This window comes from Camarhynchus parvulus, chromosome 10 (genome assembly GCF_901933205.1).
Source record: "Camarhynchus parvulus chromosome 10, STF_HiC, whole genome shotgun sequence".
Classification (NCBI taxonomy): domain Eukaryota; kingdom Metazoa; phylum Chordata; class Aves; order Passeriformes; family Thraupidae; genus Camarhynchus; species Camarhynchus parvulus.
In genome coordinates, this window is record NC_044580.1 from 12,443,776 (window position 1) to 12,573,907 (window position 130,132).

The 130,132-nt window shown below is 49.2% G+C and overlaps 7 protein-coding genes across 8 annotated transcripts; 4 read left to right on the top strand and 3 right to left on the bottom strand.

Moving 5' to 3' along the window:
* Positions 1-45,770: 45,770 nt before the first annotated feature.
* WDR93 (WD repeat domain 93) lies at positions 45,771-56,911 on the bottom strand. Its single transcript, XM_030955232.1, has 16 exons — positions 56,800-56,911; positions 56,020-56,331; positions 55,153-55,348; positions 54,461-54,525; positions 54,159-54,237; positions 53,196-53,323; positions 51,655-51,742; positions 50,932-51,109; positions 50,663-50,730; positions 50,083-50,169; positions 49,630-49,761; positions 48,921-49,146; positions 48,231-48,291; positions 47,364-47,520; positions 47,049-47,250; positions 45,771-45,954 (listed from the first exon to the last, which is right to left on the bottom strand). Exons 2-16 carry the CDS (start codon positions 56,281-56,283, stop codon positions 45,843-45,845), a joined length of 2,043 nt encoding a protein of 680 aa, XP_030811092.1. The 5' UTR covers positions 56,284-56,331; positions 56,800-56,911; the 3' UTR covers positions 45,771-45,842.
* Positions 56,258-62,638, top strand: PEX11A (peroxisomal biogenesis factor 11 alpha). 2 transcript variants are annotated; one of them, XM_030955235.1, is made up of 3 exons: positions 56,258-56,377; positions 57,943-58,058; positions 59,592-62,638. In XM_030955235.1, exons 1-3 carry the CDS (start codon positions 56,373-56,375, stop codon positions 60,155-60,157), a joined length of 687 nt encoding a protein of 228 aa, XP_030811095.1. In that variant the 5' UTR covers positions 56,258-56,372; the 3' UTR covers positions 60,158-62,638. The 2 variants fall into 2 exon arrangements, with proteins under 2 accessions (XP_030811095.1, XP_030811093.1); XM_030955233.1 differs by lacking the exon at positions 56,258-56,377 and adding an exon at positions 57,037-57,154.
* A 4,019-nt stretch (positions 62,639-66,657) lies between these two features.
* Positions 66,658-71,741, top strand: PLIN1 (perilipin 1). The gene is made up of 8 exons (XM_030955504.1): positions 66,658-66,702; positions 67,461-67,659; positions 67,761-67,843; positions 68,524-68,776; positions 68,956-69,275; positions 69,784-69,930; positions 70,612-70,836; positions 71,330-71,741. Exons 1-8 carry the CDS (start codon positions 66,658-66,660, stop codon positions 71,711-71,713), a joined length of 1,656 nt encoding a protein of 551 aa, XP_030811364.1. The 3' UTR covers positions 71,714-71,741.
* Positions 71,742-72,630: 889 nt separating this feature from the next.
* On the bottom strand, positions 72,631-75,625 carry LOC115907542 (ras-related and estrogen-regulated growth inhibitor-like protein). Its single transcript, XM_030955495.1, is given in 6 exon segments — positions 72,631-74,012; positions 74,566-74,642; positions 74,906-74,959; positions 75,377-75,515; positions 75,517-75,573; positions 75,575-75,625. Coding segments are annotated over 6 exon segments (804 nt in total). The 3' UTR covers positions 72,631-73,586.
* Positions 75,626-76,420: 795 nt separating this feature from the next.
* KIF7 (kinesin family member 7) lies at positions 76,421-87,642 on the top strand. Its single transcript, XM_030955599.1, is given in 19 exon segments — positions 76,421-76,721; positions 78,022-78,222; positions 78,853-79,264; positions 79,825-79,838; positions 79,841-80,352; positions 80,650-80,787; positions 80,933-81,157; positions 81,562-81,764; positions 82,060-82,166; positions 82,469-82,624; positions 82,909-83,111; positions 83,198-83,395; positions 83,597-83,722; positions 84,203-84,379; positions 84,661-84,876; positions 85,079-85,285; positions 85,750-85,948; positions 86,040-86,189; positions 86,377-87,642. Coding segments are annotated over 19 exon segments (4,140 nt in total). The 3' UTR covers positions 86,772-87,642.
* Positions 87,643-88,848: 1,206 nt separating this feature from the next.
* TICRR (TOPBP1 interacting checkpoint and replication regulator) lies at positions 88,849-106,593 on the bottom strand. Its single transcript, XM_030955421.1, has 22 exons — positions 105,903-106,593; positions 105,073-105,358; positions 104,259-104,500; positions 103,767-104,010; positions 103,119-103,254; positions 102,265-102,407; positions 101,352-101,564; positions 100,548-100,696; positions 99,713-99,807; positions 99,260-99,353; positions 99,013-99,092; positions 98,450-98,686; positions 97,930-98,026; positions 97,640-97,712; positions 96,807-96,947; positions 96,223-96,313; positions 95,669-95,730; positions 94,705-94,860; positions 93,819-93,976; positions 91,324-93,598; positions 90,014-90,118; positions 88,849-89,684 (listed from the first exon to the last, which is right to left on the bottom strand). Exons 1-22 carry the CDS (start codon positions 106,548-106,550, stop codon positions 89,566-89,568), a joined length of 5,844 nt encoding a protein of 1,947 aa, XP_030811281.1. The 5' UTR covers positions 106,551-106,593; the 3' UTR covers positions 88,849-89,565.
* Positions 106,594-111,371: 4,778 nt separating this feature from the next.
* Positions 111,372-118,786, top strand: RHCG (Rh family C glycoprotein). Its single transcript, XM_030955422.1, has 10 exons — positions 111,372-111,593; positions 114,743-114,929; positions 115,219-115,369; positions 115,711-115,858; positions 116,242-116,408; positions 117,069-117,206; positions 117,561-117,697; positions 118,215-118,339; positions 118,508-118,581; positions 118,676-118,786. The coding sequence occupies exons 1-10, from the start codon at positions 111,407-111,409 to the stop codon at positions 118,739-118,741; spliced, it is 1,380 nt and encodes a 459-aa protein (XP_030811282.1). The 5' UTR covers positions 111,372-111,406; the 3' UTR covers positions 118,742-118,786.
* Positions 118,787-130,132: the final 11,346 nt, after the last annotated feature.

Genomic DNA, 130,132 nt, shown 5'->3' on the forward strand with positions numbered 1-130,132 from the left:
GACTATCACCGTGCTATATAAATCTTATCACAAGGAAAAATCAAGAATAACATTTTTTGCTAGTCTATGAATCCATAATTGGCATTTGCTTTCTGATGTTTTATGCAGATGAGGATCTTTCTCAATACATTACTACACCTGCAGAAAAACCCCCACACTCTTCTCTAGAAAACCCAATGAATTTTAAATCAAAATCTTCCAGATCTTTTGTGCCCAAAGGTTGATTTTATTTGCACACTGAACAAACTCCTGGAAGAGAAACACATTCATTTTAATACCTACTGCTGGATCTTAGAGCATGTTTTCTTTTCCATAAAGAAAACCTTCAGAAAAATAATAATAATAATAGACTATTTGCTCAGAAGCTCTTCTGAATCTGGGAACTTTCTCTCTGAAACTGATGGAAGCTGCATGACAGGGCACAGGGGGTCCCAGGAGCTCAGGACAAACATCCTCCCTCCTCCCTTTTCCAAACATCAACTCAGAAACCTCAAAGGGGGCATGGGATCAGTGATGGCTCCAATTGATGCAGTGATCACCAGGAGCTGGGAAACAAGGCAGCAAAGCCAGCTGCACCCATCCCAGCCTTTACTTTTATTCTGGTGGGCTCTAAATCCTCCAAACATGCCAGGGCTTTATAGGAGAAGAAAAAGACTTGAAGGACCTTATTTTAGTCTGAATCCATTACAGAGAAAACAAGGTGTCATGAGTGTGATACTGCTTGGGGGTATTGTGTAGCTTCTTCCTCTTTCCCTAGCATGATATAAAGGGTCTATTAAAAGGGAAAATACCACTCTCCCATAGAAGGTAAAAAACCTATGCCCTTTTGAGATTAATAGATGTCAGTCCAAACTGATGGCTTAAATTAAATATTAAAGATTGAAAAAAAAACCCCAAACCTCCTGAACCAGAGTTTGATTTATATAGTACTGTTCCTTTAGAGAAGATTTGTGGAAACATGAACTCCTTCTCTCTGTTGTTCTTTGTAAAAGAAAAAGAACAAAATCAATTTCTATAAAGCAAGATTATTTTAGGAGTCAAGTTATCAGAAATGCCTGCTGTATCTGGGACATCTGTTTTTCTCTTCCCCATCCTCTCTCTCTCATAAGGCAGTAACAGCAGAAAAAAACTGAAAAGGATCCCAGAGCCAGCCCAAAACTAGGTTATTACCACTTTTCTCAATGTGATTAAACTTGTCTTTATTGCAATCTCACCTATTTTCAGCTAACATGATCAGCAGAAGCTCAGCTCTCTGCACAGACCCACCTTTGCTGCAGCCAGCAGCCTCCCTGGGCCCGCTGGGTGATGTTTCGTGTTCTCCTCGTTTCAGTAGGACACCATGGAGCCCAGGGGCACCCAGCAGCCAAAAATCACCACTTTCCCCAGGAGGACTCTCCCACAGACAGGAATGGTGCTGGCAGCATTTGTTAACAAAGCCAAAACAGTTATTTCTCCAGCAAACCCTGGACTCAGAACAGGTCATTACAGGGTGCTGTTTAATAGCAGTGATTTACCTTATGCCCCATTTCCAAACCAGCAGAGGCATGGGCAATTCTTAGTGGACTTTGGGCTTCCTAGCCTCCCAGGCTCTTCTGGAAGGGATTCCATCATCTAGCACTCAAAATTTTGCAAAACATTCCCATCTTTCAGAGGGATTTGGCACAACGCAGCCCAGGAGACAGGGAGGGAGTGCTACAAGCCCCTTATGCACAGCCAGGGTTTCACATTCGATGGTTGGCCTGGCATCAGGTTTTAGCTGCCCAAAGCAACCAATCCCTGGATCTGATGGACCAGCTCTAGAGCTGAACCATGTGGGGAGGGGACTCAGATGATGCCTGGGAGCAGGTAGGGAAACGTGAGTGAGGGGAGCTGCAAAAGGCATCCTTGGGTGTGGAAGAGCTTAAAAATTGTGCTGGGCACAAGCTGTCCATGGGGGTGGGAGGGTTAATCACACAACAGCTCCCACGAGGGCCTGTCTCACAAAAGCTGTCTTTCACAGGCAGAAAAAAAGGAGAAAACAGCTGCTAAAGAGAGAGAAAAGATGCTGCCATGTTAGAGAACTCCTCTGGGCTTGCAATAAGTCACTGGAGCAAGTTTGTTCTTGAATGTGTCTGAAATACCTCCAAAGCAAACATGTCCTTTTCAAGAAGGATGTTTTTTATATGTAGCTTAAAAGAGATTAGTTGCCAATAGAAGAGCACAGCAGAAGAAAATATTGAAAAAGAACTGGAGATTGTACTAGTGGTTATCACACTAGTCAGCAATCAATATTAGAGTCAATGTTGCCACCATTAATTTAAATATTAGAAGCCCAAATGAACTAAGGAAACCCACATGAGCATAATGAAATCATTCACCTGCATCCAACCAACTCAGAGGAGCTTTCTCCCATCCAGCATCTGCAGCCTCTTGTACAAGTGACATGTGAGTTTGCATGAGAATTTCAGACGGAAAACCCAGAAAATTGTTCAGATCAAGTTGGATTTGGCTCCATGACTACAAATAGCAAATGCAAATCCTGTTACATGGCGCATACTCAGAGCAGGATAGAGATAAAGCAAGGGAGATGCTGGGATGTTCAGTAAAGAAACCACCACAAAATTTGGCTTGCCTTTCACCAAATGCCCAGAAAGAGAGAGGCTGAAAGGCTGTGCTTACTCCTTACTGTTCCCCATGTTTATTTTCTCCCCAGAAGATGCCAAAATATTTATCCAGCTGCTGTGTTTCAACACTGCACTGGAAAGGGACTGGAAATACTTTGCAGCTCTTTTGCAAGTTTGGTTTTCATGAAAAAAAAAAGAAAAAAGAAAACTGAGGATCCGAGTAGCTGGGTAAACTTCCACTTGAAGCTCTCAAGTGCTGTTAGGCAAAACAGCGGGATTTTATTAAAGCAGAGATGTGCCTGCTGCCATACATCACTGTCTGCCTTTCTGCATGCTCACAGCTGCAGATACTGAGGCTACAGGAGGTTTATCAGGGATCAGATCCATGTTGCTGGGCACTGAGCTCAACAGTCCTTGAAAACAAGCAAACCAACCAAAAAACCCCAAATACCCCACATGAATTTTCAGCAGCAAACCAGGTTCAGCCAGCTCCCCTTCACCTAACTAACCCAAACCTTTTAAATCTTACAGAAAACCCACAGGCCTAAAATCACAGCCTTTGAGGGACCAAGTCAACTGGCTTTAAAGGTTAATTTCCAGGCACATTGGAAGATGCTTTATGTGTACAGCTCGGTTGGCTCCATTATTAAATTAGCAGGTTACAAAGCTGGTACACCATGCTCTGCACTGGGACATTAAGCTGCAGGAATTTTCCTCTCAGCGCTGGCATCTCATTATTTGCTTCTGTTGATTATTCAGATTGCATTAGATGTCAAGGCTTGCTGGATTCAAAGACCTCAGTGAGACGAAGGCAGTTCTATCCATCACAGACAGTGCTGAGGAAATGAGTACAAAAGCTACACCATCCTTCAGGATAACAAGTGATGCAAACATACCACACCATGCCTTATTTAAGAGTCTTTTGAAATGTCACAACAGCTTAGATTTAATAGGGGGAGGTGCAAATCCATCCAGTTTCAAGAGGGTCTACAGCCAGAGCTCAGTGAATTGCACTGTTTTGGTCTCACATCTACAGTTCACGCCTAGCTCACCTGCGCAGTACAAATTCCAACCCTGAAAAGTGGGAGGCATCTCTAAAACAGAGGAACAAACTAATTAAGAGGTTACACTTCCATCTCCTCCTCTAAACAAGGAACCGGTCCAGTTCCCCCCTGCCCCAGCAGCTGGAAATATTCTCTATTATCTATATTCTCTGACAAAAACCAGCTGCACCTGAAGACAAAGCAGCCCTGTGAGGAGCACCTCGGTGCCCCATCCCCTTCTGCTGCTCCCTCCTGCCTGCCCTGGGTACAGGGAGACAAATCTCCAAATCAGAGACATTTGATCCCACACCCTCACTCAGGCACAAACAATGGAAATGAGCCTGCACAGCCAGAAAGTTGAATTTGCTTTGGTTTAATAACAAAAAAAAAAAAAGGGGGAGATTGCCTAATTGTTCTCTCAGCTAACCATTTTAACCTTCCTTCCTCCTACTAAGTGAATATCTTATGTGATTTCTGTGCTAAAAGCAGCTGAATGTCAGAGGCATTGATCTTGGCTCCAGCTTGTTGTTTTGGTTGTTTTTTTACAGGATTTGGATCTAGTCTGAATTGGCACCACATTATTGGTATCTATCAGTGTCAAAGTGCCACTTTCTGTTTGGTTTTTGCTTGTTCACAGACCTCAGCCCTTTGGAGGGCAAGTGCCAGCCTAAACAGTCTGGGTGATTAAACTGTCATGGGAGGAGACTCTCCTCATGTCCCCAGAGCATCCTCTGGTGCTTCCAGGGGACATGAATGTACCAGTGGGATGGGAAAACTATTCCCAGAGTAATTCACTGCCTCCCTTCTGTACCAGAATTACTACAGACATCACTGCCATCACATACCAGCACAAAGGGACCAAGCAATGCTGGTGGTGCAGCAGCAGCACTTCCCAACTGGAAATCACAGCTTCAGTTTGGAAGATGGCAGCTCTACCAAATGAGAGAGGGAAAATCCCTCTGCTCTGCACAAGTCCTGGGCTCACTGAATGATTTTTAGTTTTTTAATAACTACCTTTTGCATTCAGAGCATCCTCATTCTTTTGTTTCTGTTGCCTTCTCCCTAAATAGTGGATGCTGTCTCAAGCCCCCTACATCCTCTCCAGAAAACAAGCACAAAGCACTTTTGCCCTTCTAGGATGACACACTATATAAAACTACATAAAGGCACATTAATCACAGAGCTCACATTCATTTATTCATGCCATTATAGATGAGAAATACTCTCTGGTTTTAAAGGTTTCTATAACAAATGAAGGTTGAAAAGCCAAAAGAGAAAAAGAAGAAAATGGAAATGAAAAAACTACATCAAAATATTTAACGTGGGAGAATCGAGTCAATGCTGTCATGGATTTCTTGCCAAAATCACTTGAAAGACTTTCACAGCTGAAATTGGGACAGAATAAAAGAACTGAAAATCCTAAAAGACCATGCTGAACAATTTAAAAAAAAAGGTGAGCAGAAGGTCTGACTGAAGAAACTTAACCGTGATCCCAAGGCATTTCCATTACCCACAAGAACCCAAGCTCTTCTCAGGAGCTGGAGTTACCCTTCCTTCCCTGCCAGAACCAGGACAGGGGTCCTGTTTGGGACATTACTCTCTGTATTTATCACCCCAAATCATAACCCCAGGCTCTAGACAAACAGCACCTTCTGCAGAGGTCTCAGAGCAGGGAAAGGAACAAGTGCGGTGATAGCTGGGAATTAAAACAAAAAAAATGTAGATGAGTTCAGATTTGGGCTCAGGAGATCATCAGCAACCCCTTCCTGAGGAGCAGGTGGGGATGAGAAGTGCAAAAGCAGAGAGGTGTGGACAGGGCCAGCACTGGATGTGGACCATCTGTTGGAATAGGCTCCTGATTTCCAGCTCAGCCTGCTTTGAGGGCAACTCAACACCAAATTTTGGCTCAAGAGCATCAAAGAGAAGAAACACCAAGAGCAAGAAACAACAAGAGCATCAAGAATAAGAAACAAGAACATCAAAGACAAGAAGGATTTGGAGGGAACAGCAGGGACAGCCAAGAAGGTGCAGTGAAACACAAGAGATTCTTGTTGTCCATAGTAAGAGCTTGATGAGCCAAAGGCTCTGAGCACCTCTTGTGGGAAGATATTATCCACAGGAGCTGTGATTGCTCTCAAAATCCAGTTAGGCCTTGCCTACATCAAAATGTCAGAGGGAAATAAAGGTGTCTGATCCAAATTTGTCAAGTACCTCCCAGCATTTCTGTACCAGATGGTGCGACTTTTGACAGGACTACGATGCGTGAAGCTGAGATTGATCTGCAAGCTGCAGATGATGAAGATGTGATTAAGGAAATAGGAATCACTCTCAGAGACAGTGGTCTTAATCAATTAGTTTCCATTCCTTGAATGCTTGCCAGTGTAAATTCTGTTCTGCAGGCCATTTGCAAGTGACCAAGGACACCTATGGTACCAGTAGATTCCTGTAACAGCCAGAAAACACAGTAACTGATAAAGCAAAAGGTGAATGCAAGTTTCCAAAACCCCTGTTCAAATTTGAAGTTGGCTATTATTTTCTAGTTAATCTTCTGTCTGTTTGTGGTGATGAGGGAGCCAGATGTTTAATTAGTTTTAACAAAAAATTCCATTAAAATTTGTCTTGCTTCCACTGAACTAGATTTATAACCTGTGTAGACAGAGACAATTGAAAATCCCAAGAAAAATATTCTATGGGGAATCCAAGAAAATCTGTATCTCAGAACATTTTCTCCTGTACTTGGGGACCTTCAAGGTCTGTAGATTCAGATAGAAAGACCACATGCATTTTTCAGCTGTCACCATCACTTATTCATTTAACAAAGGAAAAAGAAAAGCCTAATTACTCATGGGTCCATTTTTAATTTGCAAGGTTAGCGATGTTTAAGAAGAAAGAAAAAAAAAGAAGAAAAACACAGAGATGAATTATCCCTTCTCTTAGAGCAGTAAGGGGATGGTGGTGTTTCCAAGCAGGCAGGTCCAGGGGGGAGTGCTCAGGAAGCTTTAGAGCCCAGAGCACAATTCCAGCCAACATCACACACTAGCTGCCAGTTTGCAACCCTCTGCAGTTTGTTGCGTGCTTTTAAGCAATATTTTGCTCAGGGACTTGTTTCTGAGTTATTCTACCCAACCTCATCAAGGCAATTTGTATCCCCACCCTCCTCAGGCACAGAACCCTCATTTCAGCAGGTCCAGCAAGCAGAGTTTTTTTCTCTGTACAAAAAAAAATTCCAAGCTCGACTAAGGCTACTTTTTTTTATTTAAAATAAAAAGTGGCCTTTCATCATAGCCTCCCCAGCTGTTATAGGAAAACCCTCGACATGCAGACAAATTGCTGTGCACAAACAACTACAAGCAGTTCCAAGCAAGTGTTTTGCAATCATCTGTTCTACTATTATTCTGTTAAGCACAGAAAGACCTACAGTCATGGTTATTTTGGCTCTTCAAGCCTCTGAGTGCCCCTCAGGTACTGCTGTGACTGAGAACAGATCCATCCCCTAGAGGCTGCTAACATGATTTTCTACTTGTTGCAATTTTCTTTCCTCTTCTCCTAATTAACACTGTTGTGAATCTGGTTGCTCCCCCTTAACCTGATTTTAACATTTGCAACAGCATCGACAAACTCCTCCATTAATTATTTAAAAATACCAATACAAACATGTTTTGGGGCATTGTACAACCACCTCAGTGTAAGTTGGACTGAGATATAAAGCAGATCCCTGTCTGAGTTGAAAGGACTTAGTTTTGATCATGGAAAAAGCCTGTAAGCACGATAAGACTTTGGTCTTTTTCAGGCTGCATTCTCATGCTTTCCTGGACGAAAACAGAAAATAAAATTGCAAGCACGTTTCTTTCAGGGCAGATTTCAGCCTTATACAAAATTGAAATCTTTGTCTTAAATAACACCACCCCCTTTTGCCATTGTGAGGGGCAAACTATATTAGCCAAGAACTGTTTTTAAACTGCTGCTAAGAAAAATAGGTTTTTCTAGTAAACACAATCCCATGTCTAGACAGAGCCTGAAAGGAATCTACTAAAACCATCCAAAAAGAGACATGTAGAAACAGCATATTCTCCTCCATGCAAGAAAAGGTTTTTCCTGGAGCTAAAGCATCTCCACAGCCTCAGGCCCAATTCTTTCTCAGGGGGGTCAGATCATATAATGAGAGATTTTGGCCTCTCTCAGTGGGGTCAGGAGAGTTGTTCCAACACCTGACACCTAGGTCAAAACTTGGATCTGTAGAAGCTGCATCCCTGTCCCTCACCAGCACAAATTCCCTCCCTGGCACCAGGGAGAGAGCCTTTGGCACCAGGGCTCACGAGGAGTGAGATGTGTGAGTCAATTATGCACAGGAGCAAACCCCAGCAGAAAGGGGACTCCATGAAGATCTTTCCATTTCCCAGAGGACCAGATTCCCCTGGTCCTCAGAGCAGGGAGAACATGGGGGGGGGCTGCAGCCCCAGGGCTCAGCTCCTGCCTCCGCATCCATCCCACTCCTGACCCAGCAAACCTCCACTGTCATCTCAAGGCCATTCCCTGCTCAGGAAAGGCTCAGACACTTTAGATTATCCTCCTCCCTTTCTAAAACGTGCCTTGTACTTGTGCCCAGGGCAGGAGCAGTTTAGATAGCAGAAATAGAAATAAATGATAACTATAAAGCAAATAACAGCTGCGTGGAGGGAATGGCATCTTCTGGAGTGTGTTAAGGCAGTGTTAAGAAACACAGGACAAGCTGCACTGAATATCAAATTAGGAAGGAATGGCATTTTTCTTCTTCCTCTTCTCCCTGGTGAAACCCCAAGGCATTTCTCATTCTGCTCTGAGGCACAGACCCAGCGCCTCTTTCAACAAAAACTTGTTTTCTGGCCAAGCATGGGGACTGGGAGTCACTGGCTTAGCTGAAAGTGTTCTGGTCTCAGTATTCCAGTGGGTGCCAGGCTTCTCTAAACTTCTTTACTCCTCATGACAACAATATACACCAAGTCCTGGCAGGAGGACTCTGTTTTCCCCTCATTTTCCCCAGTTACAGTCATTCCTCCCTCTGCCCCATCTCATTCACAGGTCCCCTTCCCTGAGCACATCCCATTCACCAGCCTTCCTTGGGGACACTTCCATCCTCTTACTCCTCTGAACTTTCACTCCCATTGGGCATCTCCACAGATCATTCAAGCCACGGATGTAGGAATGAGCATGAAAGCACATGGTGTGTGGGGAACTGTTCACCATAACAATGTTGGGTTTTTTTACTATGCCATGTCCTTTGTCCATTTGGTCCAGCCAGTGGAAACGGGTGGAGAGCACTTCCTGCCAAGGTTCAAAGTGCCCTGCATTGATAATAAGGCCAGACATCAAAATACAGGGAAGAAAATAAATGCAAAATATAAGGTGATACCAATGTCACAGCAGACCTGGGAATTTCCTGCGTCTCAAACAAGGTGAGCCATGAGAGGATGCCCAGGGTGCTGCTTTGCCCTGCCTGTAGGAGTGTCAGGGGTAGGAAGGTTGGAATGGATGGAGACAAGGGATCTCTGAAGCCAGGGCTTGGAATTTGGGGTTTATTGCAAAGGGCCTGGGTGCAGGGCCCTGCTGGGAGCTGCCAGCCACAGCTCAGAGCAGGCCCGAGAGAAGAGAGGGGGAGAGAGGGTGAGAGGGTAAGAAAATGAGAGGGTAAAAGCCTAAGAGAGCGAGGTTCCCGTTACAATACAATAAATCTTCTTCTGTGTTGAATATTCAGATTCTCACTAACCAATCTAGTACAAGATACAAATCCTATAGCATTTACATACAGCCTATAAGAGTCATTACATTACCATACTGTGTTACATTTTGAACCCTAAAAACTCCTCTTTGGGCCCCTTCTGCCAAGCTGGCAGGGTCTGCTCTGCCCCTTGGAGCTGTCTGTAAGCAGAGGGAATTGTTTCATGAAAAGGGGATTACCTTCAGCTGGCAACGCCATTGTTTTCCAGTTGTTCCGTAACTGAGGGATCTCAAAGCTTGCTTTCATTTCAATCTCACTTATAGTTTCCATATTCTCACAATCTTTTGCCAGACCATCATATTTATAAGGCTCTCCTGTTTCATCTTCCCCAACACCTGCCCAAATCAGGGCTAAGATCCCTGAGCAGGCAGGGGAAGTGAAGAAACAGCCCAGGGACATGGCAAGCAGCATGTTCAAGGTGGTGGTGGAGCTAACAAAACTTCACCTGACTGAGGGAACTGAATATGGGATTGAAGATGGCAGGTGAGAAGCCAGCAAGGTGAGTGTGACAGCACAGCCACCCTGAGCCTGCAGTGTGTAGGTGACTTTTCTACCTCTTCTGTGCAGCTTCTACCACAGAGGGGGCTCTTGCATGACAGGAATGGAGTAGAAAATAAATATAACTTGGTACTATCCCAAACTTAAATGAAAATTTAGCTTCAATTTGCGCTCAAAAATGTCGATTTTGAGTGCTGGGACATAAATAGGATGACTAATATGAATGAGTTAATAGAAATGGAAATCACTCCCATGTGAAGTGAAAGTAAGAGCCAGAGCTTAAGGCACTTAAGTTCTGGGGACTGGATAATTCCTGAGGATAATGATAATTAAAAAAAAAAAAATCTATCAAGGCATAAATGGCAGTGTGTGCTAGGAAACAGCAAATATAAAACTGTGTTTAAGAGAAGCCCATTAATCCAACTGCACTAGTGTGCAAGATTTCCTGAACAAGTTACGAAGGGAACAATAATTAAAAGATATGGGAGCTAATGGAAAGCAATATAAAATGTAGCATGGGTGTACAAAGAGAAGCTCATGCCAGACTGAATCCAATATCTTTCTTTAAAAAGATAACTCGTTTTCCACAGGAAAAATGTGGCAAGTCTAATCTATTTGGACATCTGTAAGGAACTTGGAAATAAAACTGCATGGGAAAGTGCTGGTTGGAGCTAGGAAGAAAAAAAAAGGGTGCTACAAAAATTATTAGCAGTGAGAAACTCTTCAAGGAGCTGACCAGAATACATGCATGCTGTGTTCTTGTCCTCCCATCTTTTATCTTAGCAGTGGCTTAATTTTTTAAGGTTAGTCTGAGTTTCTATGGTTGATGAAATTCAATTCTCACATCTTAGGTACTTAATAAGCCCACACATAAAATAATGCTTTTTTGTTTTTTTTTTTTAGGGAATGTAACAACTTATTGTCCTTTGAAGTAGACAAGGACAGCGGGGTATGTCCTTAGCTTCAGGAAAGTTCTGCAGAAGTTTTATGTCCTAAACCATCCAGTTTCTAATGCTCCCCAAGCCTGTATCCCTCTCCAGAGCTGCAGCACAGCTTTGTTCATTCACAGAGTTTCAGTCCATCCTGTCTCCTCTGCAAACTCAGTCACAGCCTTGCCAGTGATCTGGTGTGAAGCTTGCTTCATGCTGACAGAGAGGAGGCTCAGATACTCCAGGTTTACACCGTGGATAGTGTGAATAGTGGATTTCCTGAGGCATCAAGGATGGACATCAGGCATGTGCCAAATCCCCTGCCCCACAAGCAGCACTGAGGGGTGGTTTAGAAAAATACAACCAGTGGCAAAGGAAAGGACTGGGACCATTCTCCTGCCTCCAGACAGGGAAACACTGTGGTTGTGGCTGTCCCTCAGCACAGCCCAGCACCAGTCAAACCCAAGCTGCTGTGGAAAAGCCCAAAGAACCCTTTCCCTGGGCCAGGGAAAGCCCAGTGCCAAACAGGAATGACACTGGTTTAAACCTTAGCTGTCTGTGCTGCCCTTTGCCAGGCTTTCTACAAAGGCACCTTGCAGGAGCACATTCCCAACCTGAGTTTTCCCCAGGCACAGAGACTCTTCAGCTCCAAGATTGCAGGCACAATCTTCCCTATATGGGCAAAGCGGCAGCTACTTCGTCAGCAGGAAAATGTCTGTATGGCTATTAAAGAAATCAAAGCCAGAAAGGCTGCACACACCAAGTGGTACTAAACTGCTATAAAATTCAAATTAAGCTGCATTGCATTGCACAAACTTCCCCCCTAACCCACCCCATGTAAGGTTATTAAATGAATGTGACTCGAGTGCTACAGAGAAAAAAAACCAATATGAAAATTCCTGAGAAGCCAGTGCATAATTTTCCCATCTCCAAGCCATAATGTGGCAGTGCTAGAAGGTTTCCTATTTTGGAAACATCAGGCAGGCACATTCTGTCTCCATCCCAGCATGTCTTAATCAAAAGCATCCTGATCTCAGGTTCAGCAGCTATTTGCAGGAACAACCAGCAGCACACAAATGATCAGAGATATTACAGAAGAGATGAGTTCTGTACCAAGAAGCCTTAGCAGGGTCTCCTACCCTCTCCAAACACAGGTCTTTGTGCTTTAGTGCTGCAGGAACCAGAGAGGAACAGCACAGTCAAGATGTGAGCAGCACGGCCAAACCAAACTGTGCAGGGCGTCACTCATTCAAGGGTGCTGGAGATAATTTGGGTTAATTGCACTGTGGCTTGTCTTTCAGCCTTTGGGTACAGTGAAGAAAGTGGGAGAGACACTGGGAACAGGGTGGGAAGGTGCAGAACCAGCCTGGAAAGCCTCTGGAAAGAGCAACAGCGTGTAAAACCAGGAGCTGGCTTTCTGTAGGGAGACAGAAGAAGGTGCAGTATTGATGTAATTTAAGGTGTAACTGTTTTAAAGAGATTTAGCCATGCAACAACTCACAGCTGTGCCCTCCCTGAAACCAGAGGTTCAGACATTGTGGAATGGAAATCAGTGTCCATGAGCCAGAGCTCCCTTTTCATTACAGAAACAATGAATAAACAGCCACTCCTCACAAAGGGCAATAGAAAACTTCACAAGAACATCTACAATTCAAATCTTAACAAGATTAAAATATATTAATACCACAAGTATTTGATCTTTTATGAGCAGGAAAAGAATATTAATTTACTGCTGAAGAATATTTTGGGTTTTCACCTCCTGTGATGAATCTCTCAGACAAAATCAAATCAATTCACTTTACTACCTGTCTATCATCAGATCATACTGAGGTACCATTCAGAAGGTAATTGAATAAAGTTTTTAATCTTAGATGACATTCAAATACCAGTAAACAGCTTTCTCACTATTAAAAAAATAAAAAACCACTCTTGCTTAGCAGGTGGCAGATGTAATGATGGCTTTTAAGGAGATTGCAGCATTAAGCTGAACAAGAGTGACAGAACTGACAGTGTCTCTTCAGTGGTCTTAGAAAGCAAAGTTTGCTTGCAGACTTCAGAGTCACTATCTCAGAAGCTCTCTGGGGAAGCTTGGCTCTCCAAGGAAATGGTCAGATCCACACTTTGGCTGAGCTCCCTCCCAGCACAGCCCTCAGCTCCCCAGAGCCTGCCCTGCAGCACAGCCCAGGTGCTGCTGTTCAACCCTGCCTCCGCTCATCGCCTTTTTGGGCACAGCTTCCCTCTGGAAGATTTAAAAAATCAATATCCTCTGGTCTATGAGTGTAAGAGAGAGACAGTGCTTCTTCCTGGAAGCTTTATCTTTTATTAGAACACTGATGTAGTTTAAAAGAAAAAAAAAGAATAAAAGCTAAATAGGAAGGAACATACTTGCCTGGAAGCTTTCCTCACTGCCTCCTTTACCTTAATACAGATATTGCAAACCTCCTTCTCTAGACATATGAACAACAAAGGATTTGCTGACCTGGCTCCACCTTGACACAACAGTTCCCACAGCACCTGCAATAACATCACCTGAAAGAGACATTGCCATCAAACCCAGCGTGCCTGCTAAATTGAACAGTCCTGCAGAGACTGCAGAATTCTCCCAGGATGAAGACAGAACAGCTCACAGGAAGCCAATGTCCTCCAGGTTAGCAGTGAGTTCACCCAAGCCAAAATCCTCCAGGGTTTTTTCAGGTATCTCAGCTCCTGGCTTGGGATAACCAACCTCCCCTCCCTGCCTGACCTGTACACCAAAATATTCCCTGCCCTGCTGCCCTGCACCAGGCTCAGTCCTGCTTAACCTGCATGGTGCCCACCACATCCCCAAGCATTTGGGAAACCCCTGCAGTCAGAATTGCTCTCTGTTGAGAATGGCTAACAATCCAATTAGTTTAAAATTAGCTGGTTTTAAGGTGCAAGACAAGAAAATATTCAAGTCAGGAGGAATCCTCCTCTTTAATTAAGTTTGGTGGAAAACAAGTTTGTCAGATGGTATGGATATGTTTGTTTTGGTTCAGTAGATTTCTTAATAAACACATTAGGTGTAACATACTACAGTGAGCTTAATTGCACAGCTATAACAAAATTCAATGAAGAACATAGTTAACAATTGCTAAACTGCAGCAGCTCCTGTTATTGCTCACAGAGTTATTACAGCTGCCTATGGTCACCTGGCTCCTCTGGATCCTAATGGAGCAGGGGCTGCACCAACCCATAAAAGAGGTGAGAGAGGGGAGAGACCAATATACACTTAAATAATTGTGCAGCAAGGCCTTGTAAATTGCAATTTCTGCTAACACTGCTTCCCATGGAGAACAAGCAGCCTTGGCTGGCATGGTCCATGCTTCTCCCACCCAGGAGCTGCTCTGCTTCCTTTCCCAGCTGAGCTGCAGAGATGCCCCAAGCAGAGAACCAGTCCTGCCAGGGTGGAGGCTGATGGCATCAGTCACCCCTGTGGCACTCACTCACAGCCCAGGGAGGAGCAATGGATTGCTCTTCTCTGCAGTATGTGGCTTTAAGCATTTCTGTCCACAAGCTGGGAATTCTTGGAAAGAAGAGCAGAAGGACGAGATACAAGCAGCACCTCCTGCTGCCAGGGCCATCCCAGCTGTAAGGATTATGAGAGTTTGCCCAGTGTCCCTGTCTGGAGGTCACAGCCCAGCAAAATGCAAAACTTGCTCAGCATCACTGCAGCCTCACTTTAGGAATTACTTGTCCATGTGCTGCAGACCTCACTGGTGGGAGCTCTCATTTTGCAGCAAGAGGAATCAGTGCTTCTCTACACATGATCCTCCTCTGGCAGGAGGAGGGAAGCCAGACTGGGGTGTTGGAGAGTGATCCTTGCATGCTGCTGGTACACAGAGACTGATGCTGCAAGAGCAGATCAGGTGAGTCCCTGCACCACGAGCTGCACAGAGCAGCTCTGCACACACTGGGTGAGACATGTCCCACCCACAGAACCCTCCAGGAACACCCCCTCCACATCCCAACACATCCACATCTCAAACTCTGTACAGGCTGAGCCAGCCAAGACAAGGAGCAGCAGTGACAGAGACACAAACAATTTTAGTTTTGTTTGACACAACTTCAATTTTCTACTGTTCCTGAGAACATGAGCAGCAGCAGCAGTTGATCCTAATACACACACATACACACATATTTCTATTATAGAACACATTCCTGTGATGGATGTCTCCCTTCCCTACCACACCTCTCAGTCAGCACACAAATTAACTTCACTCAATCAATCATTCTGCTATCTGCACCTATCACCATGCATTAACTCCAGTGATCAGATAGTGTTAAGATGAAGTTTAGATACAGGCCTCTAACCTCTGGCTGGTGCAAATGAGTTTACACAGCCCATACTTTCACAATCTCATGAGAAGAAATAACACTTACTACCTCTGGTTTAATGATGAGCACAGACTGCATATCCATACTTTTATAGATACCCTGGAGAAAGGTGAGGGAAGGTGCACTCCATAAGCATATTGATGAGTTTTGTAGAAGTGCTCCAAGTACCCATTAGACACTCTAATATGATGTAGTCTATTAAGAGGAACACAGGCTGGACAAATCACTGCAGTCTGTTACTTTATAAGTGATCGGCAGAGAGGCCATGGACAGAAAGAAATGCTCTGACTAAAATTTAATCAGGCAGGAGACAGTGCACAGCAGGGTTTTGATGCTGTTTTACCCATCATCCCTCAAGAGCAGAAAAACAATCCTTGCTTAGCTTTGGTGGCAGAGGAAAATTAATGCCGCACTTGGGGTGAGGGTTGAGGGCCTTTCCTCCACAAAACCATTCCCAGAGCTGTTCGTTCCTTTTTGTCTCTTCCCAAAACCAATCATGTCCCGAGCCATCCATTGCACACTGCCACAAAATGGTGTCACTTGTTCCATTCCTTAGTAAAGTCTATTTTGGCCTAAAACAGCAACAATTTAGCAAAGCAAAATGAATCCAGCTTCTTTTGGTAGATGAAGTGTATCAGTCATGGAGAAGATGTGCAGTTTTGCTCCCTCTGCCTGCTGTTGGAGCTGTACTTGGCCTCAGGTGGTTCAAAGCATTTATGTTTAGAAATCCTGCTTGTCTGCCATTAAAAGTGTGCATTGCCATTCAAGGGAAATGCAAACATTCTGCCCAAAGGCTCTGCAGGTGCCTGGCTGACCACACACCCCTGCAGACCTCGCAGCCATCTCAGGAGGCATCACCAGTGACTCTGCTGTCATTCCTCCTCAGCTTGGTGAATATTCTCCCCTGAAAGGTGGTAACAACCAGAAGAAATAACCCATTTCAGTTGTGGCACAGCAGAAATCCTGGAGAGCATTAATTAAGGTCAAGGGAAAGAACTTGGAGGGTTAAGAGCACAGGAGCAGTCAGCAGCAAAATATTGCCAATTAACATAAAAAGCACACAAGTTGTTCATTCTGTTTAGCTTGTTAAATATTGAAATTAAGTGTTATGAACTATTAAATAAAATTAAAGTCAAAATTAACTGCCATGCCTCCCCTTTTAATGGCTCATTAGTGATGCTCGCCAAGGAGCATCACCCCGCACTCAACACCAACGCTGCTCCCTCTGGGATTGCCTGTGGAGAGTTCCCGTGAATCAGGCTCCCAGAAGAGTTGGTGGGCAGGAGTTTGACACTTGTGGATCAGGAACCAACCTTGTCCATCTGAGCTAGACACAGCTGGAGAGGCACAGCCACCAGCAGCAACCTCCTGAGCATTTCAAGTGACAGAGCTCTTCTCAGAGCAGCTTTAAAATCCCCCCTCTACGTTTGCTAATTAGTCATACCTAAAAATACACCATTTGCCCCAGAGACCAAGAGGATTAAGCCACTTTTTTTTTTTTTTCCTAAAGACATGATATTTTTATAGGAAGAAAATTTGGTAAATATATGGAAATGAACCAACTCTCCTAAAAGGTTCTCTGATTTTAAGTGAAGACTGTTCTGCATCACCAGCTGTTTATATGCACTGATTGAAGGCATAATTCACAAGGGATAATTGCTTATTCTTCCTAATACGTGGTGAATTACATTTTTCTGACTCAGCACACCACGCTGATGAGAAGCCTCACAAAACACTTGCAACAGAATCAGTCTGGAGGGCAGGAGCCAGACACATTTTTCAACAGGAGGGGCCACTTGGGCCTCATCTTGAGCACTGGAGAGCCATGCTGAGTCCTCAAGAAAGCTGTGGCACCACCCAGGAGGGCTGGGTCTCCTTGGCACTACAAAATAGCTCAGCTGAAAGTGCTACGGAGCTACCAGCACATCCTGCCTGGTACAAATCTGCCATCAAACACAGACCTATTAAAAGTACAACAGGATCAGAGTTCAAAACTGTGAGAGGGTTTAAATATTGAATATTCCCTAATCAGGTGAATGTAAGATCTACTTAAGACCACAAGCATTTAATAATGCTGATACAAATTAGCAAAGGCTGATAATTGCTTTGCAGAAAATACAGCCCAAGGAATGAGTGGGAAGAGGATTTAAACCCCTGTAGTATTTGAAAGGAAAATATTTTTGTCCTTAAAATGTTTCGCAGCAGTTTAAAAGGGGCAAAAAAAATATTAAAGGGGCAGTTTTCAGAAAGGGTTTTAGGGATTTGGGAAGTCTTTCCAAAAGTCTTGGTGATTAAGTTGGAAAAAGGTGTTATTGAATGTCCTCAAGTCTAACCAATTCCCCAGGCTCAGCCCAGGGGCAGAAAATGCCTCACAAGGTACAAGGTCTGGTCAGGGCTGACACAGGGTCCTGCACAGACAGGATCACAAAACTCTCCCTTGATCAAATGCTAATTGCAGTGCTCAGGCAAAAGGCTCACACGAGTGAGGCCAGGGGAGTATTTCATGGATGTTCTCACAACCCACCCCAGCCCTCCTGGCTTCAGAGACTTTGGATGAGTATCTCCAGCTTTATCAGATAAGAAGCTTATTTGAAATTCAAGGCAAGGATATTCCAAGGCTCTTCCTTTTCTGCATGTTCATTCTGTTCTAATGGAAAGATATTTTATCTAATGCTTTTTAATTCTGGCTACAGAGTATAATTGTCCAAGACTGGAAGATAAGCAGTTAAAAATCTCCATTTCCTTTTTAAATTAAGGCTTTCTTGAAAACAACCTAAAATCACATTTAATGAACTCAAAATATTTAATGCTTATTCGGTAAATTTCACAGGAATTAATTCTTGGTTTATATCCAAACAACCCTTCTGATTGTTGAAATGCAGCATGCCTTCAAATTAAAACCTGCTGGTGGGAGATGTAATCTAACATTTCCTTCAGATTAATGCCAACACTAGAGAGGGCATTTCTTGAACAACCTTGCTGCTCCAAAGAGCCTTTAAAGGATGCAAAGGAAGTCAGAGGTGCAGAGTTCATCCTCTTGCTGCTCTCCCATCCCCACACACCCGGGATGGCTGCTGAGCACAGACAGGTCCAGCTTGATCTCCCACCACCACAGGGGTCTCTGAATGGCCACAAACTGACCAAATCAGGGTCTTTTTTCCAAACCTGCCTCCAGCCTGTGCACCCCATGTTGTCCCTGGTTGGGGGGCTCATCCACAGCCTGTATCCTGATTTATACAGGCACTCAAAAGCATCCCAATGCTCAAATCTTAAGCAGCATCCTTTGCACAGACTCCTTTTGGAGTCAGCAGCAGTGCACAGCAAAGGGCAGCAAATTCTGTCAGAAGTCTTCTCTCACAGAAAGCTCCTGTGAAGCTTTGTCATGGCAGAACTTCCCCAAGCCAAAGCTGGGCAAGGAGGAGTCAAGGTGGGACATCATCAACCATGTCCTAGAAGGTGCCACTGGACAGGACTAGCAAAAGGGCGAGAAGCACTAATGAGACACAGATTAACAGTGACTTTGGTTTATCTGTTCTCTCCTAGGGGAGGGAGGAATCTCTAACAGCAGGAGATGTGGTCTCAAGCAGCAATTGAAGCTTTGGGAAGTCTCCTAACGACACCATGTTCCCAGGCCCCCATATCCATCTTTCACCAGTGTTTGCCTGGGTGGAGAGGTGGAGCAGACCCCCTTTAGCACCCCAAGGACCAGCCCCTGTTCAGGGCCACTGAGCTGCCCTGCAGCGTTAAAGGCTCTGCACTGAGATTTGGGAATGCAGCACCTGAGAAATCTCCATTTCAGAGCTCTGCTGTTTAATCCAGGCAGACAAAAAGGGAGCAGTGGGAAGCTGTGAGCCTGGATGGTGCCCTTGAGGCACTTCAGGGCTCCAGCAGTGGTGCCCAATTAACACAAACAGCCAGTGCCAAGCACAGCCCAGGGCACGAGGTGCAGGTTACTCTGCACAGCACAGACACTGCCCTGCATGGAGGTGGTGGGCTGTTTTCCAGAGGCTCTGCTGCATCTCACAGAGCAGAGTTGTTTCCTTAACCTTCTGCTGTGGGCTATGGGTGTAGAAGCAATACAACAAAAATAAATGAGGATAACCCAAAGAAAATAAACCTGCACTTCCTTTCAAGGAAACTGCCGGCTCATTCGCTGAGCCTGCCAGAGTTTAAAGAGCTGCCTGGCCAACATTCAGGCACATGGTGTGATTTCTGGGGTGGTCCTGGGCAGGACCAGTCAGATTTCAATGATCCTTGTGGGTTCCTTCCAGCTCAGGATGGTCTATGATTCATCAGCCCAGAATTAACTGGCTATGGCTGCTCAGGTTGGGTTTTGCTGGCCAGGATCGGCTGCAAAAGCACCAGGTGAGCTATTAGCTGACAGAAAGGGATAAAAGATGACTCTTTTAAGGCAGGCAGATTCGGCATTTCAAGGAGGCATCTCTAATTAGAGCCACAGGCTGGGGACAAGAGAGGGAGAGCCAGCCTGAGACCTGGCACAAGCTCACACCAAACTGTTGTGTTTTACAGGGACCACTGCTCCTACCCAGGGTCATGGGAACCTGAGTAGAAGGCTCAAAACAGGCTGAGAAAATGAGTAGGGAAAGTGAGTGTGTTAGAGATGCAGACCATGTAATTACAGACAGACACCTGGATGGTTTAACAGAGGTAAATGAACTTAAGTTCATTAAGGTCTAACACAAGACAGCCAGTGATCTCAAGTGTCAGTACTAAATGGACTGGAGGAATTTAGCTCTTCAGGTCCATCACCAGCTTGTTTTGCATGTCAGGATCCCAACAGGGCTGCTGGGGCACAGCTGGGAGTGGGAAGCAAGCAAGAACATTTTCCTGTGAGCTCATACAGAAAGGACAGCACAGGGAGACCAGGGAAAGCCAGGAGATGAGCCAAGGCACAGCAGGGACTTCACAGTCACAAACCTCTGTCTCAGCTTTGCTGGGAGATGCCTCTCCATGCAGCAGCTCTGGCTTCTTGTGACAGCCTTGTGCCACCAGCTGCACATTCAGACAGAAAATGGCTTTTTCAGCCCTAAGAGGCCACTGGCTTTGTGCTGGCCAACCTTTACCTGATGGGTTAAGGGGACTGTGCAAGGAGCTCAGAGGGGCAGCCAGAAAATGTTCAGAGAGGCTTCTACTACCTTCTTCACACTAGGCAGCTGGGAAAAAAATTCCAACCAAGAGCCAGGCCAGCAGGATTGCAGCAGCACACTGCACCAACACATGTGCAGTTTGTGCTGCCTTCCTGCTCTGTCCTTTTCAATGCCAACCAACCACCTAGAGAAGAAAACATTGCAAGAAGGCAGAGAAAAATCCACTTTGCTGAATTGCGTCAGAGCTGTTGGCAAAGAAGAAGAAAACCTGAGCGTCCTTCTTGCAGGAGATGAGTGAACAGCAAGCTGTGCCCAGCAGCCAGACCAAGCTGTGCTTTGCAGAGCTAGACCCTGAGCCTTGTGCTGCCATCCCAGCCCTGGTGGCAGCTGCTGTCCCAGAGCCCAGAGGGAGCCACCCTTGGTGGCACAGGTGCTGCCTCACAGCGCTCCAGACGGGAACAAGCTGCCTCATTCCAACAAGAGAACTTGAATTCCTGCCCAGCAAACCATCCCCTTGAAAGGGAACTCTCAGATCAGCGTTTATTAATTCTGGAGTGTGATTTTGTTTCCAAGAAACTTTCTCGGCTGAAACAATGAAAAAACTGCTGGTTTGGCAAAGTTTCTGATTGAGAATTCAAGTGACAGAGCAAGTGTTTTGCTGATAACGAAATCATACACATTTTTGTTTTATAGCCATTGCTATTTGCTGCAGAATATTTATGGGATGTGATAAAAATCTACACGCTCAGCACAGCTCAAACTTCTTTCCACAGACAGGTCGTTACCCCACCAGAAGTTTTGTCAGGACAGAGGAGTTATCTCTCAGAGGGTCAAACACACACATCAGCTGCACCAGTGGGCCAGCTCACCCCTCTGCATGGGGCCAGGAGCACCTAGGGCTGCACAAGGCTCATCCATGCTCTTGAGCTCCTGTTAACCAAATTTCACCAGGGAAAAGAACCTGAAATTCAGTTTAGCCAGAGGAGCACACAGCTGTCCTGCCCCTGTGCACAAAGCACACAAAAGCCCATTCAAGAGCTCTGTTTCCCTCCTGTACTTTAATTTATTTCAAATCAACATTAGGACAAATAGATGCTCTCATATAAGCTGTTCATAGGCAGCCTGGATTCTCAGTACTTTTATACAACTTGGAAGTCCTTTTTATTTTTTTTTCCTTGTTTTTTAAACCTCTTGCTGTTAAGACTGGAAGCATAAGGAAATTTCCAGCTCTGGCTCTTGCCTCATTTGCTTTGCCCAATAGATCTTCAGGCAACAGTGCAGATTACTTGATTGCTGCTAGATCTCACACTGCCACCTCTGAAAATCAGTGTGTGGACAGCCACTGGTGACTGGAGGTCAGAGCAAGCAGCTGGCAAATGGCTCCCAGCACTGCTCTGGGGGAAGCAGGACCGTCAGGCCTGGAGGATTTATCAGACTGCAGGAGAGATGACTTGCCTGCTAAACAGGGTGGGTTGGGGCTTTTTCCTCCACTCAGATGAGGAAGGAGTTGGAATCTCATGCAGCTATTTGCTGGAAAGGAACAGCTTTCCACTCCAGCAGTAGCAGCCCTGCCCGAAGCACCGCCCTGACAGCCAGGATATATTGCCTTAGCACTTTTGTTAAGAACAAAATCCAGGGATTTGCAGCTACAACCCCCACCATTAATCACCTAGGTGCAGAGATTTTACTTTTGTGCACCTCCAGCAGAGCCCTTTGATCTGCAGGAGCTGTGCCAAGCCCCAGGATGGCTCTGATGTGGGGAGGTTCAAGGGCACAGACCAAGACCGGAGTTTCCATTTACACAAACGATGGGCATGGGGGGCACTGTGAAGAAACCACCCTGAGGCTTGTTTTCCTTAGGAATATGCACACACTGGTGATGAAATCTGACTAAATTGAGGATTGAAGACTACATCCATCAGGTCAGGCCCACAGGTGATCTGTCCAGGCCGGTGTTTCCCAGGTAAAACACCCCAGGTGTGTGCAGAGAGGAGGTTGTGATGGATCTGCCACCATTCCTGAACACAGCTGGTTCCCTTCATTGCCCAGCTCATCAATCCAGGGACAGGCTATTACTGTTATTGATGTGCCTCAGACCTCAGGAGCCCTCAGACTTCCAACCCCAAGAGCTTTAAAGTCATGAATTAAGCCCTAAGAGTCATTATTAAAAAAGCTGCAACCATTGCATTATTTTCATCTGCCGTCTGTTTAAAGGCTTTAGGCTATACTTAGCTCAAGGTTTCTCTCCACAAGAGATAGAAATTTACTGGCTCTAAATGAAAAAAAAAACCTCTCCAATTGTCCTGGAGTTATGCAGTGATTTGAAGTGAAGTTTTCATTACTGTGATACTTGCAGTACAGGCAAAATGCTCCAGTGCTTCCAAGTTGTCCTTGAGAATGTATTGCTCAAGGTGGGGAAGGATGGAAATCCAGGATCTGGCCAGAGCTCATCTCCCAAATGCATGTGGGGAAAATTGATGTAGGACAGAAGTGCCACAGTCCACACCAAGGCAGTGATTTCCTTTGGTGCTTGCCTGCCCTCCCATCACTGATTTTAAACCACTAGATCAAGAGGAGCTTGGTTTACCTTGAGTTTTCTACTTGGATTTTCAAGCACAAGTGAATTGAAAAGTAAACCATAGATTCAGTCTCCTAATCCACTCTGATGGACCTGCCCCATTCCTCACAAACAGCCTTCATTCACCTGCTCTCACCAAAAGCAGCACTGATGGCAAAATAAGAATAAAAAAAAGATGGGGTAAAAAAAATTAATATCTATCCTCAAAAATAAGAGTTTTTAAAAATTTTTCTTCTTTACTGAATTCCCTTTTCTCCAAGTCCTAAAGAGGAGCAAAGATCAATTGATTAAAAGATGTTCTATTCTGCAGCCACAATATTTGAAGTCCTTAGACCTCAGCCAGAAACAGCCCATTTAGATTTTAATTACTTCTAACTCACATAGTGGAAAGTTTGTGGTTACAAATTAGGAACCAAAATGGCCCCAAGATCAGACTTGGCATTGCAAAAGAAAAATAAAAACACCCTTTTTCTTTAAGAATAGCTTCAATTTCTACATCCAGTAAGAATTCAGGAAAAAAGCCCAGTGTGTCTCTCAAGCTGGAGAGTGCTCTGTTTTATTTTCTGCTTTATGAAATAATCCTACTGAAAACATTTCTCTGCACACATTCAGGAGCTCTCTTCCAACAAAAAAGGAAGCCCTACCCAATACTGTGGATAGCTTTAACAAATATTGAAAGGGTCGCTCTACAAACAGCAGAGCCCTGCCCAGAGCAGCCCTGGAAGGGGATGCTTCACCCCCAGACAGGAGGAGCTCTCCTTCCACAGCACCCTGGCTATGCCCTAGAAGTGCCCTCTGTGGGTATCAGCTTAGTCAATAGCAAAATAAAGAACATTCATTGCAAGACATGCACCAAAGGAACTCCTGAGGAGCACACACGTCCCCAGTGCTGGTGAGGCAGCTGCTCCTTCAGGGAGCGAGAGCATCCAGTGAAGTCAGTGCAAAGGGTCTCATCTGTAAATTACAGACAGAGCTATGCCTCATCCATCTCACAGGCACTGGCTCCTTGGAAATTGGGAGCCAATTCTGCAGGTCCTCACAGCCTTGAGGAGGACCAGGCCCTTTGCACAGCCCCCATTGCATTTTTGGGTGGCTGGATTCCAATAAGAAAAACAAAAGGACTAAATTCACCTGGGTTAAAGTAATTTCCAGATTCAAAAATCACCAGTCCTGGCTGAACCAATTTGCATTTCCTCCTCCTGATGCCAAGGTCTCCTTTCTGAGATCACCAAAAGCTCTAAAAGCTGTACCACTCACAAGGGCAATAATAATTCCTTTAATATGTAATTTTAAACCACCCACCACACTCAGTCATTCAAGTCTTTGATACTCATCTGCTGCTTTACTGAGGCCCTTTGTGGAGGCACAATGGGATAGACCTGAAGCTCTCTAGGGTGAGCCAATTTTCACAGAATGTGGCTTCAACAAATTCTATGTAGCCAACTGGAAAATTAAAAACTGTCTTTTTTTCCTCTGGAATTTATTATGGTTGAAGTAGTCTTTATAAGTGTCTTCTCAACATGTCAGTGCTACCTAATCAATTGAAGATAAATGAAGGGTTTGATCAGACTTTCTTTCACAGGAATTAACCTGATGAGTAGAGACAATACTTTGTGTGTTGCTTCATCCAGTGCAAGAAGAAAAATCAACTGTACCTTGCTACAAGTGGCCAATTTTGGGTCCTTGAGGCCACCTGACCTTGAGCATCACTCAGTACCCACTGCTGTCTAAGAGTGCCTGCACAACATACCTGCTCTGCATTTGACTCTGCAGGAGAATTGCCACAGTTATTATTTAAATAGCTTAAAATTGAGACAGCTGGAAGTGCAGCAGGGCAGACTGGACCATGAGAACCCAAGCAGTGCCACCCCTGAGGTCACAACAATGTCTGCTCTAAAGTCTTCTTGAGAGGAGGGACAAACAGACAAACACTTGATTTCTTTACTCAAGAAGACAACACCACAATCTCTGAGTAGTCAGAGATCAGAGATAAAACCACTTTAAAATCACAGAATCCACTGAGGTTGGAAAAGACCTCACAGATCTGACTCCAGCACCACCATGTTCGCCACTAAATCGCATTCCTCAAGCGCCACATTCACTTGATTTTGAGCTCTACCAGGAGCAGTGATTCCACCACTTCCCTGGGCAGTTTTTTCCACTGCCTGACCACCCTTCCAGGGCAGAAATCTTTCCTGTCATCTCTTCTGTAAACCTCCCCAGCACAGCCTGAGGCCATTTCCTCTCATCCTGTCACCCCCACACATCCAAATGCCCCCTTCCACCATTTCCCAATCCAGGTAGGGAAAAGGCTGGAAAGCCCACACCAGTCTCCTCTCCAGCCAGCTGCAGGGTCTGCAGAAATACCTCCACAGGGAGGGGAAAAGCACAAATCTGGCCCCTCAGGCACACCAAGGTGATGGCTGCCAATCTCCCACACACCCATAAAACCCTGGAACAACCAGGTATTCATTTCAGGGACTGTGTTGAAACAAGAATTGGAAAAAATAACCCAGAGGAAAAAATAGTTTCTGTTGGAGTGTAATAGATGGCCTGGGAAGATGACAACCTTTGTGTGTGTGTTGATAGAACAAGCTGATGATGAGACTGGGCCACAGGAGAGGCTAATGAGTTTCTGCAGTTATTACAGAAGGTCTGCTCAGGAGAAGCTGAAGATCAGTGTTATTGCTCAGGCCCAGGAATCCCAATTTAGGAAAGATCTCATTCAGACTGAAACAGGTACAAAGAGCCACACATGTTTGGTTAATCTCACAAAAGAAGATTAAAAATAACTCATTTCAGCTTGCAAATGAAAGTCTAGTGGTACACTTGCAGTCTTTGAATAGATCAGGGAGATTACCAGCATCAGACCCTGCCTGTTTTTACACTGAGAGCTGGAGTGACCCTTGGCTCCACCAACAATCTGCAAAACAAAAAGCAGTAGGGGCACAAGAGGAATTTCTACATTGAATTTCCAGCACAAATACACTGGCTGGTTAAATGTCTAAGTGCTAGATGAGGGCATAGCTGGAAAAGCTTTCCCATAGGAGAGAAAGAAGTAAGTGCCCCTTACTAAAAGGATCCCACCTGCTTACAAGCTCTGAATCCTTCCTTGAGCCAAGACACTGAATTAAACTTTCAGCCATTTCCCTTCCTGCCTGACCCCACAAAGCAATTTGAGAGGATACCAACAGCCCCAGCAGAATCTCCAAAGCTGGTCATGTTTTTCAGTCTCTTCATCACTGAATATTTCCATGAATTAGGTTTTTCAGAAGAGGGATGGAGAGAAGCAAGTTTAATACACTGAAAAATTAAAAATTTAGGGGCAGGATAAAACTAATTGAATCTTGTGTTAAATTATACCACTGCAGGGATGCCAGTGCAATTTTATCATTCATACTAAGTCTAATAAAAAACTCTCAGACCTTTAATTTATCTCCCCTCCAGCACCATCCTGCATCATGAAAGGGTTTTGCCACAGAGCAGGGGTCAGGCTGAGGAGCACCACAAGCTGTAAATACAGCAACTGCCTTTAGCTGCTTCCCCATGGGAGTGACACCAGGATGCTCTTTTCTAAGGATAAATCAGAGATAAGCACAGCACCTGAGAGCTCTCTTGCTTTCATGTTCTGCACAACTGCTCCACTCTGAAAAGTGTCCATAAAACTGTGCAAAACAAGGGTGGGGGAGTCTCAGCTGGGCTTGGTCTCCATCACAAGGATAATTCAGAGCTTCTCTGGGTGTTGTTCATCAAGAGAACAGCTTTCCTCTCTCCACAACCATGACCCATCCTCAGGATTTAGGCAGCTTCCTCAGACCAGTCCCAAATTATTTGTAAAAAGGCAGGGCTGTGCACCCAGCAGTTGCCACAGCTGACCCCAGCAGACAGAGCAGATAGTGCTGCTGCTTGCATAGCCTGCAAAACATGCTGTACTTTAGTCCTCAGGCCTATAGGGAGCTGTGACAGAGATTTTGTGCATCTTCTGGGCTAAAGATTTATTGCACAGTTGCCTGAGCTGAGTGTGCCAGCTGCTCCACATTAGCCCCTGTGCCCCCACACTCATTTGAAGCCCTGTTTTGAGCTGATTGTCCCAAGATGGGAACTCAGCAAGTTCTGGAAGATCTCTGTGGCTCCACCTGCCTGAGATCTGCGTGGATTTTGATTTCACACAAAGTTGCTCAGTGAAACTTTCCTACTCCATATCAGTTTCACAGGACCTTGCACTTGCAGGAGCAGTGATCCCTGCCAGACACCCACCCCACTCAAGCCCAGTCCCCCCAAAACAGGCAAGGTAAAATTTCCACAGTGCCTTCTAAGACAGTTTCAACTTTAAAAAGCCAACAAGGCAATGAACAGCTGACTAAACTGTTGCATGGTTTTGAGGAATTATTAATTTCCCTTATTGGTACAAGCTGTGCATTCATAAGCAGCTCAGAGCCTCACCAGACTCCTGCCAGACTGAATCACTTTAGCTGGAAGATGAGAAACTGCAAAAGTTCAAGGTTGCCACAACAGCAATCAGGCTTCAGTTCAGGCACTGCTATAAACAAGTAAGCAAAAAAGCTCCCAGCCTCAAGATGCTGGAGATCCAATTCCATCTCACAGAGCTGAGATGCACTGGAGGTGGGGATGGGATCTGGGGGAGCTCTGCAGTGACCTCATCGCAAAATGACACAGGAACACAGGCCTTTCCTGGGGAAGAGGGTACCAAAGGGTACCCTGGAGACATCAGCAATTTCTGTGCTGCAAAGATTCCCTTCAGGCAAGTTCTTACAGCTCCTAACCTATCCCAGGATGAAAAAGACCATTGGAGCATCTTCCCCAGGCTGAGGAAAACAACTCAACTGCTCTGTCCTCTGCAAGGATATCTCAGATAGCAACCTGTAGAGCTGCACTGAGTGGTACATATGGTCAGGGACCACCTTCAAAACACAGCAGCTTTAATTATTCTTGCTCCTGTGCCAGGCATATGGCATTTTACCTTCAGTTTAAATGCCATCAGCTTCTATTCCCATATTGTTCCTTTCCAAAACTTGTCCTTTTCCCCCACTTTAATATTTTAAGCTGAAATGGAACTAGATTTTTTTCCAAAGGAAAAGTTTGTAGCCAAGCAAATATGTCCATGTCATAAGATGAATGACTATGCAGCTAAAGCAGTGATGTTTTCAGGATTAATCTTGCCTAAATATTTCATTTCTTCATTTTGAATTATGAACATCTTTTTCATAAGTACTGATATAGTTTATAGATCATTCCCAAAAGGAAAGTTTGATTAAAAAACTAGAAAACCACTTGAGGAAGAGGACTTCAGTCTTATTTGAAGGACAGCTTTTGCCACCTACTGAAGAGCCTATAAGAGATAGGTCACTTATTTTTTATAGAGTTTTTATTTTATCAAAAAAAGGACTATCAGAAGTCTTGTGCTACATAGCCATTGTTGGATTAATATAATGAAACCTTTGCTTGAGTCTAAAACCACGAGGCATTTTCAGAGAGTATCTGGGGCTCAGCACTCTGCAAGGCTTTGGCACCACATGCACCTCCTTGTGCTGTGGGATTCATTGAGAGCTGTCAATACACATTTCCTTCAGGAAATCAGGAAGCCTAAGAAACCCCGTGGCAGATAAGATGCAAGACTGATGAGCTGCAATCAGTACAAATTGGCACCTGCAAGGGATAAATCCAATGCACAAGGAAAGAAAATATCTATTATGACTATCAGAAAAATTCCAGCTGCAACGTGAACTTGAGGAAGTCACAAGGTTGTTATTTACAGCTAGACCTCTTCAGCAACTGGAGTTTTGCAAAGAAAAAAACGAAACAAAACCAAAGCTGCTAAGGTCTTAGATACCCTGGAGATGGGTGTACACCCATCAGGGCAGCATCCTTCCCAGCTCATGTTAGTTAACATGCCAGAACTCCTGGAAATGCTCTGCCCCCAGCTGGGAGGTGGTGGAGGGCTGGCTGGACAGGGAGAAGTGTTGGGTCTCTCAGAGGAATGGTTCTGCAGGAGGCCACTTGCACATAGGAGCAGCAGAGTCCATTTTCCCCCATGCAGTGCTGTGCAGCCAGGACAGAGACCTAGAGTGGGCAGGAAAAGTTTTAATAGACCAAGCAGATGAGAGAAGGAAATTGGTGTCAAGGACGAGCACAGGCCAGTGTCACCAGGCACCCCAGCAGGTCACATAAACCATCTAAGTTATGAATTTCATTTAGAGCTCCTTGTTCTTACTACACCTGCAAAATCCAGATACTGGGCTGTCCAACAGCGTCTCTTAACGGGGAGACAAGTACCATTAATTACCTGCAAGCTCAGAGATATCTCCTTTCACTGCCAGCCCACTCTCAAGAGCTTTGATAAACACCGAGTTTCCTCTTGCAGGGGGAGGGATCCTATCTGCAAAGTGTTAATGGTCTACAGCCACTTTCAGAGTAGCGTCTACCAGCTGATAAGTTTATCCTATATCTCAGCACTTCACAAACAGCAGCTCCAAACACTTTTCCCTGACCAATTTATCAAGATTTATATCAGATTTGGGTTCTCTGCTCCAGCTTGACTTGCCCAATATTTCAGCATTCTGTAATCAAACCCCGAGAGGCCCATGACTCTTGGGCACGATGTCTTCTGCTTTTCAAGATGCTCCTGTGCTGTGAAATAAGGAGGCAACTGTGCCAGGCAATAAGCAGGAAGAGAATATTTCAAGAATACAAGAGAAATCATTAAAACTCAGCAATTTATTTGGGAACACACATGTGCTTTTGTTAGTAGGAGAACGTCATCCGTGGCTTTTTTAATCTCAAGATGCACTGATGTATTGTGACACTTTGTGTTTTTCAGTGCCCTGCATTTCCATCCATTTCCTTCCCTCAAGTGGGGCAGGCTTTCCAATGGATTGTCACCATTTAGTAATTACAAATATAAATGTCACTGCTGTCAAATAATATCACACACCTCACGCATCAGGACACAAGCTGTTTAAAACCCAGCCATTATAGCAGAGCCACCGCTGGGTGAACACGCCTTGATTAAATTCACAGACATTCATCATTTTAAATAAAAACTGAATTTTGTCAAGGCAGCAATGAACTTTCCAGAAGATGTAGGAGTGAAGTGATGTTTCCAGAAGGCAGTGTTCCTCCAGGCATTTCTTTAACACTGGAGCACAGTTGGAGTACATAATGCATAGCTGCAAAAAGCAGTTTTTAAGCACGAGTTCCACGCAGCAGTTCAGGACCACAAAACCCCTGAAAGCTGCAGCCCTCAGCATATGGCAGCTGCTCACCTGAGCACCAGCAGAGCCATCACAATCAGGTGTTTTCTGCACGGGCACAGCCCCAGTGAGCCCAGCCCAGGGTCCAGGATAATTGGTTTGGCCATGCTGTCAATCCCACCCCCAGGAAGAGGTTCCCCTGCCAGCCTGCCCAGTGCCAAGACAGCTTCTATTTTCCAGACTGTCAGTCTCAAATCCTATCAGATCTCAGACTGCAGAAGATAGATTATCTGGGCAGCATTATGACAGATGCACTGCTGAAGATGCCCACTTACTCAGAGAGAAAAGGGAAAATTTCTCCCCCTGCTCCTTGTCTGTGTCAGACCCATCTGCCATCCACTGCTGGGTTCATCTTTGTCACTCCTGGGAACAACAACTCCACCAAAGGGTCTGCACACACATTAATTAGGATGAAACATAGTTTGATGGAAAGATTTCGTTTCTTTATCTTCCCAGAGAAGGGATATCCTGGGAAAACAATCGATGATTATTCCCCTATACATTAAAGGGGTTATTCTGCATAGGGATCAAATTGCAGTTGCAGAGTGGAACAGCCACTTGGCACAATGACAGACTGCTGTATCAGTCATACCTGCAAACCTTATTTACAGAAGCACCACAAAAATATTTGAGCTGGCAGCTGTTCCATTGTGAGAGCAAATATAGCTAAAACAATCTTCTATTTTGCAGAATTTCCCACCCTTAAAAAAAAAAAACGTGCAAAACACATCTCTCCTCACTGTCATCCAGGTCCTGCCCACCCCTTTTCATGATGGGTCCCCTAAGCATGGAGCATTTGCTAAAATGCAGACAATGATGTTGCTGTCACTATTTAGTCTACATATGAGTCCAGCTCTGAGATCAAGAGCAGATGAAAGAGAGAAATCTTATTTGGTGTCAGATGATGCTCAGCCCCAGCTTGCTGCATGTCCAGCCAAGTCATCACTCAGTCACTTTGCACTTACTGGTTACCAGGTGTGGCTGAGCCTTGCCCAGTCTGGGGTGAGCAGACACTGGTGAGAGCTGCAGGGACAGCAGAGGACCCCCAGGGCCATGTCAGGACTGCAGCAGCAAACCAGCATCATTACCCTTCCATTTCAAATGCAAGGAGAGCTCAGTGCCCCGACATGAATGAGCACAGCCAACACACAGCCCTGCTGATCCCTCCCCTGCCCTCAGCCCTGTTCTGCTCCCTGCATCACCCAACTACAGCTGTGCATGCAGCTGGCACAGCAAAAGCAGACTGAGGAACTGATCTGGGCTAAAAAAAGAGGCAACTCCTTGCAAATAAACTCTTAAATTTAGCTTCAGAGCTTGCAGCACAACTCTCCTTCATTGAGGCTGGTGTGCTGGGAGTGAGATGCCTCCTGGCGTGGATCCCCCACCCAGCACACTCAGCTCTTGCCTGAGATGTGCTGGGATTTCTCTGTGCTGCCCTGGGGCACACCAGCATCATGCACAGCCTGTGGTGCCCAGCTCCACCCTGGGCAGTCCCCACCAGACAGACAATAAACATTGCAAGGCCACTCACCCAACTTGAGGTACCAGGCAGCGTTACCACAAATCCTTAGGCAACAGTAAAGATCTTGGGGTTTGCAATTTTTTATAAGCTGAAACATGCGTGCATATGTTCCATTTATCTGTTGCCAAAAAGAACCAGACAGGTAAAACATAAAAAAGGTAAAGTTTGTTATAAATGCAAAAGCCAGAGCCTACAGCCCCTTTCCTTTATCCCTCAACCTGAATCGAGCACATTAACCAGCTCTGCCACTCAGCCTCCTCTTCCTGATAGAAATGTGTAACAGGAGGGAAATTGCGCCAGGATCCAGAACATATTTGCCACCTACCAGAGTCAGAACTGCACTTTACACCAGAAAAAAAAAAAATCTCCTGGGCACTCACTTCAAATTCAAGTCAACATTTGACTCTCCCAGTATCAAGCAAAGCAGCTCTACTGAAAGCTGCTTGAACTACTCACTCCATCTAAACTTGCTCCTGAAGGACCAGAGAAGCTCGCCATGTACAAGGAGGTTTAATTTCTCACTTGCTTTGCCTGAATACAAGCCCTCTGCTGCTCCTCAGCACCCTTCAACAAGCAACTGAGCCTCAAACAAAAGCAGCTTTTCCAAGCCCAAGAAAAACCAGAGCAGACACCACCTTAACTTACCATCCAGGCTCCCAAGCAGCTCCATTTCCCACAGCCATCCTCTTCCTCTGCAAAGGCACTTCATCCTGCAAACTTCCACCCTGACCTGGGGAAATCTTTTATACTCATGGCCCTTAATGATTTATCAGGTGGTCTGGATTCAATGCACCAAAAAACCTCATCTACCCCACTCTCCTGGATTGCCCTCGGAGGAAATGTATGAGTTTTGTGACAAAACATTTTTGTTCCTTCATAGGGGACAGAAGAGAGGTCAACCTAGAGGAAAGGGATGGCACAAATGGAAAAGTTTGGTGTTTTGGGTTTTTTTTTTCTTTATGGATAAAGAAGACCTTTTTTATGCAGAAGAATTGTAAAAGTGTTAGGGGTCAAACCAGCAGCAAAGCACACATCTTGCACTAAAAAAAAATACATTTGTACATATATAATAAAAGCATCAGAATCTTGCTCTGCTCTTCAGCAGTGGAAAAATACCCCTGGGCTCCTCTTTGCCTCATAAATCACTGGCACAATTGTCCTGTGTTAAACACTCTCACTGCAGCCAGGCTTGGGGCGGCAGGCAGGGCAGGGCTTGGTGCTGTCACCCAGTGCAGTGGCCAGCAGGGCAGGTTTGCAGCCACAGCCTGTGAGAATGAGGCCTCAGACTACGGTGTGCTGTCTTGCCCTTCACTTTTCAGACAGTTTTCAGTACACAGGATTAAATTCTTTGCATTGGCTTCAGAAGCAAGAGCAGGTCCCCAGCACAACACGCCTGAGAGCACTTGCTGGGTGCAACGTAACATCCCCTACTCTTATCCACACATCATGAATGAAATTCAGAGTAACAGCTGTGCAGCCAAAGGCAACCTTCTTGTGGACCACTGCAGACACGATTCTCTGCAAAACATGTTTTTTCTTTGCACATGCAGAAGATGAGCTCACTCAGAGCCTCGAAACGCCGGTGCGTGGCCAGGTCAGGGCAGCGGGCTGGGATGGGATGTGTGCTCAGCAGGGATGTGCACCTGGATTCGCCCTCCCATGGCAACCCAGGGAGCACAGCATCCCCCTCAGCTCCATGACTGCTTGTTCAAGAGCAAGTGTGGGGCTGGGAGGCTCCAGAGGTACCACAGCAGTTTTGCTGCAGCCACGGCCGCACACAGCACATTAGCGATGGCACAGCCAGACCTGAGCTCTGACCTCCACAAACACCAACCTTCTGATCGGAGTCTGAAACCCTTTAAAAACCCCCTTCACACACCTCAATTATTTTAACTGCTTAACCATCACATTCCTGTATTGATTTGAGCACAGACGAATTATTTAAGTCAATTGCCTATTAAAATTCATTTTTGGTGAAAGGTCGGAGCTGCAAATTGAAACCAGATGCAGTACATTATGTCTATCAGTACTGTGATCTGCACACAAGTTCATTATAATGTTTCTGCAGAAGTAATTTCTCTTGTCAAATTTTGCTCTGTATGCCGCTGTGGCTATTACAAGCTCTATTAATTAAGAGGCCTCTTTATTCTTATTAGCAGAAAGTTTTAAGTTCTGCAATCTCAAGTAAAGATACGTAAAAAAGCATTAGGCCTTACCCACCTTATAGCATCCTGCTCCTGAAATTCAGAGAGAAAGGAAAATGAATTACTTTTGTAGCTGTAAGTGTATTTTATTCAGCTACAGGAGATCTGAGGAGCTTTTGGACTCCCTGCAGTGACTAACAGTGACAAGTAGCACCCTCCCCCAAAGCCACCAGCAACATCCCTGCATCCAGGACTGTGTTGCTTGTAAAGTGCAGTGACTTCTGGGCAGTTTTTGATCCACTTGAAGTCCATCAAGAGAAAAAGGCCACAAGAGTGGCCTCTCCGTGTCACCTTGAAGTCTCCATCGACTCCTGATGAAAGGCAGCAGAAGCACAGCAAGCCTCAAAGCAGTCTCTAAGTGTTTACACTGCTCTCTTCCTCAGCAGCCAGAGCTGGGAAATCCCACCCTGACTTGACTGGGGTTGCATCTGGTTTTAAGTTCCTAAAAAAATAAAGGCCAGTTACTCATGGCTTGCACTGGCACTGGTTGCATGAATCTTGCCCCAACACAAACACTGCCCTTTCTTTATCTACTCATGGCTTATGCAGCAAAGAGGGCATTGGAACACAGAGGGGAACATGGCATTTTCTCCCAGTTGCAGAAGTATTTTGTTTTCTTTGAGACTGACCCTGTAGCTACTGTCTCAAGAGAAAAGTTAGTTTTCTTCCAAAGTAAAAATCATTTGAAAGGAAGGCTGCTGTTTCAGTGGGAAAATGATGGTGTTCCTCTTGGGAAAACTGAAAACAAACCACAATGGAAATTTTCATTTCATTTTAAAATGCCAGCTTGAAATAGGACATTTGCATTTCTGCCCTCCAATAGCAGGCATGTTGTTCCTATTAAGATGTTTATAAAAAGATTGTGTTTTGGTAGAAGGAGGGGGTGTTTGATACTTCTGATAGGGAAAGCTGATCTCTGACCATCTCTGAACATCTGAAAATGTTTTGAGCTCTTTGCAGCCTACATTGACATTTCAGAGTGTTGGAAGTTGCACAGATCAAGTCAACAAATTTCAGGCATCTTATGAGTAATTCAGTTCATAGAATCTCTCCCAGCCCAGGGAATCACTTCATTTGCACATAGCACCAACACAGACCAAGGCTGTACTTCAGTTACAGCATCTCCCACAGTTCTTCCAAGAGCTCCTTAAGACAATTGCCAGGTAAAAGTGGAACAGAAATGCCACGAGAAGAGGAGCTGCTCTCAGTGCCAAGCACATTCAGCAGTTCAGCAGGCACACACAGACACGTTTTTTCTTCGCCAAAAGTTAAACCTTTTCTTCTTAAAGTTTTCTTGTAAAAATATTTCTTTTCAGTGGAGCTCTGTAAAATCTGTCCAATACTGTATAAAATCCCTAGTGGGTCACTCCAGAAGCTGATGCCTTAGGATTTTAGCTTTTATAATTTTCAAATCCTGTACTGCTTTAGGGTATAACTCTAAACTCCATATAGAGTGTTAGTTAGCCATCTTCACATTTTGGTCAGACAAAACAATCCCTCTAGGCCTGATTCTGATCAAAGTGAGTGGGAGCTTGTGGGTGTCCCAGGGAGGGGGCATGGGTGGGTGCAGGACCAGATGTCTCTCTATAATACAGCCCATGGGAAATGAGATGATGTCTCCACCCCTGGAACTGGAAACTCTCCTGGACAGGGACCATTGTGCAAGCAGCCACATAAAAGGGGCCGAGGATGGGAAAAGCATCAAAAGCAAGAGTCCTGTTTGCAGTGATGCAGTGGTGATCTGGCTTCAACCTTTGGGTTGGGCTTAACTCGCCTCTCTCTGAAGTTTTTTGAAAATGGCTCTGTGGCCACAGGCTCTGGGAAGGGCCAGTGAAGGGACCAAGCTGCTGTCTCAGAGCCCATCACCTTCTCAGCTTGGTGGCAGAGGTGGCTGCTCTGCAGGCAGGGCAGGGCCTCTCTTGCACAGGGATTTGTGACACAGGCACAATCCTGCTGGGAAGGGAGTGGCATGGCCAGGCCAGCAGCCCTGGCAGATGGTGAGGATCTTCCATCTCAGCAGAAGCTGCAGGGCTCTCTCAGGAGGAGGGGAGGCTGGACACCTGCTCCTGCAGTCACACATGGCTCTGTGCAAGCCAAGGGATGATCCACAAGCACTGCCCAGGGTCCTTCCTGCAGCTGTGGCTGCTGGGGCCATGGCAAGAGCTCTGCAGGGCTTTTGGAGGTCCCCACTGGGGCTTGAAGCTGCTCCATTTAGTCAGAAGAAATCATGGCAAGGGCTGGTGCTGTGGGGCCATGTAATCCAGGTGTTAAACAACAAATGCCAGTATCATCTCTCCATCTCTCCATCACTTTCTTGGAAAAAAGATGAGATAAGAACCCAGCTCTGGGCAGGATTTCACAGTCAGTGGCAGGCATGTATGGGCTCTCTGATTCACAGAGGGGAGGCATCTCAGAGCAGCTTCCAAATGACCAGCATTGGAGGGGTTCTCACCATTTGGCTGAGCTCATCCCTGTGCCAGCGTGAGCCAGTCCCAGGGCAGGGTGCACAGCTGATGCAGAACTGATGCTGTGCTTGATCTCAGCTGAAAGGCCATTACAGAGGAATCAGAAGAGACTGGCTAAAAGCAATTTATGGGGTTACAAAATGATGTATTACATGCACCATGGCTCCAGGTTTGCAGTAATTTAGGCTGGTATTGATTGAGGAGAGACTGGGGCATATTCCACCACCTTTTTAATTTCAGTCTGATTTGGCCACTACTTGCAGGTCAGCGGGCAATTTGATGAGACAAAAACAAACGAAGCATTAGAGCAGCCTAAATCACATGCTTTTAGAAGTACCTTGTAAATAACTTTTAAGGCTGAACAAGGAGAACAAAATGAAACAACTGGCTATTAAGGAAATCGAGACTGAAGTTTCAGGCTCAGAAAAAATGGTTTCCTGGCACAGCTAAGAAAGAATATCCCTCACACCTACCATCATTGCCTGCTGCATTTTCCTCGTATTATGGTGCTAATTCTGATTCAATGTGTACTGATTAGATACCAAAATAAAGTCAAAGTTCATACACTTTCTTACAAAGGCCTCTAATGATATTTTTTCAGCCATGAGATAGATGAATTTGTAGGATTCCAGATTATTCAAAATGTGTAGTGGTGGAATATTTCTCTGCACTCCAAGGAAAGGGACAGGCTGTAAACCTGAGTGTAAAACTCCTGTAAGGGTAAACCTGAGATGGTTTTTGTCCTGGAGGTAGTGATTACAGTATTAGGGCATGGAAGGGCACCCATCAGTACTTGAGGTGGGGAAATTGCCCAGTGACTTCCATCAGGGAGGAAAGCTTGTCACATACCATGTGATATAGAGGAGAAAAAGCACAGGCAGAAGAAGTGGGAGGGAAAGGTTATTCAATTCTTTATTTCTTTTGATTCTAGGGTTGAAGAGGTCCCCTCCTCACAAAATTACATTAAAGTGCACAAAATCCCAGATCCTTTTCCCTTTCCCTCCTAGGCATGTGCCCTGTAACTTATCAGGCACAGCCACAGCCTCACAGTGTCAGAGGGTGGTGGAGGCACAAGGTAAAGGGGGAATTGTTCCAAACCAAGGAATGCATCCAACTGCAAACTGCCTGAATTCAGCCCGAGCTCACCTCTGCTGTGTTTGCATATTGATGTTGTGCAGGACGTGGGCAAAGATGTCAGCAAAGCAGATCGATTCTGTCACTGACACCAGCCAATCAGGTGTGGATATAAATGGATTTTCTAAGTTTGCTGTGACTATCAAATCATGAACTCTGATGTGCACAGGTAAAGAGAGACACAGGAATGTCTGATTGGAGTAATTAGCACTTTCCTGCAGAAGGCTCCTCTGATCTCTAATTGCATGTTCATTTCAGTCTTTTAATAGCACACTTGTGAGTGATTTTCTACTTGCTGCAGGTAAAGGGAGACATGACCTCGTATTCCATCACACCTGCTGATGGAGCAGATGGGATGTCCAGACTTGCTGATGCAAGGAGGGAGCTGGAAAAATCTCTGAATTTGCTTCAAATCAAGCAACTTCTGAGGACCTAGTTCTTTATTTCTGGCTAGCAGGGAGTTTGTTCAAATGGCATCCCAGGCAACATGAAGTCCCCCTTGATGGTTTGTCTCATAATAAAATCAAGCTGAGTGGTGTGAGGAAGGATAACATCTCCTTCCATGGGCCTGTAGGAAATGGTAACCTGCTCCTAAATATATATACATGTTGGGAAGGCCAGTCAGGCTCTATGGACTCTCACAGACATCACAGAAAATGGAAGGCTCAGCTGCCAGTGAACCTGATTCCACCCTTCTAATAATTCATTCACAACCAAATGAAACCACCTGAGCATCTTCCTTTGTCTCAACTCCAGAAATGTCAAACACCTCAAAAGTTATTGGCAGTTTTAATTAAAACTAGCTTTGAGAGACAGAGCAACCTATAATGGTTATGGCTCATTCTAGATAATACTGTAATAACCCTCTCTCATATTAAATATAGCAGCAATATTGTTCACCAGAGATGAGGACATTAGCACAAATAATCAGCTCACTGTTGTGGGGAGGGCACTGAAGCCAAGAGGGGGGTCTAAAATGATTGCACAGAACGCATTTGCTCCTGAAAAAGAGACACCCTGCAGCTCCCTGCCCTCATCAGCATCCTTCCCAGAAGGCCCCTGAATTTCCAGTAGATTTAGTTCAACCCCCCCATACCATCTCAGCAACGTGCTGCCAGTGAGAGGCCATTTCCAGGCTCCTGCCCCTGCGTGGGCACTGGCTGCACTCTCTGCCAGTCTCACTCACACCAGCCCAGAGCTGCAGCAGGGAGGGCTGTGGGCTCAGTGACTGCAGATGCGTCCACAGTTTCAGCCCCATTCAGCTCTTCTGATCCAGGCCCTGGGCTCTGCCCAAGGGGCTGCAGCAAACACAGGGCTCAGCTCAGAGAACTCTGATGTCTGGGCAGGCTGACAGACAGAATCTCTGCTTTGCTGCAGTTCAGAGCTGGGTGGCTGTGGCACTGCAGAAAGGGGATTTGGTGGAAGGACATGAGGCTCTCCTTGGGCTGGGGGTGCAGAGAGGATGGCAGGTTATCACACATGGCAGGTTATCACACCCTTGCTCAGTGAAGCCAAATGGCTCTGCGAACACAGCCCTGATGCAATCAATGCGTGAGGGATGTGTGGAGGCACCTGCCTTCTGCTCACCTACAAACCCTCAGCATGGCTGCAATTAACTCAAGTTCCCTCCTGTTGATCTGCATAGGAAATAATTTTTTTCCCATGGTGTAAAGGCACTGAAGTCAGCACATTCAAGGAAGCCACACAAGGAGTGAATTTGACCCAGGGCAGTTCATGTCACACACTCAGGTGTCCATTGAAACTGCTCAATGGCCCTTGCAGATTCAGCCCAGTGCTATTTTAAGGGCCAGTGGAAAATTTAATTGTTTCTTCACATGCATGACAGCCAAATCTTCAGTGCATTTTCTAGAGAGATATCTTAGGTTCATCTGAAAATCTCAAGACATCCTGATTTGATTTGAAGGAGGCCTTTGGGGCACAGTGAGAACAGTCCATTTGAGGAAACTCTAGTTGAGTACGTGAGGCAAAGGCATCCAAAATCATTAATTTCTTTTGCAAACCACATCTCTTCTTTCCAACAGTACTGAGGGTGTGCATGAAAACACTGAAACAAGTTTTGCTCAAAAGACCATTTCAGTGAAAAGGATTGTCATTTTTTAAACTAATGAAACAAAATGCAGCAGAGTTTCTCCTTTGAGAAAAATAAAAAAAAATAAACCTTCTTCCTTACAGCTCTTATTCCTTTTTTCACCCTGTGTGTGTAATTAGATAACAAAGACAAGTAAAAAAACACAGGAGTTGGTTTCAAAATTTGAAACCCACAGGGTTCTTTACAAACTTCTTGGGGAAATGTGTAGCTTTCTGATAGATGATACAAACCTTACTTATAGAACCATAAGCTCATGCTAACTTTAAATCCCTTACACATGAAATGCACTTCAGTGGCCATTCTGCTCAGGAGCAGTTCATCCTTGGGAAAACATTATTGCTGGAATGCTACGTGAGTCCACAGCTTAGAGCTGGAGGATGCATTTAAACTCTCTAAAGAGGCTTTAGGAATTCATAACAGCACTTGGATCTACCTTTGGGGGAGGGAATATGGGGGGGTTTGTGCTGCAACAGCTGAAAGCATTAATTGGCTGATCTTTTCACCAACAATTCATTGTATTTCATTACGTGCCTTTTATGTTTCCGTTGTGTTGCCCCAGTGCCTTGCTAAATATTTCCTAGCTGCAGCATGGCAGCTTTGAAAGAGGGAGAGGGGCTCCAGCCATCACTCTGTTCCCAGAGAATGAAAGCAAAGTCAAAATTAAATGGGAAAACAACTGTCACCACAACGATAATCAAACTGCAGGCTGCAGTAGTATTTTTCCTCCAGAAGCTCTGGTATGAGGCAACAAGATGCATGTCTTTCCACAAAATACTTTTGCTGTAATGAGACTGTCTTAATGTGTTCAGAAAGAAAAACTGCTGTTAAGGCTGACTAAATGGAAGCACAAAAGCAGAACAGGTAGCCTAAATGGCATCTGGGCTTTATAGCTTCCTGCCCAGTCTGGGAGATTAGGATTAGTGTGATCATAGCAAGTGTAAAATGATGTGATAGATGCAAGTGTAAAATCCAGATCTGGATTTCAGGTTTTGCCTCAAGAAGTGGAGAACATACAGAGGAAGGCTTCTGGTTAGATTCATTTTGTAAAGGAAATGTGTAAGTCTCTATCTGTTCATTCTGGTTCCAACAAGTAAATAACTTCAGCCTCTCTGATCCCTGAGGAATGATGATTTACAACTGGTAATGTGCGCTGAAGAAAAATACAACTTGTTTCTGAAAACCACTGATTAAAGTGATCATAGCAAAGCCAAACAACTCTCGGCTCCCTCCTTTTATCACTCATACCTGCCTTACCCCTTGTTACTCCACTCAGCAGCACTGACTCTGATTTAATCTGCTGGAAGGGGGCTTGTCTGCAATGCTGATCAACACAATTCAGCCCTTGCAAACATTTGCCAGTGCCAAGGGACCTTCTGGCAATGCTTTTAGCAGAAATAATTTTAAGAAAATGAATTGCTAAAATATGAACTTCCACAGAGACAGGACCAGGAGAAAAAAATGACAAAACCATAATAGGCACTGCCTGCTCACTGGGAAGCATGAAGGATACAAGTTATTGAACCAGGAGGGAAGTACAACCTGGCAGAATTGTTTAGTCCTGTCTCATCCACCATCCCTGCCCCAGTCTCTGCCAGGACTCTGTCACAGGGGAGATCCATAAAGAGCAAAAGCTACTAGTGATGGAACTGAACATTCCATCCCTGTTTGGACAGTTGCAAATATTTTTTTCCTGGTTTTTATCCCTCCTCCTGGTGCCTCTCTGCACTGCCCCAGGAATTATGTGAAATGCTTGTCTCATTTCCTTCTGTATGTTATAGCCTTCAAAGAGAGAAAGGACCCAAATGCAGAATGTGTGGGAAACACTTCAGGAACACAGTCCATTTCATTTCTAGAAACTGAGAATCACAGAGAATCTGGGCTAGAGAGAATTCAAGAGTACCCTCTGCCCTACTGAATCTCCCTGGCCAGGAGAATCCCTCTGCTGATGGATGCTGCATGACTCCCCAGAAATCTACCCTTATGCTGCTTCCACAGCCAGTGCAAATTTCCCCTCACCTCTAACCTGAATCCATGAACAGTAGATCCTCTTTAGTCCCCCTGCATCTCCTTTACACACACACACTTGTGGCTTCTAAGTCCCTCCACAAATCCCGCACCTTTTCCTGGTGGGCTCTTCCATCTCCCAGAGACCCAGCAAGCTGGAGGCTGGAGTGTGACCTATTCAGACCAGAAACAGGGTGCAAATTTAAACAGCACAGGTAGTGTAACAGCTGTCACAAGTGACCACAGGCTGTGCTGGCGTCAGCGATGGGCAGTTTAAAATTAGGATGCCGGATGTTTTTAAATGGTGGCTGTGTTTCAAAAAGGAATTAATTCAGAAGCATCCTTCATTTAGTGTTTACCCTGTATTACTGTGCTATATTATCCCATAATTGGTTGTTAGGTCAGGATTGCAACCTAGCAGGTTCCTCTTCCTTGCCTAATTAGTGTATATTCCTCATTGCTCAGTGCAGGACTTGTTGTTTTCCCCCTACACATCTGCTGTTCCTGTGAACACCCTCTCAACAACACAAATTTATCCCCTCTCCCTCTGACAATCCAGCCCTTCACATGCAGAAGAGCTGCAGTTTGCCCAAGCAGGGTGACCTGAAGCTTCTAACAAGACAAGCTGTTTAGTCTGACAGACTCGAGGCAGTGGAAGTGTTTCAAACTTGGCAGCACAGCCAATTCACTACTCAGCCACTGTACATTTCCCTCCTGTCTGATCTGCAGCCCTGCAGTGACGTGAGTCATTCTCCTTCCCCTTCCCTTAAACCATGGACTTTCCTGGGGCTGAGCCAGCGCATGGCCCTGCACAGAGGTGTGCCACGTGAGCACCAGGCTCCTGCCAGGACAATCCTCCCTACAGCACAACCAGCCTGCTCCTCCTCACCCCAGGCCCAGCACTTGGCTTGTGCAGGGTGTGAGTTCCTCAGAGCACTGTCTGCCTTGAGCTGCAAGGAGTGCCTGTAAATCCACGGGCCAAGAGCCAGAACACAGCATCACCCCCGTCACCTGCAAATCTCTTATCTCTGCAGCACCCTCAGCTAAGCTCAGCCAACCTCATCCTGTATCTTGGCCTCAAAAACGTGGCTCATTTCTCATCCCAGCCAATTGTCCTGCTCTTGTAAAATCTGCTATCAAGGCCAGCAGAACCTGGCTCCCCATGTGAGACCACAGGTGAATATGCACAAGATCCTAGACAGACCAGCCCAAGAGGAACTGTACACCATCAAACTGGAATAGAAATAGGGACAAACTGGGAAGGTTTGCAAAAGCCCAGAATTAAACCAGACTGAAATGCCTGGCACAGTGCATTAGGGAAGATTAAAAGAGTGGATCTGCATGGCTTGGCTGAACAGCACAATCCAACAGCAACAGCCTGGGCTCAGAGGATGATGAGAAACTGCACTCTGGTACAGGGAACTGGCATTAGAGGTAATGAGGCGACACTAGCTTGGACAATGAGAGCTATTTCAGAAATTGGGAATGGGATGCAGTACATAGTCTACCTATATCTAGACACAAATTAATAGGGCAGGGGGGCAGCTTGACCTTCCCTTGCTACTTCCAGAGCAAACCAAGCAAGCACTTGCTGGGACTGTTCTGCCCCAGGTACCACTGCATGTCCCACAGTCTTGCAGGGACTTTATTTCCCCCAGCTAGGACACAGAGGTTTTTGCATCTTCCTCCTCAGAATGGCTTCAGGTTTATGTGGTGAGACACTACAGGATATGTGGATTGTTGCATTAAAATTGGCAACACAGGCAAGAAGGAGTGCAATCTCAGAGCACACAGCGCTTCAGCTCTTCCGAGGACCACAGTCCTTCCAACAGACACAGACGTGGCTTACCCAAACAGCCCAAACTTCTGCTGGCCCCAGGAGCAGGTGAATCAGATCAGATAAACCTCTGATTTCCCCTGCCTTCACAGCACAAGTATGAAAAGAAGATGACATTTGGCTTCTTGCAGAGAGCAGCAGATAATCTAGCGAGATTAAACGACAGCCTCGTCTCCCTTCTCGTGCAGAGAAACCATCTCCGACCTGTCGCTGCTGAATGATGCTGCTCGAGCGCCTCTCTGTGGATCTGAGCTCCTCTTCCTCCCTTACAGCCTTCTCCAGCCACCAACTGATCTTTAACTGTCTTTTACTTTTTTAAAATACAGAGCCAAATTGCTGCTATTATACTGTGAGCACCTTTGAGTTCAATGAACTTGGCACTGAGCTAGGAGCTGGCCCAGCTAGAATTCACAATTTCATCTTTTGATGGCGAGATACACATATATGATACTACTAAAGGCCTTTCTGTAGTTTCCAGCAGCAGAACAGCTGAAATTGGAGCAGACCCACAGCTGCCCAGGGCTCACAGAGTGACCAGGAATGGAAGCGTGGCTGCCAAGGGCACTGTGTTTGAAGGAGCAATCAGGTGCCTGTGCTTGTCTCCAGAACATGCTGTGGAGCTCAGCACAGAGCTCCATCACTAACACACACATGTCAACACACTGAGCATGCCAAATTTTCTGTATCCCTCGAAGAAGCAGGAAACAAATGGTCCCCTGCTGAAATCATGAGTTAAAACAAAGGCTCTTCATCAGCCTCCTGCAGCTGCTTGTTGTTTTCCCTTCTCTGTGGAGCCTGCCAGCTCCTAGTTATCTTGGCCAAGCACATGATTAGAATCTTAGAGCAAATTCTGACTGCAAACAAACAAGTACATCTTGAGAGGAATACACACAAACTGGTGGATGCACAGTACATCTAACTGTTCAGCAGATCCTGTCCTGCCTCTTCTGATGCCAGGCAAGCCCTGCTCCTCTTCTGGATGAAAAGCAGATGGGGCAGGATTAATGGCACAGATCTCCAGGTCCTTTATATTTGCACAAATAGCAAGAACTAGACCCAGTGCTGCTCAAGGGGCCGTGTATTTGTTGTGCTGGCTTTCTGCAGCATGGGAAGCAATGTAGGAATAGGAATTCCTGCCCTGAGTAATCCCCAGTGCCTGGCTATGGCAGAAGGTCTATTGTTTCTGAAAGTACCATAGAAACAAAATAATTACGTTCTATGGCCACCACAGCAAGAACAGAAGGAAGGATCAAGGAGTGCTCCTTGTTCACTCGGTGCTGACCCAGGTGGCTGGGTTTAAACAGGCACTGACGGTGGTGTGGGCTCACCCTCCCAGCTTTGCACTGAGGCAGATGGCAAGGGCTCACACAGCCCAGTCCCAATATCCGTAACAATCAGATGAGCTGTGAAGCTGTAATCTGTGGCAGATGGAAAATGACAGCACAAAAGCTTTTACTACAGGCCTCAGAGCCTTCACAAAGGTAGCAAATAGGAAGGTTTAATTCAAATAGCTTGTCCTTCTCCAGAGCAAAGCCAGGCTGTGAAACAAATGGAATGCTTCTCCCTTTTCCTGCCTCCCCAACAGCTTGGCTGACTGATTCATTTCCAGAGGATGAGCTGAAACCTCTCATCAAAACTCAGCCCAAAACAAGACAACTTGCCATGAAAAACTGAAATGGGACCTTGGCATGGGAGCGTCTACACGGCACAGTCTGTGCTGAATCCCTGGCACCCTGCATTGGTGCTCTGCTGAGCCCTTGTGGGAGGCACTGGAGGGAGACCTGGGAGAAAAAAATGTCCCCCATGCACACAGACTGGAGCTGTTCCTGGGTGATTTGTCAGATTCTCTGTGGGTTAGGCAGTCATCCAGAAGCATGATCAGTTGTAAAAGACTGAAGCTTTTTCACGGGCCTCCCAGGCTGCAATTCCTAAGCAGTCTTATCCCAAAACTGCCTGCTTTGAAGTCAAGAGAAACAGCTGCAGAACATCCTCTGTCAGGCCTGTCACACTCTGCAGTGTCACTGCTGCTTAGCACTGCTGTGCTTTGAGGGAAGACACCTCCACAGCCAATTTGCTGCCTCCTTTGAAAGGACAAGGTTTCTGGTTAAGCACAAGGATGCTGATGGCTGTCCATGTGGGTAGGAACAAAAAACGAGACCCACTGGTGAGCTCCAGCAACACAAGGACAGAAAATCAGAGTCTGACAAAATGCCAATCCTGTGAAGAGCAAGAGACTTTTAATGGAGAAAAGGCTTTATTTTACTTATTTTAATGGAGGAAAGGCTTTATTAAGGTGCACCCTATTATTGTAACACACCAGATTGCTCTGATGCTCCATATCTCTGGGGGAAAGATGATTGCAATAGAGTGTCTATCAAAATGCCAGTGCTGGATCAGGAGCCTGGCCTTCAGGATCCAAGGCTGGCTACTGCTTCTTCTCTCCCTTCACTTTCTCTCTCTCCTTGTCCATGGCAGCTGCCCGTGCCTGCAGACAATCCCAGTATTCCTGCTTCTCCATTTCCAGCAGTACCTCCTGCCTAAAAATGTGGGGAAAGCGTGGTTAAAACAAAAACAGTCCCTGACATTCCCCCAGTGCTCAGACAACATCCCCAAGGGCCCCTGGGGCTCACTACCAATTAATTAGTTCTACTCCCTGTGTCCAAAAATCTCAGTGATTCCCTCATGCCAATCAATACTCAAGTTCACTGCTCCTGACAGCAAGGACCTCTGAATTTCTGCTGTCTCTAGATCTCTGCAGACTCAGGTCCCACTGCAGCTGTATTTGCACTGCTCTGGCTTCAGCTCTCAGTTCCCAGGGAGCAAGATATCCCTGCAGGTGGTGACTCCCCAGTTCTGGGGTATAAGGCAGACAAGAGTCTCCTCTCCAGCATTTTGAGAAGGAGGGACACAACTGCTGGCTGGTGCCATAGGATGGAACTTTTCTGCACTTAACTAGCCAGACAACTCCACAGGATTCACCCTGGAGACAAGGAATTAGGGAAAGCTACCAGGTAATAAATATGTGCTATAAGGTCGCACCAGCACCCGCCTGTTTCTTTTCGAATTGGAAAATTAAAGCATTGTGAAAAGAAGCTACCAAAGACTGACACGGATCTAGCTCCAGGCTCCCAGCAGAATTCAAGGCAAAGGACCCAAAAAGAGATGTCACAGTGCCATCTAATGACAGCAGCGGCGCGATGCTCCAGCCCCGAGGCTGCGGGGACCTGCTCCAACCGAGGAACCCCCAACAAAAACCATTTAAACATCACAGGCACCCGGGAATGCGGGGGCGAGAGAGGCAAAAGAGATCCCAGCTCTGCCTGGATGTGGGGTCTAAAGGAGGATGCAAACATGTGAGGATCATGCTCCCTGAAAAGCTTGCACAAAGTGTGCTGCACAAAATCACATCAGAACTTGCATCCTGACTTACAGCTGAAGCTGTTCTAGCAAGGACAGAAGGGAGAGGAGGAAGGCTTCTGGGTGGCTGTCAGGAATCCAGCTGCCTGAACACCAACCTTTCTCAGGCACAAATCTCTCACAGCACACAGAACAACCCAGAAGCTCCAGGGTGAGCCCTTGCATGAGCTCAGCAGCACCACAGCTGACAAAAATGCAGGTAAGGTGCACTTACCTCTCAGGCAGGAAGCGAAACCTATCACGTAAAAAAACGTTACATCTCTCAGTCCACTGCAGTTCCTCCATGGGTTTGAGATGCAAATCTGGTTTCTTTGGGAAAGCCTCTTTCAGTGGGTAGGAGTTGAAGTCAAACAGGAAGATGGTGCTGTGAGTGGCTTTGCTCTGGAAAAATTCATCTACATGCTCATGCTCATCTCCTAGACAGAGACAAGAACAGTGAGCTACTGCATCAGGAGTCACCCAACAAGAACAATCAAGGAGCAGTGCACAGCTGAAAGCACCCAGTGCTGGTGTACCTATGAGCACCCACCTCGGAGCAGCAAGCAGCAGTTGGCACTATCCACTGTGAACACTGGCTGCCAGGCAGGTGCTACAGCATGAGAAGGTGGGGTGCAGAAGCAGTAAACAGTCTGGGATGTGTCAGTGTTCATCAGGGACACTGTGCCATCCCAGCAGAAGATCAGGACCTGAAGAGGCAAAATTAACAAGTAGGTGTAAAGCAAGTGAAAAACATTTTCAGTAAAGGACTTGAGATGACATCCAGGACTTCACATCCCCAACTATGATGCTGTTTTCTTTGCCTGCCCCACAGTCATAGGGTGACAGAGATGAAGAACAGCCCTTGCAGGGAACTTGGACCAAAACTGCTGGAGGTTTGGATTGGAAAAGGGCAACAAGGCACATTAGAAATGAGGTGGATCCAGCCTTCTGCATGGCTGCTATGGTGAGTGGCTTTTAGTCCTTTCCTCCCCATGCCTGCAAACTTTCTGAGGCCATTTGTAAGGTCTGGCTGGATTTGTGTTTGTACCTTCCTCCCCAGGATGCCCCCTCATATTTGACCCTGATGCCTGAGGCTTCATGGCTGAACCCTCCCACCTTCACCTGTCCACGTGCACCTCAGTGGCCAGCTAGAGGGCACAAGTGCCAGGGGATACTGAGTAAGGTCATGGAAGAGAAATCCTTTGAGCATTACCAGCTACACACAGCCCTGTAGCTGGTGCAGGAAGTCTTCACACCAAAAATATTTGTAGGCTGGAAAGGATGTGAGGATGTGAGGATCTGATTGCCCTGCTCATTATCTCTAGGCACCCACTTACTGCCCTTGCTGGAAAAAAGATCCCAGCACAGCTGGACATGAGTTCCCACCCAGGTTAAGAGAGCTGGCAGCAATACTCACTGCACTGGGGAAGGCCAGGACAGGCATCACTGCACTGACTGTAAGATTTGGATTTTCAGGCCTGTGAGAGAGACAGAGGTTTATGCTGCTGTTGCATGTACCTGGCACGCACTGAGAGGCTGTGATAATGACAGTGGCAATTTGTGTCACACTGGCTGGCAAACAGTCCCAGCCAGGCCCCTTCCTTATAGAGACAAAGCCTGTCTCCTCCTGGGCAGGAACCCTGGGGCCCATCCCTGTGCAAACCTGCCTGGGAACTACATTGGAGATACAAATCCCTGCCTGCCAGGGAGGCATGAACCCAGAGTCTTCAGAGCAGGGGGTAAGTGAACACAAAAATGATAGAAAGATGGCAATAAAAGTTTACTCTGACTTCTAGGGGGGACGGAATTCTGTTAAGGACAGAAGAGGGAAGAAAAAATTCCCCTGGGTATCCAGCAGAGACACAAACAGTTCAGGATCAGCCCTGGAGCTGTGCTAGAAGTATTTGTGTTCTGGTGCACAGAAGAAGCCAGAAACACCCCTAATTCTGGCAAACCATTGAATTTTAGCACTAGCAAAACCACATTTGCTGCTGACAGCAGCATGGCAGAGCCATCTGGGTGAAAACAGCAGGAAGTTTTCTACTCCACACAAACCTGGGGCTCCCTGTTAGACAGGACCACTAAAACCATGTCTGCCACTGCTCACCTGTCTGCCAGGAGTGTGATGCTGGACTTGCCAGCCTTGGGTGCTCTCACCAAATAGAAAGAGCTGTCTGTACACAGCACTAGGAGCTGGATGATGGCACAGACAGGATCTGCACCACAATAGACAGGATCTGCACCACGTGTCTCATCACTGGCAGAACCATACAGAAAGTGGATGCTACGGATGAAACGTTCCTCTAGAATGGCAGTCACAGACAGTGGGTATCCTGGGGAAGGAAGGGAGAAAAAAGGAACTGGTCATTTATCCAAGCAAAGCTTAGATTGGAGTGTGGCCCACTCAGAGGGAGAACAAGCAGATGGCAGAAGAAGATTCTTGAGCCAGGAGAGTCCCTGCATCATGGCAGGATGACACTAGCACTGATGGCAGCCTGAATGTGGTGCCACAACAGTCTCAAAAGTGACCTTAGGGTGCAGTGGCAAAGCAGGGACTGTCACTGTCTCAAGCCTCGGGGCAGGACTGATCAGTCCTTGCTGCAGCAGTTCCAGCCCCTGCATTGCCCTGCATGGGCATGGTTCTGCAGGGGCCAGGGCAGCCATGCTGGCCAAGCACCCAATAGATGACTGAATCCAAACTATTTTCAGATTTCCTTGTAAATTCACCACCAGCCCTTTATTCACACTAAGTCTGAGCTTCAAACTCCTAGGCAAAGGTGCAGTTTATCCACAGTGATCCCAAAGGGCAAGCTCACCTAGGTGCTTATCCCAAATAGTTATTGTTGCATCTTCACCTGCCAGTGCCAGGTACCTGGAGCAGGAACTGACAGCCGAGCATGCAATTGGAGCTGCACATGGCCACACAACATCAGGTTTCAGATCAGAGCCTAAACAGAATGGCATGAAAAGACACAGCTGTAAGAAGGTGCAGAACATTCTCTCACATAGCACTAGCACCCATTTTCCCCATCAAACATGCACCATTCTGCTGCCTCCTGCCAGAGTGGCTTCACTAAAAACACCGCCAGTCTGTGCAACACAGAGCCCCACGATCCAAATGCCAGCCTCACCCACAAGATATGAGTCAGCTTTCCTGCCAATTCCTCATTCCCCTCAATCATGAAGACCTGGCAGAGTGAGAGCCCCTGGCCACAGAACACTCCCACTCCCCACAGAGTGCCCTGCTAGGGAAAGCAAAACTTTCTTACCTGCTTTGTCCTTGAGGGAAGGGTTGAGTAAGTACAAGCAGAAATTGTGGTTTCCATGCCAATGCACACCAATGCCAACTGGAATATCTGGTACAGAGAAGGGGATGGCAAAAAAAAAGAAGAAGACTGGTGACAAAGAAAGGAACAATCCAGGACACCAAAACACCATTAGAAAGCTTTCATTAGAGCTTTCATGCCACTCCTGATAGAAATTCTGCTCACACAGAAACTAAACCAGAATAACCTCTCCTTTTTGTTTGGATTGTTTGTTTTTTTTTTTAATCTTGACTATATACCTCCTTTTTCATTTTTGGGGGGCATTGTTTTGATTTGGGGTTTTTTTTCAGGGGGGAGGTTGTGGAGTTTTTTTAAAATATGAAGATAAGTTGTTTTTTTTTTACTCCATGCCAGTAACTGACTTATAAGTCTTAGGGCTGACAGTTTGACCCAGATTTACATCCTTGGAGCTGGAACTTAGAGTGGATGCAAGCCAGACCCACTGAGCTCTCACTGGAGCTCAATGTCGTGCAATCAATGACTGTGCTCCACAGATTAACAGCTTTTTGTCCATTTGGATTACCTGGCTCTACTTCCATTTCTGGTCCCATCAGGATCCGGCTAGGAAGGAGGAAATGAAAGGTAGCATATCTGAAATAAAGAAGAAATATATGTAAAAGAAAGGCTTTGATAAGTAGGCAGCACTATGACAAGACCTGGAATGGCTCCAGGCCCCTGCCCTGAAGCCTTGGGATGAAGGAAGCAAAGCAAAGACAGAGGCTTCCATCTACACAGCCCAGTGCCCTGTGTGGGTGACTCATGGACTGAATCCTGGCTGGTGCTGCCACTCACCTGGGCATCTCCTCCTTGGTCACACCCTCAGCCTCCAGATACTCCTGGTAGGTGCTACAGAAGATTGCTTCCTGCAGCTCCCACTGGGAATCCTTGATTAGGTGGTTGTACCCCAAGCCAAGCATGCTGCCATCGCCCACTTCCTTCAAGGCATCCAAAGGGCCTTTAAAACTAGTGCCTGGGTTGGGAACACAAAGGGAAAAGGCACAGCCCTGGAGAAGCAGAAACCACGAAGCAAACACCATGGAGGCATTTGGGGGTGGCATGGTCTTGAATCAGAAAACACTTTATCTTGTGTGGGACTTTCCATATCAAAAGTTCATTTTACAGTTTTTGAATGCAGGGATTAGGGTAAGGCTTCTGAGAACCCCACTCACTTTGCCTCTCTGTGGCATTTTCCAACATAAAGCCTGTCCCCTCCTCATCCTTGGCATTTCTCTATAATTCCAGGGCTCAGAGTGATGACCAGGAGTGCTGCTAGATCTAGGGAGCAGCCTCCTCCCTCTCCAGCGACCCCACTCTGAGACACTCCAAAGCACTTTGTGCTGGCAGAGGTGATGTGTGGGATGGTCTGGGAGGAAGCAGCTCCCACTACAGGATTACATGTAACTAGACAGACAGGAAAGGACCAGGGATCGTGTTACTGAGACTTTCTGACCGGCTCTGTGTTTATAGGGGCCCTGCTGCCTTTGCACCTGAACCAGGCTGCACATACAGACTGACCTGTAATGGGTTTGGGTGGCCTCACTGTCAGCAGCAGCTCTGGGGGATCCAGCTTTATATCATCTTGGATTGCAGGCACAGGAAGCTCCTGCAACAGAAAAGTGCCCACCTGAGAACTGTGGTGTGTGCTACACTGATGACTTTTCACCTGTTCAATTCAGGAGAAACTCCTTTGTGTATGCAAAGGAGGGCTGGCAATGTCTGGGAGATACTGGGTTTGGGCTCATTCTTCAGGCCAAAACACAGAAGCTTGAGGGTGTCACTACTTTCTCAACTACATTACAAGGATGTCCTGCCCAGACTCCTGTCTTTGTGCCATCTCTCAATTATTCCTGTTGCAGCACAGCAATGCTAAGAAAATAAAGGGAAAAAATAAAAAAGAAGCAAGACTAAAGGTTGAAGGGTGTCTCCTGAAAGCAAGAGCCAGATTTTACTTCACAGAGCCCAAGACTGGAGGAGGGGGCTCCTCCTCACATATATGCTTGGCTGGGAACAGAAAATTGTAACAGGGGGCCAAAACCAGCGTGTGCCCATCACCATCACCCCACACACATTGGGCTAAACAGAAAAGGTCTGGCTTAATAATCAGCCAGTCTGAGCAGGAAGGAGCAGGAACTTGGATAGTTTGCACAGAATCAGCAAAGAGAGAATGCTTGTGTTTGGTTTTGGCTCCACTAAGTTAAGCAGGGTGTCTGCCCTGAGGACAAGGCTGACAGCAGCTCCCTCTTAAATGTCCAGGAAAGTCTTTGCTGAAGGAAGAGGAAAGAGGAAAGAGTTGGGAGGCTGCTATGACAGAGGGTTAGTTCAGGGGGCTGGGAAGGAGGTGTGTGTGTGCTAAGAGGTGAAATCCTGCAGGGTGAAAGTGATAAAGGGGAGGGCTAAGCACTGACTCAGCACTTAAAATTCCCCATTGCAGCTCAGGACAGTCCCTGAGGCCAGTGACCATCTCTGCAGAGCTGTGTCCGTGCAGCTTCTCAGTTTTCTGCCAAACAGAGCTGACCTTGGTTAGTGCACACAGGCAGAGACTCTGCCCTGCTCAGGTGGGCCAGGCTGTGACCCCACCAGGCTCTCCTTGTACGGAATCTAAAACACAAACCCTGCTCCAGACTCCCAAACAGAGGCATCCTGCCTGGTTCCCACTCCTCCTTCCCCCAGTAACACAAGGCAGAAGCCCTGTGGGAATGCCCTTACCCAGGCCCCCTCAGATGGAGCAATGCTGCTGAGAAATGAGCTGCCAGTTTCAGGGAGGGGCAGCAGGAACACGAGCCCTGGGACCAGGGGAATCTCTTTGGAAAGCCTGTCTTGGGAGAGTAAACACATCCCAGTGGCACAAAGGCTTATGAAATGTGGGATGGGCAGCAGCTGCAGACACACACACACACACACACACACACACACACACCATCCATCCCCTCGGGCCAGCACGAGGGCTCAGCCTGGGTCAGGCTGTCACTGTCTGCAGCAGCAAGGCGTGGGGGAAGAGCTGTGGGCAAAAAGGTCTAAGAAAAACCAGCACAGAGGGAGATGGAACTGTTTTGTACCACAGATGAGGAGCTCGACCTCCTCTCACTGCAAGCCAGCTCTTCTGCAGCTCTTGAGTTCTCCTCCATCTCTGTCAGCCAGGAGTCCTTAGGCAATTGGTAGATCTCCAGCCAAGCTTCTGTGCTGTCTGCATTGGGAAACCATGTTAAGCAATTGGAAAGGAGGAGGAAAGGTCGTTCAGGCAAGCAGCCTCTGTTATCTTTTATCCTTTATAAAAAGATCAGTGTATTTTCTGAAATATAAAATCTCTGTGAACTGCATGCAGCCCTCCTCTCCTCTCACTTAAGGCTTGACATGCTTGATGGAGACTGACAGCTCAGCCTCCAGCTCAATCCTCAAGCTGCCACACCCATCAAAGAAATTCCATTAAGCTACTCAGTCAAGAGCCTGACTTGTAGCCTCTGAGTAATAGAGTAGAAAGTAGAAAGTGAGGCATGGTCTCACATTAGTTCTCTGCTACATGTCTCATTCTCAGCATGTGTCCAGGCACATCCCGCCAAACACAGGCCCAGAAAACCTGCCTGCCATGGATTCAGCTGCCATGAAACAGAAGAACATGGTAACAAGGAGTTTCTTGTAGTGATTTTAGAGGCTCTCTATGCTCTCTGGCCCATATTTGCAGAGAAAATTCTTCAGGTCTACATCTTTCCAGTGAGCCATAGCAAAGCAGAGGAAAAACTGAGTTTGGTACTTCTGGAGAGAGGGAAAGCTGCTTTCACTGAGAGCTGAGGACTGCAGTGAGCAGCTCCAGACAGCTCATATTGGGATCAGCCCTGGCGCACACCAAGCATTACTGAAGGGACAGGGAGTGGCAGGGGCTGCTCCTTAAGCCAGAGGGGGAACTGGGAGGATTAAAACAGGATCCCTGGCTACCCAGACCACTTGCAGCATTCTAAAAACATTGCTGCTGCCCCTCTGTTGGAACACAGGAGTGTCCAAACACAGCACGTTGCTGCACTTGCCTTGCAGCAGGATTCCTGCATAATCACCTCCTCGGGACAGCACCACCTCCACACAAGGGCTTCGCTGGCTGATGTCCTCCTGCCAAGGAAAAACAGGCTGATCAAAGCCAGGTCACTGATTCAGAGAGCTCTCACACAGTTCTCGACAGGCTGAAGGCCAGCTAGACTGTTGGAAGAACAAAAGTAAATATTGGGCAGCAGCCTTGGAGCACTGCTGCCTATGAATAAATTTCTGAGGGCAACTGGTACTCCTCATGATTGATTACTTCCCAGCCTGTGCATGGAATTAGTTCAGCACTTACCACTTCATTCAGGGCTTTAATGAGCAGGAAGCTTTCCTTGTGAAAGCAGAAGAGCCAGGCAAGCCCTGAAATAGAAATACAGAAGCAGCAGGAGGAGGGAGAGGAAAGTGAATGAACATTAGCCATGCTCTTGGGAGATGGCTGTTACAACATGTGCAGGAGAGTGAGCAGGATTACATTGCTCCCTGGACCCAAGGAACAGCATCCCACTCTTTCCAGCACTAAACTTTTGCTGGCTTCCTTATGCAAGCACCAGTAAACCTTTGGTTGTGCACAGAGATAGATAAGCCGCTCTGAAAAGCTTTTTTTTAAAAAAAACTTTCAGATTCGCCAACAAACTCGTACAGGTGCAGGGGCAGCTCACAGGCAGGGGGTTCATACTGAGCAAGAGCTCTTTCTGCCCAGCCCAAGATGCTCCTAAACTTCACTGTGCTTCCCCCTCAGCTCTGCACCTGCCCCTGCTGTCCCCAAAGGCCACCAAACCCACAGCCCTGCTAATCACAAGGCCCCAGGGCCACGCTGCCACCCTGCAATCTGCGAGCTGTCCAACGCCCTCTCTGCAGGGCTTTCTAGGAACATTCTCAGCCACCCTAATGCTGCTCCTGCTCCAGCAGTGCTCTGTGGCACTGCCAGCTCAGCCCCAGAGCACAGCTGATCCCCAGGCAGGGCAGGGAGCCCCAGGGCACACTGACCCATTTCATCCACAGCAAGCAGGACGTGGCGCTCGTTGCCCAGAGCCGAGGCATGGATGGCACAGATCTCTGTGTGGGCTGCATCCCAAGCACTGACATCCTTCAAGTCACACCTGGTGAAGGCAGCCAGACCCACGGACAGACCCACAAAGATGTATTCTCCAGACACTGCAAGGCAATTGGCTCTTTCAGTTACCTAGCAAAAAAGGGAAAAGATGAGTGTACCCAAGTGCATTCTCATCAGCCATGCTGGTGATATATTCCTGGCCTTTTCACCAGAAAATGCTGATTTATTCCACAATTTTGACACATTCTTCCTCCACAAGAGCAAGGGAGGGTGTCTCAATTCTGTCACAGAGATTGGTCTGTGTTAAGAGTGAGAAAGTTTGCTCTCATCTTTCCCCTTCCCACAAGCAGAAGGGGTTTTAAGGCCAAGAACTCAGGAGCATTGAACCCTTCCATTCCAGTGCAGAGCCGTGATGGGGTGCTGAACTCCCCCAGGCAACCACAGGCACCAGGGTGTCCTCCTGGACACCCCCACATGCTCATGGGGAAGGCAGCAGTGTCACTGTGCCCCCACTGGAGCATTCAGCAGAGCCCACAGAGCTGAGCTTGCCCACTTGTGTGCCACTGACTAATCACCTTCTCCCCAGCAAACAAGGGTGGAGCCAGCCCGGGAAGCAGAAGGTGAATTTAGCGTTTAATACCTAGAGAGGTGTGATGATTGGGTGGGAAGCAGAACCTGCCAGACAAGCTGGGAAGCTGCAGGCTTTTAAACACAGCCAGTGAGATGGTGGCTCATTCTGGGGAAGGTCATGAGCAGAAGAATGACAGGATCTGCTGTGGTGGTTAACGCTGGCTCCGTACCTGGAATTCAGCTGTAGGAAAGCACTTTATGGGCTGGACCTTCCGTTTTTGTGCCTCTCGGAGCATCTCCCTTTTCTCAATGATTTCCACAGCACTCTCAAAAACCTGCATCACCAGTTTGTGGATCATCCTGAAGGGCTGTGGCAGCACATCACGCTTTCGATCGGGATCCAGCAGGAAGAAATTTTCCTCCTCTTCCTTTGGCCAGTCCTTCCCAGATGGCGGGGGAATCTCCAGGGAATGCTGCCGGCTATTCACTGCCATGGCTCTCCCTTTGCAGATGCAAAACGCACCACGGATGCAGGAACCACCCTGGATGCAGAAGAGCAAAGAGTCCTTCAATACTTTCTTTCATGAGGTAATGGGGGAAAATTTGATTAGTGATGTCTAAGGGGGTTTTCTTTCAGCACTGATAGCCAGAGCAACCCTGCTCTGCACAGCTCAATTCTCCTTGCATCGCCTCTGTTTCCCGGGGGTTTTGTCCTGCTCTGGGCATCTCAGCCACGCAGGGATTTGCAGGCTGCCCACAGGTAAAGAGAGCCCAAAAGCTTTGTCACAAGCGTGTGTAAGAATTATGGCAAAGCATTAAAAAAAAATCCAAAAATATTATCCTGTTCTTCATTAATTATCCAGGACTTATTCGTCTTGGGTAAAATCTCAGCGATTAACTTTGAGAGCAGGTGCTCTCACTGGGAGTTTTATACACTTCATTTCCAGTACACCGGGTGCTTTCGAGCTCCAGCTCCGCGGCGGGGCCATAAGCACACGGGCGCACCTGACCTCGGAATGGGGCCGAGGGCCGTGGGGCAGTGCTGGGGGCCGAGGGGCCGTGCCGGGCTCCTTCGTTTTCCCGGGAGGATCCGCCGCAGGTCAGCCGGCGGCTCCGGGGCGGGGGAAGCCTTTGGCGGTGACACCGCCGCTGCTCCGTTGTTGACGGTTGCCGTGGTAACGGCCCCTCGGTGCCGCAGCCGGGCCGGGAACGCGGCGCGCAGCGGAGCGTTCCGCGGCGGGGCGGGGCCCGGGCGCGGCGGGGCGGAGCGGCCGCGGTCCCCGCGCTGCTCCCGCCGTGCCGCCGAGCCATGGAGGGCTTCGTGGGCTTCACCAACCGCTGCCAGGGCCGCGACCAGCTCTTCCGGTGAGTCTAGGGGCAGGCGTGCTCCCCCGGGAGCCCCGGCACCGAGCCAGGGCCCCTCAGCGGCCCCGCGGCCGTGCCCGTCCCGCCCGGCCCCTCAGGCAGCCCGGCCCTGCCGCGGGCCCCGGGGACGTCCCGCCCTGCCCGGGGATGGTACCGACCCTCCTCCGCCGTCCCAGCGACGGGACGAGGAGCAGTGGCCGTAAACTAAAACACAGGTTTGTTTTTTCAAACTGAGGAGGAACTTTTATACATTGCGGGTGGCGGAGCGCTGAGCAGCTGCCCTGGGAGGGGCTGGAGTGTCCCTGTCTGGGGACATCCCAAACCCACCTGGGTGTCCCTGTCTGGGGACATCCCAAACCCACCTGGGTGTCCCTGTCTGGGAACATCCCAAACCCACCTGGGTGTCCCTGTCTGGGGACATCCCAAACCCACCTGGGTGTCCCTGTCTGGGAACATCCCAAACCCACCTGGGTGTCCCTGTCTGGGGACATCCCAAACCCACCTGGGTGTCCCTGTCTGGGAACATCCCAAACACACCTGGGTGTCCCTGTCTGGGAACATCCCAAACACACCTGGGTGTCCCTGTCTGGGGACATCCCAAACCCACCTGTACACATTCCCGTGCCACCCTTTCCAGGGGATCCTGCCTTGACAGTGGCGTTGTACTGCATGGTCTCCTTCCCAGCCTGACAGTTGAAAGTCTGTGGAATAAACCTGTCCTGCTGCTGCCATCCCGTGATTGTCCGTGTCTCACCTGTGTCCCCCTCTCCTCGTTTTTTCCCTTCCAGAGCCACTCAGTACACATGCATGTTGCTTAGCTATTTAATAGAGAATAAAGCCGATAAAAAGAAGCTGGTAATGAAACTCAAGCAGTTGGAATCTAGCATGAGCTCTGGCCGGAAAAGTAAGTACCCCGTGTCTAGAGGGATAAAAACTTCTTCACTTGCTCCTTCCAGTACAACAGCTCCTGGCCTTGTGTTTCCTGTAGTTAACCTACCTTGAGCCACAAAACCTCTTTTAGTATATTTACAGAACTGTCAATAGACCTTATCTCTGCCATGGCTTGCCAGGCTAGGTAAGGCTAAATAGATTTGATTTTTTTTTTTACTTCCTTAGCCTCATCTTCAGTTAGACAATCGGAATTACTGCTGGAAGGATGAGAGGAATAAGTTAACAGTCAACTCTTGCTGTAGAGGCCAAACTGTCACCTCTGTTCAAGGACAGACCAGGGTTATGAGGCAAGGCTGGCTCGCTGTGTGCTCATTAGTCCTTCCAGCTGATGGGTTGAGACAGCCCAGTGCTGAAAGATCATCATCCCACAAGATCACCACTGAAGGACATCCTTCAATCTGGCTTTTATATCCTACTTAACATATTAATCTCTTTAGCATTTCTACCCTACTAAATGACTTACCCTTCCATGCTTACAGCCTGACCATTTGCATCACTCCCTTCTGTGTCACGGTTGCATCCACGATGATTACACTGTTACTATGTGTGTATCACTTGTTTTCAGCTTGATCTTGCACCCACTTGTCAATTGCTCAATCCTGGAACAACTGCAACACAGGAGACAAATATTCTAGTCTATCATATTGCCATGGATTTGTTTATTATTCCATTAGCTTTAGAGTTATGGTAATTTCCAGAGGGGAGGCCAGTTGGTTTATCAGTATAGCCATAATTGTCATGCTTCTGCTAAATAAATCACTAATAGACACCAGGGCTAAATTCTGGGCTCTTGTAGTTCCACCAGGCTTGGGTGCTGTCAGCATCTGCCACTGTGACAAGGCAGCAGGGTGTAAAAAGTGTTTTCAGTAATATTGTATTAACATTCAGGGCCCAAACCCCAAACGGTGCAGAGGTGAAATCAGGTTTGCCATATGTTGTAGCTTGAAATGGAATATACAGTGTTCCACACGGTTTACAAAGAGCTACATGTGCCTGTGGCAGATCCATGGCTGAGGAGGGACTTTGGTCCCCGTGCTCAGCACGTGAATCACCGGCTTTCACAGGCACAGAGGCCACCGGTATCTCATGGCTGCAACAGGATTAATGCAGCAACATCTTCTGTCCACAAAGTGAGGTAAAATGCAGTGCAATGTCCAGCTGAAATTAGAGGCTCTGTTTGTGTTCTTTATTTGCTGGCACTGAATCCTGCAGAGCCAAGGGTGATATTGGTCCAGAGGGGTGCAAGAACGGAGTGGCAAGAGAAGCTGCAAGTCCTGGCTGTTGACCAGACATGTGTGTATGTCCTGGGCTGGTGATGTTTACGCAGAACTGAGATGTTTACACCCCTTTCCTCACTAATTCTAGCAAGTGCTCAAGCACACAAATGCCCAGAGCCCTCCAGGTTTTGTACAAACACACGCAGACCGTGACAGGCCGAGCTCTGCGCGAGGCCAGGCTGTGCTAACCTGTGTGGGCTTTCTTGCAGTGTTCAGGCTGGGCAATGTGGTGCACGCCTTGGTGGCAGCCAGGAGAGCTGCAGAGCTGCCAGAGGTGGTGCCTCGCCTGTGCCTCACGGGCTCCCACCTGAGCCGGGCCCTGTACTTCGTGTGCGACGCCGCGCTCTGGCTCCGCAGCGTCGGCCTCCAGCCGCACCTCGACAAACCCAAGTGGCACACCTGGGCCACCAAGTGCTACTACTGCTCCCTGCTGATGAACCTGGCCAGGGACTGGTATGAGATCTCCTGGAGGCTGGAGCAAGCTGCGCTGGAAGAAAAGGCAAAGGAGAATTCCACCTGGCAGAAAGACGGCGAGGAGCTAAACGGCGTGAAAAGCGATGGTTTGCACAGTTTTCTCTGCCAGCTCTTTCAGATACTGAAAGGGAATCCTCCTTTGCTGCTGGACTTGGTGAAAAACCTCTGTGATCTCTCGGGCCCTTTGGATACACTGGGAATCTACAAGACCAACCCAGGAGTGATTGGTTTCTGCGGTGTGCTCTCCTCCCTGGTGGGGATCCTCACATTAGCAAGCCCACATCTGAAGCTGAAACAGTGACATAAAAGGAGCTGCATAGTATGAGGCTGCAGCTTTGATCCTCTGACAGATTTTTATCTTCATATAGCACTTTCGAATGAACGTGTCTTAAAATAATCTCAAGATTAATTTTGTCCTCTGAAGAAGTGGATTCTGCCACTTTTCCTTCCCTGTGCCTTTGCAGATGAGTTTAGTGCCATGACACACTCACTGATGGGGTGGAGAGAGGAAAAGGCCAAGTAATATTTCACAAACAGAAAGAGGACTTGGAACTTGGCTGCTAGATAAGAAAATATTCCTTTATTTTAATACAGGGTTGTGAAATAACTGGATAGGCAACTGTAATAAGTACATGATTCATGACTACACTAATCATGTTTACACTGGAAAGTTTCAATTCACTAATCCAGGGTCCCTGCAGTCAGATTGTCTAGAGTGGGCTAAGGTGGGTTTGGAGCTGCATTTAGAGCTGCCTGATGTCAGGGATGAGTGTTCTGATGGGTTTGGGTTGGTGGATGCTGTGCCCTGCAGGCGCTGAGCACACTGTGGTGGCACCTGGAAATGGTCTCTGTGGTGTGTGCCCTGGTGGTGCTGGAGCTGCAGTCTAGTGAGTGCCAACTCCTGTCCCAAGAAATCTGCACTTTCTTTGTTTCCTTTGATATTGTGAGCCAGGGACTGTTGGCCAGTGACTCTGCTCCAGCAGGCCACAGCTGAGGGCTTTGGTGCAGGACAGCATATTAACTCCCAAACCCCTGTAATTGCAAGCACAATTATTTTCCATTAATGATATTGTGATAAGGAGCTTGTTTTCTCTTTAAATTTACATGAAAAATTCCAGTGTAATAAGGAGTTTGGAACATGCAGTTAAGGAGAGAAGCCTGGCTCAGAGCTGGTTGAGTCACAAAAACTACAAGGACATGTTTCTAGTTGTGCAAGGAGGGGAGAGAATGGAGTTTGTCATGATAACATCAGAATCCCTGTGGAAAAAAGCTTTTTACTGGATTTGGGCATTCATGGTTTAGACTTTCCTATCTGGTGCTCCCTCTCCTGCCTGCTCACGACCATATGATTGCTTGTGTGTTCCCTCGCTGGCTGAATGGGTTCAACCATTTGAAAATGCCTCATTTTGTTGCCCTGCAACTGTGTTATTGTTTATCACTGACCTCACTGGCAGGGATGGCTGGCAGTGTAACTGGGTTAAAGAGAAATGCTGTGTCCAGCTCTCTAGCCGGGCATGCAGTGTTTGCTGCTCCTGACTTTGCAGAGTACCAGTTTGACACCATCTGAGACAAACTGCACATTACACAGGAGATAAATGTAACATTTTTCTTCATCAGAGTTAGGCCTGTGTGTTCTGCTGCTTCCTGGTGTAAGAAGTCCTTGTTTAATCTGTCAAGGAGATGTGAAAACTAACCTGGACCAAAGTTCTCTCTTATTATTTCTGATGCTATCTAAAACCAGAAAATTAAAAGGTGTGGGTCTCCTTTATTAAAAGGCAAAGGATGTGGAATTAAGTAGGCAGGTGAGGCAGTGCTCCAGTTTACCTGAAGTTGTGGTTGGGCTTGGAATTACTTCCAGTTTGAATATGAAGTGATAGCCTGCCAATGAAGTGTTTGAAAAGAAAGAGGTTGCTGGGCAGGATAATTAAAGTGTGTTTGAAGACCAGATGTGGCCTTCAGGAGCTCTTCTTTTCAATATGGAAATGAGTAGCACTAGAAGTAGAAGCATACTGGCAGTTCAGGCCAAAATGGAGCATTGTGTGTGGGATATATATTATAGGCTATATTCTAGGCTTCATCTCCTTTATAACAATGGAATTTTTTTGTTTGTTTCTTTCTCCATTTGTCTTTCATCTCCTGGCAATGTGGAAGCCATCCCTACCTTAGTCAGAGTTGATCATTACCCCAGTGTGTAGCAACCCCTGGAAGCAAGGAAGAGGAGTCTCTGTCATCTGACAGTGGAGGTTTGACCAGCTTTTGTCTACAGAACCCCATCCTATTGCTAAAAATGTGTTTTCAGTCCCACTCAGAGGAGCTCTCAGATGCAAAATACTTCACAAAATACTTTCACTGGTTTGCCAGCTGCTTTCTCTTTCTCTTTTACACTTTTCAGGGAAAGCCATTGATAGAGCCCAATCTCCCTCCCTGTGCAAAGCCCTGAGCCAGGCTTTGATGTTTCTCCCATAGGGCCTGGTGTGGATTAGCTTATTGAGGGAAATGAGGGTGAGTTTTCAGGCTGGCTCAGCCCTGCCTGTCCCATTCTCCATGATGTAGGCTGGAACACACAGGAGTACCTCTGTTTACTGGATGTTAAGCACTAATATTTGCCTTCTGCTCCCCAGCTGGAGGCTGGTGATTTAAGGTACCTTAACATAATGTGACTGAAACTATAGGATTGTGATCATATGGAGAAAATCCTTTTAGTGCCTTTTTTTGTATCTGTTTCCAATACAGCAGTTGGAGTAAGAACAAGATGTTTGAACATAAGCAATAAACTGTGATGAGTGTGACACTGTGTCTGTGTATCACTTGGAAGGTGGTGTAAAGAGATGCTGAAGGGGGGAGAATTCCTCCCATCTCTGAATTTTATGAAGGATGACACTTTTAAAGAGACATTGCCTGTGAGTGGGTTCTAGAGCTTTCCTTTTGCAGTACCCAACTGGCAGCTAGATTCATCCAGCTAATTTAGAATCACAATTTCATCTGCAAAAACGTTAAGAGATATGTGGGTATCAGGTGAAACTACATCCTTAGTGCTCTGAAACAAGGAGGTGTTTTGGGAATTGCCATCAGCTGCCTTTGAGTACCAGCAGTGAGGGCTGGAGCCTTGTGGCCAGTGCAGGCACAGCTGGGTGAAAGGGACAGGGACACCTGTATTTCAGTATCTTATAAACAGCTTTTCATTTGGATGGTTTAATGACAAATGCCAGTTCAGGGGAACAAAGGGTGACATCTCTGGCAGAGGTGGCAAGGGATGGAGCCAGGATAACTATTAAATATCTTATAAACAGCTTTTCATTTGCATGGTCATGGTTTAATGACAAATACCCAGTTCAGGGGGGTTAACAAAGGGTGACATCTCTGGCAGAGGTGGCAAGGGATGGAGCCTGGATAACCATTAAACTGAACTCACTGTTAGCTCCTACCCCCTGCAGCAAGAGTCTTGCAAACTTGGAAGCTCCCAAATGTCAGCTCCTGAACAATGTATAAAGCATGGCATTCAGGAGTGCTTTAGCAAGAGTTTTCTTCTGGCTTAGTGGCTTCAGACACATTCTGTCATGGAAACAGTAGGAGAGTGGTCATCTTCTCTTCTGCTTATAGACAAGGCCTTCCTAACATTAACACTGTGCTGGGCATGACATTTCAAGGAATATGTGAGCCAGTGGGGATTCCCAGGTGAGCATCAACAGCAGGCAAAGGTTAAAAACCAACATCACCAGGGAGATACCAAATAAACCAGTTCTGTAGAGGAAGTGTTGCTAGGGGAGGGTGTGAGTAGTCTTCCAAGTGTCTAAAAGCTTTTGGGCCAAGAGCAAGGCAACAATCGGTCTCCAAATCCAGGAGATAATACTTCTATATTGCCACAAAGAATTAAATCACACCTTTTTTTTTTTTAATGAAAGTAAAATAAAAATCTAAATAGCTTGTCTAGGAGGGCATCCTGAAAAAGAAACTGGGCAGACATCTGTCAGCAGTGGTTATGGGGTTGCTGATCCTGCATGGAAATGAATCAGATACTTCTCCAGCCCCTTCCCAGACCGAAGGATAAAGGTGCCTTGCAGGGCTTTGGGGATCTGGCTCATCCCCTCACTGTGGTGTATTACTGAGTGTGGAGCAGACTGCAGAGACAGGGGTGTGAAGCTGCTTCCCTGCACCCTGTGGATCTGTGAGCTCTCAGCATTGCCTGCAGGAGCACAGGGAGGGTTTCTGGTGCTGCAGTGGTGGGGCAGGGAGGCCGTGGTGCCTTTGCCCTGCAGAGCCAGGGCTGGCACAGCCTTTGCCCCAGAGGAAGGGGAGGGGATGAGCACAGGCTTTAGTAGGGCAAAGGCTGTTGGCTCCTGACTCCAGCCAAGGCAGGGAGGAGGTTGCTGTGCCCTCTGCACTTTCAGCCAGGCCAGCAGGGCTGGAAAAAGTCTGAGTGCCAAGAGAGCAAACTTTCAAGCAGGCTGGTGCCCTTTGTCGCTGTGTCTGGAGGGCAGGGTCTGACCCCAGCACCAGCTGGAGGCAGCCCAGCACACTCATGTGCCTCTGTACCCAGCCAGCAAGGCAGGCACAGCCCCAGCCTGGGAGCAAACTCTGGGCTCTTTGGGAAGCAAAGGGGCATTTCCTTTCTATCTGTGCCTTTCCCATGCCCCAGGGAAGCCTCCCACCCCCACACAGGAGCAGTGCAGACACAAGCAGGGAGCCATGGAGCCGTGTTGGGTGCTCACCTCCATGTGCTGAATGGGAGCGCTGGGCAGCTGTGGGCATTGTGAGCCACATGCCAAGGGACACACAGCAGCCCTGGACCTCTCATCTGCACTGATCTCCTGATTATTGCCTTGTCCTCAGGCATTTGTCCTCTTTCCACCACACTGTCCTCGTCTCATCAGTGTTGCTCATCTGTAGTCAGTAACCAAAGCTTGGCACGGTCCCATGCAGGTGGTGTGGTTTTCTTTTCAATCAGTACCACAAATGGATCAGTAACAATGGTGTGAGTCCTCAGTGTGCCTCCTGTGCACTGAGGCCATGGAAGAGCAGCATTTTGGTGAGGGCACTGCTGGCTGGTCAAGGAGGGCAGCAGCATTTGTGAATCCACATTTGGGGAACCATGTCTTTTTTTGGTCCCACCATCACAGGAAACATCTTGAATAGTCTGTCAGAGGATCACTGAGAGGGTAAGGCATTCTGGGGCATGGAACACAGGCTGCACCATCACCAAATGGGGCACAAACTCTGCTCAGAGGTGCACAAAGCAAGAATAGGAGATGTCAGGTACAACAAAGAAAATTCCAGCTCGACATTAGGAAAAAATAGTTTAACCATTAGTATGGTTAGTACAGGAACTGGGCCCCAGAGAGAGGGGAATCTTCTCCCTAGGAGTTTTTAAGACTGGACAAGACCAAGAGCAGCCTGATTTGGCTTTGAGGGTAGCCCTGCTTTGAGCAAGAGTTGAATGAAGTGATCTTCAGAGATCACTTCCAAATGGATCTTTTCTCCATCTACCCCAAATGCCTAAAGCTTTCCTAATGCAGTGTCTGCTCTGACCCTCAGCTAGAGCCTCCTCACCAAAAGCCTCATGAATCATCTTAGAAATTGCAGACCTGCCCAAACCAGATTGCTTAAAGCAGAATATGTCCCCCACATCTGCCTTCTGCTCCTTGTGCTCAGTAAACTGTCCTGGGGAGAAACCACCTTCTTGGTCTCTGTTAGGTTTCCCAGCAGGATCATACCCTGGTCCATCATGAGGCACAGCAGGGCTTACAGAAACACAGGAAGGTTTTATTCTCTTAGGAAACCCTGACTCTTCACCTTCTCCCTGTCTGCCCATGATCTGCTGCTTTCGAGGTGCTGAGGTGCCAGGGCAGCTCCTTCTCCTCTTGTGTGGAAGGAGAGGTGTTAAACCCTGGAACATTCCAGCCGTGCTGCAGCTGCTGCACTCTGCAGGGAAGGCGACAAAAGGGATTTTCTGCCGTCATCTGTTCCCAATTACGGTGGTTTCAGGGAGCTCCTTGGCCCGTTTCCACCACGATCCCTGAGCTCCCGAGCCCACGCAATGGGAGGTGGGGCCTGGTGGTGGTGGTAGTGGCCAGAGCACGGTGCCTCACCCTCACAGCACCAGGGTGAGGGGACAGTGCAGACACCACTCTCTGCTCCTGCTCTGCTGGGGACAGGCTGGCCCTCGGTGAGTAGTCTGTGCCCACTGGGTGCTCCAGGACAGCTTCAGTGGGACCAGGGGGTGAGAGCAGGGATCACCCATTCTCTCTAGATTTCCAGAATTTCATCTGCTGCTGTGAAAAAGGGGTCTGTGCTGGGGCTGGAGCTGTGTTTTCACAAGGATGAGTGTTGGCATTTTGAGCAGCAGATATGTGCAAGGGGGATGCTGATCTCAGCTGGACATCTCACCATATCCCTACCCACCACGCTATCTGCTCCTGTCCTGCCTTCCTATCCCTTCTCAGCCAGAGTCTACTCTCATGCACATCTGTTATCATCCTGGTTGCTCTGAGTTTGCTTTGCCAGCCTACTTTATCCTGCCCTTACCATAACTTCTCTGAACTACATCCTCTCAACTAATGTTTTTGTATCTTTGGGTGTTAAGGCACACGAGCAGGGCAGGGCTGCATGGAGGCTTTGGTTTTACAGTTTAACTGGTAAAAAGTCAAATGTTGGGCAATGCCACGTCCATTGCACCCACGGGAGGTGTGTGTCAGCCCAGCTGCTGTGTGAGGGGGTGAAGGAGTGAGGGGGAGCCCAAGCCCAGCCCTGCTTTCAGGCAGAGTCTGCGGTTCCCAACTTTGCTTTGCAGGTGGGTGTGCCACAATGACGGTGAAGAAGACTCAGCCCCTGCAGGATGGAAGTGCCAAGGTGGGTGCAGGGAAAGGGAGAGAGAAAAGGGCAGAGGTGTGCCAAGGGGGCCCGGTAGTGTGTGCTGACTGTGCTGGATGAATACCAGCCGCACCTCATGCTGTCTCACATGTCCCATGTTCTCTTTATGTGGATCTTTACCTGCAGTAGGATGGAGCATCATCAAAGGGAAAGGGCAAACCTTTTTGCTTGCTTGAAATTAAATAGTTCAGATTCAAAATTGTTAACCTTGAGCTGATGCAAGCACTAGCTGGCAACTGTGCCTGTCCTTCATCTGTGCCCCATTTAGTCCCCAGATCTCCAGCACGGAGGTTTCCACAGGGTGGAAAGCCAGAGGGAGCATCTAAACAGTTGGGTTTGAGACATTAGAGCGGTGGAGACCGACCCCCTCAGACACTGCCTGCAGTGTCCCTGCTCCCTCAGTGGCAGCAGCCAGAGAAATAACCTCCAGCTCTTCCCATGCAAGCCAAAGTGTGAGTCTTCAGTGTGCCTCCTCTGCACTGAGGCCATGGAAGAGCAGCATTTTAGTGAGGGCACTGCTGGCTAGTCAAGGAGGGCAGTTGTTCCTCTACAAAGCACTGATCCTCTACAAAGCACTGTTCCTCTACAAAGCACTGATCCTCTACAAAGCAGTGATCTCTGCTCACTGCAACCCGCTGAGAGCCAGCGGTGTGCGGGCAGCGGGGCGCTCCTCAGGGAATTGGGGCGCTCCTCAGGGCACTGCTGTTGGCTCACCCCTATCCACCCACCACGCACAGGAGAACGTGCTGCAGAGGGTGCTGCAGCTGCCCGTGGTGAGCTCGACATGCCAGACGCTGCAGCGCAAGTACAGCAGCACCAAGGAGTCGCACCCGCTGATGGCCTCGGTGTGCGAGGTGTACGAGCGGGGTGTGCAGGGCGCCGGCGCCCTGGCCATGTGGGGCATGGAGCCCGTGGTGCGCCGCCTGGAGCCACAGTGTGAGTCCGTCTGCTGGGGGGGACGGGGCAGGGGGGCCCAGCACAAGCATGGGCCTGGCACAGCCCAAGAGTTTTTCTTACCATGCTTTTGCCCAAGGCAGTTGCTGTGGCCAACAACCTGGCTTGCCGGGGCTTGGACCATCTAGAGGAGAAGATCCCTGCTCTGCAGTACCCTGTTGACAAGGTAAGTCACAGACAGGGTGAGCCTGTCACTCTTGCGCTGAGAATGACACAGGAACAGGCGGGAGGCAGTGTTGTAGAAAGAGCAAAGAAGGCTTTATTCTAGAGAACCACAAGGTTTTTATAGAGTAATACCATACATTCTATTTGATTGGCTAGTTAACAAAAACACCTTCCTCATACACCATCCTTGAGAAGAACAGAAAGATGAAGTAGAAAAACACCACCTGCAGATTGTTTGTACTTAACAAGTTGTCCCATCCTTGCAACTCCCTAAAAATTCTCACAAGTCGCTCTGAGAAACCCTTGCCATTTCTCTCTCTCTGTCCCATGGCATCCCACAGGACAGTCTGGGACCCCCCAGCCCCTCCGAAAAGCCCACAGTACATCTCCTCTAGTCTTGCTTCTGGATGGTGACAGGCTGCTGGCTGTGAAACAAGGCAGCATCTCCAAGTGAGGGCTCCTCCAAGGGCCTTTGCAGCCTAAACGATGGTTGGGGCTCCCAAATACAAGTCAGCAATGTCCTGTGTCCCATCCCTGCCAACTACCTGCAGCCCAGGCTGGAGAGAGCTATTATGCCCCTCTTGCTGGCATGGACATGGCTGGGGTCCCTGCGGTTCCTCTGGCTGTCCTATGCCACCCCAAACACACCAGAGGGGCTGTTCTCCATCTCTCTGCCCACAGCTCGCATCTGAACTGAAGGACACCATCTCCTGCCCCCTCCAAAGCGCCAAAAGCACCATTGGCAGCTCCATGGATAAGATCATTGAGCTGGCAGCAGAGGGTTATGAGGCCACCAAGAGCACAGTGGAAACAACAGCCAAGTACACAAGGAAGAACTCAGTGACCCAGATGGCAGCTGCAGGGGTCGACACAGCCCTGGGAGGGCTGGAGAAGCTGATGGAATACTTGCTGCCAGAGGAGGATGAAGAAGCAGGTAGTCCTAATGCCCAAATCCCCTCTGAGGGAGTCTGGTGACAACTGGCTGGGTGGCTCCTCAGCTGTGTGGTGCATGGGGCAGGAGAATTTTGCATAAGGATTTTGGCGTAAGTCTGCCTAGGAGCGTTGTCCCACCACAATGTAACCATTCTTCTGCCTGTACTCTTCTACCTTTAGATAAGAAGCCCAAAAAGAAACGTCTGTCAACACCAAAGGTGTCCCAGCAGCAGCCCAGCACTAGCACAACCACTCCCAGCACTCCCAGTGCTCCCAGGGCTCCCAGTGCTCCCAGGGCTCCCAGTGCTCCCAGGGCATACAGCGCATGCAGCACACCCAGCACTTCCAGCGCTCCCAGTGCTCCCAGTGCTCCCAGCACCCTGGGCCGGATTGGTGCTTTGGTCAGCACCGTGTCTCACCGCGCTTACCAGCAAACCACCCAAAGCCTCCAGCGTGCCAAAACCAAAGGGCAGGAGCTGGCCTCCTGGATCCCCATCCTGGTGAGTGCCAGGACCCACCTGCTGGGTTCCTGCTCCCCCATGTCCTCTTTTGAGCTGGTTTTGCTTTCAGACAGGAGGTTTCAGGCTCCTTGGAGTAAATCTGAGCAGAGTTCACTTCCCCTGCTCAGCAGGACAAGCTGGGGCTGGCGACTCTTGCGTGATGTTCACACATAACCATGTACCACATTAGTGGGACGAGTTATTTTTAGCAGGTTCCCAGCATGTAATTGTTGATTTATGGCCTTGCCATAACATCCTTCCTAAAGCAAAAAGCTCCTGCAGAGACCCAAAGGGGATGGGGAGAAGGAGGTACTTTTCCTACCCTGTGCTGTAGTGGGAACAACTTCCCCGGCCTGTGCTAAAATCCCAGAGCTCCCATCTGCCCTCAGGGTTTCTCCCCAGATGCACAAATGAGCTCCCTGTGTACCCCTGTGAAATCCTCAGGCTAAAAGGACAGAGTGGGACCAGCCAGCTCCCTCTGAGTGGTGCCTTTTTGCTCCCCTGGCAGGGAAGCCTGGCCAAGCCGAGTGCCCCTGCAGCCCCCCAGGCCCGCAGTGACGGGCAGGGCAGCACGGGCTGGCTGACCCGGCGCCACAGCAAGGCACCCGAGCAGAAGCAGGAGAAGGCAGGCAAGAAAGACACCAACCACACCCAGGTATGGAGAAAAGCAGAGCAGTGAGCTGGGAATGCTCCAAAGCATCCTCCTACCCATGGACCGTGGATGCTGTTCCCCCATACATTTGGGGCCCCTATCCCTGCTCAATCCTGAAACGCAGCTTGGAGGATGCAAGAGGGGTTTGGCAGTGGGGCAGGCCCAGGATCCCCTTCCCTTCCCCCAAAGCTGGGAGCTGTGGGCAGCCTCTGTGCCAGGCAAAATCACCGTGGCGTCTATGTTGAAAACTCCTTTGGAGCTGTGGGATGCCAGCACTGAACTCCCTACTGAACCTCTGAACACCCCTGAAAAATCCCCCGCCATGGTCCCAGCAGGGAGGGGCGGTCTGAGCCGGTGGGGCTGGGAACAGGCTCCTGCACGGGCTCCGCTGGGAGCTGGGGACGGGAAGCAGCAGGTTGGGGTCAGTGCCCTTTGCCTCTGCCTGCAGCGGAAGCACAGCCTCGAGCAGAGGGTCCCCCGGGGCCCCGAGTGGGGGGAGCTGGCAGGGACAGGGAGAGACCCTGCTGCAAAGAGCTGTGGTGGCTTTTGCAGAGCAGCCAGCTGAAATCTCTCAGGCTTAGAGCTGCAAAGGGGATGGGAAAACCAGGGCCACCCCTGTCCTGTCCTGCCTGGATGTGGGGCAGCCTCAGGAGCTGAGCTGGTTTCTCTGGGCGGGCGGGACAGGACCCCGGGCTCGTGGGCAGCGTGGCTCACAACCTGCAAAGCGCCTGCGCCTCGGGCATCTCCAGAGTGAAGAAGGTGCCAGCCGTGGCCTGGGATGCAGCAGAGGGCTTGATCCTCTTCACCCCCCGCAGGCTGTCCAGGGCCATGGAGACTGTGGATGCTCTCGGGGGGACCCTCGTCAGTGCCCCTAAGCATCTGCTGGGCACCCTGTACAGCTACGTGCCGGTGAGTTTGCCCCCAGCCAGGCCCTGTCCATCTCCAGCAAAGCCCATTCTGCTCAATCTCCTGCCATGGGCACCCCACAGCTGCAGGCAATGTCAGACTGGGGAGATGGGGTGCCATGAAGACATCTCAGTCCCACCCTCCTCTTGAGCATCCCCAAAGCCATGACAATGAGGCCCCCAACAGAACAAATGGGTCACACAGTGGTGACACCTTCACACAGCTCATGCCCAAGCCAAGGTGCGACCACATTCCCGGGAATGTGAAAGTTCAGGCTGAGACCCTGTTCTCCCTCCTTTACCTCAGCCTGTTGTTCCCCTGGGAGGGTTTCTCCACCACAGCTGCTCAAGGACTGCAAGCCACCCAGTCCTCTCCACTCTGGGGGCAAACTGGCTTCTCCTGAGGTTCTCCCAGTTCAAGGGGAGGGCTGTGCAGCATAGGTGGAGCAGGGCTGGCAGGTGGCTCCACCTGGCTGGGTGCTCACCCCATCTCTCAGCTCCGCAGGCAGTCGGTGAAGGAAGAAGAAGCATCCAGGGCCAGCAAGACCAACATGGAGAAGAAAGAGAAGAAGGAGGAGGAGGAGGAGGAGACCAAGCCCGCTGCCCCCTCCACTGAGGAGAAGTCCCAGCTGAGGAGTGACTGGCGGCTGTACCGTGGCCATCACCCCCTGTCCTTCCTGGGGCTCGAGGACCCCCTGTTCCTGCGGCACGGCTACTACCGCAGCCCTGCCCTGGAGCCCGAGTACCCATTCCCAAGGAAATCCGCCTTCTCCCCCTACAACAGGAGGGTGAGCGAGGGCTCCTACCGCTTCAGCCCCGAGTCCATGTACAGCCGGGCCTACTACGGCAGCCTCTACAGCCCTGTCTACAAGAAGGACTGAACCAGCGGGCGGGACAAGCATCCCAGCCCCTCTCTAATCCCCTCAGCACGCTTTGCCTGGGCCCCTGGCAGCTTCCCACACACACCCCTGTTCCAGGACAGGAGCTCAAAGTGGTAGACAGGCCATGGGATAGCTTATTCTGGAGTGCATCAAGGCCAGGATGGGGGAATAAAGGCAAACAAAAGCCCTGCTGCCAGAAGGAGAAGGTAGGGGAAGGTGGGACTAGGAAGGTGAAGGAGATGTGGAAAGAGCAGTGAGACCAGAAGAAGGGATCACCCAGGGCTGGCACTGGGCTACCTTGGACCCTGCTCAGCAGACAGAGCGAACTTAGATGGGCTACACAGTGAGAGACAAAGCTGTCAAACATCACCATAGCAAGCCGGTTTCCCCATCCTTCCTCCCTCCATCCCCCCTTGCAGGGCACATCCCTAGGCACAGATTGCTCCTCCATGGAGGGGCTGAAGATCCCCACCACCCAGCAGGATTCATGAGTGGGAAAGCCCTGGGCACTTCTCTCCCCGTTGGTGGTAAGATGGATGGTGGGGTCAGGAGAAAGAACAGGTGGAGCTCCTGGAGCCCCTCTCCCACAGGATCACCTGGCTTCCCACACCACCTTGTTGTATCTGCTGCAATAATAAACCTGCAATAATAAACCACCTGCCACTCACCCCATCTGCTCGGCCTCTTTGTGGCAGTGAGACACCAAACCAAGGGAACACAGTGGGGTGAGACCCCCAACTCAGGGCCAAGGGAGTGGGTGCGGGAAACATCCTGTTACATTCCCTGTGGGTAGCAGCCACTGGGAGAGTGGGTGCTCATGCCCAGCACGGTACGTGTCTCTTCCCATGCCCCAAGTACAAATTCACAGCTCCAAGGAGCCGGGGCTTCCTGCCAAAGACAATTTATTGCATTTCCAGAAGAACACAGCAGGGAAATCAGTGTCCCTACAGCACGCACAAACCCTCTTCCAATACACTGCTTTCCCAGGGCACAAAGAGAAGGGTTTGGGAGAGGCAGGGAAAAGCCTCCCAGCAGCAGAGGGGTCAGCGAGCCCCTTTCCCCAGCTCCTTTCCTCCCCGGGGAGAGGCAGCCCTACAGAAGGAGTGGCTTGGGAAGGCCCGTGGTGCAATTCCCATCCTGGGAACGAGCCCCGCGCTTGGCTTTTCCCAGGCACAGCCTGTACAGCGCCCACCCGCACAAGGGAAACAAACGGCTGGGATGGCTGAAAGGCTGTGGGGGAGAGACAGGGCTGTGAGCACGGCTGTTCAAAAGCACGGCGGGGGATGGGAGGCACCAGTCCGCACCAAATTCCCCAGGATCACCGGTGCCCTGGGCTCTGATACACAGGTGGGAACTACCAGTGGCTCCCCAGTGGGGAAAGCCCCAGCTCTCCAGCTCATGGGTGCTCCAGGGTTACTGAAGAGGATCCTGATGAGGGCTAAACAGAAATAAGGGTCCCAGTGTAGGAGTGGAGAGACAGGGAGTCGTGTGCTGTACAAGAGCAGGATGTTCTCCCTAACCGCTGACAGCCTGGGCAGCTCCTGCTGCAGGAGCTAGGGATGCTGCTGCCTGGAGCTTCGGCAAAAATTCCCCCCGTGGTTTCCAGTGTTGGGGATAGAAGGAGAAAGCAGGAGGCACCTAAAGAGCTGGTACAACAAAGAGATGAGACTGTCCCACGGCAGAGCCAAGAGTAACCTACTACAGTCCTCGGCTGCACTGGCTGTGCATGGCAGGACACCCAGACCCTGACGCAAGGAGGAGAGCAAGGAGCCCATCATACTCATGGAAAGACACACACCATGTCCATGGGCACCCAGCGAGGAGGCCTGGCCCAGCTGGGCAGCACAGAGAGCAGCAACACCCGTGCAGGGGCTCAGAGGGAGTCCGTTCGCTTTCGGGCAAACACGGCCGACATGGTCTTGACGATGCCCCGGATCCCTGTGCCCTTCTTCAGGGCCAGCTTGGTGTCTGGGATGAGCTTGGCCAGTCCGTGGAAGACCATGAGGGCGCCGTGATAAGCCTCAGCTGCAGAGACCTCATAGAAACCGCAGTCTAAGGAGAGGGCCAGGAGCCGGCCCTCCTCGCTGGACACCACCCGCTGGTGGTGCAGGTCCCGTTTGTTGCCCACAATGACAATGGGCACCTTCTCCTGGTTCTGCCCCTCCTTGGCAGCCTTGATGAACTGGACTTTGAGGGGCAGGATGTTGAAGCTGGCACGGTCACAGATACTGTAGACCAGGACAAAGCTGTCCGCCCACTGGATTCGCTTCTCCTCCGAGGAGCCATTGTCTGCCTGCTCCTGGGGAAAGAGAAAAGGAAGGGTTGTTTTATTGGGCTCCCTCCCTCCCCGCCTGCCTGATAGAAGAGAGCAATCCTGAGCCTGTCAGGACAGAGAACAGCAAAAGGGCAGAGAGAAAGAGGAGTACCAAGGAAGGCAGAGCAGCACCTGGCTAGCAGAACTAACCAAGGGGGGGATGATTCAGCTTTCAGCATCACACCCTAATCGTAACCGTCACCCAGCTGCCAAGCACTGCAGACTGTAGATGATAACACTGTGGGGACCTCAGAGCAGCACCTCTATTTCTTTACCACAGTCCTGTATTCCCATCAGTGCTTCAGCTCCAGTGTTCACAGCCAGAGGGCCTTGGGCTGTGGTAACTATTGCTACCCTGTCAGCAACATTGCTGTCCTGTGCTTGGCAGCTGAGAAGGGTTCAGTCACTTATGAACCCTCTGATTTGAAAGCCTTGCTCAACTGGACCTCCCAGCCTGTGGTTCCCCATAGATAACTTCCAGTAAAGGGTTTTTTGGTCCCTGGGGTAGAAAGGGATGATAGGAGTGGAGCCCTCTCACCTGGGAATTGGGGACGTCCCAGATGTGTAAGAGAATTTCTCGGCCATCCACAGTCAGGTTGTGGCTGTAGATGAATTCTGCACCCCGAAAAAGAAAAAAAAATCGTCATCTTCATGGTGCCACCAGCTGCCACCCTGAACCTTTTGCACCCCAGAGAAGCAGCTCTGGAGCAAAGAGACGGGTCACTGAACAAATACAACACTGAGCCCCTGGCAGCAGGCAGATGCTCTGGAGAAAGGCAGGAGAGGATGGTCTGCAATGAAATTCCACAGGCAGAAGCAGGGCTGTCTCTGTACCCCAGTCCCTGCTGGGAACTGGCCTGGCCTGGCCTGGCACTCACCCATGTCCCCGTACTCTCCAATAAAGCGCCGGGTCAGGAAGCGCACGGTCAGAGCTGCAGACGGAAGGACAGGAATCATCAGAATAACCCAAAACCTGGAGGACTGTCCTTTCTAAATCCAGAGCAGAGTCAGGCACCATGCCCTTGTAAACTCCTACAAGCAGCAACGACCTCTGAGTTCCCCCAGCCACCAGCAGGTCTGTGAGCTCAGCAGAGGCACAGCACGAACCAAAGCATCTGCACGATCCGGAGCACCAGCAAACTGCAGCTCAGTGGAAAATACCTTCCCCTGTCATTGCCCAGCTGGCTACAAGGTTGTGCTCAGCTTCCCCACCTTGAATCACAGCGGCACCCCAGGGCTCAGCCCCACTTCACCAATTCCTCCACGGGCTGCTCCCTGCCACTGTCCTCCAAACACTGCTGCAGTTTTCAGCAAGGAACCCCCTGCTACAGTTCACGGTCAGTTCTCACCTGATTTCCCTACGTTGTCTGCTCCCATGACAAGGACGTTTGCTTCCATCTTCAGGGCAGCGGGGCCCGGCACCTCCATGAGGGCAGGGTGGTCGGGGGTGAAGCTGGTGCTGCGGCGCAGGGGGAGCCGGAGCCCCATGCCGAGCGCGGCCGAGCCCCTCGCACGGTCCCAGCCGTGTGTACAACTCGGCTCGGCACAGCCGACAGCCCAGCGCTTCCCACGGCACCCGGGGGACCCACCAGGCCCATACCCCTCCCCGCAGCCGCAGGGGCGGTGCACAGGGAACTGCAGGCAGCCGGATGAAAAACTTTGTCATCGCTCGGAGTGTCCTGAACATACGTCAGTGGCTGAGCCGGCCCTGCCAGCCCCCAGCGCGGCGGGCGGCCGGGAAGCACCAGCTGTCGGCACCAGCTGCTCCCCAAGCCGCATCCCAGGAGGGACCCACGCCCCCACCCCAAAGCACTTTGTGCCTCGGTAGGGCCACGCAGCCCCTCGTCCCTTCCCCACGGTGATCGTGGGAATGTCACCGGGGAGTGCGGGAGTGTCACCGCTGCTGGGCTGTCTCGTCAGCACAGGGATGAAGCGGCTGATGAGAGACGTGAGTCCCTCGGGGCTGGCGGAGCATCTCATGGGCGGCGGAACTTTATTTCACCAGCGATGGAACACTCAAGATTAACGCAGCGCTGCCTCGCACGTGACGAAGCATCTCACGAGGGACGGAATCCCGAGTGAGTGAGTGAGCGATGAAACATCCCAAGAGTGATGGAGCTTCTCTGGAGCACCGGGATGCCGCCGCGCAACTCCCGCAGACACGGGCATCCCCCTCCCCGCGGCTGCTCTCCCCGGGGTGCAGCGACGACCGGCCGCATCCTCCCTTCCCGACTGGCCGCATCTTCTGCCCGACCCGCATCCTCCTCCCGGACCCGCATCCTCCTCCCTCCCCGGCCCGCCGCATCCTCCTCCCGGACCCGCATCCTCCTCCCCGCGCTGCCCGGCCCGCCGGGAGGAGCCGCTGACGCCATCGCGGCGCGCCCGGCGCGGCCATGGCGGCGGAGGCGGCGGTGGTGCGGGTGGCGGTGCGGGTGCGGCCGCTGCTGCCCCGGGAGGCGCTGCGGGGACACCGGCCCTGCCTGTGGAGCGATGCCGCCACCGGCGAGGTGGCGCTGGGCCGCCGCCGGTTCCGCTTCGCCGCCGTGCTGCCCGAGGCGGCGGGGCAGGCGGCCGTGTACCGGGCCTGCGTCCAGCCGCTGCTGCGCGCCTTCTTCCGCGGCTTCAACGCCACCGTGTTCGCCTACGGACAGACCGGCTCCGGCAAGACCTACACCATCGGGGAGGCCAGCGTCGGTGAGTCTCGCCGGGACCGGCGGCTCCGTGCCCGCCAACATCCCTGTTCCGCCAGCATCCCTGCTCCACCAGCATCCCTGTCCCACCAGCATCCCTGCTTCTCCAGCATCCCTGTCCTGCCAGCATCCCTGTCCTGCCAGCATCCCTGTTCTGCCAGCATCCCTGTCCTGCCAGCATCCCTGCTCTGCCAGCATCCCTGTTCCGCCAGCATCCCTGTTCCACCAGCATCCCTGCTCCACCAGCATCCCTGTCCTGCCAGCATCCCTGTCCTGCCAGCATCGGTGTTCCACCAGCATCCCTGCTTCTCCAGCATCCCTGCTCTGCCAGCATCCTTGCTTTACCCAAACCAAACTGTGTCATCATCATCCATCCCTTCCAGTTTCGCTCCCAAACAACCCTTCCACCCTGCCAGCCCCTCCAGTTCAAGCCAACCTCCCCCCACCATCCCAGCCCCAGCAGCCTTTCCTTTCCCCTTACTGTGTTGCTGTAGCCACCTCCCATGGACAGCATTGAGATCACAGTGTCTAGGTTTTTTTTACAGTGCAGGACAAGAGACAGGACCTGGTCTTCCACCAGCTCTGGAGGTAGTGGTGATAGTCCTAGGTCCTGAAATAAACCTGAAGGAGAGGGAGGCTTGCAAGTGTTAATCGTGTTTGTTTCTTTATATGGAGGAAATGAAGAAAAAGACAACTTTTTCATTCTGGCTTAATGGCATTGTGATTTCTTACAGAGAATGTGCTGTAAACCTTTCAGTCATCTTTAGTTAATTGCATCATTTGTAAACACTAAATTGTTTCATACTTTTAATGTACGTCTGTTTTCAGTCTCCCAGCTCAGGCTATCATTGCACCAAATTTGAGAATTGCCATTTTACATGGGAAGAAAAAATAGAGTGCCGTGGCCAGATACAAGCAAGCTACAAGCACAAAAAAAAAAAAAAAGAAAGGAAAGCTTCTTGCAATTGGGAAAAGTTGTGGAGTCATGCTGGCTTCAAAGGACAGCACACTGCAGCTGCAGGCATGGTGTTTGATACTCACTGAAATGCTGAGGTGCTTTTTCCTTCCTGAGGAAGGACTGGAAGCAAGCAGCTTTGCTGGAATCCGGCACAGCAGTGGGATAGGATTTGCCCAGGGGTCTTGTGGGATGTTTAACCCAGGCTGTGAGGGCTGAGCTGTGGGAGAGGTGTGAGGCTTCTCCTTTCCAGCTGACGTGTGTTGCAGGCAGGCTTCTGACCTCAGCTCTGTCCCCAGCCAGCGTGGGCTCCCTGGCTGCTCCATGGGTGTGTGCCTCTCTTTGGCAGCTTCCATCAATGAGGATGAGCAGGGCATCATCCCACGAGCCATGGCTGAGACCTTCAGGCTCATCGATGAGAATGACCTGATCGACTACACGGTCCGAGTGTCCTACCTGGAAGTGTACAAGGAGGAGTTTCGGGACTTGCTGCAGGTGGATACAGCCAGCAAAGACATCCAGATCCGGGAGGATGACAAGGGGAACATTGGTATGTGTGCCTGTGCACAGGCTCCTTTTCTCCCCATGTTGTAGGCCAGAGCTGGGTTATCTATCCATGAGGGCAGAGCCACGTCTTCTTCCTCCATCCCTTTGTCTCCTGCAGCAGTTTGCTGTGCTTAATCCTGAAAGCTGGTCTGGGCAAAGCCCAGTATGGGAAGGGTGACAGCACCAGGCTGTGCAGAGGAGCTGCATCCTCGGGCAGCCCATCCCTCCCAGCTGTGGGATTCACATTCTCTGAACCTGAGAGAAGCAGAGAAAAGAATGATCAAAACAAGTCTTATCTCATTGGCTGCTCCTGTGTTGTACCAAAGAAGAATGCAATATGGAGATTGTTTACCCAGAGTGATGGTGTTTTGTTTCCTTGGCCTGTCGGGGCCAAGCACGTGTGCAGACTGTCGGTCAGCAGACAGTCACAAGATATTGTTCAGTTGAGTTGAGTGCTTGTGCAGTTTCAGTTTAGATGTTTAGATGTAGTGTAATATAGTGTAATTGAATAATATAGTATAATAAGGTAATTAATTAGCCTTCTGATATCAATGGAGTCAGATGCCTCATTCTTCCCTTCGGCGGGGGTCGCCTGCTTTTACAACACCCATCCACAGCTGCCTTTGCTTTGCAGTGCTCTGCGGGGTGAAGGAGTCGGAAGTGGAAGGGCTGGACGAGGTGCTGAGCCTGCTGGAGATGGGGAACACAGCCAAGCACACGGGAGCCACGCACATCAACAGGCAGTCGAGCCGCTCGCACACCATCTTCACGGTGACCATGGAGCAGCGGCGCGGCGCCGGCCGCCTGCCCCTGCACCGCCAGCCCCCCGCCGTGCCCGCCGCCGGACAGGTCCTGGTCTCCAAGTTCCACTTCGTGGACCTGGCGGGCTCCGAGCGAATTGTGAAGACGGGAAACACGGGGGAGAGGCTGAAGGAGAGTATCCAGATCAACTGTGGCCTCCTGGCCTTGGGCAATGTCATCAGTGCCTTGGGAGATCCTCGGAGAAAGACCACCCACATCCCATACAGGGACTCCAAAATCACCAGGTACCGCTGGGAGCAGGACCCCCCACATCTCACAGGCTCAGCTTACAGGTCTGCCCTCTCTGCAGGTTCTCATGTAGGGAATCTCGAGGAGCAATGAAGCCAGGATAGGAATGCAGGCCTAGCTTGTTGCAGTGCTGGAGACAATGAGGCTTGCATGAGTTATGTTGCTGAAGCTGAGATGAGGTGTTGCTGTGGGTTATCCTGTCCTTCCTGCCCATAAGGGAATAAAAAATATTCCCAGTAGACTTGTTTAATGGCCCACAGTTCTTAGCTTGAGCAGGTGGCCCTTGCAATCTCCAGCAGGACCCCTGGCAGCACATACCCAGCAGTGATCGCAGAGTCAGGGAGCTCCCAACCTCAGGAACTATTTGGATGGAGACTTGCCATGGTGCAAACTGTTAATCCTCTGCTTAATTATTCTGTTCACCTCACTGATGCCAACCAACTACAGAGCAAGGACATAATTTTCCTTGAACTTAACCTCTGAAAAGGGTTGAAAACCTTGTGTTTCCTGTGTTATTTTGTATTTCTGCTATTTTAATCCCTGTGCTCTTCCTTAGGATCCTGAAAGACTCCCTGGGGGGAACGCCCAGACCGTGATGATAGCCTGCGTCAGCCCCTCCTCCTCTGACTTCGACGAGAGCCTTAACACGCTGAACTACGCCAGCCGGGCTCAGAACATCCAGAACAAGGCGGTGGTGAACTGCCGCAGGGAGACGGAGCACATCGAGGAGCTGCACCTGCAGATCAAGAGCCTGCAGAAGGCGCTGGAGCAGCGGCAGCGCTCGGAGACGCGCACCATCCACCGCTCGGGCAGCGCCAAGCGCGGCGCGCCCAACGCCACGGCCCGGCTGCTGGCCGAGTGCGCCCATTACCGCACCTGCACCGACGCCGCGCACCGCCTGCTCTCCGAGCTCCAGGAGGACAGCAGCCTCAGCCTGGAGCAGGTCCTGCGCGTCAAGGAGTGGCTGTGCACCGTGGAGAGCCAGAGGAGCGAGCTGACCTCGGCCGGGCTGGACAGCGGCATTGAGAGCACATCCATGGAAGAGGGACAGGAGGCACAAGGGTCAAAAGTGGCAAAAGGACAGGTGATAGTGGGGTGTTACAGCTCTCTGAGGTGGGGTTTGTCTCGTGGCCACAGTAGCTCCATCACAGCATGATGGAAGGGTCAGGAGAGGGAGGGGAGGAGAAGTAACCTGTCCAGACGGCCCTAGGGAGGCAGAAGGACATGGTCTTCCCAGCAGGCAGGGAAAAACTAGATTCAGCTGCAGCTGAGAGATTTATTGCATAGGAAGAATCTGGGTCTGCAGAGCTGTTGTGTCCTTGCAGAGATAGGAAAAGAAGGACAAATGTTAATGCTGCCTCTCTTTTATTTTGGGGAGCAGGTGAGCACTGAGAAGAAGTGTGAGTCCATCAAAGATGAGCAGGTGGCCAAGCTACAGAGGCAAGTGGAACGCCTGGAGGAGGAGAACCGTGATTTCCTGGCTGCCCTGGAGGATGCTATGGAACAGTATAAGCTGCAGGTATTTCTGGGCTCTGCTCTCTTTGTAGAGACCTGCCCCACTCCTCTCCTTCCTGTCCAGGGGTTCTCAGCCCAGCTTTCAGGTTCCTCTGCAGTGGGTCTCAGATCCACATGTATGTAACCACATTTTTCTCATTGTTTCCTAGAGTGACAAACTGCAGGAGCAGCAGGATAAGATCTCAGAGCTGCACGTGCACTTGGAGATGGCAATGCCAAACCTGTGTGTGCCAGGACTGCTGGAAAATCTTCACCTGGTCACTGCCAGCCAGCGACCTCACACAGCCCCGCTGGATGCTGCCCCATCCCATGGCTTTGGCGGGGTTCCCTCGGGGCTGCTTCCTGAGCAGAGTGGAAGAGCTCTTTGCAAGAAGGTGAGGGCATAAGGCTGTGCCACTGAAGAACTGCTGCCTCTTCACTTGGCTGCTCTCCACTGTAGGAGAGCCTTTGTCCTGCTGTTCAGTGTGATCCTTGTCAGAAGTGTAGTCCAGAGGACTGTGCTCAGTGCTCAAATCCAGAGTTTTACAACTCTGGCAAAAACAGCCCACCTTCAAAACTGAGGCTTTTGCTCTCATGTTGTGGGTGAGTCCCAGAATTGTTCAGAGCTTGAGCAGCAGAAGCACAGGCAGCTGGGTCTGGCAATGCGCTGATTCTCCTGAAAATATACTCAATCCATTTTGTTGCTTTTATGTGTAGCAGTGATGCTCAGCTGGGAGCCACTTTTTCTAACACTGGCTCTCACACAGCTTGTTTCCTCTCTTTCCAATTCTGTGCCCAGAAGCTCAGCAGCAGCTCCTCCTTGCAGAAAGAGGAACCGGCAGGCTGGCACCCGAACCACACACAGCACCCAAGTGGTGATCCTGAGGTCAGAGAGGTGGGGCTGAGGAGGGAGCTCAGCCAGGACTCAGAGAAGCCATCAGAACTGTCCTCAGGAGAGGAGCTGGAGGAATGGGAACAGAAGCAGTCCCTGTCCCAGTGCCGGTGAGTTGGGGCTGTCCCAGCCAGCTGTTCCTGTGCCATGTCCCTGTCCCTGGCTGTGACCTGGCTGCCCCACCCCTGCAGCTCAGCTCTCATGTCTGATGTAGGGCAAATGCTGCCTGTGGGGTCAGTGATGCTGCTGGTACACCTTACTGCTCCCTGGAGAGCTCATTGCCATCATTCCTGACCACAGCTATTGTTTCTATCTCCTTCTGAAGCCTGTGGATCACGGAGGTCCTTACTGGGAACAGCTTTAGGAGTACCCAGACCAAACTGATTAATTTGCTTCTTCTTCTAGAAATGGGATCCACAATTTGAGCAAGAAAGAGATTTTCAAGTTGGGTGAGGAGCCAAGTGGAGGCAATGCCCACTCAATTCAGGAGGAGCAGCTGGAGCTGTCAAAAGGCAAGTAGCAACTGTAGGTTGTTGGACCATCTTCCATGGCTGGTGGTGCTTCACTGGGAGATCTTGGTGTCCCACCTAGATGTGCCCAGAGGACAAAAATAGAGCAAAAATGGAACCCAGCTGCTTTTGTTAGGGAGAAACTTGAACTCTTAGAGTCTGGCAAGGCTGTATGTTATGGCAGAAGCTTCGGGTGATTCTGGGCAATGCTGTGCCAACTCTGGCTACAGATCCAAGATCAGATTATCCTTCTGTCACCCATCTGCTCAAATAGGAATTTCCTGACCTGGGAATCTGTGTTCCAGAGGTCTATGGGAAGCGGGAGTCACTGCTTGGTTGCCGGGAGCGCCTGCCAGGGAAGGGCTCTGAGTGGAGGCTGGTGCAAGCACAGCAGAAGATCCGAGAGCTGGCGATCAACATCCGCATGAAGGAGGAGCTGATCACAGAGCTCATTAAGACAGGTACAGAGCTACTGGCAGGAATATGCGCCCATCTCCCATGAAACCTCCTAGATGTGGTGCTTAGTCTCTCCTTCCATCCTCATCTTCTCTGCCTGTGTTGCTTGTGCTCAGTCTCTTCTATAAGCAGCAGGGCCTTGTTTCTCCATCCCTCCAGCTGACAGAAACCCTTCCCACTGGTTTGTTCCTTCCCTGCAGCGGCTGAGGGAACGGGAACATTCAAAAATACTTGGGGAGAGGGAGGAAGGGTCAGGATCCTGGCTGTGAGAGAGGGGGCTGTGTTGCAGGCAAGGATGCCCAGGCTCTGAACAAGCAGTACAGCCAGAAGATCAGTGAGCTGGAGCAGGAAGCAGAGCAGGTGCGGGCAGAGCTGAGCGACAGCCAGAAGCAGCTCCAGGAGCTGGAGGCCAAAGAGCCATGGGACCCTGGGGAGAAGCGCAAGCTGCAGGAGTACTGCACACGCCTGGCGGCCGTGCGGAGCAAGGCACAGGTGAGGGGGAAAGGCTGAGCAGGGGCAGAGCTGGGGGCATCTCTGCAAAGAGAGGAGATGCCAAGGGTGGGTTTCACCCCTGGCAGGTTCTGTGCAAGAAGAAGCAGGCGACGGAGAGGCTGGTGTCGCTGTCGGCGCAGAGCGAGAAGCGCGTGCAGGAGCTGGAGAGGAACATCCAGCTGATGCGGCGGCAGCAGGGGCAGCTGCAGCGGCGGCTGCGCGAGGAGAGCGAGCAGAAACGGCGGCTGGAGACAGAGGTCAACAAGGGACAGCACCGAGTCAAGGTAGGAGAGGGCAGGAGAAGCTGTGCTGCTGTGGGCTTTGTGAGGATGACACTGGCTGGGCTCTGATCTGGTCTGTGGTTGTCTTGGAGAGCAGGGAGACAGCTCTACCCAAAGAGCTACAGGAGAACATAACCTGTCCCTCAGCCCCTGGGCAAACACATCCCACTCCCTCCGTGCTCATGGCTGCTCTTTCACCTGCAGGAACTGGAGCTGAAGCACGAGCAGCACCAGAAGATCCTGCGCATCAAAACAGAGGAAATTGCGGCTTTCCAGAGGAAGCGGCGCAGTGGCAGCAATGGTTCTGTGATCAGCCTGGAGCAGCAGCAGGTACAGACAGCAGGCCTGCCTCTGCTTCCCTGTTCAGGGGGGATGCTTGGCAGACTGCAGGCTGATGGGAGACATCTGAAAACAGGGACCCGAGCCCATCCTGCTCTTGAGAAGGACAGTCCATAATGTCATTTGTATCTAGTAGCAGAAGACTTCAGATCATTTCTTACCCCAGAAACAGGATCTCATCTGAATCCTAGCACTGGTAAAGAAGTTTTGAAATTTTGATTGTTAGCAGAAGGGTGGTGAGAGATGTGCCCTCCAAGAACTCCCTGACAGTTGGGAATTCAGTTTAGCTCTGCCTCTTGGAGGAGCTGGAAGGATAAAACCAGCAAAGTCTAGGCTATGGGGTTAGCAGAGATGGAATAAGGACCCTTGTTCAGATCTCAGCCCTGCTGCTCTTTAGGCCAGCAGTCCTGGGCACTGCGCTGCTGCTGTCTGCACACATACACACACACCTTTTGCTTCTCCCTCCATCAGAAAATTGAGGAACAGAAGAAGTGGCTGGACATGGAGATGGATAAAGTTCTCGAGCAGCGCCAGGCCCTGGATGAGCTGGAAGATGAGCTGAGGAAGCGGGAAGCTATTGTGGCCAAAAAGGAAGCCCTGCTGCAGGAGAAGAATGGCCTGGAGAGCAAAAGGCTGCGCTCCAGCCAGGTAAGACAAGCGTGTGGCACCTCAACCCTTGCTTGATTTCCAGCAGAGGTGGAGGCTGAAAGACCTGGGTGCCACCCTGGGTCTGGCAGAGGGCTGCAGGCCAGGATGAGGTGGTGTTGGGAAGTGGGTGGGAAATCTTGTCTCTCTGAAAGAGTCTGAGCTTGTTGGTTTGGTAGCCCTTGGTCTGCCTGGGGGGTCACTTGATCTAGAGAGGGAGTAGAACAGGGCTGAGGGCCTGGCTTGCCTTGGGGGCAGATCCCCCTGAGCATGCTGTGCTGCAGGCCCTGACAGATGACATAGTGCGCGTGTCCAGCCGCCTGGAGCACCTGGAGAAGGAGCTGAGCGAGAAGAACGGGCAGCTGCGCCACGGCAGTGCCCAGGACCAGCAGCAGATCCGCCAGGAGATCAACAGCCTGCGCCAGGAGAAGGACCAGCTGCTCAAACAGAGGCTGGAGCTGGACAACAAGCTGCGTCAGGGCACGCTGCTGTCACCAGAGGTACCTCTGCTGGGGCTGGGGAGCAGGAGGCTGTAGGAGAGAAGTAAAGATTGAGCATGAGGTCATTGGCAGATGCTCCCCCACGTCCCAAACTGTGCATGTCCCAGCTTCTCACCAGCACTGTTGTCACGATAGCAAGGCTAGGGCAGGGTGAGACAGAGCAAACCTTTGCTCCCTGGTAACTACAGCTCTGCCCTGGCAGGAAGAACGGATCTTGTTCCAGCTGGATGAGGCAATTGAGGCTCTGGATGCAGCCATTGAGTACAAGAATGAGTCCATCACGTGCAGGCAGCGAGTCCTGCGGGAATCGGCCAGCCTGCTGTCACAGTGTGAGATGAACCTCATGGCCAAGCTCAGCTACCTCTCCTCCTCTGAGACACGAGCTCTGCTCTGCAAGTACTTTGACAAGGTGGGAGACAACTGCCCTTTGTGCTGATGGCAGCTGTGTTTCTCTTACTGGCTGTTAGCAATTGCATTATTAGCCAGCCAGAACACATAATAAACATAGCACAGCTTGAATGCACTTGTTAACAGAAATGATGACCTGACCACACTCCTGTTTTCCTCAGTTTCAAGCTTTCTCCTTGCATCATATTGTAGTTGAGTCCTGTAAAGTAAGGCCACAAAGCCACAGCACCATGACCCCTAGCTGGGAGAGGGGCTAAGTAGTCATAGGATGGCTGGATCCCTGCAGTGGCTCTGCGACATCAGTGCAGCCAGACCTTGCTCTTCCCTCCACAAGGCAGCTCTGACATCCCAGCACTACTAACCTTTGTAAGCTGTACCAAAAAACTAACATGGCTGGGGCTGGGGCAGGAAATCTTCCTAGGCGTGAAGGAGCTGAAGAGTTCCTTGCTCTTGGGCCCTGGCCAGGTGGTGACACTGCGAGAGGACCAGCACAGGCAGCACATTGCCTTCTCAGAGCTGGAGATGCAGCTGGAGGAGCAGCAGCAGCTGGTGTACTGGCTGGAGGCGGCTGTGGAGCGGCAGCGGCTGGAGATGGACCGCCAGCTCACCCTGCAGCAGAAGGAGCACGAGCAGAACATGCAGTTACTGCTGCAGCAGAGCCGTGGTAACCCCCAGCTCTCCTCATGGGCAGCAGTGCCACTGCTTTTGTCTTTCTCAGGGCTCCCAGGCTGAAATAGCCTTGTTTTTGCTTGCAGAGCACATGGACGAGGGGCTGGCCAGCAGCAAGCTGCAGTATGAGGCAAGGATTCAAGTGCTGGAAAAGGAGCTGAGCCGGTACATGTGGGCAAACCAGGAGCTGAGCCAGAGACTGAGTAACATGAACCTCCATCCTGGACACACCAAAGGTGAGAGGAAACCCAGGCTAGGCTTTGCTCTTCCTGCCAAGTTAAAAGGGAGGTTTAATTCCCACACCTGGCTGTGAGAGCTTGGAGCAGTCCAGAGCATTGCATGTGTAGGTCCTTCAGCAATTGTTATACAGGCACTAATTTTGATGAGGAAAGTAGAGATCATGATACTCTCAATTTTTCCCAGCAGGGATGGAGAGAAGCATTCATGGGGCTGGGGACAGAGCTGCCCCTGAGCTTGGCACCTGTGAGGAATTCAGCCTCAGGGAGCAGCCCTTGCCTCCAGCTGCCACTGAAGAGAGCCCTCGGGCCCGGGATGAGAGCAGGGACCTGGTGCACGCCCCTTTGCCCTCGACATGGAGGCGTTCCTCGCTGCCCAGCGACAGCCCCGGCGACCCCCGGCAGAGGGACACAGAGCACTCGCTGCTGAGAGCAGGGCAGCCCCACGAGCTGCTGCCCCCACGGAGCCTGGCTGCTGCTGCTGCTCCCAAAGCGCGCCGGGAGCTGCGCAGAGCCAGCCTCAACGTGAGCCCAGTGCCTCATCACCCAGCCATGATAGATGTGAGGAAAAACCCACTCTAGAGCCAGCCTCAACGTGAGCCCAGTGCCTCATCACCCAGCCATGATAGATGTGAGGAAAAACCCACTCTAGAGCCAGCCTCAACGTCAGCCCAGTGCCTCATCACCCAGCCATGATAGATGTGAGGAAAAACCCACTCTAGAGCCAGGCTTAACGTCAGCCCAGTGAGGAGAAACCTGCTCTAGAGCCAGCCTCAACATCAGCCCACTGCCTCATCACCCAGCCATGATAGATGTGAGGAAAAACCCACTCTAGAGCCAGGCTCAGCTCTAGAGCCAGCCTCAATATCAGCCCAGTGCCTCATCTACCAGCCATGACAGATGTGAGGAAAAACCCACTCTAGAGCCAGGCTTAACATGAGCCCAGTGCCTCATCACCCAGCCATAATAGATGTGAGGAAAAACCCGCTCTAGAACCAGGCTTAACGTCAGCTCAGTGAGGAAAAAACCGCTCTAGAGCCAGGCTTAAGGCTCACCTGGCACAGGGAGCAGTGGTTATTGCTGAGCTTGAGAGCCCTCGTGCCCCACAAGGCAGCCTGGCTGCAACCCAGTTACATTTCAGAGGCCTGGGGAAGAGAAAGATGTGATTTGTTGTCATGAGTGTGTAAGGCGTGGGAGCACCAGCCTACATTCTCCATGTTGCTGCCAGTCAAGGCAGCACACACAGGAAGCTTTTCCTCTGCTCCCTCAGCAGCTTGAACACTGTGAAGCAGGAGACACTTTGCTTCCAGGCCTCTTAACACTAAAAACTTGTTTACAATGTGGAATTCTCAGCTGAAGAGCTTGCTCAGCCCTGGCAGCCTGGGAGGGAGATGCTCTGCAGTCTTGCAGAATTTGTACATAGATTTTTGTAGTAACTTCGGGTTTTTTACATTTCTACTATAACTTTTCTAATAAAGCAGAGTGAGTTTTATGAAATGGTGACTTGTCAGAAGGACCATTTACTCTGGGAGTGTAGGAAAGGAGTTGTATTTAAATCTCACTGCATGGGAAGTCAGCTGCTGTAACACTGTTGGCCAAATGTTTAAATAACTGTTTTAAGTAGTCCCAGCCACATCTTGAAGGCCTCCTACATTAAATTGCCACAGGAGTAACATCTCCAGCCAGCAATGTCCATGATAAAAGGAACTCTGGTTCTGCTTTTCTCTTGCAGCCTCTAAGCTGCTTTAAGCAGGGTTTTCATATTCTTGAGAGAACTTCCAGTCTGGATTTAAGACTAAATGCAATCCTGCAGCTTAACACTGACAGCTCAGGAAGGGGGACTAAGTTTAACTCTAGCAGAGCAAGAAGTGAAAGCCCAGATATCTGCTTTAAGAAGGGCAAGGGGCAGGGGCAAAGAGCTGCTTGACCACTTGATCCTAAAAACAAGCCACTGCTTCAGCCTGAAATGAGAACAGCTACCACAACCACTACTTAAGGAGTAACACACCAAGTTAAAGGCCAGCATTTGATACAAGAGCCACCTTCTGATCTCCTACATCCTTGACCTTGCCTGTAGTGGTGTGACAGTGAGGGGGGGATATTATTGAGGGCTCTGTATGTGGCTGAGCTACAGAAGATTACGTTCAGACACTTTTATTTCCTGCTGTTGAAAACAGACCTTCAATAGGAAAAATAACAATCCATCCTCCTTGGAAGTAGTAGATTTGGAGCTCCAAGCTTGTGTCACTCCACATCCTTGAAGGAGGTGCAGCTTTCCTGCAACAAAGAGTGTGTCCAGGAAGCAAGCTCCACTCTATCCCATCCTGCCCCTCAAAGCCTTAAAGCCACCTAACACACCTCTGGTTTCCCATGCCTTGTTTTAGGATGACCTTACACTATCTCCATAGCTCTCCACCTCCTGTGCAGTCAGTAGACACAGTGGTGTGAGTTCCCTGAGATCACTATCCCAAGGGAAAAAATTCAGCCCTTCAATGTTGTGCACAATTTTAGCCCCTTGGAGGCTACGTCTCAGGCACTGAACCACAGCTCTTGCTCTCTTCATGGGGTTAGAACACAAATGTGTCACAGGCAACTAAATCACTATTTAATCCATGACTCAGTTTTGTAAAGAGTAGTCTTGAAACTGTCATTTCCAGTTATTCCATCCAAGTTTTACTTCTCAAGGACACTTCCCCAGCCAGTTCTTTCTGGCTTACTGCAAGTTTGCAGAAAAGGACAATGAAGTCACTCCATCAGCATCTGCTTATCCAGCAGTAGCCAGGAGCGGATACACCAAACCATTCATGATCTACAAAGATGTTTCCCAGTTAAATTATCTTTCCCCTTTTCTGTATTCTTGGCACTTGGCTAATTAATTAATCTGCTTGTTATTTTCCCACTAAGCTGTGGCAAACTGGAAGCAATTAACAGAGGGATGCATTTAGTATCAGGACAAGACACAGCAGGAGCACGCAGCTTGTTCTGTACCCATTCGCCTCCAGCATCCTCCTTCCTGCAGCCCACATCCCTCAAGCCAAACACAGATTTTTGGATTAAAGGACACAATGAAAATTCATGAGTTTATTTTACAAGAGCTGTAGAAAAGTGGCAATTCTCCCTCTTAACCTGGGAGAATTGGCCCTTCACTGCAAAACTCACTCTAAGGTTCCACTAGTAGAAAGACCAAGCTAGGCTTTGAATGGATGGAAGAAACCATAAATTTTTAGAGTGGTCCTTATTTCTATTGCCATGTGCTTGCATTCAGTGTCCTACCAACACAAGGCAGCTCCAGTCTAGCACCAAATACAGTCTTAGTTAAAAGGTGTGTTGTACAGCTGGGATAATATAGTTTCCCATGCTGGCCTGGCTCCAAACTTCAGCTGAGCAGTTTTTTCCGTGAGTAAGTCCTGCTAAGGCGACGCCTCCTGGAAATCATGATGTGGAATGGAGACAGCTCCTGGTTGCCAGTAATTTGGACAGCATCAGATTCCTCTTCTACAAAAACAGAAAGAATACATGAAAGCCACAGTTTACCAGAATTCACTGGTGATTCCAAGAAGCCAAATACCATGTGGAAGTTGCACTTCCCATGTAGATACCCTCTCTTCATTCTTCAGCAACTTTTCTCTCTTTCCAAACTTCCCAGTTCATGCCAAGTTTCTTGTAAGCATATCAGATCGAGGCACTGAACACAGCAGTGGCAGATAGAGGTTTTCTGCCCAAAGCCCAACCCCAGCACAGCACGATTTTGTTCTTATGAGCTGGAGGCAAGCAGAGAGCACAGGCAGCGGGCTCGAGCCCAGCCTTTCCTCTCCTGTGCTTACCTTGAACGCGCTTCCTCTGAGCCGGCGGTGGGGACAGCAGTGGAGACTGGGTCAGGGCAAGAAGGCTGCTGGCACAAAGTCCACTCTTCAAGGGTGGGGTGGAGCCTGGAGAAGCACAGTGAGATGCTGCAGCAAAAATACTCAACAACTCAAATGTTAAGTCTCACCACAGCCTTTATGCTACCTCAAAACTGACATCAGTATAAGCGATACTTTGAGTTTATCTGAAATAAACTCTAGGCTGTCACAGTGGTGTTTTAGCGTTTGAGAAAGGTAAATGGTAGTCTGGAATCAGCTTTTAGCACATTTAATTTTCTTAGCTGGCTTAGCAGAAAATCACTTCACTTGTTTCAAACACAGGTAATTCACATTTCCTGGAAGAAAACTATTACAACCACAATGATACAGGAATACAAACACAAGGTCTGTAGGTACAGAAAGTCTCTTACAGGACCATCTTAAGTCTATTATTTCATGTCCTGAATATGGATTAATGTTGCTTCAAGGTTTGACCTTTTTTCTGTGATAATGTTGAGTAAGACACTGCCTCTGTATACAAATCTCTCCTTGCAAGAGGAAACACACACCAAAGCTTAGTGCAATGACTACAGAACAACACCTGCCACAGCCCCCCGCAATTTCTACAACAATACAATTAAGTATTTGAAATTCACAAGGCCTTGTTTACAGAGCTGAACAGCCTGTTTCACCAAGGTTAGCCGTATCATCTGTACCTACAGCAAAGGCAGAGAGGCAGCTTAAACCTATACACCTCCTGATACATTATTGCTAGCAATGGAATAATTTCTGGTAGCACTTTCAAGTGGCCCACCTCCACAGGCAGAGAAAACTGGAGCAGCAATCAACACCAACATCCACAGAACTAACCCCACCAAGACACCAGTTTGAAGCACTGAAACAGCCAAGCTTTATATTTAAGATTGTTGGCTTGTTGGCTTCAGAGCTGAATGCTGGGCAGAAAATGGCAGTGGCATCAACACAAACCTGAACAAATCACCAGCTGGATGCAACAGGGATCCTCTCTCCTCAAGTTCTCAGACTTGCCTTTTAGTTAGTCCAGCTTTCTGCTCTTTCATATTTCTCTGATCTCTCTTCCATCGTTAATACTCCTCATATCCAGTCTGCCTCTCCACATAATTATCTTCCATGTCATCTACAAGTCACTCCCCTTTCACCTCACTCTCCCTCAGATAATTACATGGGAAACAGTTGTGCTCTTGTTTTAGTCTAATCCCCATTTTTAACCACATCTGAATTTCAGTAGAAAGTCTTTCATGCCATTTAATTACCTGACAAAAGGAAGACATCATCATCCCCTAGACAACTGTGCTGCTCCAGTGTTTTGAGGGCACATGCTCCTGGTTTCTCAGGAAGCAGAGAGTCTGTCCTTGATTTACTTCTGTTGCCCTCATCTGTGGAAAAGCCACTGAGATCCAAGCTGCCCCTATCAGGACATGATCTCTTGGCACTGTGGTTCTCCTCCTTTTCTGGTGATAGGTAAGTAAATACTCGTTTCCGAGATTTCAAACCAAAGGTTCCCATGGCAGAGTCCTCATCAGCCCTCGGTTCAGAGTCACTAGGAGATGCCTGATCCTGGAGCCTGCAAATCCCTTCCAGTTCGAATTCCCCAAGAGGATTTGTCACTTTGCTGCTGCAGTGTTCTGAGATCCCCATTGTTCTCTCTCTGCCTGCTGTGGCCCGTGCCCAATCATCAGCACTCCTCTCGCTCTGACCACAGCTCACACCAGCAGTGCTGCCTGCTGCCCTCTTCCTCCGAGGCCAGTCATTGATGGCATCAGGAGTAGTCTTCCCCTTCTGCTTTGGAGAAGGTGTCTGGAGAACTGCTTCCAACAGGAACGGGGAGGTGACAGTAGAGGCACAGCTTGTTGGGGTGTATGACTGGCATATGTAGGTTTGTCCTGCACCTTTCCCAGGTGTACTATGGAAGGAACGGCAGCAGGATGGGGAGACACAAGCAGCTGCTAGTTTTCCTGGGTGCTTGCTGCACCAGGTCATAGCAAAATCACTGAAGGGGCTTTCTCCTCCCCTGGCTTTGCTGGCACTTGCTTCAGGCTGAACTTCCAAGGATGAGCAAGAGCCAATTTTCTTAATGCGAAGCTTGGGCAGGCCTGAAGCTTGCATTTCAATTTCCACCTCGTAGGTCGGTGGGCTGGCAGAAGGAAGTTTGCCACGACTTTCAGGAGTTGAGAACTTGGCTGCAAGCTGAGGCTCCCCCATGCGTGCCGCAGCCTCCCGCTGCCTCCTGTCTGCAGTGCAGCGTAAGGAATAGGCAGGAGGAGACTTCTGCACAGGAGGGGAAGGGTTCAGGGCAAATCTGGAGCGTCTCCTGAGACTTGGAGCCTTCACTCCCATACATTCTTCCCTCAGCACAGTTCTTGCTTCCAAGTCATCACTAACTGTTTGCAAATGGCTTAGGAAGGACTCACAGGTGTTTGCACTGCAGTTCTCCCCCTTAACTGATGGCTCACAGTCTCTCTCAGCATTCTGCGCATGTTCCTGCCCTCCAGCAAAAGGCTTTGGAGACAAATGGTTTACCACGTCCTCCCTTGAAGGAGACTTTTGAGACACTCTATCCATCTGTTTATTTTTCTCCAATACAGAAGTATTTTCAGTAACTTGGGACTGATGAAGCTGAAGGCTTTCCACAGAACAGTTACCACCACTATCATCATGACTGTCCTCATTTTCTCTAAGTGTTGCACATGTGAGGCTCTCTCTTCTAGAACCTGGTTCACATTTGGCCTGCTTGGGTGTGTGAAGCAGGGACCCCAGTGAAGTGCCAGTAATACCTGGAGTCTTTTGAGAAGATGGTTTAGATGCAGCAGGTTCCCAGTCAGACTCCACAGGCTGCATGTGGGAAGCAGAGCAGCTTGTCACAGTGTTTGTGGAACCTTCACGGAGTGGAGAACTGCAGAGAGGCTCTGGCCTCACAGCAGGTTGAGGTATTTCTGTACTCAGTGAGCTGGTACATAACTTTGAACGTGGATCTTCAAGTTTCCTGGGTGTCCTTTTAGGTGCTTGAGATAACTGATCTGACTGCTCCTGAATTTCCTTTGTGAGGATTTGCCTCCGAGCACTAACTGGAGATGCTAATTTTGAGAGGTATCTCAAGGAACGTCTTGGAGTCTGAAGTTCTGTAAAACACCTTTCTTGGGTGGCAGAGGGGGGAGAAGAAGCAGTTGGATTTGAATCTGCTGGAGGTAATACAGAGGCTGTGAACCCTTCATGTTTTGGTGTTTGCCAGGCAGGCTCTTTGCAAGGAGGGGAAAGTGTGAGAGCTGCACAGCAGTCCTCAGCAGTTACTTGCACTGAGTGAACCCTCTTGCTGTCAGTTAGCACAGATGGAGACTTGACCCTTTGTGCAGGATGAGAAAAGCACTTCACCAAACATTTAGCTACATTCTGCTTAGCTGCTGGACCTCTGCCAGGTGTCTTCTCCAGCTTCTGAGGCGTCCTGTGGACAATGCGAGGCGATCTCCTTGGGAGCTTACTGGCAGAATTCAGTGGCTTCTGGGCTAATTTATGAGGCGTTTTTCTAGGAGTCTGCAGGGGAAAAATAATATATTAAAGATTCATGCTTGTTCTCCTCCAGGAGTATTATCTATTTCATTATCTATCCATCTTCATATTTACTTCCCAGGATTTAAAACATAAAAAACCCATTGGATGAGACTTAACGAACACTAAATCTAAGATGCTGATGAATGGGAGAAGAAAACAAGGATGGGAAGAAAGAGAAAGAGAGGTAGGTAACTGTTTCTACCTGACATGAGGTGAGTTCCTCTAAGTGTAAGGAATCTTTTCTTGTTCTCTTCCTTCCAGGTGAATGCTTCCCTGCAGGACTACCCATGTCAATGACTGCACCAAAGAAAAACCTCTTGGGACTCTGGATGGGGGGGCTCTCTGAATGCTGGTTAAGGCCTATAAAATGGAACAGTACAATTTAACTAACACCATGTAACGTGCCACAATTGTCTGAGTCACGTCAGATGTGTGGAAAAGTAGTGTAAAAAGCTCCTATCCCTGGCATGTTCTTTTCTAACCAAGAGTTAAAGCTTCACCAGAATTATTGTTATTTCCTATTATGAAATTAATACCCATCTTTAGAAAGAGTGCTCCAATGGTAAAAAAAGGTATAAAATACCTCAGCCTCTTATTCTATTTATAGCTTGTAGCTTTAGATAGTTCTGGTTCATGACTAAGGATTCTAACAAGCAGAATATAAAGAACTAAGTGTTACCATTTTTAGCTGATAATCCTACTGAGAAAGCCTCCAAAGAAGATCCCATCAGTCATTGCTTTATGCTGCCACAGAGTAAGCTATAGGATTTCTGTCCCATATTTTACAAGGATTTCACTGCTTTTAAGGAATGCAGACTGACAATCAGTGGTATTCTGTTAGATGGGCCTGACTGGTTTGTTAAGTTGGCCGCGAATTCATCATAGAAATAGCTGCATTACCATCCTCAAAATTCAGATTACCAATTAAAAAATAATTACTGAGGATGAATTCCTGTCTACAGAAGATACTACATGACAGCTCTTAGCTTCTTACAGTCTCTTGTAGAGCCAAATCAAATCAAACTCAGAGCTATCCATGTCAGCTTTTCAGATCAGCAGTATCAGTCTGCTCAAATCCCACTCAGTACCTTCTACATCCTGCAGTTTCCAGCTCTCCTTTTCTTGTCCCTGGTGGAGGTGCTGTGAATTTTTTGAGCTGGGCTGTGTGATGGAATAGAAAGCACCAGAGCAGGTCCTATTCAAAGCCAGCTGTTTGATGCGTGGGCTTCTTCTCAAACCTGCTTCTGAAAAGGCAAGGACAGTGGAGACTGAGCCTTCTTTCCCCCTCAGCAATGGGCACATCATCAGGAACAGTTCACAACTGCAAGGAACATACTCTCAGAAGAAACTTCTCTACAGATAACCTGTCTCACCCAGGAAGGCAAGCAGGTGAAGCAAAGGTTCCGTTTTCTTGAGGATTTTGGAATATTTATTTTTGGAATATTTATTACATACAAATCTCCTCAAGTATGATGCCCCTCCTCTAACTCACGATTACTCTCATTCCTCTTTAGAAATTTTATGGAAAGGAATGCTGGAAAAACCATGCTCAATGCAAGTTACATCCAAGTTAAAAGACGGGTTAATGCTCTTGTCTCTTCTTGCTAGCAATTTCATTTTCCTGCTTGCCCAGACATGCTGGTTTTTTCTTCCCTTCTGGGGAAAAGGAACAGCAGTAGCCAACATAAGAGACACTCCCCAGAGCCAGGTGGCTGTCTGTTACAGTAGAAATCAGAGCAGGGTCACAGCACAACATGGTGAAGTTACATTAAAAATAAGCATGTGCTGGTTTGACAGTAATTATAGCAGCTCAGAATCTTGTTCACCCTTCAAGTCCTTCACGTTTTTTCATTTAAAAGACTTACTATCTACCTCTCTTTCTTAACTTAAACTGTACAGAGCTGTTAAAGCAGTGAGCAGCAAGTGGTTCTGTCAGAACAGAACAGTACAACACTTTTGGACTGACTTCTAATGAATTAGCCAAATCAAAGCACACTCATCTGACGAGCTACAACACAGCCAAAGCACCTTTAATGAAAAATCAGTGCTTACCATATATGGCCTTCTCTGGAGATTCTTCTACAACACCAGTGTCACAACCTGGATCAGAAGACCTTGAGAAACAACAGACATTTTGGGCTTAGCATACTGAGCACATGTACAGGAACAGAACTTGCCACAGAGACTGAGAAGCAGTGCTTTATTCTACACCAATATATTGCTTTGTGGGCTACTCTAAGTGAGTGACCAGTAAGCCTTTGACTCCTACTGACACGTAATTAAGTATTGGTAGCTCCCTAGATGTACAGGTAACAGTTCTACATGAAAGAAAATGCTACAATTCAGCCTGGAGACCACAGCAGGAGCCTTTTCTTCATAAGCCCTTGAATCAGCAACTGAACCTAAACAGACATTAGCTGCAGGAACAAAAGCAGCCTGACTTACATGATGAAGCAAGCAGTATTTCCCCCCACTTAAGCAATGGCATTTAGCCTTCACTGGTTCTCTTACTGCCTTAAGTGAAGATCATCTCTGACTGCAATGATACCTGGTAATTCTACTCATAGCCACTAATTAGTTACTGAAGAAATTCAGAAAGAACTCACCGGCCTTTGATCTGCTTGTGCAGGAGTCTCCTGGACACCTGCTTGTGCAGTGGTGTTTCTGCAACTCTCTTGGTCAATAACTTGCGATGATCTAAAAATCATGCAAGAGCTGTAACATTACACATTATAAAGCACTTGGAACAAATAAATAAACACACTTTTGTACAGGCTTCAGCTTAAGAATGACAATAGTTATTTTTAAGTCAATATAGAACCATTGTGCTGTCTCCAGCACTCACAAGCTATCATTATTTCAGTCCAGTGTCTACACCTCCCTTCCACTCCCTCAATATTGTACCATGTCAGACATAGTTAACCTACTGAGATAACTTTCATTATTTGTCTTTATTTCACAGATCCTTTTTAACCAAGCATTTTTAACTTTAATTTTCTTTATGAGATGTAAAGAATTCAGTAAAAATAGGTTTCAGTTTTAACATCATCATTATTCACCCTCCAAACACCACAGCAATCCTTTTATCCTTCAATAAAAACAGATCATAATTGTTTCATAGAATTGAGAATGCAAAAGTAGGAATTTTAGCAAAAGCTCAACAATCCTACATGTGAAAGTCATATCCTACCTTTGTTGCCCTCACTGGTGCATTTGTATTTTAGGCCTTCCACAGCAGATACTGACTGGCTTCTAAGCATCTTTTTCAGTGACCTTTTTGATGGTGAAAGTATCTCTTCATTGAAGAGATTCCTCCTTACCTTTGTAACCTCTGTGAGACAAGAAAAGCAAGAAAAGATCAGATTACTAGGAAAAGAGAAGGGAAAAAAAAAAGGAAAAAAATACAAAGGTAATTTTGTCAGTTGACTAGGGATAGAACAATATACCAGCATGGAAAGACAACGTTTTAGAGGCTAAAAAGCTTTGAAAAGTTGTTTTTCCTGCTACTGGAACATGTCCTCCTCTAAATCCATTCCAGCCTTCTCTTCCAAATTTGTTATTATTTGCATTATTCCAGTAATAAGATACAAGCAGATGCCATAGCAGAAAAAGCAGACAATCAGTGTCCTGTGTGGAACATTAGGTGCACTACAAAATCTCAACCAAAGCACATCTTGGTTCAGAGGACACACGAGATTTATTTTTATGAAGTATTTGTGGGGATATATCCTATTTTCAGATACAGTTCGTTCTTGTCCCCATTTTCTTTTCAGGACAGAGAAGTTGGAAATAATTTCAAGAGTCAAGGTTTTCTTTTGAGGACATGAAATTTAAGTTTTCTGTGTATGAGTACACAGAATACCACATATTTTTTTCCCCCTTAAAGTTTCTGCACAACTCAGCAAAACTTCCTTCAGATTTCCAGCATGCCTCAGCATAATTTCATCATGGCTCAGTAAAATTTACAGGGACAACATGTGCTGAAGATGCACCTTTCCATGAACAAGCCAAAAGTCAATATACCTTGCACTGCCTCTTTCTGCAGCAAAGGCATCTGCTGGGACTTCTCAGTGGCAAGGTAAGAATGTGAGTTCTCCTGAAACAAATGAGAAATCAGCCTCAGCAGCAGTGCAATGCTATGTTTAAGCATGAATATTAACTATCAGCTCTGAACACATTATTTCAATTTTTCCTTCAAAACAATTTGATCTCTGTACAGGTGATACAGGGCACACTTACTAAGGGAATACAGAGCAAGAGTTTTTACAGTCAAGCATCACAACTCACAGAAAATCCTTCTGGAAGAGTTTTACCTTTCTGATGGGGTTCTTGGCTACCTTGGGAATCTCAATTTGACGCAAGTTCTGTGGTGCTTCTGTCATGCTCCTGTGTCTGGCTAACACATTATTCCTTCAGAAAACACAAAAATTAAGTTAAAATAAGATCAAAAGCACAGTTATCAACCTACTGACAATTAAACTTAGGTGTGACTCAAGAGATAGGAAGTGTTTACCTAAATTCAAATTGCAAACTACATTGATACCTCACTTACTACAACACTGGGATATGATTTTCAATATAAAAAGCTATTCCTAAGACTGGTATTGGAATTCACTCACAATTTGCTGATATGAACACAGAACTCCCAACACAGTGATCTCCAGTAAATCACTTTTAACTTTAACAATATAGGTCAGCTACTGCACAGCATAGCATGCTTTTCCTCTCATGGAAGATGCTCCTGAAATCTACTTTTGCATGAGATACAAATACAGAATCAAGACTGTATTTTTTATAGTCAACAAAAAGCTGCCTCCTGTCTGGAGTTACTACCTTCTCTTTTTGGCAGATCTGGTGCGCAGCTCCTCCAGCTGATCGCTCTCAGTGCAAACAGCACTGGGAGTTAAGACAGATGATAAAGAGGGAGGAAGGCCTGGAGATTTGCTATCCAGAGTCATGGAGTCATCACTGAAGAAGTCTGAAGGCAACACAGATGCCAGCTTCGGAGGTATTTGTGTGCCCAGACCATAATAAATATCTCCAAGGGTCTTCGGTATAGAATTCATATATCTGGAGCACCAGAGAGAACACACATGAAATACACCCCTACTCAAAACTTTGGTATTTCAAACCCAAGGTGTGAACTAAATCCTTGTCCTTACACGTCCATTTAAAAACAACAAACTGAATATCAACTGGTTTTTTTAATTAACTTACTTGTTTATCAGCTACTTTTTCTTTAACCAAAATATAAGCGTAATAAAGAGAACACGTCTAAATTTCTGAGAATTACAAAGATGCAGTAAATCAAAGCTGCTGATTGCACTCTACTCACAGACAACATCTGGCCCAAACCATAGTCCCCAGCAATACATAAGTCATGCCAAATAACTTACACTTCTAATATTTCCTCTAAAAACTTTGTAAGATAGGCTGGGTCTTCAGTCAGACACAAGATGCGCAGCATATCTGTCACCTGGAAGAGAAGGGTAGGTGGCAAAATGGATTAAGGTGTGCCAGCTGCAGCACCAGATATTTTAGTAAGAAATATGAAGTGTTAGTGTAAAATCAAAGGAAAAGCAGGTTCCAGGTCCACATTTCTAGTGCCATGCAGAAACACAACCTGGTTTATACTTTACTTGCCTCTTCTAACAGCTGCTCCATTTCCTCAGCGTTGTTTTGCAGCGAAGGGCACTGAAGGTACAACTCAAGGCGCAAAAATACCTGAAGTCGGCACCTAAGGAAACAAGTAATTACCCACCACATCTTTTTCTACTGCAAACAGCAGATTTACTGCAAAAGGTGTGCTCAAAAAAGCAATGGGAAGGGAAGTGGTTCCTTTTAACAGCAATATTTAGTTAGCATTTCATTTGGGTGGCAAGGGAGATACCTCACTCCAGATATTGGCTGCAGTGCTTATCACACAGCACGGGTATATTTGCATTTAATGAAATGGTTTTACTGCAACCAGAGATTACCCTTGAAATATTTGTCCCAGGTAAATACTTTTCCAGTTGTACAAAAAAAGCCACCATTAAAAACTGCTAACCAACTCCACAGTATCTCAGAGGCTGAAGTAAATACAGTGTGTCATACTCTCTGACTTTGGTCTCCTTCTGTGAGCCATGCTGTTGTCTGAGCATTTTGCTGGTCTTCAGGAGATGGCTTCTGACTCTTCCCACACAGGCCACCTGCAGACACATCATGACAGCAAGAACTTCAAAACTGTTCCCTATCTGCAGGGCAGGTTCCTCCCTTGTCCCCCAGTTACCACCCTAACCTATTCTTTTGGAAGTACAGGTTTTTTTTTCCTTTTCTTTCAAGGAAAGTAATTACTTTTTCCTTTCAGTAGCAGAGTTATGAAATAAAACAACTTAAAGCTTGAAATCACAGAGGTCTCTTGCTCACAGCTCCAGGCCTTCTTCACTTTGGAGCCACTTTGCATTTGTCTCTCAGTGTTTTTATTAAATTAATCACAGGATTACCAGTTTTGGTTTAAGATTACTGTAAGCCTATAAATAGTGCTAAAGATTGTAAGAAATACCTTGAACAGTTTCTCTTCCCTGACAAAGCCAGGCCTAGATTCGCCGTGTAATGCCAAATCAAAAGATGCACCACCTTTAAAATACAGTTTGCAAGAATGTATTTTTTAAATACTGTCTTTGAAATCAGAATTTGTAAGGAGGTCAATGTGAAGTAAAGACGTTTTGCAACATTTAGCAAAGTTCTAAACTGAAAACTGAACTGGATTTTCCTACATAATTTACAAGCATCCAGTTTTTCACTCTTGTGTCCTCACAGATAGAAGCAGTCAGTGACCATGGTGCACCTCCACATAAAACCTCAAAGAAAATGAAGGAAAGTTAGCCCAAAAACGTAAAAATTCTAACTTCCAGATCAGTAACAACCCTGCCCACATGCCGTCACCTACCTCTTTCTCTTTGGTATCTTGTATTTTCAAGAAGCTTTTAATGGCCATTATCATATTCTGGGCACACACGGATGAGGGAATTCCCTCAGCAACAGCCTTCTGGTAGCTTGCAGTCAAGTGGGACTGCAGCTCCTCCTCTGTTTGGAAATCTGCAAGGAAATGGTCTCCATTAACTAAATGCATGTTCACCACACCTCCCTGATAAAATACTCACCCCAGCTGAAGCAGGGAACAGAGGAGGTAATAATAAATATTTCCTCCAGCAATGATGCAGCCAGACCACAGCACACTAACAGAGGCTGTCCCAGGTTCAGGCCCACGACATATTATAAGCTAAATCAGTCCTATAATCAACAAAGTTTGCTTAAGATCAGCAAACTTTCAGGCTACTGAAGCAGTCAAGAAATGCCCTTCATTTCTGCCTAATTAATAAACAGGACTACATTTCCAGTTACACCTTGATGAGTGCTTCCCTCTATTTCTTTTGGTTAAAAATTTTTTTAAAAGTAAATCCTTATTGCTTTTTTCAGATGGATACAAGGCAAAAAACTAATCCCAGAAGCAGCTGTAACACTAGTGTATGAAGAATCAGAAACTAAATGGCAGAAGGGTGGGAAAAATGTCTACTCTTTGCCATGCTGAAGATACAGAAACTCAAACACTGATCTGCTCCTTGGTACTGAATATTCCATTATTATCCTTTGCTCTCCCTTCCATAAAAATCTTCTATGACTCCTATATCAGGATATCAAGAGTTGATATGGGATGTATCAGGACAGAAAGATAACAGGACTTAACACACACCAATTGATATTTTAGGTGCTTTTGCCTTTCCTTCCACCTTTTCATCCAATCTTTTTGCTGAATGCTTCTGTGGAACCTTCTCATTCACTGCAGGAGGCACAGCATCAGGTTGAAACTTCTGAGCTTTCACATTCAGTCTTGCTACATTGAGCATCTGCAGGGATCTGGGCATGGTCTTCATCTTCTGCCTGACCGGAGTTCGGGGAACCCCACCTGCAATGCCACAAGAGAGAGTTCTACCATCAGACACACTGGGGCAGGAACTCCTCCCAAGGTAGAGGACAGCACTAAATTCTGGATTATGTGACCTAAGTAATCTCCTAGAGGAAAAGATGGCCCAGAAGGTTGGTATATCTTTGTGAAATCAACATATAGGCAGTGTTGCAGGCAGCTACTTCTCCAAATAAAAACCCAGGTGCATATTGCTCTGCATAAGAACTTACACAGGTTTAATCAGAAGTTATATATATAGGCAGCAATCTTATGTCACAGAAATAGAAACAGCTGACAGCAGGACTTGCAGATACATGAGGCTAAGGTAAAGTCAACTGTAGTTAGTGCAGAGAAATGCAATGATTAAACTCTTCTAGAAAAAAAAAAGTGGTTTATTTTTCTAATTAGAACAAAACTGAGAGGTTGCAATATTTATTAGTAGTTGGAGTAGTCCCTGTTTCAACAGCTAATTAAACTGCAGAGCTCGGCACGCTGCTTTTAACAGCTTTGTCACCCACTGCACAGCCCTGAATTACAATAATTTGGGTTCTACTACAGGACTAACCTAATACTAATAAGCAAATGAGACTGTCCCTAAATGAATATCTAAAGCATGGTACTACTTAAGAGTACAGATCTCTGGAGCTCATGCATCATCTTTTATTGACAACACACACATATAACCCCAAACTATACATACGCCTTTTTTTGTTATTTCCTGGTCCAGCTGCAGCAGAGGTTTCACTGAATTTTCTCTGGTACAGCTCAGACAGACTTTCTGAGAGCTCCACATCAGATTGGTCTACACCATCCTTCCTGTTAGCACAGGGAACCTGCAGGAGCCTGTATGCAAGAACAATACAGTTACCAAAAGAAGGTGGGAGTAGGAGGCATATCCCTTCCTTCCTGTGGACAGAAACAAGATTCTCTAGATTCCAGTCTGCAGTAATATAGTGCAAGTAGCATACACTAGTAACTCTTCCAGCACCTGTTTCCCAACACACTTAGGAGATGCAGAAAACTCAAACCTCTTAAAATGCTGAATGAATGAATGAATGAATGTAAAATGGATATGGCACTGACCTGTACCATAAAACTAAATGAGCAGCTTTGTGCTTTCTAAACTACCCTGCATTAGGCTCTTTTGTTTCACTCAGCAAGCTCTTTGAAGAAAGCAAGCTTATTCATTCCAAATAAACACCAACTGTGAGAACACAACCACATCTTCAGTATCTTGCACTGGATCTTACCATCCCATAAAGCTAAAATTTGTCATTTCCCAGGTAACTTAAGGTCATTTTAAGTGATCTTTATAACTCCTGAAACTACCAAGATTTTAATCCATGCAAACTGAAAGCCAAACATCCTGTTCCCAGTTTCTTTTGTCTGTATACCCCACCATGTAAACCGAGTAAACTGAGTACAGTTTACCAGTAAACTGAGTACAGAAATAAAAGCAGTAGAGTTCTAGAACTCTAAGCAATGCTACAGCCATATTCCCTTAATAGGAAGCAGAAATCCTTGATTATTGCCCAGAGACATTCAGAAAAATACCTGAATGACTCCATCAGATCTGAGCTTGCTCCACAGGCATTGGATGCAGGATACCACGCTTCCAGCACTGAAGGATGCCAGCCCCCTGTATGGGACAGCTCCCGTTGGACCCACTCTGCCACTGGAGCTTCTTCTCCTGTAAGCAAACACACACATACCCAAAAATGAGAAAAGCTGAACTAAGTGGCAGAAGCTTCACAGAAGCCCAAAGACAGAGGTTCACAAACTTTTGATCCTTGAGACAATTTCATAGCCAATACATCAGAAGATGTATTCTATCATACCAGAAAATTCACTCTAACACAAAACATTCATGCAAAAGCAGCCTCCTTGCTGCAGTCCCACTCAAAAATTTTACTGGCCAGGGATGGCCCATGTGACACATTTTAGGAAGCCTCCTTCTAAAAGCATGTCCTCAGGCACGTGTAGCTGTGCTTTATCTGCAAGCTAATGGAAACTAATACTTAATAATAAAACAGAAAGCTACACCCATACAGATTTCTTTCTGCATCACATCACAAGGCCTGAGCAACAGATGACACAATGAATAAGTCCCAAAAATGAGACTCCTCAAGGAGAAAATCACTAACTTTAAATTTTTTCTGGACATGATCAAAAGATGGTAAGTTTTCATTTCCTGACACCTACCCAGACTGGCCAGAGAATCTTCCACTGACATGTCAATTTTACTCAATACACTATTCACAATCTCTGGCAGGTGAGCAGCAGAGTCTTGGGAAGAATCTTCCACCACAGCTCCTTCAAGGCTGCATCCCTGAATTTCAGCAGTCTTCTCAGGACCAAGCACAGTCAGAACTGCAGTATCCCCAGAAAGAGGTGACAGAACAGCAGAGCAGGGGCACCAATTTTTAGACAGAGATACTTCAGCAATCTGTATTTTAAAAGAAAAAAAAAAAGGGAAAACCAGAAGAGTTTACATTATCTAGAAATACAGAGACCTAAGGAGTACAGATACTTTACAAGCAGGTTATAGAGTTAGATGGTTGAAAAAAAATATTCTGAGTTTAGCTTCAAATGAGCAATTTGCCGTACAGTGTCTATTACTGTCTTTACAAAGTGATATTGTCACAGTTCCTTTCAGAGCACGTATCAGTTGAAGGCAAAGAGAGGAAGATTTACCACGTGCAGTCCTTCAGCCACCAGACTCCTCAACAGCTGATGAAGCAGAGAGCTGCTACATTCTCCGTGGTCAGGCTGTGAGCTCTGCAGGATCCAGCTCTCTGTGAGGAAGTGGCCAGCCTGTGCCAAGCTCCAGCCTGTCAAGCTTCCTTTCACAACAATGCTGACGGGACACTGCAGCTGTCTTTGGCTCATGGCAAGAGGTTCCAGGATCACAGCACAGCTTTCCTGCTTCTTCCCTCCTGTGCAAGGACAGGATAAAGAAAGAGTCTGAATGCAAGCCTTTTCCATCAAGGTGAAGAGACAACTTCAATGGCAGAAAACCGAGTTCCAAGATTAAACAGGGAATATACTCTAGAGTAAGCCTGTTGCAGAATTGACCTCCTCCCCATGCTCCCAAGGAACTGAGTGCATGGAAGCACCACTAAAGAAAGACCCCATGCATCCTGCATGCTGCTTTACAGCTGATCTGTTTTCTTTGGAAGGGGTTTTTAATCTGTGTTCTTATTTTAGCTAAATCAAATAATTGTATGAGAAAAGGGAGTACAACTCTACAAGGTGGGAGCAGCAAAGAGCTCTTCACCCAAACATCTAGGGGCATGGCAAACTGAAGAGGCTAAATCAGAAACATGGGTTCACAGTCCTCACACCAGAAGTAGAGCACAAGCAGAACTTTAAAAGAAAAACACCTAAGCTTTGAAATATGTGAAGTTACTTCTACACACATTATTCACAAGGGAAGCTTATCAAGGACTCTGCACGAGAGATCAGTTACTACCACGCACATCTATATTTTTCTTTTTTTTTTTATTACCAGGCACGCTGAGAAACAATGTTCCTTCTTGCTGGGGAAACACTGATCGATACAGGGATGGCCTGGAGAACAAACAGTTCAAAGTCCCATCCAGGGGCAGAAGCCTGGCCCAAGGCACAGCCTGTGGCTCTGGGAACCTGGAGTCTCTGAGGAAGCCAGAAGCAGCATCTGCCCTGGGGTGACTCAAAGAGTGCACCAAGGTTTCAGCTGGCAAAATGGTGCCTCCCATCTGATGGATCACTTCACACATTGTCCAGTAGCCACCATGATCTGGGCATTCGATCAGCTGAAATAAAAGTAACAGAGAGGTCTCAGGTTAAGGTTGGCAGTGAGAGAGCTTTCATGTAAACAAATAGAGATTGCACTTTTTCAGAAAAGCTGGCATATGAAACATATCCACAGCATCTCAACACGGTGCCTTCTGAGTGTTTTTATGGACTTTATCAGCCTTCACAGGAACCTAACAAAGTAAATACTATTCCCAGTGAATTAAAAGCTAGCAATATTTTCAAGCCAATTTTTTTTAAATCTGGTATCTACAGACCTGAACTATCAGGCTGCTTATCTGCAATTCTGAACAGCTGTAACACCCCTCTAAGTCAAAGCACAAGACATCTCATCAATAAACACCATACAGCTACTCCACTGCAGATGTATCTCAGTCTCCACATGGACGATTCCACTCCAGATTTCAGTCCCTTGCTGAAGATTATGTGGCAGTGAGTGAACCTTGGCGTGGTTCCCTCCCACCCAAAGATTACTCATGCCAGAAAGCAGCGTGGCAGATGTCCCGCTAGGGCTCATAGCTGAAAGCCGTGTGACCCCGTTACCTGAGCCCAGTCGGCAGTGTCCACCCAGAACAGGGAGATTTTCTGTTCCACGAGCAACTCCTGCACACTCTTGGGCAGGAGTTTCTCCGCCAGCTCCTGCGCCGAGGGCGGCTCTCCAGGGGAGGAGGGGGCGTCGTTCCCGGACACGAACTGCCGGAGCTCCCTCCGCGAGTGCGGGCAGGGCGAGAACAGGAACACGGCGTTCACGAAGCCCTCGGGCGGCGCCTCCGGGGGCTCTCGGGCGGCCAGCCCCGTCCTGCGGCTCCTGCGGGGCGGCTTGGCGGGGGACGCGATCTCCGGCCGGTCCCACTGGAAGTCGAGCAGCGTCTCCTTGAGCCCGCTGTGCGTGAGGGCGGCGCGGGGCGCGGGGCCGGGCAGGGCGGCGGGGGCCCGTGCCCCGAGCCGCTCCGCCAGCTCCTCCTCGAATCGCTCCCAGGCGCGGGGCCCCGGCGGGCGGAACCCACCGCCCCGCGAGGCGCCGCCGCGGCCGCCGAGCGAGTCGAAGAAGCGGAAGGCCCAGCGGAGGCGGGAGAGGCCGAAGCGGCAGCCCAGGAGGGTGAGCAGGCGGAGGGCGCCGCGCTGGAGGCGCTGGCGGCGCGCGGGGCCGGCGGTGTCGAGCAGGAACACGGCGCTGTGCGAGCACGACATGGCGCGGGCCCCTCACGCCGCCGCCGCCGCCATCGCCCGCCGGTACGGCCGCTCGCGCCTTCGCCTAGCGCGGGCCCCCATTGGCTGCCGCCGAGCGGCCGCCACGCCCACTCCCCGCGCTTCCCTCTCCCATTGGTGGAAAACGGGAAGCGTGAGGGCGGAGCGGTGGGGCTGCGAGGGAGATGCTCGCTGCTGATTGGCCAGCGGCGCGGAGAGCGCTGCCATCCCATTGGCGAAGGGCAGTGACGATAGGGGCGTGGCCAGCGCGCGGACCGAGCCGATTGGGCGCCACCACCCGTTTAAAATTTAAAGCCGGCAGGGCGCGCCTGGCGGTGACGTCACTCAGCGTGCGGCGTGACGTCACTCAGCGTGTGATGTGACGTCACTCTGCGTTCAATGTGACGTCATCGTGGCGTGGCGGCGGCTCTCGCCGGCCACAGCGGGACCCGGGACTGAGCTGTGACCCCGGGGCTGAGCCGCGCCCCCGGCCCGGCCCGGCCCTGCCCACCCCGCACCCCGCAGGCTCCTCCGGTGCCGCTAGAGGACCGCGGCTGCCCGCGGACCCGCACCTCCCCATCCCCGCCACCGCCCGCGGGCAGCAGGGACGGGGACAGCGCTGACCCAACCTGCCCGGAGGGTCCTACCGACACGGCATCCTCCTTCCCCGGCCTCCCTGGGACAGCCCAGGGCCCGTATGGGTAAAATTCAGATTCTAATTCAGATTATATATTAAAAAAAACAAATAAATTACTGTTCGGGTGGTCAGGCATTGAAATCGGCTGAGCAGGGAAGCAGTGGAGTCACCATCCCTGGCGGTGTCCAGGAGGCATGTGGATGTGGCGCCGGGTGACGTGGTTTAGGGGTTACAGTGATAATGCTCTGTTGTGGTTAGGCTTGATTGGAAAGGGCTCTTCCAAACTTGACGATTCTATGAAAAGGTGTAGGGTTAGGGCACCTGGACAGGATGCTCGTGGAGGGCAAAGACCCTGGGCTGTCATCAGCCCCTCCCTGCAGGGCTTGAAGCATGTCTGTCCCCGTGTTGTCAGTGGTCACAGTGGGTAACACAGAGGAATCCCCACAGATCATCCCCACCCCGGTGTCTGCTCCACCCTCGCCTCCAGAGCCAGAACAGCCCAGCCCAAACCAGTGCCACCAGAGCCAGTGGTATTTATAGAGCAACAAAGACAAGGGGCACTAAAGGGCCCGTTTGGCTCTGTGGTGACTGTGAACACAAGTGTGTTTAATGAGCTGGAACCAGGAGCTGATGCACTCGGCTGGGCAGGAGTAACCTGTCACCAAGAGCAAGGGAAGGACACCGAGTGTCCCAGGGCAGCCTGCCGCCTCGGGGATGTGGGCTCCCTTCTCCTGGCCAGGGCTGGCATCTCTTGACATCTCTCTGCTGTTTGAGCCCTGAGGAGGAGCCAGCCACACCATGTCACTGCCATTGTCCAGCCACTGGCATCTGTCCCAGCAGTGCGCTGAGGACGCTTAGCAGAGTGTGACCAAAACCTGCCTTATCATAGTCCCCCTGGGACCCGAAACAAACCCAGGGCAAAGGGCAGCTTCCCAGCAAAGCCTGACAGCTTCCAGCACAGGAACTGCTGCTAGCTACTCAAATCCCTTCTCCTTTCCTGCCCACCTCAGTGGATTTGCTCTGGAAGCCTGTCCAGCTCTTGGGAAGGCCAGCAGAGGTGTTGGCTGAGCCCAGGTGACATTGTTTCCCGGTGTGACAGCCAGAGTTGCTCACACCCCTGCTTCTTGTGCTGTCCCATATTCGTGCTGCTTTCAGAGACATTTGCCCTCTCTGCCTGCTCCACAAGGACACCGACTTCCCTCTCAAACAGTCCTTGGGTTTTTTCTGGACAATCATTTACTTGCTGGTAAATGCTATTTCTTGGGAAGAAGGAGAGGGCACAAGAAAACTAATTTGGCTCGTGTGTGGTTGTCATTTTGATCCAGATAAATTTTTTTTTAGCTTAAAAAAGTCTCGCCTTATTTTGTCCCGTTTCCAGCACTTATCTCCAAGGGATACTTAATGGTGGGGGCTGAAAAAAAATGATGAGAAAGCCCAGACCTAAGTGAACTGTTTGATCTCCCCTCATACCCCCACTCTGTCCTGCCCCAGTGGAAAGTTTGTTTGCCAGGCTGAGCCAGCCTGGAAAAAAGTTTTGTTTTGTATTGACTCAGATGCTTTGCTTTCAGGTCACTCCTCAAGGACCTGCACAAGCAATAAGTCACCTTTGATACTGGGCAATGCCCAGAGTCTCACTTGTGCTGCATCAAGGCTTCCAGGACTCCCCAGATGCTCATTTTCCAGTGCCTTCTCCACCCCACGTGCCCAAAGGCTACTGGTGGTGGCTGCTTTGAGCACTGATTCTGGGGAGCACCCGTTCCCTCCTATCCAGGGTGAAGCTGCCCCAAGGCGTCCAGGCAAGAGGGAGGGATTTCCTGTGCTTTAGATTTTGTCTCTACATCTTTCAAACATATTTAGTGCTCATAAAAGTGAGAAACTGGGAGAGACCCAGCTGGAACCAGTACTGTACAACCCTCACCCAAGGTAACTGAGATCTGGACACTGCCAGACCTGGTCCCACATCTCTTGAGCAGAAAGACAAATGTTCCTTCTCCCCCAGCGTCATCCCAGAGATTTTTGGGGAAACCTTGCAGCTCTTATGGGTGCTGGGCATGATGGGTGAAATTCTGTTGTAGAACAAGCTGACACCAGCCTGAAGTTTCCAACAGGACATTTAAGCACCCTGATATTTGTGACTGAGGCATGGTGAAACCTGCCCTGTGTGTCCTACCAGCCTCATGAGTGGGTGCAGTGGTGGTCTAACCCATTGTAGGAAGAGCTCTGCCAGCACTGCTGCAGACACACTCGCTGGCACAGCCCCATCAGCCTTCCCAGTGCTATCCTGGCCCTGGAAAGGAGCCTGGAGAGAAGCTGGTCCTTTAATGGGCTCTCACAGCACGGACAGCCAGTGGAGCATGCCAGCCCTGCTGGGGCTGCAGTGACAAAGTGCTGATCTGCAGCTTGATAAGGAGGGGCAGTGCAGCAAGGTGAGACTATCAGGCCAGCAGAAAAGCCTTTAGCCTTTGTTCCTGGCCTCCACACGTGGGAAGAGGGGCTGGGGACAGCAGGTGGGACAGAACTGCTGCCTCTGGGGTCTGCACAAGGGCTTTGCAAGCTGCTTTTCTGGAGACCCTGCCATTTCAGTGATGGCATAGATTAGAAAAGCTCTGCAGTTACTGTTTTGCTCAAGTAATCACAAAGTGTAGCTGCTGGTGGCTACAGTACCTAAGCAAGTTCCCTTTTGTTTTAAAATGCTCCTCTGTGCTGCCTTTTTGAGGTGTCTAAAGGCTGCTCTAGGGCAGGGTACAATACCAGTCCTACCACGTAGCTGGCACGAGAACAGGCAACTGTCAACAGTGTTCCAGCAATCAGAGATCAAGTATTGTCTGGGGATTTCAGCTTCCTTCTAGGTGGAGATCTTTTGTATCCTGGTGTGTACAGACAGCCCTGTGTAATGGGAAACCCAAAACCACACCCTGAGCAGTGTTGCTCGAGGGGGAGCTCGTCCTTCAGACAACAGCAAAATCCACTTACTTTAGGTGCCCCCAAAAAGTGACCCCAGTCACATGGAGCTCTGCTCATGCAGGGTAAGGGCTAAGGCAGATGGGCTTCTCTCTTTTTCCAACACTGTGTCTCCATCCTGCTGCCTGCACGGGTTCAAATGAGGTTGGAGGATGATTTTGTGTGGCCGTCAGTCTCTTCAAGACCATCCACAGCATTTTTCTGCCATCTGTCATTTTGAGAAGAAAGCACACAAGAAAAAATAATAAACTCAAATTATTGCCTAATCAACACCAAAATCAGTGCTGCTTGCTCAGCCTGCGGGCCACAATTAGATGCCATCAGCAAATTTGGGCAGCTTGCCTGGGCTGCAGTCTTTCATCTCTGGAAGACTGACAGGCAAACCAGGGATCTGCAGGCAGAGGAAGGAGCTGGGATCCGTTTGAAGGACTTGCCTGGCTCTTTGGGGAAAGAGCATATAATTCAAAACAGTAGGAAAGATGGACTTTTGTGTTTGTGTTTGTTAATTAAAGGAAAACCATACCAGAGGAGGGGTTGTTTAGGCCTCCAGCACCATCTCACAGTATTGCCCTGGTTATGCAGCCCCAGCTCAGTTTGGCTTGCCAGGAGGATGCTCTGGGTAAATCACTTTGGGAAATGATGGAACACATGTCACTTGAACATCCTTACAGCCTTGGTGGGGCCATCATGTATCTCTGCATTCATGGAGGATCTCAGTACCTGGTTTGAAGCACACACCTTCCTCTTCCTCCCGTTCTGCACCTCAGCTGCTTTTCCAAAAGCCAAGAGCTGGAGCAAAGGGCAGTGCCTTCACCCACAGTGCCAACTGGGGAAGGGGATCTCAGAGCTGGGGAGGGGGTGAGGAGAGCACCCAGAGCCGGGAGGGAGGGGACAGCAGGACCAAGGTGCTCCTGCCAGGGGCAGGGAAGGAGCGTGGGACTGGGCAGAGCAGGGGGCTGGACACTCTGAGTCACACCGGCCTCCACATCTGCTGGCCCCTGTGGAGGCAGGGCTCAGAGGTGCTTGGAGCAGCTCGGAGGAAAGGTGCTGAAGCCTGTCCCTCCTCCCAGGGAGGAAGGTGGCTTAGAGGAACAACCCTGCTGAAACTCCAGTGCTCTGAAATGTGATCCTGCCGGAGGCACCTCCCTGGGCCCCACCTCGCCCTCCCTGACCTATATATGTGCCCGGCCCTGGGCAGCGCGGGGGCCGCGGCTTGCTCAGCCCCCGGGAGCCCCTGCAAAGGGACAGGGAGCGCCAGGGCATGGCCAAGAACACCAACATGCGCTGGCGGCTGCCGCTGGTGTGCCTGCTCTGGGAGCTGGCCATGATCGTCCTCTTCGGGGTCTTCGTGCGCTTCGGTGCTGAAGCTGATGCGCACTGGGAGGAGGAGAAACGGGACATGAACCTGACCAGTGACATGGAGAACGACTTCTATTTCCGATACCCCTGTGAGTATTCTGGGAGCCTAATCCTTGTGCTGGCTGGTCCCCATCCCATCCCATCCCATCCCATCCCATCCCATCCCATCCCATCCCATCCCATCTCATCCCAATCTATCCCATCCCATCCCATCCCATCCCATCTCATCCCATCCCATCCCATCCCATCCCATCCCATCCCGTTCTGTCCCATCCATCCTATCCTGTGCTGTGGCAGAGCCTGCCAGAGGCACTGACCTCTCCAATTGCTAGAAGGTCATGCTCTTGCCTCAAGGGTGGCTTGGGGTTCACCAAAGAACCAGAGAAAAGCCTCATGGCCCTCCAGTGCCCCGGGGCTCTGTCAGCAGGGTACCTTGACGTCTTTTTTCCAGGAATAGGGCTGACGTGTTCCCAACACTCTGCAAGTTTCAGCTCTCTGCCCCCTCCCTCAGCTTTGGATCAGAGCAAGCCTTTCTGTGCACACAGAGGAACGGCTGTCGAGATCCTGTGACATCTTCCTCCTCTTCCTCCGTCCACCCCCTCACTTGTGAATTACCCTTTAGCTACTGGCATTTCGGTGCCAGAGTCCTCCTGAGCTGCCAGGTTCCCAGGGTTCTTGGGTTCTGCATCACAGTGACACAGAAATTATTCAGAAGGTTAAAGCTCTTCTGGCCAGCCAGTGCCTCTGGGTGGCTTTGATCTCCAGGGCTGGTCATCTTTGTGAGCCTTTCAGAACATGCTGTTTCTGTAGGCAATTGTTTCCAAGGAAGCAACAGGCCTGAGTCATGCATCTATTTAGAACATTTCCATTAAAAACACCTGCTAAATCAAAGGAGCTATAGCAACCTGTGGCTGCTGAGGATTAGCTCGTTGAGAGAAGGATTTGCTTACAGAAACCCACTGCTCAGTCAGCCTCCAGGTTCATGTACGGTCGTGGCTGCCCTGGGCTCTCCCTGGACATCTGCCCTTGGGACCAGCCCCACACAGGTTGGTGTGAAGCAGCAGCAGTGCCTGAGGGCTCCTCTTGTCACTGGTGTGCTGGGAGGACATCAAGAGTCCAAGAAAGAGTGTGTAGGAGCTAAGGAAGTGACATCTCTTCTGTCCTCATATCCCACTCCTGCTCTGCAGTGCCAAATATTCCCCCTCAAATGGCAAGATGGATTCAACACAACTAAATCAAGCTAAGGGCAACTGCTCAGTTTAGCTTTGAATTACGTTTCTGTTTCAGGCCTGAGGAAGTGCTCACGTGCCCAAAAGCACAGCTGTTCTTTCTCCCTTATCTAATCAGAAATTTTCTCTCTCTGCAAAGATGGACAAACATGACAAGGTGGCCAAACCCTGGAATTTTAATCCTTATGTCCATCCAGTGCTGCTCAGAAGACTGTGGTGGTTGATCACCTGAAGATCATTTGTACCAACATATCTGTGACCACTGCTGTCCACAGCACCTGTCTGCAGTGGCAGAGAGATGAGTGAAAAATGAACGGGTCCTTCAAGCCAGAGAAGATTGGGAAGGCAGGCAGAGGGAAGCTGTCCTGGTTTCAGGAAGCCAATATGTGGTTGTGTCAGTGGTGCCCATTGCCAGGCCCAGTCATACAGGGTCTAATACAATGGGATCCTCTGGGTTTTGGGAAGGTACACAGTCCACAGCTTTAACTCTGACCTGTGTGTTTCTGCTTTTAGGATGGGAGAATGAATATATGATGCAAATGGCAGCAGATTAATCTAGCTGTATATTGTGCTGCTTACACTGGAAAAGAGAGAGGAGAAATAAATACAGTTGCAGAGGGAAAGTCTATGGGATTGTGCGGTAAAACCACAGTAACTAAGACTGGTTCTTAGGACATGTGGAGAAGTGCTTTGGAAGTGACCTCTGCTGAACAGTGCCAGCTGCAGATCTCGTCTCCTTCCTTTTTAAAGAGTGATTTCATAGACATGGGGGAACATCTTTTAAAAGCAATCTGATTAGCATGGCACTACATGGCTTAAGCCTGTCCAAGTGCTCATCCTTAAACAAGTTGCAAGGTCTTCTAAAGCACAAAAGCACAAAACTCTCAGCTTCTGCAGAACTGCACTTCACACAAGTCTTCACCCACCCCCAGTGGAAATAGCAGACACAAGCCCTGTGAAAATGGACCAGCGGCTGATGGATTTCAGCACAGTTTCAGGGTAGAGCAGACTTGCAGCCACAGAATTTCCTTTGGCCTGAGCTTACACCCTCTCTGAGTGCACAGACTTTGCTGGATATAGTGGCTATAATGATTTCTGCACTGCAAAATGCAGAACATTCTGGTTTAGCTCCCTCAGTGCTGTATTTATCTGCTCTGTAACATGGTTTTGCTGGCAGGAGTGTCCCAAGGGGGATCCCAGCCTTGAGTCTCCTCCTCTTTCCACTGGCTGAGTGGCCTGCAGTCTTAGGGTTTGCATGGTTCAATTTGTAAGTATGCAAGCGTTTCAGCTCACTTAATTGCAAAGGAATGCTTATCTGATAGAAAGGTGCAGCATTGAAAAGTACAGCAGGTTTACTGCACCAAGAAGGTCTTTCAAGAGGCTCACACAGATCTGGTTTCCCCCGGGGAAGGGCATCTGAGGGGCTCGGGTGAGCAGGTCTGACCATTAGTGGGAAGAACTGGGTCTCTCTGGTTTGAGCACTAAAAATCTCACACAGTGGGTTTCTGCTCTCAAGGGTATTTTGCCGCTGATTTCTGAAGCATTTAAAAATCTTTGTAAACTTTCCTTGTTCTTGTGATCTCCTTGCTCTGAGCCATCACCAGGACCCCGCACTGAATGGACCTACCCAAAATGGCCATTTACATGTTTTAACAAAACTTTACTGTTCATTTCATGTAATGGTTTTGAATTTTTCACAAAAGGAGAAAAAACAATCTGAATAGAAAATTGTTTTCCTTTGTACATTCCATTACTCCCAGGTCTTCTTTTTCACACAGCTTTTAGTAAACATTTACTTTAAAGACTGAGTCTTTTAACCAAAAGCCAGTTTCTAAAAGCTGAGCCATTTTCAGACTTAGAAGCATGGGAACATGAGGCAAACACACATTTTCTCTTGAATTCCCCCCCTACTGCTACTGATGTAATTAGTTTCTTTTCAACACCAAATGCACGTGGCACTTGCAGCCCTGCTGTCCTCACAGAGCTGACAGTACCTTCCCTCTGCACAGCTTTCCAGGATGTCCATGTGATGATCTTTGTGGGCTTTGGCTTCCTCATGACCTTCCTCAAGCGCTATGGATTCGGAGCTGTGGGTTTCAATTTCCTCCTTGCTGCCTTTGGGATCCAGTGGGCTCTCCTGATGCAAGGCTGGTTCCACTCTTTCAAGGATGGGAAGATCCTCATTGGAGTGGAGAAGTAAGGAGGAGTTGGGCTCTGGGATGGCACCTCTGGCCTGGCCAGTGGAAGAGCTGGAATGAGAGCCAAGCAGTTGGCAACACCTGTATGTCAGTGCTGGGAACACGGGTCATCCACATTACCTGAATAATGTGGGGGTGTGAGGACGGGAGGAAGGTCAGTGGGAAATCCAGGGAATCCTAATCACTTCTTTGTCTTCAGGTGGGATCTCCAGAGCTGGGGGTGGGTAAGAGTGATCTACAGAGAAGTTTTTCCTTATTAAACCACAAATTTCCTTCCCTTCTTCCAGCCTGATCAATGCTGATTTCTGCGTGGGCTCTGTGTGCATCGCCTTTGGGGCCATCCTGGGCAAAACCAGCCCCATACAGCTCCTTGTCATGACTTTGTTTCAAGTCACACTCTTTTCAGTGAATGAGTACATCCTCCTCAACCTTCTTCATGTAAGGCTTTAGGTAGTACCCGCTTTGTTCTGCTCCTTCCTCTCTGCACCTCTTCAAACCTTCTCTCTTTGCTATGGCTCCACCAAGCCATTGCCTTCATAAGCATTAAAAATGCAAGAATTCAGGCAGCAAAAGTAGGCAGGTTGTGAAGGAGAGGGGCAGTGGGTCATGCTTCCCTGGGAAGGGAGATCTTCTGGGGTTTTACACATAAGCCTGGCAGTTCAGGAGCACTGGGTCCCTCTGTCAAGTGCACAGACAAGCTGGGCATGATGCAAATCAGGCCTCAGCTCCAGAATGAGTGGAGATTGCAGAGGCAAACCTCTGTTTTCCAATGGCTGCAGGTGAAGGATGCAGGTGGCTCTATGACCATTCACACCTTCGGAGCCTACTTTGGCCTCACGGTGACACGGATCCTGTACAGACCCAACCTGGAGCAGAGCAAGGACAAGCAGGGCTCCGTGTACCACTCTGACCTCTTTGCTATGATCGGTGAGCCAGCCCTCATCCTGGGGTGCTGCTGCATGGGGAGCACTGGGCTGCACAGGGCTGGTTCCTCCTGTGTCTCTGGGAAAAAGTGAAACCAGCATATGGAGTTGAGGAGCTCTGTATCCCAGAGGCCTTTCACATTTCAGAGTTACTCAGCTCCCGTCATCAGTGGCTGGGCTGAGATGGTGCCTGGGAAGATAAGGATGCTTTTTGGTTCCCTTTCTCTGCCAGCCTTTCCTGATGCTGGTCTCATCATGCGGGGTGTGGATCTGGGGAAGCAGGACTATAGGATGTAATTTCCCCCTGTGCAGAAAAGTTTTGTTTTCAATCCCTGCATTCTCTCTTTTCCCTTTCTCTTCCTCATCCCATCTGCCCCATCCCACCAGGTACCCTGTACCTGTGGATGTACTGGCCCAGTTTTAACTCAGCCATTTCTGACCACGGGGATGCCCAGCACAGGTCTGCCATTAACACGTACTGCTCGCTGGCCGCCTGTGTCCTCACCACCATGGCCTTCTCCAGCATGCTGCAAAAGAAGGGCAAGCTTGACATGGTAAGATGGGAGCACAGAGCCCTGCACTGCCCCAGGGATGTGTAATGAGGTTGATCAAGGGTCTCGGAAACAACTGGCACTTGTGTTTTGCTGAACAGACACAAGGTTTCTGGGGATGATGGTGAGACCAGCATCCAGGCAGAAACTGAGGCTATATTGAATAAGAAAGTGGGAATGGGTCCTGCAGGGCTTGAGGTGTGAGGTGATGCCCTGCCAAGTCACAGCAGGGACCGGACTTGCTCTTGGACATGTTGCAGAGCCCTTTTTGGCAGAGCTCCCCATCAAACAAGGCCTGCGCAGCGGCTCGTGAGCAATCGGGGGGCTGACTTGTACGTGTTGGATGTGTGGGTGACAAGTCTCTGTGACAGCAGAGCTTGCATGACACACGGGTGAGACAATTTCCATCTCATCACAACTCCCCACCCATATCTGTGGATGCAAAGAACGTGTGTGGTATGGGGAGTGGGAGTCTCTATGCACCTGTGCTACAGACAGAAGCTGCCTGTTCTTTTCTTGTTTTTCACCACCAAGTAGGAAAATGGGCCCTGATATTTCCTCTGGAAACATTTTCAGAGCTGATTCTCCCGCTTTGCCATTTGCACCATCCCTGAGCAATTACAATGTCCCTGAGATGCCAAGGCAGAGTGGTTGCCCCTGCAGGTGCACATCCAGAACGCCACGCTGGCCGGCGGCGTGGCCGTGGGCACCAGCGCCGAGATGATGCTGACCCCGTATGGCTCCCTCATTGTCGGCTCCATCTCTGGCATCGTGTCCACCCTGGGCTATGTCTACTTCACGGTGAGTGCTGCTCGAGGGCTCTGCAGCCCTGCTCCTGCTGAGGAGACCAGAAATGGATTCACTTCCCTTTGACGGTTCCTGCTTTCCAGAATCCCTTGTGACATCACTTCTGTCTCCTTTTACTGGCCCAAAATGCTCAGGAAGTTTCAGACTCCCAACAGGAGTGTGTTTGGAGGATATGTTGTTAGTTTATCTTGAGCTTGGCTCACATCTTTGTCTACAAGTCTATAGCTCTTTAATGGGACACAATATCTCTCCTCTTTCTCTGTTTATCTGAGTCCTCCATGGAAGAAACTAATTCTTTCCAGGGCCGCTCTCAATTCCCTGATCTCTCTCTACTTCCCTTCCCCTCAGCCTTTTTTGGAGTCTAGGTTGCACATTCAGGACACGTGTGGCATCCACAACCTCCATGCCATGCCAGGCCTTATTGGGGGCATTGTGGGGGCCATCACAGCAGCTGCAGCCACGGAGGATGTGTATGGAAAGGAAGGGTAAGATGGCTTGAAAATCTTCCCTGAGAATAGATTTTACCTGAAGCTGTGTGGGCTGGGAGCAAACAACAGCTTTTGTTAGTGGTTCGGAGTTGCCCAGAGTTATCCCTCAAAAACATGGGTTGCACTGACTGTGTTGGGCTTACTGAATTGTAGCCTCATCTTATGCAGCTGACTCTTGGTGGCCTCATAAAGTGAGGCACAGTCCTGATGTTTGGCATTATTCTGGGCCACAATGTGGAGGGAAGTGCTTCTCCCTCCCCCCTGCATTGTTTAGTGGGGTCAGGTAAGGCTAAAAGTCTGAATTACAAAGAAAATGTTTGTATTTTGGGCTCCTCCTTGGTCAAGCTTTGCCAGGGGTCAGAGAAAGAAGTGAGCAGTGTTTTGGTCATTGGAACACTGCAGAAGAGGGATGGGGGTAGGGAAGAGCTCCCAAAAGAGCAGGGCAACATGGTTCCTCCGGAGCCGGAGAATGCCTCCTGCCAGGGGCAATCATCACAATTTCTGCCCTCGGCAGGTTCATCAAGGCGTTTGACTTCACGGGCGTGTACCAGACACGGACACCAAGCATCCAGGGAGGCTTCCAGGCAGCCGGCATTGTGGTGTCTCTGCTGATGGCATTCGCTGGGGGAGCCATCGTGGGTAAGCCGGAGGGCAGCGCGGAGAGGGGAGGACGCTGAAACAGCGGCATCCATGTGCCGGATCCATCCTGCGGGGACAGCACCGAGCGCCGTGCCAGGGCTGCGTTCGTCCCCTTGGGTGGAGCACCCGCATCCCCCCGTGCCCACCGCCCTGCCCTCCACCTCACAGGGGGCATCCTGAAGCTGCCCATCTGGGGGGACGCCGCGGCCGAGAACTGCTTCGAGGACGGCATTTACTGGGAGGTGAGCGGGCCGGGAGCGGGAGCGGGGCGGGGGGCACGAGATGGCGCTGTCGGCCCGCGGCCCGGCCCGGGGGGCTCAGGGGGCTCTGCCGCAGGTGCCGGAGGACGAGGAGAGCGACGTGTACCACATGCACAACCCCGACAAGCCCGCCTCGCCCTGAGCCGCGCCGCGCCGCCCGCCCGCCTGCCCCGCCGCAGCACCGAGCCCCGCTGCCGCGCCGAGGGATCGTCCGCTCCCCGTGACCACGGGGCTCTGCCCTGCTCTGCCGCTTTTGTGGATATAATAAAGTCGTGTTCTTCTTTCCAGGCCTGTGCTGCCGTGTGTCAGCGGCCGAGCGGGATGGGATGTGCGGCACAGGGATGGGATGTGCGGCACAGCAGCTGCCAGGAGAGCTCTTGGCTGCCCCGGGCAAAGCAGAGGCGCTGGGACACTCCTGGTGCCCTGGGGACAAAGTGGAGGCATGAACGGTGGCAGCATAGCCTGGGTGTATTACACAATGTTTTAGATAGTACGGTCTGGGGAGATACTTGTTTTGGGAGCTGGCACCCTGAGATGACAACGCCCGCTGTGGGAAGCACAGGCTGGGCTGGGTCTTCTTGAGGAGGGGATGCTGGGGTGCAGCAGCCAAGCCTCTACTCATCCTGCCATCCACGTGGGGGTGAGGGCCATTGTGAGTCCAGCTACACTTCTACATGATGGCGTCTGCCATCACCTTCTCTTGAACTGCCCTTCCAAGGCCTCCATCAGCTCCTTGGGAACCTTGTTTGCATGTACAGCACAGGCTGGCAGGACCCTTTCCTCTTTTTTGGCTTCATCCATTTCTTTCAGTGTCATCAGATGGCTCTTTCCACTGTCTGGTGCTATTCTGATGAGAAGAGGACAGCCCCCATCTCTTAGCTGGACCATCAGGCTTCAGCCAGAGTTGGAGGACACAGGGATGAAAATCAGGCCTAAAATCCTGCATGTTTTCCAGGGTGATATAATATGAGGAGCAGAAAAGGAAAAGGGAGGGGGGGAAAGGAGGTAGGAGGGCTGATAGGTCTCTTCACTGCATCTAGCTGTAATTCTTACACCTGAGGGGGGGAGTCAAAAGTAGCTATTCACATCCCCTTGGGATATGACACCCTCATTTTCCATGCTGGGTAAAGACAAAAACCCTTTACAACATGTTTCTGGAATTTGTCAGCGGCTGCCAGCAGCAGCATGTTAATTAAATGTCGGCAAAGATGGAAGCAAGAGGCTCTGCTCTAATTGGACACTTTGCTTGGTGGAGCTGAAAAACATTGTGACAGAGGAGGAGGTGCCGAAACACTGTGTTCCCCTGCCATGGCGGGGACGGGGACAGCCAGGCACGGAGACGCTCTCTCCTGTACACACATTGCCTCCATTTGGCCTGAAACAACCTCACCATTGAAAAAAAGAAGAGTAATAAAAGGCCTAAAATCCTCCACAGGATTGGTTTCCAGCACGGCAGCGGTGTGGCATGCAGGGAAAGGGCTGGTTGGCTGAGGAGAAATTCAGAAATATCGTAGCCGGGCCAGCTGGAGCTCCAGCCTGCTTGCCAGCAAGTGGTGTATTGTATATTTCTTTTATGATGGCAAAGGCAGGTCTGACAGGGGTTAGAAATGGTCTCTGGAGAATGATCCCCGCAGAGGCTGAAGCATACATTGAGCTGCATCCTTTCTCTAAGACAGGGATGGGAAAATGTAGGGCAAGTGTTTTCCCTGCGCTGGGATCTGCTGAAGGAGGGAGATCTCATCCCAGCTTCTCTGCACTGGGAAAGGGATGTAACAGCCATTTTCTGCTCACAGCTTCATCCAGAGAGTGCATCAGAAACCACCACAGAGATGTTCACTGACAGGCACCATTGACAGTGTCATTTCAGAAAGGAAGTCCAAAATTTTCCCCCCAAGTCTACAAAATCTAAAAGCAGCAGCAGACCTTTGGGGCACTGCATTTCTTCCTGTGTGACTGGACTGGTGTCCCTTCATCCCACACCATTTAAATTCTGTCTGTGTCCCAGATAATCTGTGTGTCCAACCTTCATGGCCTCTGGTCTTTCCTCCCAGCAGCTCACCAGGGTCCATGTAATGGTAAGGACTGCGTGACCCTCTTCCTTCAGCAAGGTGTCCAACCCACATCTCTGATGGGACAGACAGCTCTGTGAGCCCTGGGAGATGGTCCTGTCCCATGTGCACCTGCTGGAAGAAGAAGCCCTGACCGAATTCCCCGGCCCTCTGGGCTGTGCCTCCTCCTCGTGGGAAGACCCCCAAATTGCCGGGGCTGCTGGGCAGCGAAGCGTTTTATTGCCCGTGCTCTGGCGGGGCTCAGTCTGGTCTCAGTGCCTAAATCACTCGCTGGGGCTGGCCGTGCAGCTTTAATTCCCTGGCAAACAATGCCGGGAGCGGGCTGCTGCGTTTGAAGTGCGGCCGCGGCCCCAGCGGTGGACGGAGGGTTTCTCAACGGGGGAGCGTGGAGAGCAGAGGATTGGGCTGCTCCAGCAGGCGGGAGAACATGTGAGAAAGGGGCTGGAGATACTCGCGGGGATTAGGTGGTACAAATTGGCTGGGAAGCACCGGAGCCATTGACCAAAGTTGTCCTGGGGCAGGTTCCCATGGGGGGGGTGGCTGAAACAACCTGCTTTCAAGGAGGCTGGAAGGCCCAGCCTGGCTGCTAATCCCCTGGGATCTCTGTGGCATGGAGCAGAAAAGAGGTTAAAAAAAAAGGGAAAATCTCATGTAAAGGTGGTGGTTTCCCCAAGGGGATGATGTTAGAGAGAGAAGGGAGGAGGTGGGGAGGAGGAACAGCATAGTTTAATCCCTCTTTTAATAGGCAGGTGGTGGGCTTTGCTCGCACTCCTGCTCCTGCAAGCTGCTGCAGAGATTTTGGCAGAAGGCCTTTGCTCACCTCTGCTGTCCCCCACTCTTGGTGGAGAGGGGCCCCATCTGCGGATCTGCCCGGGACAAGGAGGTTTGCCTGCTTACTACACCTGTGCCCATGTGTGTGCTGGTGTGCACAGGTGCAGGTGCACATGGTGTCACCCGCAGACTTGGGCTGAAATGGGCTCACTGCACACCCCAGCCACTGGCCACTGCATATCTCCTGCTGGTGGCATCCCCATGTGTACAAAGCCGTACATCCCCACGTCCTCCTTGACCTTTCACAGGTGGCACACTGAAAGCCAAACTGCAGGTGCTGTTGGTGATGTTCACACACTGTTGGCCGTGGTGCCACCGTGCACATCCTCCCACCTGTGCCACACACACCCAGCCACCTTTGGGCCCGTATGAGTGGCATGTCCAGGCCCCGCCTGCCCACGTGTACAAAGCCCCATGTCCCCACAGCCTCCTTGCCCTTGCACAGGTGGCACACTGAAAGCTATGCTGCAGGTGCTGCTGGTGATGTTCACACACTGTTGGCCATGGTGCTACCTGTGCCACGCACACCCAGCCAACTTCGGGCCTGCGTGCCCAGGCCCGGCCTGCCCACATGTACAAAGCCACACATCCCCACAGCCATGGCCTCAGCCTCCTTGACCTTGCACAGGTGGCACACTGAAAGCCACACTCCAGGTGCTGCTGGTGATGTTCACACACTGTTGGCCATGGTGCTACCTGTGCCACACACACCCAGCCAACTTTGGGCCTGCGTGTCCAGGCCTGGCCTGCGTGAGCCCCGCTGCAGCCCCTCTGAAGGAGCGCTGTAAATTGTAATCAGATTAGGGCAGCCGGTCGCTTAGGGCCCTTGAAAAGGGCATACGTCCCCTCATCAGTACCTAGCATTGAGTCGCACAAAGGGTCTAAGTAACTCGGCAGGGGTCGGGCCCTCTGGAGCGCAGGGGAGGGGGCTCGCCTTTCTTTTCTCTCTGTCCCTTGTAATTATGTCAATTTGCTAGCCAAATTGTTTGCTTGAGTGGACAGTGGGGGCTTGCCCCCCTTCACACCTCCCCCCCACCCCTAACCCCATTCATGTGCTAATGTGGGAAGGAGCACGGCCTCCTGACTTCGGGAGGTGGCCGTCAAGGAGCAAAGCACAGGGGGGCATGGGGTAGGAGCCCCCCGTTTATGTGCCCATGGATGCCTTGGCCTCGCGGCCCCGATGAACAGGGCTCTCCTGGTTACTTTACCCCGTGGCAGGGTGTGCAATGGCCGAGCAGCCCCAGCCAGCCCTGGCTTTCTCTGGCCACCCCTCACCTGTGCCACATGCCCTCCTGGGCCACGGCATCCCCAGGGCCAGGAGCCTTGCCCTCTGCACTGTGGTTTTCCCGGCACACCTCCCCACCCACTCACCTCCCAGCATTTGCATATATTCTGCCCGCAAATCCTTGTCAAGGGGACCCTCTTTATTGCCTGTATAGATCACAGGGTGTTAGTTAAGGGGCTTCTTTGTATTGCCTCAGACAGCTGGGGTCATCAAAAGTCCTGTGGTGGGAAGGAGAGACAGGAGGAGGGGGGAAGCTCTGACAATACAGACTGAAGGATTAAAGGAGCATATAAAGTTCCTATTGAGTGAGACAAGAGGCTGTTCACTCCCAAGATTGACAGCAACCAGGAGGCGATTCCCAACACAATGTCCAATTAATTCTCTACCCTCTTCGCTGCCGTCTCCTCCTCCCTCCTCTCCTGGGCTGGGGCATGAGCAGGGAAGGGCTGAGGCTAAGATCCTTGAGAAGGTAATTAATTATTCCTGACTAAGAGGAGCTTGCTGAGGTGAAGGCCAGTCCCCAGGCTCGCTGAGCATCCATCCCGCTCCTACAGGCTGCCATCAGTTTGGGCCACTTCAGGGTAGTTTTCCTCTCTGACACAGAGCTGTCCCACCAAAAGTCCATCTTCATGGCATGTGCTGGACAATAACCTGGGCTACTGCTCAGCCTGGAAGAGAAAGATTTAGGGCTAAAGCCAAGCTGACAGTGAAATGCAGCAGGACAAGGCAGCAGGAGGAAAGACAGGGAGCAGGGCAAGGTGCGTGACCAACACGTATGGGCATGCAGAGCATCTGAGGAGAGGCAGAGCAGCATGTGCCAGGCCCAGGGATGAGATTTTACCTGTGTGTGCAGTGGCAGTGGTTAAAGCAGGTCCACCCATCCTGGTTTTGTAGGGAGAAGTGGGTTTCTGGCAGTGAGGATGCATTGCCACTGTTCCCTGGGCTAGCCACCCACACTGGCCCCAGTGCTGGCCATAGCAGAACATGTAGGAGATATTGTAGGATACTGCATCTCTTTGGTGTACCCCATGTACAAGAGCAGAATCTGGGTTATCATGTGAAATTTCTGCAAGCCACTGAGTACACAAATTGTCTGACTTGGCTGGTCTGGTTTTTCCTTTAAAAATACCTCAGCCCAGAGGGAGGAAAGCAAAAGCACCTTTCTCTGAGCTGGGCATCTTTTCCTTGGTACTCTCTGTGGCAGTGAGGCTCCCAGACATGAGTGGCCAAAGTCCTTCAACAGTGACAAACATCTTCAAACCACCTCATTTGTGAGAAAAAGCCATGCAAGGAGGACAGCCTGTTCTCACCACAGGGACATTTTGGCCAGCCCACCTTCTAGTGCTCAGCACTGACCCCTTCCCCTCTGCCACCCCTGCCCCGATCAGCACGGCATGGGGTACCAGCGCTGCCCTCCCTGCACACCTCAGGAGCAGGGGATGCCCTCGGGATGCCGGCCTGGGGCTGCCAGGGGCTCGGCACCTCCTGCCCGCTCCCTCCCGCCGCACACGCTCCCAGTGAAGTTGTTTGAAAGTCTTCCGGCAGTTTTCCCGGCCAGGAATAACAGATTAGCCATGATCTGATCAGCCCAGTATCTAAGCTGTATTCTCCCTGCTGACAAGTATTTGAAAGAGGGGAGGGGCCACTTTCAGCCCAACGATGAATCTTTCAGCGACAAGAAAAGACCCTTTTTTCTGCCTGCCAGCCGCGGGCTGCTCCGTGCCCTGTTGCTAAGCGAGACCCGGGGCTGCTGCTTGCACGCGGCCGGCTCCAGGGTTAGCAGGATCAGGATATTCACACCAGACATCTTCGTTTTTTTAGGGAGGGTGTTTCTTTTCTCACCCACCTCTGCCTGGCAAATAACAGCTCGCTGGCGAGGCCCGGGGATGCTCCTGCTGAGGCAGCTTGCCCTGGGAGGAAAGGGAAAATGCAGAAGCTGTTGGAGTGGAGACTGGGGCATTGGGGTCAGGCACTCAGCCCTAAATGTCTGGGGTTTGCTACCACACGTGGGGCTGTCCCTATCTGGGATGTGGAAGGGCAGCCATCCCACAGCCCCCATGTCCTGGTGGTTTTGGGCGCAGTGGGACCGTGGGGAGATGGACGTGGAGGATGCTTGGTGCTGGTGTCTGAGAAAAACCTGGCCTGGCCTCATGCAGGGGTGGCTCTGGGCATGGTATTGCAGAGGAACATGTGGCGGAGGAAATAGGAGGATAATCTCCAGTTTTGGGATGCTTTTTTAGTCCCCACAGCATCACTCTGCTCCAGAGCACCGTCTTATCCTGTCAGCACCAGCCGTGTGACCCTGGGAGAAAAGGGAAAGCACTAAGACAAAGGCTTCCAGGCTATTTCTGAAGCTGCCAGCATGAGGTGCCCTCGCCTAAGACATGGTGCTCGCATCTCTCCTCTCCTGCAAGGCAGCGGTGAAGGGAGGACTGCGGGCTGCCAGGGCTGGGGCTGGCACCTTCTCAGAGCCCTGCCCGCCCTGCCTTTCCTCCCTCGCTCAGGCAGAGTGTGGCAGGAGGAAGGAGGCTCTCAGTGCTTCGTGTACCCCTCCAGTGACTCTCTAGTGCTGCTGCCAGCCTCCCTCAGCAGCCCCGAGCAATGGCATCCCAGTGTTACTGATGCACGGCAGCTCAGGCTCTTTGTGAGCAGCCCTGTGCAGGAAATCTCCCTCTCACACTGCTGTAGGAAGCCTGGAGAAACCCACTCATTCCTGCCTCAGCCCAGGAAGTCTTGCCTGACCTCAGATTCCTGCAAGCCCTCGATATCTTGATAGAGGTGACCCGGGTTCATTCCACTGATGTGCAGGAGTGTGGAAGAGACATGCAGAGAGGCTGTTTCCTTTTCCAGGGGAAGGATAAACCTCTCTGGCACAGCATCCCAAGCTGTTCACTCTCCTCAGGCCATGCCCTGTGCCCAGCTGGTGCAGAAAGCCCCAGGGAAAGATGCCAGAGGGGATGTAAAATGTACTGCTGCCTTCAGCAGCAAAAAAAGGAAAGAAACCCTGAGCCCTGTGGTTTGAAACAAAAAATGCTGGATCCATGGCTGTGGTACAGCCCCTTTCTGGATCTTTAGCAGCACAAAGCAGCTGACAGACTGGCCTCTCTGGCCCAGTGAGCTCTTGTCCAGTTTGTGGATGTTCCCTCAGTGGCTGTAGGGGCAGCACCAGTGCTGATGTCACGGCCACCCCAGTGCCATGGGCAGTGGGATGGCTTCCCCAGGACCTGGAGGTTGTCCTGAGTCACATCAGGGGCATGATGACTTTCTCCTGCATTCCCAGGAACAGAGGTACCTATGTTTGGCATTCTGGAGGAAGGTGGAGTTATGGGTGCAGGTGCTCTATCAGTTTGTGCTTGCCATGGGCAGCAATGGCTGTGGGGGCTCTTTTCCATGCTTGGCAGAGGGCACCCACCCGAAATAGATCCCTCCTAGCCAGCAGCTTCTGAAGGATATGCTCAAATCTCTCTAGGCTTGAGCCAGCAAAGCACAGGCAAGGTCTGCTGATTTTGAGGCTCTCACACAGTCCTACCTAATTCTGTAACCCTTTTTTCCTGGCTGTTGGTCATTCTGGCATGGACAAGCTCTCAGCTTTGGGACCTTAGCAGTCCTCTGGTACTTCAGGCCAGATTTCTCACTCTTTGTGTGTATCTCTGCCAGCCATGAGTCATGCTCTCCACTGCACAGCCAGGTCTCCTGCCTTGCTCTGCAGCCAAGAATCACCTGTGTGAATGAGCAGCGAGAGAGCTGGGTGGGGGCTGGAGCACAACTCCCTGCATCCTCTCCTGGGGAGGCTGAATGACTTTTGACATACATCTTAGAGCTTCTTGGCCCATTGCTTGGCTAAACCTGCAAATGGCCTCTGTTCCTCTTGGATACGTTCTCTGACTTGTTGACTTCACCATCTGCAATACAATGACCCAATGCTCACACCATGGACATGAAGACCCATTTTTGACTGCTCCTGAATTCCTCACTGTCATGGCACTGACCAGGTTTTTAGGAGCTCCATATGCTACACACAGCAAATCCACAGCATCAGAATTAATTGCTCCTGACTTTATTCCTTTTGTCTCAATTTTGTCTGCTGGCTTTGCTTCCAAGCCTTGGCTTTGCCTTGGATTGTGCTTGGCAGGTGCTGGAAGGTGCTTTGTGAATGAGAGCAGGAGCATCCCATATGGCTCCACTTTTCTCTGGGGAATCCTGAACCACTAAAACCAATTTACTCTGTAACTCTGGGTAGCCTCTACACTGGAAATGCTCTGTAAAAGCCTTCTTTGGGAAGGATGTGGTCTGCAGAGAGCTTTGACTGTCCTCCTGATGGTCTGATCATCTGCAGGAGAGCACAAGGGCTTTTCCATGGCCAGGCCTGAGCAGCACCATGTCTTCCTGAGGAAGAAAGGAAAATTTGCCTTCAAGGACTAGCAGGTAAAACCTGATCTGAGAATTCATGTCCCAGTGATGAGATAAACCATTGTGCAGCAAAGAATAGTACACAATGTAAGCACTCAGGAAAGAAGAAAATAATTTTATCCTGATTTCTAGTGTCTTCCTGACTTGTGAGCACCCTTCCATACTCACACATGTCAGCAGAACACCACGGAGATATATTTGTATGAAAATCCATTTGTCTCCACAGCTATCTCTGGCATTTCTTCCCCTGCCCTTAGCTCCTGTGGCTGTGGCTTGGGTTTGCCTGTGCAAAGGGACAGCATCAGCACCCTGCGTCCAAAGGAAACCAAAACAAAGAGCCACCATGGGATCAGCATGGGAGCTTGGATGGTTTGGGAGCACACCTTGAGCATTGCAGCATCCTTTTGTGGGGGAAGGGGGTCCCCCCACAGGCCTCCCTGCAGACAAGGGCCCCCGCTCAGAGAGAAGTGGCGGCACATCAGTATGCAGGAGTGGTCGCTGCTCGCCAATAAATTAGCATAAACCACTCTAGGAGGTAAATAGACATACAAGGCGCCAGTGTGTGCAGCGTGGGCTGTGGCTTTGTCTCAGCCCCACTATTGTCATGGCCCCTGCTGCACACTGACCGAGTGGGGCCGGTGTGGTGGGCTCTTACACTTTTGACTGCTGGATAAAAGGGGGGAACATAAAGAGAGGGGAGAACTTTTTTTCGGGGTTTTTTATAAGTCCAGACGAAGTTACAGACGTCTGTTAAACGTCAATTACAGCTGAATAAAGACGTCTGCTTGAGGCTTAGTTATGGCTCCTTTCAGCCACCGAGATTTTTCCAGGGCTGGTCCAGGATGCCTTCGGCAACCTAATTTGGAGATTGTAACTCTATAAACAGGCTCTGGCATTAATCAAGGCTGGTGAAAATGCAAATGATGGCATGGAGGGGGCTTGGGGACGGGACGGGGTCCTGTGCCTTGCAACTCAGGGCAGGGAGTAAAAAGAGGGAAGCAAAGAGGAAGAAGAAAGGGGCCATGCAGAGGAGTAGGGATCCATAAATAGAGAGCTTGGTGGGGTTTGCTGACTTTCCTCATGGTGCCCTGGGAATCTGGTCTCATCAAGACTCATCTGTATCCGACTCTTCTTCCCACTGATTAACCCTTGTGGTGCTCCTGGCCATATAAGCCTGGCTGCCTATGTTTTTCCCAGACCAAAGCCAAAACAGCAAAAGAAACCAGGCATTTAATGCTTTAAAATCCTGGAGGATCACTGGGTGTTTTGGAGCATCCAGAGTATGTGAGAGAGGGTGTCAGAACAGTTCAGAGGCTGCAAGGAATGATTCCTTTTGAAAGGGCAGCTCGTGCTCTCCATCTCTCCCTGTTGCTTATTATGTGGCCTGTTGGTGTTGTTTTGATTTTGTCATGGGAAAAAGGCCTCTGAGCTCTAGCTGGGTGCAGGGGGAATGGTCAGTGTTGTCCATGCCGCTAAAAGACATGCTGATGACCACAGAGGCCAAAACACACTTCAGATGGGACAAGGTATAAAAGGACGTTCTTCCCTCTGGGATACATCCGTGTCAAGAGGCTGAGGGTGCAGGGATGGAACTCACCTTGGCCTCATTGGCAGATTGTCTTGTGCCCTGGGGTGGGTCAGTACCTGGTGGGGAGAACCATGTCCTGCTGTACAGCCATGTCCTAGCCAGATGATGCAGCCCACAATATGAGGAATAAGCCTGGAAATCAGAGTGGAAGCAGTGCAGATGCTGAGGGCTTGCTGTCTGGTGTGTGGTGTGGAGGAAGCTCACTCCTCACTGCCCCAGATCATGGAGCATCCTTCCCATGCTCTGCCCTGGGGCTCAGCACTGTGCTGGCCCAATGTGCCATGCAGTGACTGTGGGATGGATGGTCCAGAGGAGCTCCAGTCTCCATCTTTCCCCCAGATCTTCTGGGAATCTTCTATTTTGGAAACATTTGAGAGGAGAGTATTTTAGAGGTGACAGTAGCACAGGAAACCCCTTTCCATTCCACTCCCTTGGCAAAGCATGTTCTCATTTCTGTTCTTTGGGGAACATTCTCTTCCCATCTTAACTCCACTTCTTTTACTCTCTGCCACTCCCTCTCCCCCATCTCAAATGAACACACACTTTCCTGTCTCCTCTCTGTCTCCATATCAGAAAAATCAAACAGACAGAGAGGCACAGAGAGTTGCTTCTCTGGTTTCTTGGGGAAACTCTTGTCCGTTTTCAATAGATCAGAGTACCAGGCTCTTCCTTGGCCCATGGGGATAGAGGCTGCAGTCCCATTTATCTCACAGACCTGCCATGAGACTGGCTGGAGGGGTTGACAGAAAGGGGGATTTATTGCAGAGCACTGACACAGAAATGCACACCCCAGGTCCTTCCCCTTTGGGTGATGATTAGGAAGGAGCCTGCCCCTCCCAAACCATTATCCTGACACTGCTGGGGACTGAAACCTAATGCATTTTCCCCAGTTTTTTTTTCCATCCACCCATGGCTTCAGAAATGGTCTGAAAAACCACCAGCATGCTTCTGGAAAACACCTGAAGGGTACCCTCCAACCCGAAGAGAATCTACAGGGTCGATTTAGGCCAGAAGACATTCTTTTGATTATGGTTTATACACAGCTGAGCAGTTTTCCTGGTGAAGCATCCTGAGAAATCTGTAGTTGGTCCTGGGGAAGTGTGAATGAGGTGCTGTGCCAAGGCTGTGGAAACCCCTTGCAGGAAAGTGGCACATGTTCATGTGTGTCTTTGGCAGGATTTGATTTTTTTTTTTTTGCATCAGGATGTGGTTCAGAGGAAAGCAAAGGGAAGGGCAGGAGGGTGCAACCTCACAGGGCTGCAAAGACTGGCTTAGGCAGAGATGCAGAGCAGCAGGACCTGAACAGGAATCTGGTTGTTATGGGTTGAACTGCAATTGCTGGTTCTCCAA

Coding starts and splice junctions, on each gene's coding strand:
- WDR93 (XM_030955232.1), bottom strand. CDS start 56,283: ATGGCAGTGAATAGCCGGCAGCATTCCCTGGAGATTCCCCCGCCATCT. Junction 50,731..50,931: donor ACCAAGGAGGAGATGCCCAG/GTGAGTGGCAGC, acceptor TCTTTATTTCAG/ATATGCTACCTTTCATTTCC. Junction 48,292..48,920: donor ATCACACTCCTGGCAGACAG/GTGAGCAGTGGC, acceptor TCTCTCTCACAG/GCCTGAAAATCCAAATCTTA.
- RHCG (XM_030955422.1), top strand. CDS start 111,407: ATGGCCAAGAACACCAACATGCGCTGGCGGCTGCCGCTGGTGTGCCTG. Junction 115,370..115,710: donor TCCTCCTCAACCTTCTTCAT/GTAAGGCTTTAG, acceptor CAATGGCTGCAG/GTGAAGGATGCAGGTGGCTC. Junction 117,207..117,560: donor TGGGCTATGTCTACTTCACG/GTGAGTGCTGCT, acceptor CCTTCCCCTCAG/CCTTTTTTGGAGTCTAGGTT.
- TICRR (XM_030955421.1), bottom strand. CDS start 106,550: ATGTCGTGCTCGCACAGCGCCGTGTTCCTGCTCGACACCGCCGGCCCC. Junction 102,408..103,118: donor GATCTGATGGAGTCATTCAG/GTATTTTTCTGA, acceptor TCTTGCATACAG/GCTCCTGCAGGTTCCCTGTG. Junction 99,808..100,547: donor AAGATACCAAAGAGAAAGAG/GTAGGTGACGGC, acceptor ATGTGTCTGCAG/GTGGCCTGTGTGGGAAGAGT.
- PLIN1 (XM_030955504.1), top strand. CDS start 66,658: ATGACGGTGAAGAAGACTCAGCCCCTGCAGGATGGAAGTGCCAAG. Junction 68,777..68,955: donor AGAGGAGGATGAAGAAGCAG/GTAGTCCTAATG, acceptor TTCTACCTTTAG/ATAAGAAGCCCAAAAAGAAA. Junction 69,276..69,783: donor CCTCCTGGATCCCCATCCTG/GTGAGTGCCAGG, acceptor CTCCCCTGGCAG/GGAAGCCTGGCCAAGCCGAG.
- PEX11A (XM_030955233.1), top strand. CDS start 57,099: ATGGAGGGCTTCGTGGGCTTCACCAACCGCTGCCAGGGCCGCGACCAG. Junction 57,155..57,942: donor GGCCGCGACCAGCTCTTCCG/GTGAGTCTAGGG, acceptor TTTCCCTTCCAG/AGCCACTCAGTACACATGCA. Junction 58,059..59,591: donor CATGAGCTCTGGCCGGAAAA/GTAAGTACCCCG, acceptor GCTTTCTTGCAG/TGTTCAGGCTGGGCAATGTG.